Genomic DNA, 144,179 nt, shown 5'->3' with positions numbered 1-144,179 from the left:
TTGTGGTCTTAGTAGCTTGACTGGTCCCCTCAGACCTGATCTAGCTTCAGACACAAGCAGAACTGTTGCAATTTATTAACCTGGGTTTACTGAGATTTTCCCCAAAAATCCCAACCAAAACCAGACATAGGTGGCCAAAACTTACCTTAGAGATTGCTAACAAGTAGAACCAGGAGGCTGTAGATGGAATGTATTAAATATCACAGAATGTAAGGGGCTGGAAGGGACCTTGAAAGATCATCTAGTCCAACCCCCCTGCCAGAGTAGGATCACATATACCAGATCACACTGGAACACATCCAGTTGCGTCTTGAACATCTCCAGACAGGGAGACTCCACAACCCCACTGGGCAGCCTGCTCCAGATCATTAAATTATAGATATAATAAAAGTTATTACATAAATAATAGTTAATTTGTAAAGACCAAAGTACAGTGAGCCTCTTAAGTGAATCAATGTAATCTGTCCCATCTGAAAAGCCCCCTCAAACATGGGAAACTTTTGGACACCTCTGTCAAGAGAGCAGGTATCTGTTGGATCTTCTTGATACTCAAGCATAAATCAAAACAATAAATAGAGTTCCTTTTATTCAGGAAATTACATGATTTGGCCTGTTAATACACTTCAGTAACAGGTCAACAGAGTTTTTGACATCTCTGGCTTTTGAGCTCTACTAAATGCTACTAAGACCTACTATTCATTTCTTGGGAATCCCTGGAGAGATATCATGCTCAAAGATTCAATAGCTATTTCTTTAAGTATCAAACAATGTACATTAAGTGCTTTTGTACTGAGGTGATTTGTATGTATTTAGCATCACTGACCTTGTAGATCTAATCTGTTTTCCTCCTTTGAGAAGCAAAAAGCCTTTTTTTTTCCACTCCTACAAATGTCAGGAAACTTTTCTCCTCAGTTTCTCATAGATGTGACAGAGGCAGGGAGGTATCACACAGCACTACAGAGCAGAAGTGTAATAAAGAAAATGCATAATGATATTGTGGAACTCATGGCTGCAGAACACTGCAGGACCAAGGGAATAGAAACCAATGAGAAACTAATTGGAGAAAAGTCCATTGGAGGCTGTTAAATTAACTTCTAGCTTTCAGCTTTCTAGCAACTGGGGACATTGGGTAAATCAAGACCAACCAGCCATTGTATCAAATAGGACATCTGTTAGTGGACCCTTTGGAGAGAGGATTTTAGGCAAGAAAGGGCTTCATTCTCATCTGTATCACATATTTTTTAAATGGTAGGAGAAGCAAATGAGAATTTTGTAAACCCTCAGAAATGGACTTACCAGCCTCGTGTGGCCAGCTGTGAGCAGGACTGCAGCTTTTCCATGGGTGGCTTCTGCTGAGCAAGCCCTAGTACTGTATGGCTCAGGGGTGCTTGACTGGCAGCACCCACTTAACTCCACTTCCACTCAGAGCATTACAGCATGCAGGTGCCTGCCAGTATCCTCAGCTTCCAGATGAGCTCATTCTAGTATCAACTTAAAGCATTTTCATAAGGAGCTCCTGTAAATGAGCAGCACAGCAAGGAATGTCCAGAGCAATAGCTCCTATTTAAGCATGACCAGCAGAGCTGGCAACAACCAACCCAGTCAAGTGTCTGTGTCCTCTTCAATATGCATCAATGAAGGGCATGATCCCTTTTCTCTCCTCTCCTGACTCTACCATGGGTGATGGGAGTAGAACTTTTTAAGAAAATTGGGGATATTGAGGCCATTTTGTAGTACCCATTTTAAACTCTTTGTGCCATGCAATTAACCCAAATTCCTTGTTCCTAAGTAGTTCCTCTGCTCTGTATGCATGTGATGACTCTAGTGTTCCTAAGCCACCCCACTTGCCCCCAGCCTTGGGGAATCTGTAGACATACAGCCTTTCTACAGGTGCATCCTTCTCTCCTTTGGTCCTGTAGAACTCCAAATGGGTGAACTCAAACACTATCACCCTCTTGCCCCACCATGCATGTAGATTTTAGGGTAATATCAAATGCATCTTTCCATTACCACAGGGTTAAACTGGCTTCCAAACTCCTGGCCTGGCACAGATGCCAAAATACCTCTTCTCCTCTCCTGCTTTCTCCAAGCAGGAGCTAACTTCCTTTGTCATAATAGCTGAGCAAGCCTACTGAGGCATGAACCATGTGCTCACCCATGTTTCTTGGGGACAGTGAGAGGGCTGCAGACATTTTTCCTGAAGACATCTTTCCTTTATTACAGTTCCTGTCTGCACTATGAATCTTTATTGCACAATTCCCACTTGTTCTGCATTCAAAATGTCTCCATGGATGTGGATGCAGATTCCACACATTAGTACCCTGACAGGTATTTAATACACACAGAGAAAGCCAAGTGAAGATTGAAATCTTCAATCCTTCAGACATCCATACGAGCAGTGAAACTGCTAACTGTTATAAATGCCTGTTGACAGTGTAGATGAACTCCAGGTTCATAGTGGTAAAGAGGCAGGAATTTTATTGCTTCTGCAGTCTGAGAGCTCCCTGAAGGCTGCTTGTGATGGCACAGCTTGGCTAATGAGGATGAGGAAAAAACTGGGGAGCCTGCGATCCACCCAGCTGCAGTTGGCAGCTCAGGTCCTGCCTGCCTGCCCTGAGCTGGGCGTACATGTAGATCATGGTGCCAATTGCTCACACAGGGTAACTGGAGATAATTGTACCTGCCTACTCACTGTGCTCAGCTGTGGTGGTGGAGGTAAGCAGCAATGAAGTTGTATGGGAAGATACATTTCTTACCTCCATGTTATTGGGAGATAAATTATGCCAGAGAGCTTTATGCCTGCCCTCCTAAGCTGTGACACCTTTGCCTCTCTTCCCTAATCCTGCCTGCCAGTATCCTTTTTGCTTTACCTACTCAGTGACAGTATCTGACCCTTTTTCTCTGTTTGCCCCTCCTGTGGGAGCAGATGAGATGGTGAGTCTTGTTTTGAGGGTGTTTTAAGGGCTTCCAGGCTGCCCTGGGCACCCTGGCATCAGCACAGGAGCTGTTGCAGGTATACTGGCAGCTGAGCATCTACAGAAGGCTGTCTGCCAGTGGGACCAATCTGTCCAGCTGACAGCTTCCTGGGGATGGCATCGCTATTTTAGATGCAAAACCCCAGAAGTAGGCACCTTTCTTGTGGCCAAGCCCCCAACTGCCACTTTTGTAGATCTTGAGACCCACAGCTAACTTCCAGATCTGCCACCACTGAGGATGGACTGCTCTGTGCAGCCTGTACCATAGCTAAATGAGTAACACTGGGAAAGGCAACAAGAGGCAGAGGCAGCCTCAGTGCAGAATGTGTTTTGTCCATCAATTAACCCCAGTTTTTCATCCTGAAAGATTAAAGGCTGTTTGTTTGCAGTTATGTGTAATGTCATGCTCTGTTTGTCATCTTATTAGCTCTCCTGGGATCGTAAGACATGCCTAAATGCTGCAGTGCCACCTTTCAGAAAACAGCCTACTAAAACTAATTAATAGTGCACCCTAGTTAACACATGCAAACTTGGCATTATTAGACTAATTAAAAGGATTTTAACAACCTGAGTTCCCTTCTCTCTCACCCCCTCATAGATTTCAACATATGCAAGTCAAGGAAATTAAAGCCATTAATCACCATTGGTGCAAGCCATATAGGTGCCTGTAATGTGAGATCATCTCTGAAGAGACACTAACAGGCCTCATTATGTTTAATTTCACTCCTTAGCCAAGGATAATAAATACAAATTGTAGCATCACAATAAAATATTTAATTATTCAGGAGTTTGGTAAGAAGCATAATGAGCTCGCTGGTATGTGTCTTCATTTGGGTGATAATGGATCCAATTTAGGAGCTTAACCACTTCTGGATAAAGGTTGAAAATGAGAGGTTTTCCCAGTAATTTATTGCTTAAGTGTAAAGAGAATGAGCCCATTTCCACAGTTTCCATTATCTCCTGTGGAGAAAGCTGTGAGGACATCTCAGCCCACATACCTAACAACATGCCCCATGTGCCTGGAGCTCTCCTGCTCCGGAACAGGCTCAGGCTGATGTCTTTAGTCCTGAAGAGATAGAGGAAACTGAGGGCTGGTGGTGTTTCCAGAGATGATACTACAGCAATCCCCAAAGAACAAGATGCCAGTATTTTAAGATCAATATTGGTGCATTTTTAATTTGATGCCTAAAGACTCTCCTTGGGGTGATGGTTTGAGATTCAAGGTTCTCCATTTAAGAAGGTGACATATAGTTGGGGAAGACCAGCCAGAGCATCACAAGTCCCATTTGCAAAGGGAGATGGACTGGATGGAGAGCACACTTACCCACCCCACCTGCCCTCAGCCCATCTATACCCCATGATAAAAATGTCCCAGGAGCTTCTGGCTGATAGAATAGAAACCAGGTTGGAAAAGACCTTTGAGATCATCGAGTCCAACCTATCATCCAACACTATCTAATCAACTAAACCATGGTACCAAGTGCCTCATCCAGTCTCTTCCTAAACACCTCCAGTGATGATGACTCCACCACCTCCCTGGGCAGCCCATTCCAATGACAAATCACTCTTTCTATGAAGAACTTCTTCCTAACATCCAGCCTAAACCTCCCCTGGTGCAGCTTGAGACTGTGTCCTCTTGTTCTGGTGCTGGTTGCCTGGGAGAAGAGACCAACCCCCACCTGGCTACAACTTCCCCTCCAGTAGCTGTAGACAGCAATAAGGTCTCCCCTGAGCCTCCTCTTCTCCAGGCTTATAGTTGGGGAAGACCAGCCAGAGCATCACAAGTCCCATTTGCGAAGGGAGATGGACTGGAAGGAGAGCACACTTACCCACCCCACCTGCCTTCAGCCCATCTATACCCCACAATAAAAATGTCCCAGGAGCTTCTGGCTGATGTTCATGTGGCTTGCAGCAGGCAGCGGTGCTGCAGCTCAGGGGTGGAGGAGTTAACCCGGTGCAGTCCTTGGAGCAGGAGCCGACCGTGCAGGCAGCCTCGGGGCTGCTGTTTGCTTTTATGGGTTCCTAACTTTATTTATTTTATGTTCCACTTATTGCATGTGTTTAGGTGACAGATGCATACATTCCTTAATCTCTTTCTCATTACCCTATGAAATTGTAGCTGCTCTTTGACAGCTTTCAGACAAAGATTAAAGGGGAGAGGAGAGCTTCAAACACATGGAAATGTGCAGAGACCCTGGGCTGACTCCTGCTAGGGAGATTACTGAACACATAGTTAGAGGAATTATTTAATGCTGGTGGCCTTTGAGTTCATGGTGTCTGAGTGTAAGGGAAGGCACTGCTCAAGCAGCCATGATCCCAGCTTTCGATTATGTATCACACAGGAGCGAAGGAGGCTTAGGAGTGGATTAATGCTCTGAAGAGATTAATTCCAAATTGTATTTCCACCGCATTTGCCATGTACCCCTGCGCTGGAACCTTTGCTTAAGGAAAGAAAAAGCACCAGGAAAACCTAGGATATCTCAGCACCTGCATGATGCAAACAGTACAATTCAAACTTACTTTGTAAGGTAATTAATAGTGGGGAGATTGATTGGTTTGGCAGAATATAGTATTTTATCACAAAGGGGTCAGTAGCTTTATGCCAAAAAGGGTGGTGGCACTGCACTTTGGCAATTTTTTGCTCTACATGTTTCACCTAGCCTATCATGATGCCCCCTTCACCATTTCCCACTCCTAAATAGGCTTTCAAAGGATCCCCTAAAACGTGAATTATACTGTCTTTCTGGAGAAGGCATTAAACCTAGTGCAAGAGAGTGTGAATATAAATTTGCAATCAACATTATAAACGCGGTGTAAGTGTTATTTCTTCCTCCACCAATCCTTCTGAGCAAGATTTACTGTCTTGGTGAGGGGTTTTTTTTTTTAATAAATTAAATATAACATGAACTAGATAGTTGTTCAGATGGAGCTAGAGCTGGAAAGGCTCATTAATCACTAGTTTAAATCCCTGAGTATCCAGCCATCCTAATTAATGATTCAGTGCTGAACTTTACTCTGGCAGTGGCAGCAGAACCAAGCTATTAGCCAGCTCAGCTGATAGGGACTGGAGCGAGTTGAAGGAAGTGAAGCAGCCTGTTGGGCTGGTGGGGCAGGGCTCCTCCTTCTCAGGTGGCTCCATATCAACCTGCACCCACTGGACAGGCAGCACTGGTGGTCATTGATGCCTGGTGCCAAATGCAGCTGCCCCTGCCACTGAATAGCCACATCTGCAGCATCTGGATGCAGACCACCAACCACAAGGCTGGAAGATGAATAAATATGTGGTGGAGTACCACAGGGTAACACTGCAACTCTCTGAGACAGACAGCATCCTGTCACTCCTCCTCAAACAGTAGTGGGTTCCCTAGTATGTAGTGGGATGGGATTTTAAATGATCCTGCAGCCTAAGCTAGGGCACCACAAGAGAGGAAGGTCATACCTGTCTTCACTGGGTGCTCCAGTGACTGTTTAGTGAAAATGAACAAGCCTATAGGGGAATCACAGGAATCACAGGATCACCAAGGTTGGAAGAGACCTCAAAGATCATCAAGTCCCACCTCTCACCACAGACCTCATGACTAAACCATGACACCAAGTGCCATGTCCAGTCCCCTCTTGAACACCTCCAGGGATGAGGCTTTCTAGCCCCCTGGATGCCAGTAAGCTGCTGGCAAAAGTACTGCTCTCAGCAGAGATGTAAGACCTCGGGAAGAAGAGTATTTTGAAGCTGTGACTGTGCATAGTGCCTGAGGTCTCTGATTCCTGTCTGGGGTCCTGATACTTCATGCATGAGAAGAGAGCAGCTTTTGTGCAAGCCAGTGCATAATTAGAGGCTGTAGAACTGAAACTCATTCCCATAATAGGAAAATCATAAATCATAATCCTATTATTCAAACGAATTTACCTGCTCTTTTAGGGCTACATTAGTTCTGTATTTAATTTATCTGTGTTTCTAAGGCAAATAATTCACACAGTTTCAGTGCTTCCCCACCACCACCACCACCTAATATTTTATCATGCAAATGCCTCACAGATGCCAAGAAGCAAGGAGAGGGGCATTGTCTTTGGGGTTTTTTGGTAGATTCTTTGCTTATTACATATTGGCAGGAAACTACACTGGGAAACTGTTCCATTGTACCTCAGAGAACATGAGACACTCCAGCCCCAGGTTAGCAAAGCAACAAATTGCAAACTGCTTTGCCTTGCTGCAGTCCTGCTGCCTGGAAGTTAATTCATTAGGTGGTCTGGAAGGGTTGAACTCTGATGACTTCAGGGACTGTGGGGTTTTGATTTGTCTTTGTCATGGGCAAATTCTTACAGGAGAACATTAGCCTGAACGTAACTCAGTGCATGGAAAACTCTGCAGAGAATGGGTTTTGCAGTTGCATCAGTGTTCTGAACTTAAAGTTTCTGTCAGCTGTTCTTATAATTAACTTAACCACGAGAGCTCTTAGGGCTCTGCTTGCCTTATTCTTCATGCAGAGTCAGGGTCTTTGAAGCAGCAGCAGCAAATAATTTTCATTCTTGCTGATTTTTAGCCTGGCTAGTGGGAGCTAGTGGGACATTTTAGCATATGTAATTTGAATTATTTCATGAAACATTTAACAAGGGCCTATTTCATTCTTCACTAAGGCAAGTTGATATAAGAAGGATGATGTTATGGTTAATGTAAATCATAATTATTACCAGGTGCATCACTGAACTAGGAAATTGTGCTAAAAATGTAAGTTTTGCTCCATTTCATATTGAAAAATTACTTTGCAGCCTGACAGCCATTAATCTCTGTTACAGGAGTGTTATTCTTTATTTTGGTAAATTACAGTGCTGAGACATAAGAAGGCATAAATTATTAGCCCACAGGAGTCCACTTCAGGGGCTTAAAAAGCCCCTGACAGTGAGAAGAACCAAGCCACCTACACCCCATGTCCTTCCTCCCTCCCCTCCCCCTCCCCCCCCCCCCCCATACTTCTGTGCACCCTGGGGAGCACTTCAACTCCCCATGTAGCAAAACCTTCAGCAAGTCTGTCCCCTGAAACTTGTCTTCTGGACACATCCAAAGCTGTTTGTCTTAGCAGCACTCCATCTTTGTACTTCCCCCAAGGCCATACTCTGAAGAGCTGTATGGGCTGGGTGCTTTTCATCTGGTGGCATTGCTAAATCCTCTCTAAAAAGGTGCTGGAAGATAAAGCAGGTCTCCAGGAAGAGTTCCCTTTTATCCAACAGCTTCATCCCTAAAGCGGGATAGGATATCTGTGTTTGGTCTCTAGCTATGAAGGGGGAAGAAAAACTGTGTTATTTATCCCCAGGGGATAAATTGTCTGTTCTGAGACATAAGCTTGAAGTACTTTCTGCTTTATAATAAAGATGTTTTTCCAGAAGTGATGAGCTCTGTGTGGAGCTTGGCAGAAGGGGAAGCACTGTGGCAAGCAGGACTGTAATAGTACTGTGGGTAGTAAGGTCTCTTCTTCTAACAGGGAGAGCACTTGTACAGAGGAATATTTGCTACAAAATACCTACACTCCTTTAGAGCAAGGTGCTGCTCCTCTCAGTTTACGCCATAACATCAGAGGAGCAGAGTCCTAGTAGTTTTTGCTTTATAGGAAGAATCAGACAAACATGACTTTCCAGCCACTGAATTATTCAATAAAAGTGTGTAAGGTTTTGAGATGATTCTCCACTAGGCTTTTCATGTGCTTCCAGTGAAGCAGTTTTGGTTGGTCCTACTCAATTTACTGCGAATCCAGCTTCCAGCCTACTGCCTCCATGAATTCAGAATACTCTGTGCTTTTGATAGATATGTATTCCTGGATATAAATGATAGCTCTTCTCTTCCTCTCACTCTCAGCAGTTACTCTAAATCAGTGTAATCTCTGCAGCTCTTCACAGTAATATTTTTTAAATTGTTTGTCAGCAGACCATCACCTGGCACACAAAGCTTAAGTCTCAGTAGGTGCTATAAAGCACCTGTATTTCCCATTTTGTGGAAGCTCAGCTCCCTGGACTCAAATCACTGTCCAAAGCCCCTGAGGGCCCCTCCAAGCCTTTTTTTTCTTTCCTTTTTTGAAATTTGATTCTGCAAGCAATATTTCTCAGAAGACTCTTTATTCATCGTTGACACCTTCCCAAGAAAGGATGAGCAGGTTTGATAACATAACTGAGGGACAGAGCAGAGAGAAGTCCGTCTGCCTCTAGTGAGCATTTGTAACTTTCATTATGCCATCCTCAGGCTGCCGGTGGAAGGGGCTGGAGCGGATGTGTCTGCGTCTCGGCATCTCTGGTCTCCTCGCTTGCAAAAAGCAGTCTTGAGAGCATTAGAAGTGCACAGCAAAGCTGAAGAGTAGCCTGTGAAAATGATGATAACAGCAAATGGGGAACCATTTAATACTAGATATGTTGGTTAGCTTGACAGCACTGTGAGGATTTTGCCAAACCTCAAGTGCCTTGATAGCTCAGAGTCAGCAGAAAAGACTGGAGCCAACTGAATTGCTCTGCTTGCCTTCAAAGATATTGCAGCAGCAGATGCAAGTTCTGTTGCACTTCAGGGCTTGCTAGATGTGAAAGCAATATGGAGCTGCCCTTTACCTAAACAAGACAAGAAGTGAAATGAATAAGAATAGAATAGAATTAACCAGATTGGAAAAGACCTTTGAGGTCATTGAGTCCACCCTATCCTCCAACACTATCTAATCAACCAAACCATGGCACCAAGCACCCCATCCAGTCTCTTCCTAAACACCTCCAGTGATGGTGACTCCACCACCTTCCTGGGCAGCCCATTCCAATGGCAAATCATTCTTTCTATGAAGAACTTCTTCCTAACATCCAGCCTAAACCTCCCCTGGTGCAGCTTGAGACTGTGTCCTCTTGTTCTGGTGTTGGTTGCCTGGGAGAAGAGACCAGCCCCCACCTAGCTACAACCTCCCCTCAGGTAGTTGTAGACAGCAATAAGGTCTCCCCTGAGCCTCCTCTTCTCCAGCCTAAGCAACCCATCTCCCTCAGCCTCTCCTCATAGGGCTTGTGCTCCAAACCCCTCACTAAAGCTGATGACTCAACCTAAATGGTGCTCACAGGCTCATTAGTAACTTGCTTGATCAGATTTGGTTTGCAAAGGAATGCAGTTATGGGCAGCTACCTTCAAAGGATTGCTTGAAAATTATTGGCTTTTCCCATACTTTAGCATCTGGTACATTATTGCACAAAAGGCTTATTTCTCCTAGAAAAGTGTTGGAGTGAAAAAAGGTTTAGTAGGACAGTTATCATTTGATAGCAGAGAACACAAACATTTCTCAATGTGCCATTTTCTGGGCTCTTAGAAGAAATCTAGTGCCTCGGCCAGAAAGAGCAGATGTGAGAGAATTGCAAAATGGTTGCCAAGCATTATGAATTAACTCTGCTGGTCAGATGTTCAACACCCCCACTTGATCGTGTGCTAATCTAAGAGCAGAGTAAATCAATCATTCTCCGGGCCCAAGATATCTAGGTAGACCATAGGAAGCCTCTTGATTAATGCACACATCCTCACCTAGACGATGGTTAGCTCTGCGATTTGTGGTTAAAATGAAGGCAGAAAGAATTGCTTTTTAATAACCCTGATAATAACTCTTCTGATAGCTCCATTTAGGCATCATTACTGAATAATAGCCTGTGCATGTCATCAAGTCACTCTGACATTAGAACAGAAAACACACAAATACCCTGCTCATGCCACTGAGCTAAACAAGAGACAAATCCTCTTCTGGGGCAGATTAACACAGTTCCCGTGGTATGGTCAGAATGGAGTAGAATTTCTAAACACACACTGAAACAAAGCACTTAATGTTTTGATGCAGCTTTTATACTTATACAGTTCTTTAAAGAGAAAAAGCCTTAAATGCCCCTGTGCTGTCATTCTGGCTTCGTGCAGCATCTAAGCTCACACTCAGCGGATTTGTGACAGACTTGAAGGTGCAAGGTGATGCATCTGGGTGGACACCACAGCCATGGCAGGCCACAGAGGTGTGGGGTGGTGATCAGCGTTGCTGTAGGGTGGTGTAAACATTTGTAGCTCTCCAAAGTTTACAGCCATTTCCCACAGCTGCTGCTGTGGCAAAGGCAGGCAAGTCTGGAGAGACTGTTGGTACACACACAAAGAGAAAAATCAAAATGTGGAATATTCCTGCAGCGCTCAGGATACCTTATAGAGGGAGAGGTTCTCATTGCCTGTCAGCTCAGCAGGGCCAGCATCAGTAAAACCACAGTGAATTACATCAACTGCTTGGTATCTTATCCATGACATACTGTGTCTGAGCTTGCTCACAGCACTGGAATATCTCTGCTGATCCAAGTCAGAACAAGACTGTGTCCAGCATGAAGTAGTTCCTGCTCTTTGCACAGTTAGCATAACTTCAGCCATCCATGGCATGTGAAATACCCCTTTCATGGAGGTTTTGTTTATTTTTCCCTTCATTAAACCAATTACTAGCTAATAATTTTCTGTAAAATAACATAGTATGACAGTATTAGATCTGATCCTTGCAAACCCTTTATGTATAACAGCCTTGGCTTAATTTCATTTGTAGGATTAACAAACGGATCTAACAGCAAAACTGACATTAATGAAAGCAAAAGAGAAGGCAAATAAATGTCACTCATGCTCAAGGCAGTGTTAAATGATGTAAGTTTGATTTAAATTTGCAGCTCTGATGACATGAAGCTAAGAGGAATATTTATGCTGTATAGTCAGCAAAGAGAGCTAAAATTATACAATCATATCACTGTCTGTCTCTGTCAAGTTAACACGCCATGGTCCTTGTCCTTCCTCTTTCTTTTGTTTTGTGTTAATACTGCACTTATCATGGCATCAGCTCTCTGTGTGTGCACCCATGCCCTGGACAGCCCCAGTATGAAGCATTTACTGGCACAGCAGAGAGGCAATGTAGGAGAAGGGTTGTTTTGGGGATGAATTTAACATCCATATTACAAGGTGAGACCTGGGTGAACAGCAGAAGCCTGTGAGAGGAGAAGAGAATGAAATTAACATGATGCAGGTACATGGAAGTGACAGCATGCCCAGTGCCTTCTGCAATTTGTAGACCCTAAAGATGACTGACAACTGAGGAGCTTGAGGCAAGCCAGCTCAGAAGACAGAGCTGCAAGCAGTCACACAGGGTTCAGTGAGAGAGTGCGGTAACTCCTGTTATTCACCACTGCACACTGCTATGCCCTGGGGACAGCTTTACCAAGTCCTTTCTCTTGGGTCTCTCTTGCCAATGGCCCACTCTGTCCTGCAACAGAAGCTGGGCACAGATGGCAAAGTCAAGGAGGTGGTGATGAAAAGAGGACAGCATTCAAATCACTCTACCTCTTTCAGATGTATTTAAACAGGACAAGAGATAATTTTCCTGATTTATTTGCTGTATGCTTTATCTCCTGAGTTGTTCCTTGCAGGCATCCTATAAAGCTAAGATGACAAAGCAACACTGCAGAGGAACCAGACTTTCTGAAGGATCTGAAAGCATTTTCAGAGTAAACATTTCCTATTGTCCTTGTTGGGAGAGCTCTGGATCTGTTAGGGACGTGCAGCAACAATTGTTCTTCAGCTTCTAAGTCCTTCACAACTTACTGTAGTCTGGAGTTTTGCAAATGCCAGTGAAAAACTCCCTAAAGAATCAAATCCCAGCTTAACTAAATCAGAGACATAAACTGAAAGGTGCCTATAAATCACAGCATGCTCTTGTAGCTCCATTCATATGTGAACAATATGCTAGAGCCCCTATATTAAGCAACGGAGCTGTGCCGAACAGCTTTGTAGACAACTCTGTACTTAGCTGCCAAGAAAATATGATTTATCCAAAAGCTTTTCATACAGAAAAACTTGTACTGACTCCCAGGTGGCTTTTTCCCCACCCCTACCACTTATGGCAGAAAGGAATATTTTGAGCTGACAAGCCAATTAGCTGACTGATGTGCTCAAGGCTGAACACCACACAGCAAAACAAATTGTCAGAGTCCTGGAACCAGGAGTTCAGTTTTAGCACACACCTGCCTGCCCTGCTTCTTTTTGAGTGGTTGTGAGGCTTCATCCAGCAGTAGAAACAAATTTTGGCAGAGAAAGGTCCTCCTGGGCTGCTTCTGCCTGCCCTGCTTCTTTTTGAGGGGTTGTGAGGAGTAGAAACAAACTTTGGTAAAGAAAGGTCCTCTTGTGCTTTGCACTTGCACTGGCCCCTCAACCTTCTGTTTGGAGGGGTTTAGAAGGTTTTTGCTTCTCTTTGAGTTTTACTTCACCAGGCTTCAAAACCCATGGTGGAAAGAGTGACTACAATTCCAGCATGAAAGCATCATTGCTTACTGGGTTGGGGGATGTGTGTGTGTGTGTTCTAGTGACACCAATATTTATTTATCTTTATTTAAAGGCACTTTTATTCCCAACACTTTTGAGGCAAACTGACAAACTAAATTTTCTAAGGGGGGAAGGGAGAAGGGGATTTTTTTTCTTTGTTAAGTAGAGACCCTTGAGTCCTTTCCTTACTTTCTCCTTCTGTGGATGTGCAACATGCAGTCATGCTCTGGTTGTATATTACAGATTTCTTATTACCTGTATCAATGACTGTTTATTCAGTTATGCTGTGGAAGAAGAAGGGACACAAACCTGACAACATTATAATCACAGGACCTAAATATACTCCTATATCTCACTCTCAGTGGAAGCTGACTTCTAATTTCCAAGCTGTGTGCCTTCAGAAAGCCATATGATAGCCATTTGTTTGGGGTTGCTGGCATTGTTCAATAGCTGGAAGAGCTCTTCTCTAGGATTTGTTCTTATTATATAATGAGGTTTAAAATTTTCCAGGGGTTTAAGTCAGTATTTGCTGCAGTAATTTTTTTATTTTATTTTTTTCTACCTTTTTTTTTTTTAAAGTTTATCTTTAAAGGTAAAGACAAAAATTAGTCCTTCTCAATAGTGAGTAGATCTCTTCCCTCATTTATTAGTGTGATTGCTTTGAGGCGGTGAAAAAAGGCAGTTACCTTGAGGACAAGGGAGAGGGAGATGCTTGTTCCACAACTATATTCCCCTAGAAGGTCCCTGGGTCTGTGCCTCATCTTTCCCTCCCTTTCTGTTGTGTTTGATGGAGTTGTTTAGCAGAGTGGTGGTGTGGTGCCTACAGTAGCTGTGTATGCTGACATGGGAGCTCAGGGGAACAGTCCGAATTTCTTTCTGATAAATACCTGGAAGCACTTCACGGATACAACTTCAAGGCAGCAGACAAAACTGCCTGGCAGTTTAGCAGGGAGCAATTAATGAGAGTGTTGTGCACAAGTGGGGGAGTCTTTGACATTGTTCAAGTGGGATGTTGTTTTGTGTTGGTGTGAAGTGTAATTATTGTCTGAAGAGTCATGCAGGTTGGAGAGGAACCAACGTAAGAAGATGCTTGACTGCCTGGGATGATCATGATCCATGATGCAGTCATTGCCTTCTCTAACTGTTTGTGTATGAATTTGCTCACTTTTTGTTTCCTCCTTATTGTGAGAGGTCTGAAACATTTCAGTTTGAGAAGGTAGAGAGACCCCAAACCTGGCAGCAGTGGTGTCCCTGGGAAGCAAAGGAGGTAGGAAACATGCTGTGCCTGGAGGGTTGAAGCAAGGAATAGAGGAATCCTCTACACGCAGGATGTCTTCTTCCTTTTCCAGCTGTGACATGATGTAAAAAAAACCCAAAACATAAAGGATGCTTAGGTTGAATAATTCAGGGAGAAACAAGGGATATAAAATTGGTGAGCTGTGACTATGCAGCCAAGACAGCAACTTGAAGTTGTGTCTGTGCATCGTTTTCCAGGCAATATTGGATTTTAAACTGTTATCTCCAGATGTTAATCCTTAATGGGAACAAAGCTGGAGCTTGGCTTCCACAAGTCAGTTTGCTAAATAGCAGCCACATGTTCCCTTCATCCCCCCCATTGTTTTTATCACATAAAATGCAACGTTACATTTCTCCTGCTTAACATTTCTCCTATGCAGTCGTTCCATTTAAAAGACTTATCATCCAAAAAACCATTAAGCAATGATTTTGTCTCTTATTACAGGAATATGCAGTTTTACTGGAAGGAGTCACAATTTTAGAGAGCGAGATGGCCTCTGACTCTGTGCCAGTTTATTATGAGTCCAAACTATTGTTCCACTTTGACTTCTAGATCATAGTATCATAGTATCAGTCAGGGTTGGAAGGGACCACAAGGATCATCTAGTTCCAACCCCCCTGCCATGGGCAGGGACACCCCACACTAGATCAGCCTGGCCAGAGCCTCATCCAGCCTGCTCTTAAACACCTCCAGGGATGGGGCCTCAACCACCTCCCTGGACAACCCATTCCAGGGTTTCACCACTCTCATGGTGAAGAACTTCCTCCTCACATCCAGCCTGAATCTCCCCACCTCCAGCTTCATTCCATTCCCCCTAGTCCTATCACTCCCTGACATCCTAAGAAGTCCTTCCCCAGCCTTCCTGTAGGCCCCCTTCAGATACTGGAAGGCCACAATTAGGTCACCTCGGAGCCTTCTCTTCTCCAGACTGATGCCAGATCCTTTACCTGGTAGGGACTAGTCCAGTTCCTTAGTACACACTGAGGCTGCCATGGTGCATTCTGGCCATCCATACATTCTGCCCTGCTGTTGTGGGCAGCAGAAGAAAACTGATTTGCTTGTAGTTGTTACAACTGATTTTGCATATATTCAGCTGCACAAAGTGAAAATCCTTTCTTATTTCCATGCTTTCATTTTTGAATGAGGATTTTCAAGTTTCGATTCATCTGTGCAATGAGATGAGCACAGATGAGTATACAGGTGCCTAGTTTAGCCCTGAAAGGAAGGAACACCTAAAGTTCAGCCCCTCATCTATTTGAGTGTACCTGGGAGAAAACTGCTCCTCTGCCCCAGTGGCAGCTGTTGAATTGGAAGGGAAAGGGGATTAATAAAAAGCAGTACTCAAGAAATTTGGAGTGGATGGGAAAAGCCATGCAGCATTCAAGGGGAAATGATTCAGAATTGATCCACACTCTCCTGCTTTGGGGCTGTAGGGAAGAGCAGTTGGAAGAAGCTGGTAAATAGTTAGTACAATTTCCCTCTGAGGGGCTGACAAGTATCAGTAACAGGGTAGGAGCAGCCTGACAGGATAAGAGCAGCCTGACAGGAGCTTTGCCATATTTGAGCGCGGTGGCTCAGCACAGCACGGCGTGCTGCTCACCATGTGCCAGACGGGACATCTGCTCTGGTTGGAGGGGAGGCAGAAACCTCTCACTCCCATCCTTTGTGCTTGGGTTTCCTTTTGGTAAGATCTGTCTTCCCTTCAGTTCCTCCAGGGCCTGAAAAAAACTACAGGGAAAAAGGAATGAGGCACATCTGGAGCGGTGCAGCAGCTGGGAAATGCTTAATGCTGCAGGGGATGGTGGTATCATGTGGATGGCTGTGACCTTTTCAATATTCCACAGTTTGACTGATTGGCCATTTCCCCTCTTTCCTAGGCTGTAAACAGGGGAGCAGTGAAATAGGTGGCCAAAATAAACAGAAAGTTACGTAGGCTAAGGCAAATTTATATTGAATTTATGAAAGATAAAGTTTTGCTACCTCATTCCATCCATAAAAGTTATGAAGAGAAAAGAAAGTGACATAAAATCAATCCACTTTCATGACAAAGCTCATCATGGGGAGAGAAAATATAGTCCCATATTAACTTGTTCCCACTGCTGTTCTAAGATTTATCACATCAGGAAGACGTGCAAGGGAGGAAAGGAAAACCTTCCTTGCCCTTACCTTAAAAAAAAAGCAAAAAGACAAAATAAGCAAAGTTCTCCTCATGACTTTCAGTGAGCCAAGTCTCACAAAGGGTAGGATTAACCCAAAAGGTAGGATTTTGAGGAGCCCTTCCAGCCTAGATACCCTGGCTGCCCTCCCCCAGCTGAAGCTGCCAAACCAGCTCTTCCATTGTCATCAATGAAAACTGGCACTCTAGGAGGATCATGCTCTTTGAGGGCTGGACAAGATGAATGAGACCACTTTGAGTCTTTAACATCGTACTTCTTCTAAAGAGCAGCAGGAAGTGTGTCACAGCTGTTAAAATCCATCAAGTTTTTTCATACTTTTAAACAAGTAAATACTTGTGAACAATTAGAGCAGTAAATGTGTCTCCTTTTGTGTGCTACTGCTGAAATACTGAATTAATGTAGTGGTTACTTGTTTTTCTAGTGATTTACTGTAAATGTAGGAGTTGTGAATCTATAGAGGGCTGTGGATATCTCAAGGGGGTTAATTATTTGGCTTGTAAATACACTAGAAAAGTTCTAACTGGAGGAGCTGCTTGGCTCCATTTAAAACCCTGGCCTTGCTCTCATTGATGGAGCCACAGTCAGGTCAGATTTTGATTGAAATAGCCATGAAGCTCATAGTTCTTCACACTACAAAAACCAGCCCAGACTCCCTCACAAGAGCAACTGAGTAGCCCAAGTGCCCCTTCAACTGCCTGACTCCAAACACACAACAGACCAAGACAGTCCAGATTGCTTATCAGTGGTGGGTGACTTAGGATTGGTCCTTCCAAAGTGCTTCCCATAGACTGTTGGGAAACAGCCATCTTCCTTCTGGAGAAGTAGGATTATGGGGATGGACAACTAAGATGGAAATGCTGTTGCGCATCATGTCTGAACTTTAGCTGAACTTGACCACCCACTGATGAGACATGAGGCACCTGCACAAATAGATGGGAAAATGTGGGTGGATAAGCCACCTTTGTCCCAAAAGCCCATCAAAGAAATCATCTGTTCCAGCCAACAGGCAGTGTTAAGGCACTGCTGTAGATGTAACGTGGGGCATCTTGTAACACCACCTAGCTGGTGGGGAGCAGGATTTGGAGTAGGAAACAGCTCCTGGTAAAATAAGAGCAGACCTGAGTTGCTCAGAGTCAGGAAGGGGAATTTCCATGTTCAGGCCAGCCCCAAGGTCAATTATTTTTTCTGACTGCCCTACTTTACCTTCAGTTCTCATTCTCAGCTCAGCTTAAGCAGAGCAACAAGTCCTAGGAGAGAAGTCCAAACCTGCCTTTGCAGATGGACTCGTTGCTGCATTTGTAATGCAAGTCCACAGCCCTGGCTCTGAGGGGCCATTCAAGAGCCTAGTCTCATCCTCGCATGCATTGCTCCTTGTGTACCGCTGAACAGATGCAGTTCATTTTGGAGCTGACATCTGGTGCTGTCAGAGTACATAACTGGTGCTGATTTGCAATGCAAGCTGAATACTCTGACCTTTTTGGTGCACTCATAAGAGATGACAGTCTCCATGCGCCATACAGATAAACTAGGCAGCGCGTGGTGTGTGCATTCGTTTGCAAGTCTGACAAGGGAAAGGTAAATACACAAAATGAAGCCTGCCAGATTTGGCCAGTGCAAAATCTCACCGGTCAGCTGAAGAAGGGAAGGGATGATGGATAGATGGAGGTTATCATGCCTTGCTAAACACAGGCATTTCCTCAAATCAGGATTACAAATGATGCTTCTCAATTCAGTCAGCCTTCTCCTTATCCATGCAAATAACATTCCCAGACCTCTCCCCTGTGGGAAGAGAGTTGATTTTGGATAGCTTTAGAAGCTATAGTTTTATACTCCCCAAACCTGCAGAGGACAGCACAGAAGTACTATAGAATCATAGAATCATAAGGTTGGAAGAGACTTCAAGATCATCAAGTCCAACCTGTCATCCAACACCTCATGACTACTAAACCATGGCACCAAGTGCCACGTCCAATCCCTTTTTGAACACCTGCAGGGATGGTGACTCCACCACCTCCCTGGGCAGCCCATTCCAATGGCTAATAACTCTCTCTGTGAAGAACTTTCTCCTCACCTCCAGCCTAAACTTGCCCTGGTGCAGCTTGAGACTCTGTCCTTTTGTTCTGGTGCAGGTTGCCTGGGAGAAGAGACCAACCCCCACCTGGCTACAACCTTCCTTCAGGTAGTTCTAGAGAGCAAAAAGGTCTCCCCTGTGATGTTGTAATGGGATAGTTGCCTTCATCCTTCCAAAAGCTGGGAGGGCAATGTTAGGTATTACTGAGGGCTGGGACAAGTGGAATTGTGTTGGGGATATTTGTGCTTCACAGCATGAAACAAATACTGACCTATCCATGAAACCTAACCTATCACTGACTTGAATAGCAACTTTTATACAGGACAAAGCAGAAAGGATAGCTCCAGTTTGGAAGCAAGATCTCTCAGGACAAGCTAGGCTTGCTTTCCTTTATGTAGCTCTGGGATTTACACTGTTGTCTGGCCAGAATTGCTTGAGGTCTTTGGTCTACATACTTTGTCTCTACTTTGTGATGTGGTCTTTGATCATCTCAGTCTTTCACACATTTACCTCCACATGTCAGACTGAGACTTGGGGAATGGAGAGAGAGGTTTTGCTTTACTTGGCTGTTAGCTTTCAACTCTCGTGTGCCTCAAAGCCTGTTGGCACAGGGAAATAGAACACTGCACAGAAGAGACCCTTAGCTATCAGATGAGAAGGGCACTGTGCATTTGTGAAGTGTGAAATGAAGAAGGGATAGTCAGAGCAAGGAGGAGAGAGGGCAAGACTTCTTCCCTGCAAACACTGACACACAGGCACACCCTGCAGTGATGAACATGCAGCCCTGCACGCTTTGACCTTGTCCTGAGTTTTGAATTGTATCAACTGGTGGGAATCTGAGTGATCACAGGGCTTGGCTGTAATGGCAAAGTAGCTTCATCAATGTCAGTGCAGATAAAAGTGAAATACAAATGTTTATCTGCCAGGAAGCCTGGGCAGCAAGTGATGTGCTTGAGGGAGAACTGAACAGAGCTATCCAAAGCCACAAGTTAGAGCATTCTCCCCACTGTATAAAATCAGGGTCCTTGGTCCTGGTCTAAAGACCAAAACATACCAAAAGAAGCAAGACTTCTTGCTGCCAAGGACAGCTGCCTAACTCCTTGAACCTAGAAGAGACCCTGTATGCTGACCCCCAGGTGAGTAAACTGTAGGATTTCACTTGGCTCCACCAAAGATTTGCCTCAGTACAGAGATTAAGAATCTACTTCAAAATCTCCCAGACATTTTCAGGATAGAGGATGACAATCTTGTATTTATTTTTTTTTCTGGAGGCATCCTTTGTTCCTGAATTCATGGGTAGAGGAGGGAACTGCAGCTTTCTCTGGGGCTTCCCTGTGAATTCAAAGTGTGAAACACGTCCCTGGGCTCCACAAGTCACAAAAAAAGGTTTCACAGTCTGTACCTCTCCTTCTGTGTCTTCTGCAGAGCTGGCTTTCAATAAAGAGTCCCCTGACTGACTTTGAGACTTGTGTGTAGAAGTCAGAATTAAAAGATTTCTCCTTACAAAATTTGCTCAGACAAGTTACACTTTAAATAAGCATTTGCTTCAGCACTGGGGTTGAATAAACCCTGATTTCTTACAGTTTGATTTTCTGGTAGCCAGGAAGTGGCAGACTCCAGGTGAATATTTTCCTGAGTTTGGGGTGCCGGTAAAACCTTTCCCTGTGTGGACTTTTTCATGTCTGAGTGAGGATGGGATCTGGCAGCAGTGCTCTACCAGCAGGGACAGCAACGTCTGTTTTTATGACAGCCAGAGGATCTCAGTTGCTTCTGATACTGCTGTTCCCTTTCAATTTTGTTGCAGGCAGCTCCACGGATTCAAAAACTGCTCGGGGAGAACAGACATAGACACATAGAAGTACATGGGGTATGATTGTGTGAACCTCACTTGCTTGGGAAAATAGGCTAAAAAATAATAAAATGCAGAAGCCTTGTTATTATCACAGCTGAATAGGCCCTCCTGACATATTCTATTAAGTCACTCTGCTTCACTCGGGTTTTGCATTACTGGCTCTGCTTTCCATGGATGACCTTTTCCACGCCAGGCTGTGTAAAACTGTTGCCATTCTCCATTTAGCAATTTGCTACAGTGTGTTTGCAGAAACCATAGGCTTTGGGGTTCAGGTTTGTTTGGCTGGTTTGGGGTTTGTTTGTTTTGGTGCTGTGTTGTGTTGTGGATTGGTTTGGTTTGGTTTGGTTTGGTTTGGCTTGGTTTGGTTTGGTTTGGTTTGGTTTTTCCTGATGAATCATCCTGTTTTGGAGAGGGGAGCAAAGAATTTGTTCTGCTGATCTTTCTTTCTATTTGACAAGATCCTTTTTGGAAGTTGGAAATCACACTATTGACCCCAAGTAGGAACAGTTCTTCCCATCCTGTGTTAGAGTGTCTGTTTGACTGATTACATGAATCTGTAATGGTATTTAGAGCACAAAGTGTTTTGTGGGGAAAGCTCCCTTTCTTGTTCTGCATAAAACATAATTGAGGAACAGAAAGAATATTACTAAAACATTAAAGCAAGCAGGGATAGGATCCTATGGATGACCTTTTCCACGCCAGGCTGTGTAAAACTGTTGCCATTCTTCATTTAGAAATTTGCTACAGTGTGTTTGCAGAAACCATAGGCTTTGGGGTTCAGGTTTTTTGGTTTGTTTTGGGTTTGTTTGTTTTGGTGTGGTGTTGTGGTTTGGTTTGGTTTGGTTTGGTTTGGTTTGGTTTGGTTTGGTTTTTCCTGATGAATCATCCTGTTTTGGGTAGGGGAACAGAGAATTTATTCTGCTGACCTTTCTTTCTATTTAACAAGTTCCTTTTTTGCAAGTTGGAAATCACACCATTGACCCCAAGTAGGAACAGTTCTTCCCATCCTGTGTTAGAGTGTCTGTTTGACTGTTTACATGCATCTGTAATGGCATTTAGAGCACAACGTGTTTTGTGGGGGAAAGCTCCCTTTCTTGTTCTGCATAAAACATAATTGAGGAACAGAAAGAATGTTACTAAAACATTAAAGCAAGCAGGGATAGGTTCATAGAGTGAAGTACTTGGCATCCTACATGTTGGTGAAAGAGAACAAAATCTATCATTTATTAAGCTATATTTCAGGGGTTTCTTGCAGCTTTTGGAGTTTCCTGCCTCATACACAGCACCACTGTCTCCCCACAGAGCCAGGAGGGAGCATGGCTCTGATGGCTGGCGGGGAGGAATTAATTGAATGTCTTGCTGCTGTATTGCACTGAGCCCCAAGCAGTGCCCACACCAGCATGGCCCTGCAAGAGAACAGGAGGTAAATGAGGTGTAGTTGTCCTCCCCAGCTGTGTGAAAGATTTGTCTGATGGCTGCATGTGCACAAAATACTTGTTCTGTGCAGTCTTCTTGCCTGCTCTGGTAGTGTTACTTATTACTTAGGTCACAAGGACTTGGTTGATGTAGGATTTTATTTGCTGTGTCAAAAATGGTACTACACATTCTCCTTTACCACTACTATATCTGTCACTTATCCTTGCAATGTAGTACCTAGGCCTCAGTAATATCTAATAGCACCTGGTGCACTGAGCAATGACCTCTGTTAGTGACTTGTTATCCCATGGTGCATGCTGAAGGTAGATGAATGAAATCATGAAACTCCTAAGAGCTCATCCAGCAGCTTCTGCTTAACCCAAGCACATCCCTTTTGTACACCTGTCAGGGGGCTATAAAAGCAAAGCTGGGGGTCGGTGACTTTGGTCTTTCTGAGGTGTCATATTATAGATCTGATGAGCAGCTCATGCCCATTTACAATTTGCTTCCTTCTCTAAAACCTGGTTCCTGGAATTCTCCCCAGTTCCATCTTGTGTTGTGATGATGCCAGTCATTTCAGGGATTTTCTGCTCCTGATGGATATATGTGGGGTTGGGAGGGGTCTCTGGCCCTGCCTGTAAATCACTGCTTCCCATTCTGTCTGGCTATATCCATAATGGGTTTTCATTCTCAGAGCAGCTGGCTTGCATTTCACAGCACTGAGCAGACAGCTGAGCTGGGGGACCCTGAGGCATCAGGTTCAGCTATTCAAACTAATATTCTGCTGTTAAATGTGTCTAGGAGAGGAGTACCTTGTGCTTCTGCCCTTTCCCATTCCACAGTTCCCACCAATTGCCAGGGCTGACTTGCACAGCTTCCATTGTTGGTACTACACTTAACTGAGGACTTCTTATCCAAGGAGCAGAGAAGTGGCACCAAGAAGTTCTCTTAGCTTCAGTACCTTCAGGTACACAGAACGACCAGCTCAGCCTGGGCTGCCAAGCCTCCCAGCTGATTCAAAACAAATCTTTTGTCCTTCCTCTTTGTTTCATGTGGTAAATAAAAATGAAGCCCCCAAGGACCAGAGCATTTAGGCTTAGCCTATTTTTGTTTGTTTAGAGCATATCAGTCTGTTGTTCTTCCTGGCTAATCAGATAGAGTGGAAGCTAAAACAATCTCAATTTGTTGTTCCATTTTATTCTATACATAATCACTGCTTCTTGTTTGCCTCTAAATAGCTGCATAAATACACATTAAATGCAGTGTCATCTCTTTTGGGAGTCACTCTGGTGTTTCCTGGTTATTTTCACTCTTTGAAAGAGATTAGGCTCCCAGATACTGCCATGTTCCTCATAAAATCTTCAGTACTAGGAATATGCGGGAATGGATATTATAATGCCAGACCTATTTTTGTCCCCTGCAGACATAAGGGGCTTGGTGACACTAAATGAATCCATAAGATTAAGGTGTGCCCACATACCACATGCAAAAGCAGAAGAAAAGCTCTGTTTGGGTAGCCGTGGACTGACACTTCTCATACTGTTCTCTCTTCTCCCAGCTTTGTCTCATCCCATCCTGCCTCTGATTCTCAGGCTGTCATCCCGGCTTGCAAGGATAACTTTAGCTCCTCTTTTGGTCTAGTTTCCATCACCCAGCAGACAAGTGCTGTCACTTTTGGCTTTTCAAAGGGCTTTCCTGCTCATCACAAGTCTAATGTGTGGATATCAGCACTTTAGGCTTTCAAGATTGGGGTAGATGCAGCTGTCAGGATCTGACTTTATGGCTGACCAACAGCTGTTCTTCTAGTATGAAAGGAGATATTTGATGCCATATACACCAACTGCCACATCTAGAAAACTGTGAGCACTAAAATCTCTGCAGAATTCATGAATTAATTTTGGCTGTCTTCCTGTGCTTTCTGAATTTGTTTCCCAGAGACGAGCAGGAGAAGCAAAGTTCCCTGCACCTGAGGAGAGTAGCTTTCAAATTCACCCATTCAGGTAGTTGTACAGCGTTGTTTCCAGCACAGCAGTGACCTCAGGCAGGCATGTTCCTCAGGGGCTGCCCCTTCTGGCCAGCCCAGAGTAGGAGGAGGCAGAGCCCACATCTGTCCTCAGCATATTCACACAGGCACATCGCTCATTTTAGCTTTCCTTTTAAGTAGAGAACCAGGAGAGCAGCCTCATAGTTTAAGCCAACCCATAGGTAGGTTTTTGCAGTGTGGCATAATGAGAAGTGCTAAATATTTCTTCAGAAGAGACTCTAGCTAGATAAAAATATTTATTGCAGGTTAACAATTTTGCTGTAAGGGTGAGGCATGCACCCAGACATAGACATTTCATGTGAGATGCACTTCTGAATGTAAATATGTGCACATGCACACTTACTCTGGTGGCCTTCATTTAGGAAGCTGATCCCAGCTCTTTGGCAATGCACTGGGACAAATCCTGAGGGTGAAATCCTGTGAGGCTGAGGTCTATAACTTATAACTGTGGTTAATAACACAAATGAAATTGCAGCCCAGTTCCTGGCATTTTTGCACCCTTTTGTATTCCACATGCTTCCCACATCTATGCAACAGTTTGTCACGGCCGGTTACGTTGGCACATCATGCTCAATATATTTCTGAGGTGCAAAATGAGAGATGATCAGAGAAGTTCTGAAATATCTGAAACAGGGAAACTATGAGCTTAATTGCAGCATTAAGCCTGAGTGTGGTACTAAACGGGAGCTGATACAGCTCTGCTCCAGGGGAAGCATCTGCTGAGTTGTTTCCTATGGAGGGCCACTGCACACTGCTTTGTCACTTCAGTTATCAACCAGTGCAATATCAATGCCCCCAGCATTCCTAGTCAAGTGGTGTGGGTACAGGAGAGGATGCAGGATGGATGCCTACCAGCCCTGCCTTGAGTGTATAGGGTCGTGCTGCCCACTGCCTCTAGTCTCAGAGAGCAGGCAGCAGACTTGGGATGGGAGTTCCCATGGGGCAAAGCAAAATATCCTTCTTTGTGTATTTTTATGCCTCCTCCCAAATGTGTGCGTATCTCAGCAAGGAAAATGTCAGGTACTCACACAGTCATCTTACTGGGGAGAAGATAGGGAGGAAATACGAGGCTAAAAGTTTTTAACAGAGCACAGTATTTAAAAAAAGATCTGAACCAAAGCAAACAGCCTGGGGAAAGAGAGGGAGCGGGATATTTCTGCTGCAGCAAAAAATGGATCTATCACGCTGTCGGCTAACTAACGACACCCAATTTGAACCTGACGAGGGAAAGCAGGGGGGTAACTCTGAAAATGCGCTGGAGAGAGCAGACACATTCAAAAGAAAAGAGAATCGGATGTGCAAAGTCAGGCGGGGACTGTGCAAGCCAAAGGCGACTAAAGGGTTTCAGCGCTGCGCCCATGAGCAGGGCAAGGCTGATCTCTAGCGGCTGCGGGCACAGCTGCTGTGCTGCTTAAACGCGCCTGCTCTTCTGCTTTTGGAGGGGAGGGTTATCTTGTGGGGGTGTCACTCCCAGTACTGTGACCCGGAGCAGGGTGAAAACTTGACCAAATTTTTTGGTCACGTTGAAGTAACACACAGGGATGAATTTTCTCTTAGGACCCGTGTCTGCAGCAGCACTGCCATGTGTCTCTTAGAGCAGAGCTGTCTCAGGTATTGGGCTTCTTCAAAAGCATTGTTTGGATAAAACAAGGAAAACTTTCATTGTTAGATCTTTCTAGAATTTTTTACGTTCTACATCAAAGCCATTGCCTCTTTTTTTATTCTCTGTTGAATAGGTGGTTTTTTCTTTACTTTGTGGTATGCAATCTTGTTCCTCCTATGACTGATAGAAAGAGAGAAGGTGGGGGGAAAAGAGAGTTTAAAAAGCAAGGTGTGAAGTAAGTAGTTTGCATTTGTTTGAAATAGTTTTCTTCCTAGTTATACCAAAAAAACAATAACAACAACAAAAGACAAAGTGATGCTTTTTCATCCATGATATTTGCAGTGCTGTTAACAGCAGCAACAGCAACAACAATAACAAAAAGATAATATTTCTTTGGCAGGAAAAAGAATGGTTTCTCTCCAATAGGAAAATGCAGCTCCTCAGTAAGCAAAGCACACACTCATGCCATCAGCCAGACAGCAAAGCAGTTCTTCCTTAGATGTGCAACAGTCCATTAGTGCCTGGTTCATGTTTGGTTCATGTTTTCTAGTTTCTCAGAGTTTCTGAAAGGATGATTGGGGAAATCAGCCACCTCCTAGCCACCACTCACAGGAACCAGGAGGAAAGAAAGAATCCAAAACACATTTCAAAACAGACAATACTGATGAATGCTGTATGCTTTGAAGGACTATATAATGTTGGATTTGTTAGGAGAGTTCATGTCCCTCTGGGTTGTCGCTGTACAACCTAAACTCACTAGTTTGCTCTCTAGCTGCAAGACAAATGGTGGCACTACTATTGCCTTTTTTCAGCTGCTCATCTTTCATCTAAGGGTTTTGTTTTATTAACTGACAAAACACACAGCACTGCTGTATATTTCTGTATGTTCCATTAACAATCATTGCATAATGACATTTGCTGATGAACCTTGTGTAGGTCCAGAGGGAAAAGCCTACAAACTCCGTCACTGGGCTTTGTAACAGGCCATGTTTTTTCCAGATAAAATACTACCTTTCTTTAATTAAAGAAGATATGATTAAGAATACATAAAATTGTTCTAGCACTCTTCATTCCTTCAAGGGTGCTTTGCCTATCGCACCCTTCACATCCCAAGTGGTTTTCATTCTATCCTCATACCAGCTAACGGTCCAGGATCTGTTCCCCAGCTGGGCATCTCACAACAGCTAATAACATTATCACCAAACCCACAACCACTTCAGGGAGAGGCAGAAGCACCTAATCAGCACATAGCCATTATGTAGTGGGAAGGAGCCAAGCTTAGAGACATGGGAATTTATAGAAAGGGTGGGTTTGGTTTCATTTTCAAGTGCCCAAGATCTAACTGGGCACTGATCTGTCTCTCCTACTACCAACTGAACCACTAAAATCCTCTGTCTTAGGTGAGAACAACCCTTCTGATGATCCTTACATTTGAAAATCTTATGAATTAGCAGATCTTAGTCATCTCTCTTGGTTATGGAGTTCAGCCAATGAAAGCTTGCCCTGTGCTTCTCACTGACCTTTGTGCTGCCATAGTACCTGTACTTTGGCTGGAGACTCCTCAGCCTGTGCTTTCAGCACAGGTAGTTGTTATTGTTTTGCCTCTTGCTGAAATCTTGCTCTTTTTTTGGAAAAAATAGAGCTGTCCTTGGCAGTGAGGCCTCACTAGCAACAGGTGCTTATGGGAAGAAAGACACCTTGCTCCTCAAGAGAGAGGTGACAAGTCCCATCCAGCCTTGATCCAGGACAGATCTCAGCCTTTCCATGTGATGTCTGCACCCTGAAATTTCCTTAGTGTCTATAATGAAAGCATTTACTGCAAGGATTTTTTGTTTGTTTCAATGGCACTGTAGGAAGAGGGTGTGAAGATCTTGCACACCAGGAATCGGTGAGAGCTGGGCTGGACTGGGACCTCTGGAGGCTCATTCAGGAGAGCAGGGCAAAGAGTAATGCTCATGTCTGCATAAACTGGGAGCAAAAACCTGCAAAGAGGATGTTCTCCATTTTTGAGATCTTTCCTTGGAGAGCAGTTAGGGTTCTGGTGAGGTAGATGCCCAAGCTCCTGCCACGGAGCATTGTGAAAAGCAGGTATTCAGGCCTCACACCCCAGCATTTTAAAGCAACCCCAAATGCTTTCTTCTGGCTTCAGACTCACTCTTCACATTTTGCCACTAGCTGTCCCTCTCAGGGCACTGAAAGCATTTGTTGCCCTGTGATGAGGAGCTGTGTGACAGCCAACAGGCAATAAAAGTCCTGCAGCAGCAGCCTGCTGCCGTCTCTATGGATCCTTAGGCTGATTCATGCCTCTCTCCAGCAGCACGAGCCTGACACATTCTGCTCATTCTGGCAATAAGGAGAAGCCAGTCAACAGCTTTGCACTTGGAGTAAGCAGCCCATAGAAAAATGTCTCTGGCTGAGCCTTAAAAATGAATCCTTCCTGCTAGATCAGACCTGCAAAGAGCAGCCCTGACTTCAGAGGCTAAGAGTCCATTCCATGGCTCTCCTGCACAGACACTTGTGGGGGAATGAATGAACTGCCCTAATTCTGTGCTGCTTAGGGCTCTTCATTAGGAGGATTTATGTTTCCTGAGGAGGCTTTCCTTCCCCTCTTGCAGTACAGGCTGGACAGGCTGTGCTCCACCTTGAAGGTAGGGAGCACCAAAGTGAGCAGTGGCTCTTGCCTGCATCCATGCAAGGCTACTGTCCTCCCTCATTTGGAAGTCACAGTGATGGGAGACACAGTTAAAAGCCTGCCCAGTAGAATGATTGACTAACTGTCCCTAGAGATATTGAAAAGATGTGTAGATGTGATACATGGTTTAGTGGTGGACTCAGCAGTGGTAGGTTAATGATAGGACTCAATGATCTTTAAGGTCTTTTCCAACCTAAATGATTCTATGTGTCTATACTTATATAGCTGCTACAGGAGGTCTGGGCTCATGGTTTGAAATGGCACTGAAATAACAGATCTCTTATTGGTGCAGCTTAAGTCCTCTAACTGTCCATCAACTCTGACCCCTTCTGCTAAGCCCCTTTGAGCCCACACTCACATTGCTGTGCACATTATGCAAAATAGGAGCAACTCCAGGAGCAAAGGCCTGCTGCTCTCATCAGTGCTCCCAAACTCTTGTGTGTCAAGGGGAAAGCCCCTGCTTGTGTGCTCCCTGTCATTTCTCACAGCTCCTGCTAAATTAGTCCCAAAAACATTCCCCCAAACAGTGCTTAACTGCTTTACATGCTTAGAAGTAAACCACATTTAGCTGCCTTTAACGCTTTTCTTTCTCTATTTTTGTGCATTAAGATCAATTTCATGAACTTTCCTAGGTAAGATGATTGCCATCAGCAGGAAGAATGTAGTAAATTAATTATAGATGTATGTTAAATTACTTTCATTACCACCCTCAGTTCTGGGAGGGAGTTGTGTGAGCAGGATGACTGATGAAATGGTGTTTTTACATATTCCCCCAGTAATGGATATTTTTACTTGGCTGCCAGTGTTGTTCTCATCTCAGAGAAGCTGGAATTACACATCTCAGGAAATGGAGGTGCAGTCTAAAATTAACCTCCTAACATTGCTGGACAACTACGGCTAAGTCAGACTTCCTGGATTATAAGCTTCACCGAGAGGGTGGTGAGACACTGCAACAGGTTGCCCAGGGAAGTGGTAGAAGCTCAATCCCTGGAGGTATCATAGTATCATAGTATCATTCAGGGTTGGAAGGGACCACAAGGATCATCTAGTTCCAACCCCCCTGCCATGGGCAGGGACACCCCACACTAGATCAGCCTGGCCAGAGCCTCATCCAGCCTGGGCTTAAACACCCCCAGGGATGGGGCCTCAACCACCTCCCTGGACAACCCATTCCAGGGCTTCACCACTCTCATGGGGAAGAACCTCCTCCTCACATCTAGCCTGAATCTCCCCACCTCCAGCTTCATTCCATTCCCCCTAGTCCTATCACTACCTGAGATCCTGAGAAGTCCCTCCCCAGCCTTCCTGTAGGCCCCCTTCAGATACTGGAAGGCCACAATTAGGTCACCTCGGAGCCCTCTCTTCTGCAGACTGAACAGCCCCAACTCCTTCAGTCTGTTTTTAAGACCAGATGGATGTGGCTTTGAGCAACCTGGTCTAGTGTGAGGGGTCCCTGCCTAGGGCAGGGGGGGTTGGAACTAGATGCCTTGAGGTCCCTTCAAACCCTAACATTTCTATGATTTCTATGATTCTAAGCTCTCTACTCAGGGTCATTCACTGGCAAACTTCAGTGATGTACAAAGGTGAACTCAGGGAGAGTTTATCCTCTTAACATCAAGCACACCCAAATACAATGGAAAGGAAGTCACTTGCACATGAGTGGAAAGATATTTTCCATATTCACCTTTTAACAACCTTGGTGCAGGGTATTTTCTAGGGATTAATGACCAGGCCAGTTTAATGGCTCTCTGCTGAACTTCAGGCTATCAACTTTTCACAGCCTATCATTAATCCCTGGAAAATATCTAGGTTCATGATAGATAGGAGTGAAAAATAATACTCAGTATGAAGGTAAAGGTATTGCTGGTGTTTCATCATCTACTGGCCCTAATTGCTAACTTCAGATGCACTTCAGAATACAAGTAAATTAGTACAGCTTAGTTACACTGTAATTACAAAGCTGCTTCACTGCCCTTCTGTTTATAGAGTGCATAATTACTATCTTCTCTGTCCCAAAGTTGGAAACATGATATTATTGTCCTTCATGTTTTGTACTGGAATGTAGTATACAACACTGTGTTTTGAAGGATATCTGTAACAGGTAAATCAGAGGACAAATACCTACTGAGAACAATACAAGCCCAAAATATCAGGCTGCTTTCCAAAAATGTTTTGCTCAGCGAGAAGGACCTCAACCTTCTGAGTTATTTGGGATTTCCTCAGCCCATCCATTAATAGAGGTCTCCAGCTGGAGGTTTATCTTTAGAGAGGTGATGGTTCCTCTTTGTAGACCTTCTCTTTAATTATTGTAATACAGACTACATCTTTACACTCCATGCAAAAGAAACCCTGCATAACCATAGCCCACCCTTTGAGCATCAGGGAGGTTTTGCTTCTGGCCTTGGTTAAGCAATATGGTCATCTTTATTAACTTCTTCAGTGAGATATATGGACTTATTAATCTTCCTCATACCAACCCACCAGCACTGTTGTTTGACAGACTTTTGCCAACTCCCTGGAGATTAAATCATCTCATGACTTGCTCAAAAAATCTTCCCATGCAAATACTCACAATCTCAGGTTTAAGTTGGGAGTGACACTGAGAGACCTCAGAAAAGAAGAAAAAGGAGAGGGAAGTCTAAAGAAATAAGAAATATGGATTATCATTCATTATGTCTAAAGCTGTGACCTGGGACCAACTTTACTGTGTGGGTTGTCCTGCCTGGAAGGGTGGAAGGGAGAGCCCACAATGCCTGGGAGACTATGTTTGCTCCAGTTGCTCAGTCCCCTGCTGTGGTCTGGGCTCAAGAGTCAGCCCTGGAAGGATCTCCCTTCTTGCTTCATATTTCAGCTGGCACCTTGGTAGAACTGGGACCAGCAAAAATGCTTTGACTATCACTCTTGTCACCAGATTTAAGTGACTCACAATCCTTTAAGACATCAATTCAGACACGACTGGGGAATGCAGGCCCCGCATGCAGGGCTTTACCTTGTGGATTTTCCCTCTGATCTCTTGAAGCAGAGCTGGGATGTGGATGCATGCAGGTCTGCTGTGGTTTCCATCAGACTTGTAGAAGTGCCAAAAAGACCCCATAGTCTGCTGGCAGAATAATTAGACTTGGCAAGTTCACTCAACAAGCACTTATTATACACAGTATTAATGTGTGATAAGTAGAGTCTGTGGCTTTTTCACTTAATAATACATGGATCCTCCTGGATACCCTAAGGATCTCTCTCTGGAATTGTGTTTTGTGATCAGATGGCATAACTAATGGCTGGGGCTGATTACATACTGATTAAAAACTACTTAAGAATCTTATCTGTCCATGAAGGGAATGCCAAGCCCTGCAGTATGAGGGAAATGCTTGTGCCTATTTCATTTCAGTTGTACAGGTCTCACTAGCAGCAGGCACTGAACAACTCTGTGTTGTACATCAAAGGGAATCCAGGACACCTAAAGAATCTGATGCATCTGAGTTTAGTCAGAATTAGACCCTGAAGCTTGGGCTTCTGAGGAGGAGAAGATATCCACACAGCAAAGAGGTAAGCTGACCAGGAAAGCAAATAAAATTCTTGTTTGGTGCCTATCTGAAACAGTTAGTATTCATAGAATAGTCCAGGCTAGAAAGGACCTCCAAAGGTCATCAAGTCCAACCTCCCCAGAGTCAGCAGGGACATCCTCAACTAGACCAGGTTCCCACCTTCTGTGCTCCCACAGAAGGTAGGATTTTATTCATGCAGCATATTTTGGTGGGACACCTTTGCCCTGAGGAGACAAGAAGCCCATGTTCCTCTGTGTTTCTTTACCTGTGGAATTAGTCTGGTGTGAAAAGTGACAAACTCATGGGCTGAGAAGTTGGAAGTGAAAAATGGACCATTCTGGATCATGGTGTGGCAATTGGCAGTACCAGCTGAGGGGGTTGCACCATTAAGAATATCAGATAGATTGAAGGAGATCCAGACTTTGGCTCATACAGCCCAAGTGCAGTACTCTGTCCTGTGTGTTCATTGAGGGACACCCCCATCCTTTCCAGCCTAAGACACTTCTTAGATGTCTTTGTAATAATAGACATATTTCATTCTTATCCCTCCTAAAGTCTGCTGGTCAGAGATGCCTCAAGAGATAAGACATAAACCAGAGCTGCATTCACCTAAAGAGTTTAAACTATATACCGGCCTGCTGGGACACCATTGGCTGGGAAACACCAGTTCAGCTAAATGCAAGGTTCTGGTGGGATTTTAATAAACCTTCACAGAGAACTGGTTTCTGCAGTGCTGGACATGCAGCCTCTGAAGAGAGGGTCCTTGCAGTTCAGGACAGCCTTGGGCACTTATGGCCAAGTATCTGTCACTGAGTTACCTGTGAATTCAGGGAAATCAAAAAGTAAAAGTATCTTTTGAACACTGGGAAGATCTCATATATTTGGAGGGTGCAAACATCAGTGTCTGTGCTAGACATCAACTGCCCTGCGCCTGCTGCAAGAAGCATAGGGTTGCACCTCTGAAGCTTTCCTTCGCTGAAGCTTTCCCTTTCTTAGGCTGTCCAGAAAAATTGCATCTTGAATTTCTACAGAAATGATTTTCAAAACCGTTGGGAAAGGGGAAAACATGCTTTACAAAAGGAGTACAGAAACAGCATGCTACGACAGCCAAGTTCAGTGTAAAGTTGCTGTGTCTGGATAAGGTAAAGTTGCTGTGTCTGGATAAGGTAAAGTTGCTGTGTCTGGATAAGGTATCGTAAAAAGAAAGGGAAATCATTAGAGGAAGAATTTTTCAGTCCAAATTCATCAATAATAAAATCATAGAATCAGTAAGGTTAGAAAAGACCTCAACAATCATCAAGTCCAACCTGTCACCCAACACCTCATGACTACTAATCCATGGTTTCAAGTGCCACATCCAATCCCTTTTTGAACACCTCCAGAGACGGTGACTCCACTGGGCAGTAATGTCAAAGAGATGTAGAGTATGTGTCAGAAAGTAGTAACACATAAACACACAAATAAATGCTAAAAAGAGAAGGACTGTTTTTAAAATGTCATCCAAATTTATGTCTTTTTGGAGGGAGGGGACACGCAAGTTTTCCCTTGCATAAATACCCTCTCTGTTTGATTGATGGGCTTGAGTATCTCAAGCCATGTAGAACTGTGTTTGTCTAAGCCTCCAGAGACCTGTGCTGTCGAACATGTGGAGATTCACCCTCTCTAGACACAACTAGCATAGCAAGGTCACCTTCTGAGAGGTGCTGGGTTCTCCAGGACAGTGGGCTGTATGTTTTGTAAAGGGAATTCCTCCCCTCGTGGGACAAACACAGCAAATTTAGCACCGTTTTTGTACATGGTGAGTTTGTAAAAGGAATTATATGATGCCATTACTTACGATAGCATGGTCTTGACTGTGGTGACACAGAAGATCCCATTTATCTCTATATACTCAGGTTTTTGGTGTCAGAATGTAAATGAGCCTCTCCCCAAACACAAACACAAGCATAGGCAATACTTTAGCGAGTGCCAAAGCAGACAGTACATCAAGCCTTTGTTTCTGAGCTGCACTGCCATTAGGGGAAGCTTTGCTGACAGTTATGAATGTCACTCATCAAAACACCCTCACACATTTCTGATAAGCCTAAACAGTTCTGGTTTACAGTCAATGTCACTGTCAGCACAGAGGGCACCAAAGTGGTCTTTTAAATTCATTCCTCAATGTAATCTGAATGCACCTCTGCTCTCTACTAGGCATTTTCTGAACACAGCTAAATAAATTTGGTGTCAGCTGCCACAAGAGCTGTCCTTCTGAATTATCCCTCATGTTGTCTAAAATGATTGCATATTTCAAACATACAGGTTGGCACTTAATTTTTTGATTTTGTTTGTTTGCTTGCTTGCTTGTTTTCAGCAGTTACTACCAAGTTACCTCCAGTCATTCATGGTTCTGTTCTCCTCATATGTTTTGAACTTTCTGGACATGGGTCATTCCTTTTATTAAAAGGAGGACAATTGTATTTTGCTCTACTGCTTCACATAGTGCCAGTGAATGAATGTCCTTTCCCTTCATAGCCATGAGTATCTCTGTATGCTGAGTGTGATGCCCAGAGCAGCACCTGTATGTACCAGTGATGGTTAGAAGACTGATAACTGCAGCCTCCTGCACTAATTAAATAGTGCAGACTGGTTTTACTCTCCCTTATTTACTGGTGTCCTCTTAGGTATGGTTTTCATTAACAGTACAAACCACAGAGCTCTAAAGATCTTTGTGATGAGCTCAGACCTACAGCTTACCTTGCAGAGCTGTGTCATCCCCCCTACCTTACTCTTGGGCAGTCTTTTTTGAATCACAGAATCATAGAATACCAGGTTGGAAGGGATCTCAAGGACCATCTGGTCCAACATTTTTTGGTTAAAGCACAATCTAGGCATTTTATTTGCCCCTTTCCAAGGGCAAAACAACACAATGTGTGGCAAAGCAGCATCTAGCACAATAAGTGATGGTGAAATAGTGCCCCTGTCTAGTGGCATGACTCTCGGCGTAGTCACTTCTTTGCCATTCTATTAAAAAGGGAGGTAAAAAGGTGCACAAATACTGTCACTTCAGAGCAAGTGCTGAAACATTTTAATTCCTCCTCCATGCCTGTACATTTAGAAAGCTCAATATAAGGAGGGGAAAAGTGAGGGGAACTATAAAGAAGAAATGAGTATGTGGGATAAATCTAAATCCAATCCATGGTACTTGTCATACCTCCCCATCAAACACCAGCAGAACATGGTTGCAGGGAGTGTTGTGTTGCTGCTTGCTCTTTTGTGGTTGCTGGGAATGATGGTTCAGCATCAAAATCAGGCTCCTGGGGAAGTTGGAGCAGCTCTGGAAACAATGGGCAATTGCTTCTAATAAGGTCACAAGCTAATGAAACATGAAAGACATCTAATAATTGCACTGCAATCAAAGTGTTAGCAATCATCTTTGCATGTCTGATAGCTTAAATATACCCCATATGCCTAGTACACATATTTATGGTGCTCACATCTCTTGGTTTTCCTACACAGGTGCTTTCCAGGCACAAGCATGCATGTAAATATGAATGTTGTGTTTAATTTGCTATCCAGATCACTAAATTAAATGCACAGGCAGCTTCTGCTCCTTCACAAGAGCTTTTTCTGATGGATATTTCATATTGTACTAGTAATTCTCAATAACTGAAAATGTTCTTAGGAAAATTTGGGAGTTTTCCAAGTCGGGATTACAGCTTGAGCCTGCAAGGTGTTGAATTCACGGGATTTGATGCCAGGAAGCATTTCTAGGGCTACTCACATGCTGAAGTGTACACAGTTATTTGACATTGTTTTGCTGCTTTGATTAATGAGATGATGTGATCAGAGATTTGAACCTACAGAGAAGCAGGAGGCAGGATAAGAGGAGGAAGGCAGGTCACCCAGCACTGAGAACCAGCCATATTCATCAAAATGGTTTTAAAATAGTCTGACTTCTATGTGAGAGTAGTGTCATAATCTTTAAAACAGTATATGTTTCTATGGCAGGAGGTTGAGTAGGTTAAATGAAGTACCTGCTTAATGTTAGACTTCTGAAGCTGTAGCATTTTTAGCTCTCAAGGGGCAGGTTAACATAGGTGTCACTTTTCTGGAGGATTTTCACAGGTAGTTGAACAGAAAAGCCTTTCTGTTGAAAATCTTACCTGTATTCACTAAGTTTTATGGTCTAAAAAGCTTGCTTTTGGTGTCTGCAAGACAAAGACCCTTAGCATGAACACCTGCAGTAAGGACAGATGGAGATCTGGATTGTTATTGTTAGAATAATTGATACAACTTGGTGGGAAAGTATGCAGGAGCTTATCAGATCTTTACCAGGTCATTCTCAGCTCATTCAGTCTGGAGGAGTGAGTCAGGCTGGCCTAGATCACTGGAAATATCAAAGAGACTGTGACAAGGAGCTCTCAGTGGTGGTCCTGGAATAAGGCTACCACCAAGAGCTGTATCACCATGTGCACGGAGCCAGGCATAGAAGCCCTATGAGGATCAATCCCTCACTGAGTTGAGAGGCAGCATTACAATGGACAAATATAAACTCATTTCGTTTATTAAAAAGAGTTTCATTAAGTATATGAAAGCTTCCAGAAGGCATATTGGAAGTGTTCAGGACCTTTTATCAATGACTTTTTTTGTTGTTGAAATACCATAGCTATCTTTGACAGAAACAAAGAGTATTAACAACATAGCAACAAAAGCCCAAGTATAGTGTCCAGATTTTGTTTTTCAGGGAAAATGCAAGATAATACATAAGGATAAAATATAAGTTCTACTGAAGTCAGTGGTCAAAGACCATTATTCTTTAGTGGGACAAAAGATTTCACAGAACAGATGTTGTAGAAGAAAAAAAAATGCTGTGATCCAAGTTTGGGAGTACATTGTATTTACAAAAGTAGTTTTACAAGCCCCTCGTAGTAGTGTGCACACAAGTGATAATTAGAGCTCTTCAGTGACAAAGGCATGGAAAAATACTCCCTGATTACATGAGGGTACCATTGAAGCAAACAAAAAGGAGACCTAGCCTTTGGACTGATGTTAGCTATGGATTTGGGTGATCCCTGTGCAAAGTCCTTGTTTTTATCTGGTCACTTGGAACTAAATCCTCAAAAGACTGGTGACTCAGCTACATGATGCCATGCTTAGCATCCATGGCTCTTGGGCAGCAGCTGCTTGTCATAAAATACCTCAGTGCTTTCTGCCAGAGTCTAGATCTTCCCAGCTCAAAATTATCACCACTGGATGAGAGCCTCCTGTGGCTACATCTCTGTCTCCTATGGATGCAGCTACAGCTCTGTATCACTGACCTGAGGAAACTTTATTTCATGAAACAGGATACATGTATGAAACAGCAACAGGACTTTTTGACTCACAGGTGTGGTGATAAGAGACAAGCTTTAATATCATACTTGGTGGAGTTAGACAACGGCTGGACTTGATGGTCTCAAAGATCTTTTCCAACCAAAACAAGTCACTGTCCCTGGAGGTGTTCAAGAAGTGTGTGGACATGGCACTTTGGAACATGGTTTAATGGCTATGGTGGTGCTGGGTTGACAGCTGGACTTGATGATCTTAGAGGTCTTTTCCAATGGAAACAAGTCTATGATGGCGTGAGGCCAGCAAGTATTCCAGTACTAGCAACAAGGAGGTGTCTAGCCCAGCCCAAACAAAGGGGAGGCAGCTGTGTTTGGATTCCCTCCAGGATTCATGCAACTTAAACAGGTTGGAAAAACATGGCACAAGACAGCAGCTCTAAGACAGTGTTTAAAATAATTAATCCTGAGCAGTATGGAGCACAAAGGCTGCTTGCAAGGAAGGCTGTGGTTTAAAGCATGGCTATCCGTGGTATTTCCTCTTTCTAGCAGGGGGATACTTGTACTCAACAGGACTTTCAGGCACTGAATTCAGGGAAGTGGATCCCATTTCAGCATGCCTAAGCTTTGTTTACTGATGCTGTGTCGGCCCAAAGCTCCTCTGTGCTTTTAGTTCTTCATTTCTACAATTAACAACTAGCAGCAATGCTTACTGGCTCACCAGGGTGTTGTAAAGAAAAAGTATGCTTTAAGATAGTGCGGCACTCAGATATTGGGTAAAGGACTTTGTAACCTCCTAGGGAAAATTTTAAAGAATTTGCACTATTCAAATGCAGATCAAAACTCTTTCAGACTGAATTACTACCCTGCACAGACAAAGGACCTCAAACAGGGACTCCTGTAGTGTGTCAGCCTTGTGCTGACCCCCTGTATAATGTCACCTTTCTCAGGGCATTTTGCTAAATGCAGAGGTCCCTGAGGAAAGCCCCGGTCAAGCCATGAGTCGTCACCCCGTGTTAGGGCCTTCCTACCACATTCTGGTCACAAGGTCAGGCTGCCTTGCTGCCACTGCATGCACAGACATGCTGCTCTTGTTCTGTTCAAGTAGCTCTCTCAGGGTGCATTCAAGATGAGTGTAAGATCTAAGGGGAAAGTGCAGCTGCCAACAGAAGGTAGCACCAAATCACTGGGATAATTCTGACACTGCAGTCATACGAGAGCCAAAGAGTTTTGACTGCATGGTGGGAAGATGCAGCCACCACAGTACTCAATGAAAAGCCTGTTCAGGCTGCTGGAAGGGCTCTGATGGCCACGAGTCTCTTCATCGAGTGAAGCTGTGGGGTGTCAGTTAGACCCTTAGTCAGCCTCTCTGGGAAATAGCTAAAGAAAATATTGCAGGACCTTTGGTGTGCAAACAGAGACTGCACTGTGTCCCAGCACTTCATAAGAAACTAAAGTTGGGTTTGGTTTAGTCTTCTCAAACAAAAAAGGGGATGAATGTAGCAGAGCACAGGACAAAAATTTTCAAACTTGTGTGATTTCACATCTGGTGTCAAGAGAAGCAGCCCAGAAGTGATTCCCCATTCAGCATGTGAGGACAGGTTTAAACTTCATTTGTGCCTTTCATTTCCTTCTTTAGTCCTTCTCGTTCCTCTCTCAAAGGTTCCAGCTCTGGCCCATCCAGCACAGTTTCTTTGTTCCAGTTATTTCTGTCCTCACTTTCTGTCCTTACAGACTGAGGGTCCTCTTCTTTTGCCTTTCTCTCTTTCTCCTCCTTGGCAAGTATACGATAATTATAATAATTCATGATGAACAGGAAGGTTCCTGCCAGGACCATCACAGCTCCGCATTTAATGAACATGTATTTATAGTCCCCAAAGGTATCAATAAGAGTTCCTGTAAAACAGATATTAAAAGAAAACAGAAAAAATAAACTTAGAGATGAATGTAAATTATTGTGTTTTCAGGTCCTCAGTATAAAGGGACACCATGGTCTCTTTAGGATAAAATAAAAGATTTTCTGGACTTCTGAGCTCTTCCCCAAATACTCTGATCCTGCAAATATCTCACACAAGTTCCACCACATATCCTGTGGGTAGTTAATGTTGACACAGGTAATACTACTGATAATTTGTACAGTTAAGTTGAAGAGGACTGGAACCCTACCTTTCCTAGCCTGGACTTTTCAGGTAGATCTATTTTTTCCATGCAGAGACCAAGTGCTCTGATCACAGAGTCTGCAGACAGTCTCCATTAACTCCAGTGATCACCTACAAGGACATCCACTTAACTTAGTAGTCCTCAGGCTGTCAACAAAAGCAGCAGCTTTCAGGAAGATGTTCATGAGATAGCACCTGGCCACAGGGTTTCATCTCAGACTCCTGACAAAGACCTTCCAATTTATTCCACCATGGGTCACTCACCAGCATTAGAGAGGACTCAGCTTTTGGTCACAGTTGCCCTTTCTGCATTTATATTCAGGATCTAAAGATGAAAGGGCACTGCATGGAACTGGAAAAGATTAGTTCCAGGGAAAGCAAAGATGATGCTGTCAGTGTCAGATAGTTTCAATGCCAAGACAAACGTGACAGGTTCCTCTCAAAGGTTAATGCCACTGCTATGGAGTTACAGAGTAATTGAAGGGAGACGACTTAATTGAAATGTCAGTGTTCTCCATTATGTCAAAATGTAATGCAAATCTTATTGGGAGTATGATCCTGAGCATTAATTCCCCTTTACTGGTGCAACACAGACCATTCTTAACATCCCAAATCCTAATTAAAGTAAGACCCACTCCTAACCTGGCCTTCACACTATAGATAGTCTTCCTTGAAACTGGCCCATCATCCATCAGCTCTGATTCTTTGGAATATGTTCCCCTCCTTAAAAAGAGGCACCTTTAATTACTTCCTAACTGACCTCAAATGTTGAAAAGCCGATGATTAATTATCCCACTGCATTACACTAACAAAGGATTTTTGCAGCCACCAAATAGATCTCTGGATCACAGCAATAATAATTTTTAACTGGTTTTGGTCAACAGCTCTTCCTGGATCATTCCTGGATGCCTTTGTACATCATTTTCAATGCACTGAGCTTTTCATGCTACTGGTGAAACATCAAGCAAATGCTAATTGCAACATTTTTTTGTTCCTTTTTTGCTAATCAGGATGACCTAGAGGTCACCTAAGTAGGTTTCAATGAGAGTTCTAATGAGCAAAGTATTGGAAAATTCAACAGTAGGATAGTCTTGCCTCTTCTCCTTTGAGAATAAGATAAAGTCATAAAATAGACTGGGAACAATTTACCTAGTTCATTAAAGCAGAACCTTGCAGTAGGTTATTAAAATGCCAAAGAACCAATAAATTTGCTGCTTATTAAAATGGTGGGGGAAACCTTACAAAACTAATATTACTGACTATTACACAGAACAGTTTTAGCCTCATTAGCAGTCTCTGGTCATTAACTTAATCTTCCACACAGAAAATTATGTAATTCAGAAGACAGTAATTCTAAAATTGTATTTTCTTTTGTTTGTCATTAATTAAATAATGAATCTCTAAGAGCACAGAAGGATCCAGCTGCTCCTGTCACACTCTATGAGCTACATGGTAGCATGAAGAGCTAAATGGTTCTGCAAGATGTGTCCTACAGGGTATTAGCCAGACCTCAGTTTTGAATCCAGGAAATGGGGTTAAACTGGCTTCTTTCTGGGCAGTCTTTACATTTACTATGATAGTGGAGTTTAACCTTTATACATCCACACACATACAGCTCACACAACTAATTAACCATTTTTGCATACTTACAGGTGACCAGTTTCTAAACCAGTTCTGCAAGCTTGCATGCAGGTGAAAAGCAAATTGCAGCAGAGTGCACATCAATAGAATGATATCTGTACACTGAGATGATGTCAGATGTCACCTGTGATGTAATTTAATTCATAGCTGACTCATATTTGACAAGGACTGTACTTGAGCCAAATGCCAGATTCAGCTATGCTGTGTTCCTTGTAGACAATAGGGCACATGTTGTAGAGGGAAAGAAGTGAAGGCTGTCCAAGTCACAGGAAGTCATTGCTCCCACTTATCTTCAGGTGACTGTAAGCCCTGCTGGAGTTTTAATATAGTCACCACGGACCTTTGAGAGTCTCTCCCTTTGGGTATTTCAAACCATGACACCCAAAGCAAAAATGTTTTTCAAACAGCCTTAACTCTATCAGGTGCACTAAGGTAACTTAAATCCGTAAGTGGAAGTACTCAGAGCCTCAGACACAAATGGCAAGGCTTAGGTTTGTGTCAACAAGAGAATTTCAAATAACCATTGTGTTTTATCATGCTTAAATTGTGGTGGACTCCAGCCTTCTGCAACAGGAGGAGTGGTCTGAAGCACAAGGCTGCAGGAAGTCCCACTCTGCAAGTTCAGTTCAAGTGTTGGAAGGCAGCAGAAACTAAAAGAACACTCTCCAAACTGTTGACTTCAAATGGAGGACTACACAGAAAGGAGCACTAAGAAAATGCTGGAGGAGGCACCTAGGATCTGCCTTCCCTTTCCAGTTATGAGCGGGGAAATGGTGGATGAGAAGCAGAGAAAACAAATTTAAAATCACTTTTTACCAACTGCTTGCAAGAATCTCAACATAAACCATATAGTGGAAGCAGCAGAAGAAAATTGCCTCACCTCCAATAGGTGGTCCCAGCAATATCGTGCAGCACTCTGCAATGGTGACCAGGCCAACAGCACTTGTGAACCGGGCAGCTCCCACGAGGTCCATGAGAGTTTCAAAGAGCATGGCACAAACCATGCCAAAGGCCAAGCCAAAAAAGGCAGAGTAGACAACGAGCCATTTGTAGCCGGAAGCCAGCGGGCACAGAAGGTGACAGGCACCATTGAAAGCAATGGAGAAGCTGAAAAAGTATTGAATCCGTGGCCTCACCCACTTGCTGTTGGCAATGATGCCAGTAGTAGGTCGGGCAATCATGTCCACGATAGCAAGGATTGAAAGGAGGAAGGCAGCTGAGTATTCATCAATGCCAATGTGTTTTGCATAGGGTGCCAGGAAAACAATGGGGGCAAAAAACCCCAGGAACATGAGCACATTTCCTATCAGGTAAATTAAGAACCCTCTGTGCTTAAAGAGGGAAAAATCAAGGTACCGATTGATTTTTTCACAACAGTCCTTTCCTTCTTCCTCTTCCATTTTGTTCTCTGCATTGGTGGCATTTCCAGTGACTTCTTCTTTCAGAACATCCTTCTTCCCAGTTGCCTGGGTTTTACCTGATACTGTGGCTGGCCCAATGGGTCTAAAGAGAGCTCCTGCCACACAGCAATGTAATAAAATTGCCCCAAGAATTAAAAAGCTGCCCCTCCAGCCAAAATTATCAAAAAGGAACTGGTTGAGAGGAGCCAGGGTGCAAAGCATCACAGGGCTCCCTGCCATAGCAAGGCCATTTGCAATGGGTCTTCTCTTCAAAAAGTATTTCCCTATGATTATCACTGATGGCTGAAGGTTGAGAGCAAGGCCAAATCCTGGAACAAAGAAAAATAGTTGATACACACAAAGGAAGATCTGAGACCCATTTAACCTCAACTCGATGTTTAAGGCAAATCAATGGACAATTGGTCTACTGGTGGCTCTTCAACACAATAGTCTAGTTGTAAACTTCACTCAGGATATCCCTAAGCTTCTGCCTGCCACATTTGGGTAACGGGATGCCCAGAAAGACATTTTCAGTCAGACAATGTCCCTTCCTTTCACACTGCAAATCTCATGCGTGGCAGGGCTAGAACAAAGAGTTTGGTTCAGAATAAATTGAAACTACACCCTCAGTGAATGCCGGCTGGTTTTGTCCAGACAGAGCAGCCTTGTTGGAGGAGAGGGTGGATCTATTAAAGAAAATGACAGCTCAGAGTTTGAGGAAGGTTGTTCTGGGTTGGACAGTGCTAGCCGCTGAAGCACATCCTTCTGAACTGTAAGTGGGTCTGGCAGTCCCTTCCATGTATGGTGGGCACCCAACACTGCTGCTGCACAGACAGACCTGCGCAGAAAATAACATCGCCCCTCTCAGCCACGACTAAATTGGTGGTCTGAGCAATTCAGGTCTGATACAAAAGATTAAAAGGTCTGCATGTATACAGCAAAATAGCTACTGAGGATGCTAATTAAACAGGACCCTAGTGTGTTGCTTTTAATTAAAGTTTACTTCTATTGCATTTAGACATGTAAATGGCATCACAAATCTGCATTGCTAATTCAGTTAGCCAGCTTCTCTTGCACAGGTGAAGTCTGCAGGCAGAGATGACCAAATGCTGTAATGGTCTCAACTTTCTGTGGTTCTATTTGAGAGCATTAGCACACAACAATCCCTTCTTTTCAAACAGTTCCATCATGTGCAGTACTTCCTTTACAAGTCAAATTTTCAGAGTCACCATCCCAGGAGGTGCTCAAGAGGGGATTGGATGTGGCACTTGGTGCCACGGTTTAGTAGTCATGAGGTGTTGGTTGACAGGTTGGACTTGAAGATCCTTGAGGTCTTTTCCAACCTTCTTGATTCTATGAAAATGACTCTTAAAAATCATGCCACATATTTTCCACCCTACCATTGGGGAGAGAATGAGTCACATTGGAACAAAGCAGAAATGTAATCCTTGAAGTGATTACATCAGAGAACATGAATCCTGAAAATAGGGTCATGCAGACTTTTTCTTGTTCATTAGTCTATATAATTAGTTTGTTTAACTGTGCAGTACATAATTAGGCATATTGCTTTACAGAAGCTAATTTAGAAAGGTCAAGGTCCTCAAAATTAATTAAGGAACACTATCATTAGTCGCTGATAGAGTAGAATGCAACTGATACAGCAGAATTCAGCCAATGTTGGATAGCTTCAGTTTGAACCATTTTGCAACATTGTGACTTCTGCCAAGTCTAAGATTCTTTTTTTTTTTTTTTAATAATTTTTTTTTTTCTAATGTACTTGGAAGTTTACAGCATTAAAAATAAATGGAAATGGCAACATATTCAGGTTAATCTCGATATAAAACACATTCACAGCAGGACATTTTCTAGCTAGTCCACGTATTTGGGAGGGCATGCCTTTGGAAACTACAGCCTGCTCTTAATGCATAAGGGGCTGTAGTCCATCCTCATGAGAAGGCTGTCCTGAGAACTATGGATATAAACACAGTCTTGTTTAGAGGACACCCTCGATAGTGCTCAGATACAGGGATGCATCTTCTTTCACCTGAGAAGATGCAACATGGTGGATCAGTGTTTGCTTTAGCTTCATATTTCCCAGGCTAGCAGGTAAAGGCAGAAATGAAACCATCATTTCCACAGAAACACTTTTGGTAGGGACCTACCACATGTCCTGCAGAGCAGGAAAATCAGACTGGATGCCAGCTACCCACTTAAACAATAATCAACTCAGTTTTTTGATTATGTGAACATTAATTTGCCAGTTGGACAAATCTAATTTAATATTACCTCATGCTCTTGCCATTAATTAAATTTGGAGAGTTTCAAATTGGCTGACTGGAATTTCAATTTACCTTAAGCTTTTGGCTGACTTCAGTTGGAAATGTTTAAATCCATTTTATTCCTGTTTTCAGAAACTACAGCAGCTTTCCCATGGCTTAAATTGTTACTCAAATAACCACACTTTTTCCTCAGGGATACGATACAGAGGCCTACCAGCAGCGTTGAATGAACAGAAGCAAGGCTGTGCCAGAAGGAGCATCCTTCCCTAGAACAAATACATCTTCCTCTTATTAGAAGGGAATAAGTGGTGGTACAGGAGCGAGCTCAGAATAGAATAGAATAGAATAAACCAGGTTGGAAGAGACCTTCAAGATCATCACATCCAACCCATCAACCAATCCAACCCACCCAAACAACTAAACCATGGCACCAAGCACCACATCAAGTCTCCTCCTGAACACCTCCAATGATGGCGACTCCACCACCTCCCTGGGCAGCCCATTCCAAGGGGCAATCACTCTCTCTGTACAGAACTTCTTCCTAACACCCAACCTAAACCTCCACTGGTGCAGCCTGAGACTGTGCCCTCTTGTTCTGGTACTGGCTGCCTCGGAGAAGAGACCATCATCCGCCTGTCTACAACCTCCCTTCAGGTAGTTGTAGAGAGTGATAAGGTCACCCCTGAGTCTCCTCTTCTCCAGGCTAAGCAATCCCAGCTCCATCAGTCTCTCCTCATAGGGCTTGTGTTCCAAACCCCTCATCAACTTCATTACCCTTCTCTGGACTCGTTCCAGCAAGTCAACCTCCTTCCTAAACTGAGGGGCCCAGAACTGGACACAGTACTCGAGGTGTGGCCTAACCAGTGCAGTGTACAGGGGCAGAATGACCTCCCTGCTCCTGCTGGCCACACTGTTCCTGATGCAGGCCAGGATGCCATTGGCCCTATTGGCCGCCTGGGCACACTGCAGGCTCATGTTCAGCCTACCATCGACCGGCACCCCCAGGTCCCTCTCCATCTGGCTGCTCTCCAGCCACTCTGACCCCAGCTCTGTAATTATTGATCTTGTTACTTTGTTACTAAAGGGAGATCCTACCAGATATTTCAATGTGTGGTGGGTTAATGCACTTTTCTGAAAAAAAAAAAAAAAACAAAGCAGGGTGGAGGGCTTGCAGGTACTTTACCCTCCCTGCAGGGCATTTCCCCCTGGGAAAGCTGAGTCTGTTCCACTCCCCACTCCCTGCCCAGCCAGGGTATAAAAAGCAGGACATCATAGCTGTTGGATCTCCTTTTGGCTCCTGCCTCTGCTGGATGAGAGCTACTGCAGCTGCCCTCCTGCTCCTCAGCCACGTGGCCGGACCTGATCCTTTTCCCTGCTGCCTCTGCACCTCTTCAGCGAAAGACTGGTTTTGTATTATTCTTTTCTGTCCCACTCCCATCCACTCTTGTTCCTTGCCCTTGTGAACTTTTCCTGTTATTGTCATATATATTTTAAAGAAAAATTCTTTGCCTCTCTACTTCCAAGCCGACTCCAGATTGTTGTTTAGTGGATTTGCTCCTTGCCCCTTTTTTTTTTTTCTCTTTCTGTTTGGAGGGAGAAGCGGGGGGGGGGGGGGGGGGGGGGGGGGGGAGTGGGGAAGAGATTGTCAGCCTTTTCCCCATTTGGGCTTTTAACTCCCAGTTAAGGCTCAAACCACTACAAAATGCTCAACATCCACAGTGCAAAGATTAGTAAACATGCTTCACCCTAGGTCCCATTTCATTTCATCGTGGTCTAATTGGTACAGATTGAACTAAACTCTGACCACTCATTATTACCTTGTGTTTAGCTTTGAAATTTGCTGCTTCTACCTTAGACCTGAAGAAGGGGTTGCATGCCTAAACACCTATTTAATGCACCCAGGCTGGCGCTGATCCAGGTCAACAGCTTGCAAACCTCATTTCTTTTTCTAAGTGCTATAGGGAAACGAGCAAGGAAGAGAGCATTGGGTTTACAGCACATGCAAAGTGCCTCATGCAGCCCACAGGTCAGTGCCATCAAGGACAGAGTTTCTTTAGAGCTGCTCCCCACAGCAGACCCCATCTCCTGCTCTGCATGCCAAAGGGAAAAGGCATAATCAAGAAAGCAGCTGAGACTGCTGTATCTCATCCCTCCACCATAAACAGATACTTCCTGCCCTGCTACTCTGAAGAGATTTCTATTAATATGCCAAAGGCACAAGAGCGTAGCAGAAACCTCCCAGTATCTTCTTTTTATCTCCATCCCTGCAAATTACATGGACATGGTCTTCTAAACCAGTCTGTTTCTTTTTCAGGCTGGTAGGAAGGAGGCTAGAGTGTGATGTTTACAAGTTGCTTTACAGTCACTGCAAATTGCCTTTACAGTCATCTCTCCTTGTACAGTAACACAGTCTCAGCTGTGAGATGAGCAGGCAGCTTCATAATTGCCCTTGAATACTTCCATGTTAGGCCTAACCAGTGACAGCACTTCAAGAGTAATTAGAGGCATCAAGCATGTTAGGAGAATTACAAGCAATCTGCCCTTCTCTATCCAATTAATATTCCTTCCCCAGCACACACACTGGGCCTGGAAAGGATGGGTTATTAGCTAAGACCTCATCCACACAGCTGCCCTCATTCAGCAATCAAGAGGAAAAGACAGACACACAAATACACACAAAAAAACACAACCTATGTTTTGCTCTGAGGAAACATCACAGCATTAAAGACAAGGAGATATGGTGGCAGTTTGTCCCTGTACCTTGCTCCTGGAATGAGGGCTACATGGATGCATCGAGCACAGCTCAAACTATCAACTCTTTGGGGTGGGTAAAGATATTCAGGGATCAAAAAAGAGGAGGGTCTTCAGAAATCCTAGGTCTGGGGTTAGGCACAAAATTCCCTCCTGGCATGTTTTTAGACAAGTACCTTTGAAAATTGGAGTTGGTGCCTTCCTACAGTCCTGTTCCTTGCCTGAGCCCTTAAGCTCACCAAAAGAAAAAAGCATATATTTTTAGCAAAGGATTAATGGTTTCCATGTGCTAATCCAGCATTAGTCAACTTGCTAGAGGACATTTGTTTAGCAGGCAATGATGCAAGCTCATGCATTGATGAATATTGAGTTTATCCACAGGAGACACTGGTTATTTTTATTTCTCATCATTTTGTTTCTGGAATCTTTTTCAAGGAGTCTGTGAGAGTTACTCCTTCACTTAGAGCACAGTTTCATCTAACTGCAGCAATTAGAAAGAGTTAAGTTTTAACTACTACTCCTTAGAAAGAGTAAGGTTTAAGACAGGGAATCCTGCATGGCAATTTATTCACTACTGTACAGATTTAATGAAGTCATATTGGTGTAGAAGAACAGGGTGACAAATTTTCTGTCCCAATTTACTTTGCTAGGGGCTGGTTTTATTGATTTAAATGTTGAGCTCACACTTTTCCTGTTTACAAAGCAGCATCACTTAATGCAGCTGCAGAGGGATAGGGAGCAGTCATTAAAACACACACCCTGCAACTTCAAAAGCCAGTTCTGAACTCATTGTATCATGTTTTCAGGCAGATGTCCTAGCTGCAACTGAAAGAAACATTGGCTGTACCTTAGGTACCCTTTGCTTATAACTGTAAGCAAAATGCATATGATTAAGCATCTATACTCACACAGGTGGAGAACTCCAATCCATCTACCTTTAAAAGCAAAAACTCAGCAACTGCAGGCTTTAAAGGTGCTGGACTGAGCCTATACCTTCTCCTGATTGAGTTTCCAATATGGAAATTCATATTTCAGTGCAGACAATCCAAACTGTAACTTGAATAAGGAAGCATAAATTTTTTTCTCAGTAAGGAGAATATTGCTTATTTTCAGTCAACTCCAGTAGTTATTATTTTCAGATAAAGGAGCTCCAAACATCACAAGCAGGCAAGGGCAAGGAAACTAAAGCAAATGCCTGGAATCTCATTTCAAGTATCTTGCAAGAGAAGAAAACACACAGTAATTTAGGAACACAGGTGCTTTCCTCACAGTCTCACTTGTATCTCCAGGAGCTTGCCTGGCTCAGGGCAGAGCACAGTCAACCTGCATTCACTTCAGCAGGAGCTGAAGGCACTGATGGCCACCCTCACCATCGCCTCAGGGGAAACAGCTCTCATCTGCAAAGAGCACATCCACTGAAAAGATCCCGCACGCAATGTTCAGCCAGGAACACAGCACTCAGCAGGGGACAGGCTCTTTGCTAAAACTCATCTGGAGCAACGGTCCTTGCCCCACCAGCTTTTTATCTTAGCAGCTTCCCATTGTGTTTGGATGAGATGCCCAAGTGTGGATACCCCAATCATAGAATGAATCATAGAATGGCTTGAGTTGGAAGGAACCTTAAAGATCATCTAGTTCCAATTGTCCTGCTCTGGGCAGGAACACCTCCCAGTAGACCAGGCTACTCAAAGCCTCATCCAGCCCAGTCTCAAACACTTCTAGGGATGAGGCATCCCCAGCTTCTCTGGGCAGCCTGCTCCAGTGTCTCACCACCCTGAAAGTAAAGAACTTCTTCCTAATGTCTAATCTAATACCACCCTGCTCTAGTTTAAAACCATTGCCCATAAACCTCAAGTGCAGGTGGAAAAGAGCTGCTTTCTTCTTACCTGTAATGAAGCCCACACAGATGTAGAGCTGTAGGATGCTGGTGCAGAAAGAAGCTGAGACCATCCCAATGCCACAGAGCAGGCCTCCAAACATAACCACAGGTCGACTGCCATAGCGATTTACCAAAATACTGCTAATGGGACCTGGGGAAAGAGCACAAAATGGTCCTTGAGGTAGATTTCATCTGAGAGAGGGGCATGTTTGACAAAAAGCAGTTAAAACTCTGTAACATCAGTGCCCTGATGTGCTGCTGACAGCTTCTAGGGTGGATTCAGGAAGAAAATGAAAGAGAAAGGTGGTCTGCACTGTGTGGAGATAGCAGTGAGTCCCATGCTACACAGTGGCCATGGCAGCTTGGATGAACACATGACCTCAACATAGGAGCCTCTTGATTTATTATGATGCTAAACCATACACACAAAGCTGTGTTTCATATTACAAGGCTGAAATCATGAATACTGTTGCATTTTTAATGCCTCCATTTAATGTGATTCCAATACTGCTGACCAGGACTGAGGCTTCAGCACAACACTTGTTAATTAAATCTTAATATCAGTCTGTGTAGGCTAGACCAGGTTGGAGACGATGGATTAGCCAGACCTGAAAAGAACCAGTTTGGTTTTCCATTTATGTAAAGAGGTGGCTCAGGAAAGTGCAAAATTACAAAGAAAGGAAATGGCTTAACAAAGGTTGTGCACACTGAAAGAAAACATTGAACTCTGAACAGCAGCTTTGAGTAGAGGAGGTAAGAAAGTGTATAGTAATCTCAACCAGGCAGAGAACCAGTAAGAATCAGAAGCACAGAATAATATTGATCAGAGGGACTTTAGAGGTCTCAAGACCAACCTCCTGCTCAGGGCAGAGCCAATTCTGAAGTTAGATCAAGCTGAGAAGTCAGAACAACAGAAAGCAAACTGAACATGACAGAGTGGTCCAGAAGTCAAACTATGAAATGTAAGGAAGAGATTCTGTATCACTAAAATCCAAACCAAAATCCTGCAAACATTGTGCTGGAAATGAGGCAGGAGGATAGAGGCAGCACTTTGTATCTTATCTTACCTGACTACTTCTAGTGCTGCTCAGAACACAGCAATGGTTATTCAGAGCCCAACATGCCTGCTTGCCTTCATTCCTGCTGTTACAAAGAGCCAATACCATTCACATACAGATTACTGGAAATGGATATTTTAAGTTTACAGGCGTCTCTCAAGAGTTTGGCTGTGGGATCTACCTCACTGCAGAGCCATTTGGTAGGATGTTTACCTTTGCTTAAATAATCCCACCCAGAAATAATGACAGAGCTCCTCCCAGACCCTGTAAACCATCACACACTCAGGCACAGGAGTCAGACCCAAAAAAATCAATATCCCCTCAGCCTGGCTGACAGCATCCATACAAGTTCTCAGGTGTTGTAGTGTGCAAAAGTAAAAACCAGTAGGTATGACTAGCTTAGTCTAGGGAATAAAGCCTAGTGATGTAAAATATTTTCCACTAGATGTCCAAGGTCAGAACACTCAGAAATTAAATACACATGAGCAGAGTCTTAGCAGTCTCTCTGTAACTATGTCATCTGTAAGCTGGTCCCATTGACTGCACCATTCCATTATAACTTCTGTGAGTGTAAAATTACATAGAGAGTTTTCTTCCCTAATCCTATATCTGGATCCACACGCATGAATCCTTTTGCTGCACAGAGTACTACAGAACTCAATGAGAAAGTCTGGGGAGAGAGATACCTGTGTCAGATCAGCACAGCAGGGAAGGGACCCCTTTCCTCACTGAGTTTCCACTGGTCAGGGCTTGGACTTGCATCATGCTTGAGCTGGTCTCAGCATGTCCTGTAATTCAATAGACTGAGGCAGTGTTCCTCAGCAAGGCACCAACTTATTTATCTGCAGCCTAAGGGCTCACAACTCTTCCATTTTTCAATTTTCCACATGTCCGCATTTCTCCTGAATCAATCTAATTACTCAGCTAAGAAAATGTGGTTTCAATTACCTTCTCCTGCTGGGAGAGGGCTTTCACATTGGCCCTGAAACTACAGAATGTCATACTGTGGAGCAGGGCATTTAAAGCCCACAAGATCCCTGCTCTGGTCCCTCTCCTGCTCAGACTTAGGGCAGCCTATGAGGAGAGAAGCCTCTGCTATGAGAAGTAAACCATTTATCCCAGCAGTATCTGCCTGGGGAGAAGGGAAATATGGATCTATGTCCCTCTCACTCCAGCTGTTGGTATTGGCTTCACTCATCAATAAGGATGGGTTTGGACCATGGCAGCAGATGATAAACTGGAAAGAGCTGAGAGTGGTACACACTCTGCTTTCCAAAGTGGAGGCTGGAAGAGATGAAAGCAAAGTTTCATATCCCAGCCATTGGCTTCACAAATGAGAGCATCCTAGGACATCCTCCATGAACTGTTAGTGTCCTCAACTGTAACCCAAGTTTCCAGTGATCACTTGTTAGGCCACAAGACCACAATTGCTCCCTGTTTTTGTCCTGTGTGATCTCTCAGCAATGCTTTATGGCAGGTCTATGTGACCTTCAGCATGACAGCCTTTATCTGCTGTAACCAGAGTTATCAGTTTTCCAGGGGGTTAATCAGTCCCACATGGCCAGTCAAGGTGGGTGAGCTGTGGTCTCAAAGGAATTATCTGCTTGAGCTGTGCCGAGTTCACAGGGAACTATGACCAACTTCCGAAGCAGCATAAGCCTTTCTCCTTCACAGCCTGAAACCTTTTAAGTCCAGGCCCTGTAAGCCTGAGTGACAGCATTTGATCTTGACCAGCATCAACATAGAACTGAGGGCTGGAGATCTCTAAGGTACTGAGTGCAGCCAGTTAGAGGAGAAAAGAGAAGCACAGCATCTGGACTAAACCTTTAGAGCTACTGAAGAATCCACAGGAAATGCCATGATGAGTACTCAACCTGCAGAGAAAGCATCAGCTAGACCTCCATTTTACAAGATACCAGATAACTCAGCTCAGGGATTCAATCAGCTGGGAAACCAAACTTCCCTGAGCTGCTGCTTGTAGGCTGAAGGTTTTGTAATAGTCCTGAGCAGACCTTTCAAATGCACTGAAGCAAATACAAAATCACATCCCCAAAATTACTTCCACTTAAGTCATCTGGAGCTACAAATACATCCATGGGCTTTAGTGGAGCAGCCTTTCAAAAGCTGTCCCATCTCCCAGCAGAAACCAGCGCACGCAATGTGTCACATAGCTGTGCACACTCCAGCATGCAAGCCCTGCCAGTCTGGGCAGGCACAAGGAGCACAGCCACATACACCTTCACCCTGCCCAGATGTCTTCAGTGATCAGCATCACACCCAACCCATCTCAATGCACCTCTGCTGACCTGCCCTGCCACAGGCCGCCTGTAGTGTGTTTCTCGCAGGGAGCCGATTGGCCAACAAACATTAGATAACTTCAGCAACAACATTGGGGGGGTCCAGAGGACATCAAATAGCTCGCACCAGGGCAGAGAAATTAAGCAGAGGGGAACAACAAAGCCAGCACTGCAGTTGTGGGAAATAGGAAACACAATTACTGCTTTGCTTGCAGCTATTGCAAAAATTAAAAGTTTGACAGCCCCTGGAAACAGGGTGAATTGAAAGGCAGGACCTGTCAGCTACCAGTTATTCAGCCAGCATGAAAAGAATAAAGAGGCTATATATTACCACACAGAAACCATTTATGTTAAGAACATGTACAGCTTAGATCCCAAGGCACCTTCACTTGCTAATACCTGCCTGGTCAAATGTGCAGGAACCACAGGCTCCCTGCTCTGGCATCCAAACAAAATCATTCTTCTTTCCTATGAGACAGTGGTAAGAGAAGCTAGAAGGAATTGGGTTGATTTTTGCGTCTTACTTTACAAAGTAAGGTGAGGAGAGGGCAAGAGAAACAGCTGGCAAAGCTCTCAGAAAACTGCTGTTTACCTGGACGGACTTTGCAGAATCAGCCAAGTTCAAAAGAGCCATGGTAAAGAGCAAAAGCCATTCCAGCTGCTGAGCACATTCCCAGTCCATGGCTTCTCAGGGATGAAAGCAACCAGGGCTAGTGCCAACCAACCAGCACTGTCCCAACATCCCCACCACCAAGGCACCATCAAACTTCTAATGAGATAATGGGAAGTAAAATATTTCATGTCCTTTCATCCCAATACCTTAGAAGGACAAGGCTGCCAACATACGGCTGGGAGCAGCTAGTGCTTTGGTGCAGAAAGGGATGGCATCTCCACCCAGCCAGCCTTAGGACACAAGGCAGACACTTTCACAACCCAGTAAGTGGCTTCCTCCCTTCCAGTGAACTTCCAGCCACAGCCATCATTCATCACCCATCACAAAGCAATGGTGCAAGACAGCAGAGGACACAAGGGAAATGCTGAGCCTCATCCTGCTGCTGGCTTTGCTCAGAGCTGTGCCTCTGACTCTGCAGCTTGCCCTGGCTCACAGAGCACCGCTGAGGGACATGCTCTCCAGTGGAGCTGCCATCCTCCCCTGGGTGAAAACAAGGGCAGCCTTCTCAGAAACACCTTTCTTTAGACCCCAAGTTCTTGCACAGCAGGGTGCACACACAAAGGCAGGACTCTGCAGTCTGGAGAGCTACAGCTTGCGCCAAATATCCCCAAAAGACGCAGCTGGGATCACAGCACTCCTGGAAGACTGATGTAATGAAAAGCACTATCCTCAGCTCATATAAATCATTCTGGTTTAGTGCCTGTCCTGTATAAAGCCTCTCTTTTCTCATACCTGTGGCAGGTTTCCATTCGTCGTTAGCTGGTACATGAAAGGCCACATCAAAGAAGCTGATCTTGGTGGCAAGCAGAACACAGCAGCTCGCCGGTGGGAAATACAGCAAGCCCAAACTCATTTGTTAGCTTGTCCAATTACTTTTCACCTTGAGTTTTGTGTTTGCAGAAGTGAAAAGGACCCTGAAGAGGAGATTGTAAAACCATAAAGAAAATGCAAAATACTCTGGACTCTCCTCTCTTCTCCACCACAAAGTCAGGCCACCTTGTAATTTATTCTTTTTGAGCTGCTGAACTGTGATCCGGAGAGGCTCCTAACACAGAGTTGGCATTTAACAAGAAATATCAATCCAGGCTGGCTTAAACTCTTGCAAGTATGACAGTGCTCCCAAAAAATAGACACCTGAATTGCCTTTCTGTTTTCCTCAGCAAGCTTTATGAATTTTTTATGAGCTGCAAAACTTCCAGTGTTGGTATAAAATCCCAATGTATTTTTAACAGGGACTAAAGCATTCTTCTCTCCCATACTTCTGATCATATACATACAAACCTATCCCTTATTTGTAAAGTTTGGCTTGTCACATTTTTTCCCCCCTCCCCACCTAACCTCATATTAATAGAAACAGTTTTGTCCCTTTTTTGTGGAACTTGGTTTGGATGAATTTCTTCTGAAATATTTCTGTGCTCTTAGAAAACCAGCTGAGAGCCTGAAAGACTGACCCTGTAGCCCACAGGCTTCCATGCAAGGTGGGCTTGTTCCAGGTTTCACAAGGCTGACCTTCTAAGAGTATAAAGTGGCAGAGAGCCATCGGAAATGCCTGTGTCTGCTGGTGAGGCCTTTTGATGGCCACGCAGATGATAAAACAGCAACACTTTAAAACAGAGCACTGCATAGGCCCAGTGCTGGCACATTCAGGATCACCAGAGCCCCCATCACCAGGACTGCGACATGCAGCTCAGCTTTTCCCACTTTTCTACAGTGGCAAATGTCTCTAAAGAGCTGTTACTGCACAGGGACATTGGTCAGCACCAAAAAGCTTGCCCAGATAGCTAATATTTTCCAAACTGCTGAGAAAACACAGATAATGCTGAGGAACTCAGCACAACATGACTAGCATTGACTATGTGGAGTCACTGGGGACATAAGAAGCAGCATACTCAGCTGGGAGAAAAGGGGGAGAAATCATTTATACTAATAAAACAAAGTCTATTATTACACTAGTAGTAAAACAACAACATGAGCAGGCCTGCAATTTCCTCAGTAATAATCTCATTCCCTTGGTGGAATAACAACACTGCCGTTGGCCTCGTAATTTATCCACCAGGGTCCCAGCCCATTGTAACAGAGCAACCTCCTCATTACCCCGCAAATGAAAGCAAGTGCCCCCATGTTATTAACAGGCTGACAGAATCCACCGACCTCCTGAGGCAGAGGGGAGCAGCAGCAGCAGCAATCAGCACCTGGTAATGATGTACGCCCCAAAAGGGAGGTGGCCTGAGAGAACACAGGGCACAGTCTCAACAGAAAGGGGAAAGGGAAGGGAGGGTTAAAATCTGCAGCCTTTTGGTCTTTTGCTTTGCTTGAAGAGAAATTCAAGGTTCAGGACCTGGATGGTTCACGCTCTTAAATGTGGGCTTGGAGAACTGCTGACCAATGGCAACTGAGCCCTCCATGTGCCTACTTCAGATCACCGAAGAACTGCTGGTACCTGCTAATGGTACAGTGCATTATCAGTCTCAGCTGCTTGGTTTAGATGGTTTGTTTTGCACATACAATGATTGAGAACCCCACACACAACTGGTGCTTCCTCTAGCAGTGCTGCTGGAGGCAGGATGGTCATACATGTCAGTACTGGAGGACAAGAAACAGCAAGCAAATGACCCAAATGGTATCAAATACCCCTCAACCAGACTCCAAAGAGCAGCTTCCAAAGATCTGTCCACCCCTAAACTGCCTTCTGTTAGTATTACCTTACACTGCAAATAATCCTTTTTACACAAGCAGGCTGAAGTCCAGCACATGCAATATAAGCTCCCATAACCACCCAGTCACCAATAGCTGCCTCTCATTCTTTCTCACAGATGAGGAAAATGATCTGTACATGAAGAGGGCAATGGCTACAGTTTCAGCACAGCCTCCATGAGAAGCATAAGCCACACATGTAAGAGACTGGACTCATTTTACCTGGTCGTCAATCCAGGCTCTATGGTTGTTGCTGGATCTCTTGGGCAGAATTGGCACCACACCCAGCTGAGAGGGCAGTTGGGTGTAAATGAAACCAAGTTGTGGCAGCCCTCCCTCCGCTGCACCCACCAGGCACATTGTTGGGAAGCCAGGAACCGTGATCCCCTCATCAGAAAGAGGTGCATTTGCCACAGCAGCACCCTAAAGTTAAAAAAACAGAGAGAGAAAACCAAAGCAGAGGAGGCCCAAGCTTCATAAAGACAAAGTGTCCTCTTCCCTGCCCAGCAATCTTATCTGATCAGTGCTGTGGCATTTCAGTTTCCAGGCCACACAGCTGACAAGTGCTGCTCCTGTGGCACACAGAGGAGCCACAGGCCAGTGGCTCCAAATCTGGGGCTGGAGCCAAGGTCCTTCATGTCACTTCATATTTAGGCAATTAAATAACTGCTCCTGCAAGAGGATGGCGTTGCAGGTGCTAAGCACCCAGCTGCCTGTGCTCAGCTGTTTCCCCAGGCTGCTGGCTTGGATCCTACCCACACAGCAGATCACAGCTGCAGAAGGTCATGACTTCGTGTTTCTTGACTTTCTTTCTAAGATATTTTTTTTTTTAAGCTAACCTTTTGCTTGGCAGGACCACAGACTTTCATTCCTTCTGTCAGTTGAAGCCTGACTGCAGAACATGAGTTCCCTGCATGGCTGAAACATCACAGAATCACAGAATTTCAGGGGCTGGAAGGGACCTCGAAAGATCATCTATAGTCTAACCCCCCTGCCAGAGCAGGATCACCTACACCAGATCACACAGGAATACATGAACCTTGAATATCTCCAGAGAGGGAGACTCCACAACCTCCCTGGGCAGCCTGTTCCACTGCTCTGTCACCCTCACTGTGAAAAAAAACTTTCCCCACATCTACGTGAAGCTTCCTATGCCTCAACTTCCACCCATTGCCCTTTGTCTTGTCACTGGGCACCTCCCAGCAGAGCCTGGCTCCATCCTCTCAGAACCCACCCTTTACATATTTATAAACATTGATGAGGTCACCTCTCAGGCTCCTCTTCTCCAAGCAAAAGAGCCCCAGCTCCCTCAGTCTCTTCTCATACAGAAGATGTTCTACTCCCTTAATCATCTACACTCTCTGAGACCAGGAGCCCATTGTTAGCAGTCTGAACACACTGCTCAACAAGCAAATTTACCACTGCCTGGGCATGCTCTTCGAAGGCTTTTGTCCACCTCCTGGAAGCCCTGAATAAATTGACCAAGTGACCAATCACACTGGAAAACCACCCGGGGCAGAAAAGCTGCAATGCTGCAAGAGAGGTCGACGTCAATGCTCTCCACTCCCTTCCCACAGCAGCACACAGAACTTGTACTGCATTGACCAGGGAAGGAGCTTTCACATGTTTGAACTTCACTTGCAGGAGCAGATTATAACTTATTCCTGGACTTAACACCTGCCCATGAAGCATTAACAACCTCCCAATCAAAACTCTTTGCTTTCTTCTTCCTAGTTCTTATTAATCTTGGGTTTTATACAGTCTATCACATCTCTATTACTGCTGCTTGGTGACCTTGCTGGCTCCAATGAAGGGCAAAATGATAAAGCTTTGTGACCAAGTCCATGAACACAGAAATATTTCACCCAAACCTATGGTGCCATTATCCCTCTTAAGTAGAACAGGGCTATTTAAAAAATAAATAAATATATAAGCACACATGTGGTGACCTTGCAGGGCTTGAGTGCTCTCTGAGAGTCAGGAGAAGTATATGAATCTGCAGTGCCATCCATTACAGAAATCAAATCATTCCTCACCTGGCTTTCTTAACAAAACCCCCAACCATAATGGTGCTGCTACCCCAGAGGTTGCCCCAGTGTGGGAAGAGGTCTTGTTTCAATGACAAGGGGAGGCTGATTGGCTCTTGGTAAGACTCCAAGAGGTGATGATTATAAGTGAAAGGGTGAAGTCTGGCATGAGGTAGCTGAGCCACAGGTACGCAGGGTAAAGCTGCCTGGGCTTTGGCCATGGTGGCAGGATGCTGGATACCTACTGTGGGATGAGCAGAGATATTGCTTTTGTATCAGCCCTACACAAAATATCCAGGTGGAAAAGAATATGCCTAGGGAAATCTTATCAGTGAGCCTACCTGAGATTTTTTGTTGAGCCAATGCAGTAAGCACATCTATAGGGAGATGCACGATGCATTACTGCAAATAGCCCTGTCCTGCCCTCCTCTTGTAACCCTTGGTCAGTAGTAAGGGCTGATGAGGAGACATTCATGCCCCTTTGGACATCCTCAGGTAACTTGAGGCATCTCACAGAGTGGTCACACACAGCACAGAACCCAGAGGACAGTGGTGCTGGATTTTCTGGAGGGACCAGCAAGCAGCCTACTGCATGCTGCAGATCTGCACTGCTTCTGTAAGGGCTGAGCATCTCTGAATGCAAACCATGCCCAAGTACTGACATTTTTATTTCTCTGCTAAGCCCACATTACAGGAAATGATGGGAAGCCCATAGAGCAGCCACTCAAGCATGGTATGCAAGGATAACCTCTTTGCTTTTTAAGAGTGAAGCCACTCGTGTAGGAACTCACAGACTTGGGGCTCTGGGTTTCTAAAAGAGCAAAAAAAAGCCCCTGCACATGCTGTGGCAGCTCATTTCTCAGCAGCAGGGGATGAAAACAGCAGCAACAGCATGTGAGCATGCCATCTGCAAAAGGACTTGTGCCTTCGAGAGACTGTTTCTTAAAGGCCAGGTTGGATGGGGCTTTGAGCAGTCTGATCTGCTGGAAGGTGTCCCTGCCCATGGCAAGGGGGGTGGAACTAGATGATTAAGTTCCATTCCAACACAAACCATTCCAGGATTCCATGATAGTTTGGACAACAGCCCTGTTGGCAGCTCCACAGCAGTGATCTGCTCTCATGTAAACAGCCCTCCTCCTGCAGTGAGGGGGATGTCCAGCCAGCTGGGACTCCACACACAGAAAATCTACTGCAAAATGCTGGGCAATGCACAACACTTGGTTTTACCAAGCACCTCTGTCACCAAGTTTTCAGCAGGCAAAACCTCCACCCAATCAGGGCAAGTCCTGCCCTGGCACTTCTGGTCCACCAGGCAATAGCTGAACCAAAGCTGGCTTGCAGAGAGCTTGCACATTCTGAGGCCTGACCTAGATTCTGTCACCCACCTGCTGCTTGTCCTTGAAAACCCCTCATCCCTCCCTCCCGATGCCTCAGTTTCCCCTTTTAAGTGATGTTGCACTTCACAACACTTGGAATGGGTGAAGAGCCCTGGGTGAGGTCATCTGGAAGAAAAGAAGATGTTGATGAAGCTTTTACCAGACCATAAGAGAATTTTGGCAGTTTTGATTAAGTTAAAAACTGTAGAATCAAACTCATTATTAATATAGCTTTATGCCACTGCATGTTGTAAGGTGCTTTCTAAACCTGTCACTGCAATTTATCATGCTAGCAGTGTAATAAAATACAGCTATAAAATTTTGGATTAAATGTTCAAGGTCAATGGTCGACTTTCAACTTCCCAATCTCTCCTCTGCTGCTTTAGCAGATGCTCTATGAAGCAGTTACAAGCTCTGGGAGAAAGCTTCTTTGGAGAAAAGGCTCAACTGTGGAGCACCTCCAGAATGAAATCTTCAGCCATTTCATCCAAATTATGAAACAATAAACAGCAAGAGTAATAAATACTGTTTGGCTTCAGGAGGAAGTTTTCACTTCAGAAATGCTCTCATTCTTCTTGTGTTTGCAAAAGACAGCGCTCAGCCACTCTCTTTGCTAAACAGGAGGTGATTCCCCAATTTTAACAGAAATTTGGATGTGTGAGAACAGCAGCCTGGAGATTTGGAGGGGGGAGTATTACAGCAGCATACGGTGAGACTGAGACACCAGGGCACAACATCCTGCATAAAAACACTGTATGGTCCTGAGGCAGCTTAGCTTTGTATGCATTAAAAGGCAAGAGAAGCAGCACATGTTTACATCTACAAACTGCATACAAACACACAAGGTTTAGCAGCTCAGCAACTCAGAAAGAGTGATACCCTTTGAAATGAGGAGGAAAAGCAAAGGTCAGATGTCTCCTGCTCTAGCCCCAGCTGTTCAGGCTGATCAGCTGAAATGACTCTGTGTCAGGATCTGGATTCTCTGTCTCACTCAGATGACTTCTGTTGTTTCATTACAACAAAAGGGGCATTTTGGCCACACAGTCACCATAAAAAAGGAAACACAACTGAAAAAGAGACACATCCTAGGTATTAAATTATCCTCTCTCTTCTGGCACACGTGCCAGAAAGCCAGCTCATCATTCAAGCTCTAACAGTTGGCCATAATAAAAGACATTACTTCTTGCCACAATCCTTACCTCCCCTGTAGCCCTGGAGGAGATTGTAACAGCTACAAGAACATTACTGCTATTAAATTAGTGGCATCAGTATTTCATATTTTTAGAATGTTTGGCTGCTACCCTCAATGCTTAATAGGGCAACTAAATTACAGGCAAATTAATATTGCTTATCTTTTCTTTCCCAGGAGCTCAGCTGCCTCCTGCTTTCCCTGGGTAATGGTCATCCCTGGGGAACCATATGTGGCTTGAAATGTGTCACCCTCAAAAGTAGGAGAAAGGCAGCTCAGTTTCATGTTGTGAACACAACATAGAAGCACAGTCCAAGCCAGGAGGTGTGAAGGTCAAAGAATTTGCAATTATATTGTTTAAGATTATCTCCCTGTACAAAACTCACCCCTGCACATGAGGCAAGACCATGGGAACCTTGGTCTTGTGTTGGCACAGCAAAATCCAGGGTAACAGCCTGCAAAAGGAAACCCTGCCAAGGGGCACAGCAACACAACAGATGTCCTGGGATGCTCCACATTGCGACAATGTGGCATGTCCACATCACCCCCAGAGCCTGACACCTGGGAGCTGAGCTGCAGCTGAAGAAACCTTACAGAAAGAATGACAGCATCTCTCCTACTCCCTTGTGGACAGAGGCTGGCTCCTTTTCTTCACAGCCAGTAGGCTCTGCTCCATAATACTGTTCTCATTTTGGGGTAAGGAATTAGGTCTTTGCCCATGAAAACAAAACACTAAAACCAAACTAAAACTAAACAACTAAAAAAGTAGAAACTTTGCAAAACAGAAATCCTTTTTCATCAGATTGATAGGGTTTCACCCTTCAGGATTTGGTCATAGAGAAGCAATGTTCCCTTGTGCTCTTCATTCACCAACCTCCCAGCTGGCCCTCTGCAACTGGAAACATGGAATTGCTGAACATGAACACTGGCAAGAACTACAAGTACCCTATCATAAAGTCTAGGCTATACACTTTACTGCACACTAATCTGTTTTACTACTTGTATTATAGTGACAGAATTGTTTTCTGCAACCTAGTTGAGATTAAGAAACTGGGGGATAAGACACATTAAAACTTCTGCAATATATATTGCCAGAGCCTCGGCTGGTGTAAAACAGTTTCCATGGGGAATTAAGCAAAAAGTGAAGGGCAGAAACAGTGCCAGTTGCTGATTTTTCAGCCTTAGTCTGAAAAAAAATGGCACTGCTCCGGTGCTACAAGACAAAGCCTCAGGTGGTCCCTGTAAATCTGCCTCCATGCTGTCAAAGTTAACAGAGCTACTCCAGGGGAGACTTGGGTTAGTTCGCAGGAGCATTTTCAGAAAGCACTCTTCATTTGCATTATTTACGAGATGCAAACATAAGCTCTGTTGCACAGGGAGCAGCACAGCTTCAGAACAAGTCCCCACACCAATGAGCATGCCAAGAACACAAGGGGCTGTTCCCTGAGGATGTTTGCAAGCCTCAGTGAGAGCATCAGACCCTCCACATCCCATTAAGGTGTCGGGCAGCACAGATGCCCCCAGCTCCTGGGGACGCAGGAAGCCAAGCTGGCCAGCCAGGTCAGTCTTCCTGGGGAGCATCCCCATGCTCAGATGCCAGCCTTGATGCCCAGAGTCCTGTCTCTGAGAGCCACAGCACAGCCCAGAGATATGGACAAACACCAGGGACATCAATGCTACAGCTTTTCCCTGACACCAAGGGTGTGTGTGATCTTGAGAAAAGCTTTTTATCTATGTGGCCACTTTCTTAAGTCACGGCCATTTACTGTCACTGGGAAAGGAAGGAATGGCAATAACTAGCTGGTTTAGTCACTCGACAAGTTACCGCGGACTCAGTTGAAAGCTTTTCTGTGACTTCTTTACTATGAGGATGGTGGAATACTGGAACAGGTTGCCTAGGAAGGTGATAGAGGCCTCATGCCTGGAAACATTCAAGGTCAGGCTTGATGGGGCTCTGAGCACCCTGATCTAGTTAGGGATGACCCTGCTTACTGCAGGAGTTAGACTAGACCTCTAGAGGTCCCCTTCCCACCCAGTGCATTCTTTGGCATTTTGAGAATTTCCTTTTTTTCAGAAAAGGTTAATAAAAACCCAGCATTAAACTACTCTAGTTTCTCAGCAAAGCAAATCAAGCTTTGCTGCTCAAGCATCCTAACAGCTCTGAGTGGCACAGCAGCAGAGCAAGGCTTTGGCAGCTCATGGGAACCAGTGTCTCGTTCCTTTAATGACAGCTTCCAAATGATCGAAGTCATTCATAAGTCAAACCCACTCTGGCATTAAATACCCAGTCAATCAAATTAGATGTGTTAAATAGGCTCTTGGGCATGTGTGTTTCATTTGCTCCATGTTCTGCAAACTCCCATCACAGCCCTGTTTGCAGCCACTGATCAATTCAGCATCTCAGAGATGATCAAACAATCATAAATCTCATTTAAGAGCAGAGGAGGGGAGCACTATTATATGGACATAACTCTGAGCAAGGCAGGTGGGAAGGTACAAAGGTACAATTGCCTGCAATCAAGTCTAAGTGTGCCCAGTTGTATCATCTCCCCTATTACCATACAATAGCCTCAGGGAAGGTAAAGTTAAAGCCCCTTGCAAAAAAGGTAGGAGACACTCAGTTAATTGGGATACCAGCTCACTACAGCACCCCACGTATGCAGCTCACTACCACATCCCACATGTGCGGCTCACAGCACCGGCTTGAACACTTGGAGAGAAAGGTAACAGTGTGGGCTGGAAAATTTGCAAACAGAAAAGGCAGAGGGGATCAGAGCAGCATTTCACCTGCTCCAGCACCAAGTGGCTCAAGCCCCCTATCTACAATCCTGTGAGGAACCCCAGGGGCTAACAAGTGTCAGATTAATCTTCAGAGCGTGTTCCTTGCTTGTTCACATTCAGGCATGAAGCATCTCTTTTATAACAGAGGATGAAGGACAGGTTTTTATTAGAAGACAAAGCAGAGCTGGCAACAACCCACAAAGATACCCAGGAAGCCTCCAACCTACAGGTAGAACTACCTCAGTGTATTTACTGCAGCAGTACAGGACAGGCAATGGGAAGGCACCTGAATGTACCAAAGGCACACTGCTTATTTGCATTACTGGGACTGAGACAGAAGTGCTTTCCCCTAGATTTAATAACAAATCACAATGGAAATCTATCCCCAAACCAGAGCACTTTCCAGGGCTTGGGCTCAGCATCCCATGAGGAAGGCCAAGAGGGTGTCTGGGGACAACGGCACTGGCTTAAGTGGAGGATTTCTCTTTCTAAAGGGGTTTTGCCCTTAAAGTGCTCCCTTTGTGTATTCTCAGACAGGAATTCAGCCCTTGGTCTGTAGGACCAAACCTTTGCAATAAAGTAGTTTAAGATGGGCCCCAATTCAAACATCGCTTCCACTTTATAAATCTTTACAAAATATCTTTACTACCAGAACAAGAGGACACAGTCTCAAGCTGCATCAGGGGATGTTGAGACTCCAGCTGAGGAGAAAGTTCTTCACAGAGAGAATTGTTAGGCATTGGAATGGGTGGTGGAGTCACCATCCCTGGAAGTGTTCAAGAGGGAACTGGATGTGGCACTTGGTGCCATGGTTTAGTAGTCATGAGGTCTTGGGTGACAGGTTGGACTTGATGATTTTTGAGGTCTTTTCCAACTTTATTGATTCTATGATTCTAAGAGACTGGATGGGGTGCTTGGTGCCATGGTTTAGTTGATTAGATGGTGTTGGATGACAGGTTGGACTAGATGATCTCAAAGGTCTCTTCCAACCTGGCTAATTCTATTCTATTCTCTTCTAAATAAATGTCTCAAAATATGTGCCTAAACAGCTCCTGCTCCACCACCACCATTATTGCATCCACTTCAGAGCCATGGGAAAGACCCTCAACCAGCCAAGATACCACACAGTGGGGCTCAGCCCCAGCAAGGAGGCCCAGCCAGCACCCGTGGATGATATTGGAGTAGTCATCAATCATGGCCCTAACAACCGGGGGGCCACCAGGCCCCCCGGCCTTTGCTGTCACCACCACCATCACCCAGTGTGCACCAAGGGCACTCACCAGTGATGAGAGGAGGATCCCTCAGCCCAGATGGGCTCAGCTTAGAGTTTCAGCCTTTCCTGGAGGGGATTAAATAGGGGAGTGGGTGGGGAGGACCAAGTGGCCACACTTGAGGTGGGAGGAGACTCCAACAGAGCTCAGGTGCTCTGGGTTTGAGGGGAAAAAGGGAGAAAATGGGGTGGAAAAGGGGCAGGCTGTGAAACCAGTGCTGTTAAGAAAGAATGGATATTAAAATTACATTAAAATATGAATTGTTGGCTTTTAGTGATTGCTAGATGCTTAATGTGGCTGCTTTCAGGATGTTCCACTCCTCTTGGATATTAGATAATTTATTGACAAACCCAAACATGATTTGGATGGGCCACTATTAAGTTCAATAAACAAAAAACCCACACACCTTCTGCTAAGGTACAGTAGTATCATCTCAGTAAACTTTTTATCTCAACCCAGAGGGGTTTTTGGGGGCTGTTTTCCTACCCATCTGGGGGAGGGGGGGAGGGGAGGGGGCTTGTTTCTGAGAGCAGGCTGTGTGAAGCTAGGACACTGCTGGGCTGAAGAGGAGCCAATGGGCACAGCTGGCAGAGTTGAACTTCTCTACAGCTCAACAAGAACAGTCCATGCCACAATGAGTCCTGTGGACTCTCCTGTGTGAGTATGGAGACAGTAGGAGTATGAGATGGAAACCTTTTGTTCTACAGGCACGAGTGCATGAGTTACAAAGCTCAGTAAAGAGAAGAGAAAGTTGTTCCAGCAGGAGAGCTGCCCTGGTCTACCATGAGAGGTTCTCTGGTCCTAGTACATGGGCAGCAGATCCAAATTTGAGTAGGGGAAGATGTGGATGAGGCACTCGGTGCCATGGTTTAGTTGATTGGATGGTGTTGGGTGATAGGCTGGACTTGGTGACCTCAAAGGTCTTTTCCAATCTGGTTGATTCTGTGATTCCATTACCAACTGTGCTCTCCAAAAAAGCACTACAGTACATTATTAAGGGGAAAAAAATAATCCCTTTCTAAAAATAAAGAATATTTTAGAAGTGCTTTAATAACCAGGATAAATATTTAAGTTTCCTGCAATTAGAGAGCATAGTTCCTGTCTACCTCCCATTGCAGGTTTAATCAAAGACAGCCCAAGATTTTTCACTGAGTCATGAAAGTGATATCAAAATCATTAAAAAACTAAAATATAATCAAAGTTATATGCACTGCTTTGCTACTGACAAGAATGACTGACTGTGGTGATTTCTTTGCTGTAATTATAAGCTGCCACAATAAACAAGCAGCTACTTCATTTATTGCTCTACTCCATGTTCTACCTTTGGCTGAACTCCAGACCCAGCTATTTCACACCAGCCTCTTCTCAGAGCACTGAAGCCCATGGAAAGATTTCACAGGTAATCTTCTGATTTTGGTGCAGGGGACCACCACTGCTACCTTCAGCAAGATCCAGGTCTGGGGTATTCTGGTACCTCACAGCCTCTCAGGTAGAAAGTTTCCAACTTGTGTCAAAGCAAGGCAGGAGGACACCAGTGTCTTGCCTGGCCCCTTGCCACTTGGCTGCAAAGAACAGGGCTGGTGCTGTCGGCTTTGAGGGGTGTGTGAGGTGGGGTGGAGGTGCTGTGTGACAGGGGCAAGGCCACAGTTTGTTTGTGGTGCCAGATAAAATCTCTGACACAGCCAAGAGCTGGCAGTGTGGCAGGGGAAGGGGTGCAAGCCATGGGGCACATCAAGCACCTCAGGCTCTGGTGCACAGACACCACACCCCTTTATTAAAGCTTTTGCATAATTCTGCACCTATGTTAGTGACTTGAGCCCTCTTTTGGCAAGCAGCAAAGGTTCTGAAAGCCTAGCAGCTGGAAATAAAATGGTCAGCACCAATTGCTCACTCACAGACTGCATTTGCAAAGGCATCTGGAGTCCCCCACAGGCCCAGAAGGTACCCAAAGGGGTCAGAAAGTGCCTGCACCCACTGAACACAGTGACAAATTCTGAAGGCATCAGGCTTGTTAAAAATCCCAACCAACACCAATTTCCCTCTGAGCAGCTGCCCTTTAGCCCCTTCAGGCTCCACATATGACTTGTTTCCCCACACAAGATTGGAAACACGCTCAGAAAATAAAACACTGCTGCTTTTGCTCTGGGCTGGTTGGCTTGGAGCAGAGATTTCTGTCTTATTTCTGCTTTTCACACACACCATGCAGCAGGGGCTGGCACAGGGTTACTCACCTGCACCGTACGTCGTGGCCAGCATGATGGAGGAGATCCACGCGATCTCGCTATAGGACGTGCCAAAGAAATCCTGGATTTCTTTGTAGAAGATGGCTAAGCCTTTGGGGAAGGCGTAGGCAAAGCCAATAGACACAAAAGCACCGAAGACCACCGCCCAGCCCCATCCACCGTCAGGCGGGCCTGGGGCTTGCCCGGCGTTAGCTGGAGGTGGCATGGCCGGGCTGTGCGAGCCAGGGAAGCCCTGAAACACAAACTGCAAAAGTGCAGAGTCAGATGCTGCTCCCCCCGGACTCCCTAATCTGCACAACGAAATGCAAAGGTATAGAGTCAGTTCCAGAGCTGCCGCTCTCCCAGACCCCCAGCGTGCAGTAACAGTATCACCCCAGCGCAGCTCCAGCCTGGTCCTGACTTCTATAAATATCTAGACCGGAATGTCCCACCCGATGTCCAAACACCAGTAAGGGGCATTGCGCTGGCATTTAATGCAAAGAACGTTAGCTACGCGTGTCAGCGCCTCCGGCTGTGGGGCTGGAGTCTGAGTGACCCGGGGCCGAAAGGCGCACGTGGGTGAGACTAGAACCGGCGGCTCCGACCCGGAGCACCGACCCGTGCCCGACCCCCCGGACCCCTCTGCGAGGCGGGCTAGACCGCAGCACCCCTGGACACCCGAGGGACACCCCGCAGGGCAGTACCCACCTGCGGGAGCGCGGACCCGGACTGGCCACTGACCCCCCCGCAGCCTCCAGGACCAGCCGGGGCTAGGAAGCCGCCAGCACCGCCCTATGCGCAACCGACCGTCCCGCCCCGCACACGGGAACACAGTCCAAACCCCCTCCAGCCTTCACCGGCTTTCCTGCTTTTTACCTTTCCCCCCTTGTTCCTCCTTGCCTCCCGTCAAGCCGAGGCACTGCGGGGGGCAGCAGCAGCAACACCCAGCCATCCCGCAGGCCTCAATTAAAACACCCTCACCTCTTTCTGTGGAAATTGATTTTATCCCTTCCTGCTTCCACCAGCATCCCAGCTCTTCTCACCAGCATCCCAGCTCTTCTCTCCATCTTACCAAGCTGCAGACTGCCCTCCTCTCCCCATACCCGCTGTTCATGTTCACCAACTCACTGTGTATTCCACTTGCTATGTGTGGAATTACATTTGGGGAAATGCTGACAATGTTTGCTCTTGCTGAAAAGTTGCAGTTTTCCTACCAAATATGCATCTTACTCAACCTTCCCCCCCCACCACCACCACCTTAAGGAACAGCCCGTGGAGGATTTCAAGGCCACCAGGTCTTGGAGGAATTCAGCCACATGCCTTCCTGGCCCCAGTTTTGGGGAAATTCATATGGAGGTGACAGGTGTCAGCACTTTTCCACCTCCAACTCTGCTTCCCGAGAGAGGGAGACCTTTTTCCCCCCATGAAGATTGGGGTATGATGGAGGCAAATTTTGTGAATCATTCTGCAAAAGATATTTTTCCTGTGAATCAGTTCCATGGCCTGTACTGCAGATATGGCCCTTTCTTCCCAGTTCCACTAAGCAGAGCTTCCATTCCCACTTGGATTTTCTGTGGTGTTAAGGCTCAGACCACATCTTCCCTATAAAGCTGTCAAAAAAAGACAACACTCAAAAACCAAGTCACCCTTATAAGGTGTGTGGGTTTACAATCTGCAATAAAACACTGCTGTAGTCCATATCTGTATCAAATCATAGAAGCACATAGGTTGGAAGAGACCTTTAAGATAGAAGAATAGAATAGAATAGAATAGAATAGAATAGAATAGAATAGAATAGAATAGAATAGAATAGAATAGAATAGAATAGAATAGAATAGAATAGAATAGAATAGAATAGACCAGGTTGGAAGAGACCTTCAAGATCATTGTGTCCAATCCATCAACCAGTCCAACCCACCTAAACTAAACCATGGCACCAAGCACCGCATCAAGTCTCCTCCTGAACACCTCCAATGATGGAGACTCCACCACCTCCCCGGGCAGCCCATTTCAATGGGCAATCACTCTCTCTGTGTAGAACTTCTTCCTAACATCCATCCTAAACCTCCCCTGGTGCAGCCTGATCATCAAGTCCAGCCATTAACCCAGCACTGCCACATCCACCACTAAGCCATGTCCCTGAGTGTCATAGCTTTCCTACTTTTTAAGCCAAATGTCACCCATGTGGTGATGTTGCAGAGAGCAGTGGACTCTCCCCATCCCACTCAGCCTGAGATGGGAGGTCCCTTACTGCCTGCACCTTCTGCTTGGGCATGCTGGGAGACCTTCCCAGACAGTCCAGAAAGAAGTGACAAGGGGCTTTGCAGAGTTTTGCCACTGTCCCATCTCACACCCTTCTGTGTCTGCACACAGCTCTTCCCTCCCCAAGGGATGCAGAGACAAAGGCCAGGCTGCAGCTTCTCTAGTTTTGAATTAACACAGTTTTAACAGTGGTACCACTTTCAGTTCAGGTACAAATATGTTAGTCTCTGGTGAAACCAGAAGGAGCTCCTCTCCCCTGTATTTCCACCTTCCCTCCAGTGCTCCCAAAACAGCCTCTGGGTTACTGTAAACCACATCATTTGGGGTTTTTTTTGCAAAACCAATTAAGCAATAATGGAGATAGGGGTGGAAATTGGGGCTTTGCTCAGTGACCTTCCCACTACAGTTAATCTAGAGCTTTAAAGAGCTCTTTACAACACAACTGTAAGATGTTTTATTGCTACTATTTCTTTCTTCCTATAAAACTGAGTAAACTCAAAATGACCAGAAGAACTTTACTCTCAGGTGCAGGGTCACAGTGTGATGACCTGGAGAGTTTTGTTTTGGCACAGCCCAGACATGCTTTATGGGCTGTATAAGGACACCTGCTTTTACTGCCTCACTTGTACAATGTACAGTCTTGCATGCACCAAGTCCTGCAGGCCATCTGCCAGCACAGGAGACAATTAAAAGTCTTTCCAGTATGAAAACCCCATCTGCAGCTGAACAAGGGAATGGCCAAGCAGGCAGGGCTGCTACGGAGGGATGAGGGTCTGGATTTGGGGAGGTTTTCTAATAAGTGGGAATAAAGTTTGATTCAGCAGCTGGTTTGTGTGTCCTGCCAAAATCAAAGATTACACCAAATGTAAATAAACACACCTGAGGGTGAACTTGGGCACATTCTTAGCAGCAGTATGGAAGGGAGGGCAGATGGAAACTCCCTAGAGTAGAGGGATGAAGACACAGGTGCAACTCCAGCCATGACCTCAGATGGAAAAGGGGAGTTTTCTTCTGCAGAATATTAAATACGTTAAAGAGCACCCTCTGCAGCAAACCCTAGCGTGACATCTTCTGGGTAAACATTCACACAAACTGGTGGCAGACTCAAGAGCGTAGCAGGAAAACAGTTGAGCAGGAGACATTAGGTGCAAACAAATGACTTCTAAAGATGCCTGAGAACAATTAATCTTTGCCTTTGTGTTGCTGCTCTGAAGAGATGCTCAGAAGCAAAGCGTGACAGCCTGAGGGCAGAGGGTGGGACTGCCAGTAAAAAAAAACAAACCCTGGGCTCACTAGGTCAAAAAGGACTTCCTAGCAATTTGGGGAGACTTGGGCTCATCTCACATTAGCTGCCCATGTGAGTGCTCCCCCTTCATTCTAGGAGCACAGGCTCCCCCCGAGGCTGGGCTCCGCTTACTCATCCGCAGACAGCAGACGCTTCCTGGAGGGCAGGTTTTTTAATTTGCTGGCAAGCGGCAACAAAATTAATTAAAATTGCAAAATACCTTTTCAAATGATTCATTTCTCTATCGCAGTCCTCCATGTAAATAAGTGGCTGCTATTGTATTCCCAGTGCTCCACTCCAGAGCTGTTGAAAGAATAGGGGCAAAGTGGGAAATGAGGCCAGGAGCAAGGCAGAATCTGAAACTCTTCTCCAAGCCCCAGAAGGGCCCATTTTCCGTCCTCTGCAAAGTTTTCTCTGGCAGTTCCCTGAGATATTTTAAGCCATGATTTTTCAGACAAAGTCCTTCACTTATTGAAGCCCAAGGCTTGATGAACAATATTTAAAATCGTAGAATGGTTTGGGTTGGAAGGGACCTTAAAGATAATCTAGTTCCACCCCCCTGCCATGGGCAGAAACACCCTCCACTAGACCAGGTTACTCTAAGCTCCATCCCACCTGTCCTTGAACACTTCCAGAAATGGAGCAACCACAACTTCTCTGGGCAACACAACCTGTTCCAGTGCCTCATCACCTTCATAGTGAAAATATAAGGTCATTAAAAAAAAAGAAGTGACTAGCTGAGTGTTTTTATTTTTTCCTTAAGAGAAAGAAAACCCCACAACCTGGGCTCCCCTGAGAGTGGAAAGCTTTTCTATTTATTCTCAGTGGACTTTGGTATTTGGAAAGAATTTTGTTCAAAGCCTTTTATGCAAGGCATTTTGTTGCAGCCCGAGTTAGGAGCTGCAACTCTATAACCCCAACAGTGTTTTTTTTCCTTCAGTGAGTCTTTGAAAGTCAATTAAAGGCTTTAGAAATTGCTTCCATGTTAAAATAAACAAATAAATAATAAAAATCGATTCTCACTTAGCTCTGCTGCATGAAAGCAGCACTGGGTACGTGAGCACCTAAAAAAAGTAACTGCACTGCTTTAAACCAGCTGTGAACCTCACTTCCATGGCTTACCTGCATTTCTCAAAACTATTCCATTGTCATCTTCCACTTGCTCATAAAAAGCACCAGCAGTGAAATCCAGTCCAGTTAAAACAGAGCTTCTGAATCAATGGGTGAGGTTATAAGTAGGAACTGCCCACAAACCCAAAAGGCAGGACCCCATGGCTCAGGTTGTGATACTGTTACTGTCCTCAGTGCAATCCATCTTCAGAATGATATCCCTGGCCTCCAAAACTGGGCACACACATTTATGTTCCTAATAACATTCTTAACTTTTTCCACACTAATATAGATTATTACTTGGGAAAAGGTCTGAATTTAGCAAATTCTTGGCTCTGGACCCTAACCAGATGTAATCATGAAATGCAAACTTAGAGATCAATAGTTCCCTTTCTAGTTGAGTACAGAGTTGCCCTTGGCCCTGCCACGCTCTCCTCACTGCTGAGCAGGACCAAGCTGATACAACACATTCCTCAGTGTTTAACCACAAGACTGCCAGCATTCAGGGATTTACCACTAATATTTTCATGCCCGAGATTTTAATTAAAGGGAACCCAACTCTGTCCAACAGCTCCTGGGTTGCTGAGCAGTGGGAGGCATGCAGGCAGCACCCAATAACATTCCAACTGGGAGACTTGGGCCAAGGGTGGTCAGTTGGCATCCCTGTGGCTTTTTTTGGGAGGACCTTGAATTTCCAAACAGCCTCTTCACTGCTGCGTGAGATGTTTGCTGTGGGCAGTGCCACCAGCCCCATGTGTCAGTGCACCTGGGCAGCTGAATGGCACCACATTGAGCCAAGGGATATCAGTGCTGACACTGCTCAGAACCACCTGGGACACTGACAGAGCCTCATGGCTCTGCTCTCCACTGAGTAATGTTTTACAAAGGGGTCAAAGAGAGGTCAAACCAGAAAGTTATGAAATGTTAAAGCTACTATTTGCTGAACCCCAGTACTAATAGCACAGAGGCCAGGCAGGTGGAGGGATTCGTATAACATGAAATAACTCGCTCCAGAGCCAGCAAATCTCTTAGATGACTCCAGCCCTGGCTCCATTCTGTCAAGCCAGCCAGGTGCATGAAGCATTGCTGCTGAATGTGCTGGTTTCCTGGAGATGATAAAATAAACTAAGCAGTGACATCACTTCTTTTGTTCTTCCCCTGCTGCAGGAGTTTAATCAGCAGCCCAAACCAAAACATTTGTGTTGGTGAAAAGATGGCTACAATTAATCTAAATCTAATAACTGGAATGTTTTCACTGGGGAATTAAAACAAATTATTCCTCTGCTATTGCATCTTCATCTCATTTACATTTTAATCCCAGTAGGATCTTCCTCTGTCATATTTGGAAAATGACTGCATAGAAAGGGAAAAAACAACATAGTTGAAGTACTCAAAGATGCATCACGAATTTATTAACTTTTATTGCAGAAGCCTGGCTGTGCCAAGCCCTGAATGACTAAAAAATGGGACAAATATTGTGGGGGTTTTTCCCAAAAAAAACCCAGTGCTGAATTCAGAGCCTGGTGGCATTTCAGATTGAGCACACAAACACAGGCAAACAAACAGCTGGGGCATAAGGTTGTGTTGAAGGTGTAATCACACATTAGCCAGAGCAGAGTGGTCACTCTTTCATTTGTACTGAATGTAAATGGGACTCTACTGAAGGAGAGTGTGTGCAGAGGGAAACCTTTGCCTTCCCACCCTGTGGTTCTCCACTCACAGGCTCAGGCCTTGTTTTCCTTGCTGTGGAGCTTTACCATGGGATAACGAGTTCATACTCTTTCTGCTCAAGGTAAACAGATGTAGAGACTAGAAGTACTTTAGTGTTGTCAAAGTAAAATCAGTACTAGACCCCACCTTGCTCCAGTTTGCCTCACCTATTTTGCCTACTTGCACATATTCTGAAGCAAAAGTACATACACCCAAAAAATAAAGGACCTACACTTCTGCTCTGTCATGGATGGGAAGTCCTGGTAAGTACAAACTGTGTCACACAGGCAACATCCTGCAAATCTCCGCTACTCTCACGGAGGAGCTGATCCTACCAGAGACACTGGGGAGAGAGTCAGTGGTTTGCTCCACCCCAGAGCATCTTCTGCCACTTTCAGCCAACTTACTTAAAATCACTTTATAGTCCCAGTTCTACTTTAAAAAAAATAACAACTCTTTGTGTGATCCTGCACACCTCTTCACTCAGATGTGAAGTGATGACAACCTACTAAAAAAGGCAGCAACTACTTAAATCCCTGGAATGTTTTTCCAAGGGCAGTGTTTGTCCATGCCTTGGGTTACCCCAACACATATTCCATGTGAAGACCTGTCTTCTTAATTAATAGCAAGGGGAGAGGCAAGGACAACCTCCACTCTTTAGTGGACGCAGATGGAAACATGGTAGCAAAAGATGAGGAAAAAGCAGAGGTACTTAACACCTTCTTTGCCTCGATTTTTAGTAGCAAGACAGAATGTCTTCTAGACAACTGGCCTCCTGAGCAGGCAGATAGAGGCAGAGAGCAGTATCGTTTCCCTGTGATCCAGGAGGAAGTAGTTAGAGATCTCCTCAGCCACTTGGTGAGGGGTTTGGAGCACAAGCTGTATGAGGAGAGGCCGAGGGAGTTAGGGTTGCTTAGCCTGGAGAAGAGGAGGCTCAGGGGAGACCTCTTTGCTTTCTACAACTACCTGAAGGGAGGTTGTAGACAGGCAGAGGTTGGTCTCTTCTCCCAGGCAACCAGTGCCAGAACAAGAGGACACAGTCCCAAGATGTTAGGAAGAAATTCTTCATAGAGAGTGATTGCCCATTGGAATGTGCTGCCGGGGGAGGTGGTGGAGTCACCATCCTTGGAGGTGTTTAGGAGGAGACTTGATGGGGTGCTTGGTGCCATGGTTTAGTTGATTAGATGGTGTTGGATGATGGGTTGGATGTGATGATCTTGAAGGTCTCTTCCAACCTGGTCTATTCTATTCTATTCATGCTACTTAACTATATTTCTTCACCCTGAATGTAAATTTAGCCAATCTCCACAAGAACACAGCCTGCAAATATGGAAAGAATTTATGGCTAGTGGATGTATCCACCACATACTGCAGCCCAAGCCTGTAGGCTTGGACTCACCTCCACTGAGCCCACAGGTGGTCTGTGGCTTCTGATGGCAATATTCTTGTGAGTTTCCTTACTCATTTCAGTGAAATGGAACCTGGTTAGCAAAGATCTTATCTCACAGCACACTTGTCACCAATGAGGCTGCTAGACACTGCAAGAGAGTGAGTAGGAAGCAGGATCAAGTCAGCAACCTTTCTTCTCCATAGGGTGGGGGAAACCCAGCAAGCTCCTTCATTACCTTCCAAATGCAGGGAAACAAGAAACCAAATGAAACAAGGGAAGAGATTAGTTGGTGCATCACATGGTGTGGATAGCAGCATATGACATCATTCAAGGCTATAAGCCCTCTATGCCCTTCACACAGGGTGATGCAATACACAATAGTACTGGAGGTAAACTCAGGCTCCTCTGCCAGCATTTTCTGTGTTGCTTTGCCGTTCTGGCTGACCATTGTGCAGCAACTCAGGTGCAATGCTTCAGTATTAACTTTCAAGGTCTAACACAGATTGTTCTTTAGGAGCTTGTTGAACATTTGCCACAGCATTTCCACATTACCACACAAGACCAAAAGAGGAAATTTTGGGTCCAAGTGTAGTATTTGCTCAAGCCTGATGTAATCCTGGGTTTACCACCTGATCTTCCCAAGAGCTCTGTAAGTGCCACAGAAATGGCTCTTCATAAGAAAAGCATCGAAGACGCACCTGTTATCTAGATCATGTTTATAAGGCACTCCACTTCACACTCTTTGTGAAACCCACTCTTCACAGTCAGAGAATTAATTTCTTAAATTTCATTCAGTTCTCAGCCCCCTTTTCCCATGCTTGGAGCTGACATTTGCCAGGCTTCTAATGCTCTAGATCAGCAGATCAAACTTTGCAGCTGAAAGAGGAAATCCTCTACTAAAGGTGACAGCAAAGTTCCTGCTAACATCAGCACAGCCAAAGTTTCACTCAGAAACTACATTCAATGTTAGTTGAAGTCTTTTCTCTCTTTAATTACTCTATTGCACAGAAACACTTGCTGTCCTGACTACTGTCTGCACAGTTAGCTGTAGCATTTCTGAATAGTGTAAAGCTGAAGTTGGAATTTAAAGGTAAAGTCCTCCTTGAAGGGATCCCCTGCCTGCCCTCAACCACTCTGGCCAGGCTTTGCTGGTGCTTTCCTCCTCCCTCAAACACAGCATGCAGCTTCACTGGCTGCTACAGAACTGCCCCAGATTTATGCTGCTGTAGCTGAAAGGAAGATCAAACTGAGTATTCAATTACTTATGCACTCAAAGATATTTATTCCCTGAGATGAAACTCCTAAATCTGTTATTATTGCCATTCCCTCTTCTATTACTATTAGCATGCTGCTGCTCTCAGATCTATGGAGATGTCAGCACCATTTACTGGAAACAACAACTGAAAGATGAGAACATGACAGGGAAATGTTTAGAATTATTTATCATTTGCAAGAACAGAGGAGATAATTGATCTTCCTTCACTCTAGAAGAGTCTATGATAAGAACACAGGGACTCTTCCACAGACTTACGTTTCAATATTTCTTTGTTTACTTATTAACCCAGATGCCATAGTGATTTAAAAACTAAGTGAGGTGAAGAGCAACAGCTAACACACTATGGGACAGATCATAGTATCAGTCAGGGTTGGAAGGGACCACAAGGATCATCTAGTTCCAACCCCCCTGCCATGGGCAGGGACACCCCACACTAGATCAGGCTGGACAGAGCCTCATCCAGCCTGGGCTTAAACACCTCCAGGGATGGTGCCCCAACCCCTAGAGAGGGAAGGTGGTCTTGCAGAGATGGGCACAGGTGTTTGTGATGCCAGGACTAGAACTAAATTCTTGTGATGCCACACCAGAACTAAATTCTTAGCACAAAGTCTGTGTGAAAGTAAATTCAACACTGAAAAGGAAAAGTCATCCTGCTCCACAGCATCTTGTATTCCCCTGCTTACACTGACCCCCTCCTGTTGCCACTTGCCACAGAAAGGCAGACATTTGCCCATGTGGCTGTAGGTTGGAACCACAGCCCTGCAGCAATAACATTTCACAAAAGTCTGTATTTAAAAGTGGGAAGATCAATGATGAAAACCACAAGGTTCATGCTTTACCAACTTCTTCCCCCCCATCAAGACCACTGACAGCAATTTCTTTGCTGTACTCCTCTTCTGTATCTTTATCCAAGTGTTGAGTGCCCCAGCTCAGGGAATGTGGAAAATGAGAATCAGAATCAGACTGAGACATGTTTAGGTCTGTGCCTCAGACATCCTATTTTCAGAGGGCCCTGAGGAAATGAGCTTTCTAGGAACCCCCACAGCCTGAACCTCTCCTCTGTCTCTTGTTCAGACTATATTAGTCCTTCTCAGCCCCCAACATGAAACCACCAGTCAAACGAGACAATGCATACACATTCATTGTTTCAAGGGGAAATAGATGCTCAGGAGAGCTGCTGATTTAATAACCTTGGAAGTGAATCTTTCTGTCCATCTGCAACAGAGACTGCAGAGCCCAAAGCACATGATGAAGCCTCCTCTCTGCCTGGCTGATCAGCTCAAGACAGTCCTGAAAAGGCTTTCTGAAAGCAGGGAACTCATCTCTCATACTTCCCTTGTTATGTAGATCCCAAACTCTGAGCATGCCAGTCAGCCCAGGTGGATTAGTGACATTGGTACCTGCCCACCTACCCCCACTGGGAAAGGGTTGAGACCAGCTGCTGGCTTGGTGGCAGCAGGAGCCTTCACTCTCCTTTGGCAAGGGCTGGATTTGAATCGGTAAGTAAGAAGTCGCTTGTTCCTGTGCCAGTTTTCCAAGGCACAGAGTCATCTTGGGAATTACATGCTCAATAACATCAGGCATGAGCTGTCAAAAGAGTAAAGACACAGGCTTGCCCACGGCATCACAGGCAGTGCTCAGAGCACAGACAGAATGACGTGTATCACTGTCCCAAGTGCCAGGTGAGCCTTACACAAATTTTCTCCTTTCACCTTAATCCATCCCATACCAGATGACAAAACAGCTCTTTTGTTGCTGCCACGAAAAACCAGTTCCTAAAGTACATCAGATGAATGTGCATGCCATGTGTGCACAGGGCGTACCCTGGCATTTGTGGTGTGTGACCCAGGGAGCCTCCAAACTGCACTGTCCTGAAGGCAAGGGGATACTGAGATCCCTCTATCTGTGACTTGTTTGTAATAGTCTGTCACAAAGTCTGTGCCACTGACCTTTGTTTCAGAAAGAATACATGCTGAGGTAGATGTGAGTCCATGTGGCTATCCTCATGTTCTTAAGTGTTAATCCTTTTACGTTGCACCGTTGCAAAACAAGCTAAGAACCACCCAGGCTCTGCTAAGAGCCCAGCAACAACCTCCAGCAGCCTCGTCTAGAAGGCACCAGCCACCTCAAAGCTAGATGATCCTCTACTAACCATTAACAGCAAGATACACACCAGCTCCTCAGATCAAAGTGGCAGATTGATACCTCGCATCAGTATCTGGGGTAAACATCCCTCTGAGAATACCCACTTGGTGATTTCATTGTGAGGACAAAGCAGGACCTTCCCACAACAGCAACTTTTGCAGCTGGGATGCAAGTACTCAGTGAATGTTTTACTTTGAAGTAAGCAGCCTACACATTTGTCCTTTCAGAAAGATTCTGCAGAGATTGATCTAAGCCCTTAAAAATGACTGACAGTGAGATTTTAGCAACAGACTTAGGGAATATTTAAAACCATATTTGCATACTACCTCAACATTTACATGCAAGTAAGCCATGCCTGCTCATCAGCAACATTTCAGCTTTTGAGTTTCCAGCATCTTCTCTACAATCATGAGTGCAAAAGTTAGTTTTCTCTATTCTGTCAAGGTGCATCATCAGAAAACAGAGAGACAAGCTTGCAGTTAGAGTTTTCCAAGAACTTTCTCAAGGAGATGTATTCTTCCCTCCCCTTGTGCTGTAGAGATCAGACTTCTTTTTTTAAAAGAAAGATACAGTCTTGCTTCACTTACCTCCTCCATAGGTGGTAGCACACATGATGGATGTTATCCAGGCAATCTGGCTGTAGGAGATGCTGTAAACAGCCTGGAGCTCTTTAAAGTAGATTGTGAAAGCCTTAGGAAAGGTATATGCAAACCCAACTGAGATGGAAGCTCCAAACACCACTGCCCAACCCCATCCACCATCAGGGGGTACATAGCCCAGGTCTGAAGAGACTGGAGGAGACATGGTCAATCCAGATTTCAGAGCATAAAACACTTCCCAGTGTCCTGCAGAACAAAGGATACGTGTGTTTTACAGAATGCTGATTATACCAGCTTCTATCAGTGTATCAGTGATTGTATCAGTAAAAACCCCAAAAATTAGTGATACAGAGGATCACCCAGGTCTTACAGCTTTGGCCTTTTGCTGGCTGTTAACAGTTTTATTGTTCAATTCTAACACAGCCCAAATCACCCTTCCCTCTCCAATAACCCTGTTCAGCCCTTCCACCTGTGTTTTAAATACACACCCTCAAAACAGTCCCACAGCTTCTGTGTTCAGAGATGCACCTCATCCAGAGCTGAAGTTAATGTCTCCATTTTCTCTTCAGCATCCAGCCAGCAGTGTCTCACCTCAGGAGATGGCTTCTGTAGGTTGTCCTTGTCACAGCTGCTCAGCCTGTGGCTCCAGAGAGAAGCAGGTGCCCCAGTCATACCAGTTTTAGGGTAAGCTTTTCATTGTGTGGTTTTCAGACGTGGATAGAACCTCCTGATTTCAGATGATCTCTGCTTGAAAGAAAAATTCCCCATTACGTGGGCAGCAGGTGATCAGCCCCCGCAGTGATTTCATCTAGCTGCCCCCTTGTGCACAGGGAGGAGGCTCTCTCGGCCACTTGCTTCCCCCAAGCCAACGAGCAAACTGTGAGCAAAAGCTTGCAAAGTGGCTGAAGTTTCTCCCTACTTAGGGGCAGCAATTCCTCTTGTGCCTCGTGCCTGCCAGGTTAGCAGATTATGCTTAGGAACAGCACAGATCAAAGAGGGCATTCACACATTTGCATTCCTTCCATTTTCTCCTGGCCACTGAAATAAAATGAGAGTAAAAATCATTTAAAAAAAATAAAAATTAAAGAAAGGGAAAACCTAAATGTCTCTCAGGAATTAATCCACAAGTCTCCTCTCAGGGTCAAGGCATTCAACCAGAGGGTAGGGGAGTAGGTCCTACAGGAAATGATGCCCGGTAGGTGCACCTGCATCTTTGTGGATAAAAGGTGGTTTATTGCCCTCATATATGGCAAACTTAAAAGCAAGAGGGCTGATAGGAAAGGGCATCATCAGAGCTCATGGGAAGGAGCAGGCCCAGGTATTAGTTAGACACAATTTGCTGAAGGTCAGAGGTAGTAGTCAACTAACTGGTGAGAGAGGAATTTTTGCTTATCCTGAGAAAAGAATTTAAAAACACCTTAGGAAGAAAATCAAGTGTAATTTGCATCTGTTTGGGATTCCATTGCCCCTTCAGAGATGCAGTTTGGATTCAAACTGCAAGTAGGAGGACATGACTAGAACAGTAGAGAAAACCCCATTATTGTGATGTGCCTACAGGTACACTCCTGGTTTCATGCTTGCTTTCATTCACTTTTACAGCTGTTAAGTGATAGCACAGATATGAGGCCCTTATTCTACAAGCTTCAAGCTTGTCCTATGTCCAAACAAATGTTGCATACACAGTAGGGATGCTTTATCTCCTCTCCAACCTCAGCAGCATGCTGTCCACCCCTGCCCCCAGCCCTCATCAAAGACTGGGAATTGAATGTACAGCATTAAGACAAAGAGTTGAAAGACAGCTCAAGAACACCATCATTATGAGCTCTGGGATTAAAAGTCTCAAACTGCCCTAGACATTTACTCCCTGCTTTTCTCATGAAGGTGTTGTCCCAGAGCCTTCCATTTCTTGTTAATCACCATCTAACCTAAGTTTATCCACTTCTGTTTTATAATGGGGTTTTAGTGATGGTGTTATAGAGCTCAAAGACTTTCTCCCCTTCCCTGGTGTTATCCCCTGATGGTTTTTCTGAGAGCAATCTTATCCCTCTTAGCCTTCACTTCACCTAAGTAAAGAAGCTGTATCTTTCTCTTCTCCTTAACAAGGACCCTGGGAAAAGAGAACCAACCTTCCTCTGGTTACTCATGTCCATCATTTCAGTGGCAACTAAAGGTGGTGAAAGGGGAAACAGCCCCACCCAAGGACAATATTGCTTTTGGATGAGATTTCCAAATACATCAGGAAACAGAGAGATGAGTTCAGGAAGCCCCCTATGAAAGTTTTCAATTTCTCCTGAAGATAGCTGTTGTTTTTTTCCTCCTATCACAACCCTTCCTCACAGTCATACAAGGCTGACACTATTCAGCTCCAGTCACATTTTACTTAAGAGAAGCTAGGTATGCTCATGTTCAGTGTTGCAAAGGTATCACTGGTTGTTCTGGGGGCCCTCAGAGTGTGAGAGGTTACAATGGAGAAGGATCGTCAGACTTCAGTCTCATTTATCTATTGGCATCCACTACCGCTGTGGTGGGCGAGGAGGACTAGTGGTCGTATCCAGTCTAACGGCACACAGAAATTGCACTGCATGCTTGGCTGCAAGCTTTGCTCTACTGACATCTACACAAGGATTCATTGGCATTTATAGCCCAGGATCCTCACTGGAAAATGAAGGCAAGGTGTGGAAGAAGTCCTTTTGCCTGATCTCCCTGCAAATTAAAGCCAGTTTATTCCACTGCTGGTCTGGCATTATACAGGTGCCTCTGCACAGGCAAGTCCAAGCAGACGCAACTATTGTTCACATTTGGAGGTGGCCACATGCCTACAAGTCTAAGGTAGGAGCTGTGCAGCCAGGGCTCTGCTCTGGATAACAAACCCATCCAGCATGTGTGGAAGTCACAGAATCAGAATCACAGCATTATTGAGGCTGGAAAAGTCTCTGAGATCATCAAGTCCAGCCTATGGCCTAACACGACATCACCTAAACCATGACATCAAGTGCTACATCCAATCTTTTCTTAGAGACCTCCAGTGATGGTGACTCCACCACCTCCTTGGGCAGTCCATCCCAGTGCCTAATCAACCTTTCTGTGAGGAAGTACTTCCTAATATCTAACCTAAACCTCCCCTGAAGCAGCTTCATACCATGCCCTCTTGTCCTGTCACTAGTTGCCTGGGAGAAGAGCCTGACCCACATCTGAATACAACTTCCTTTTAGGTAGTTGTAGAGAGCATTAAGGTCCCCTCTACAACTCCTCTTCTCCAGGCTGAACAACCCCAGCTCCCTCAACCTCTCCTCATATGACTTTCTCTCCAGCCCCCTCACCAGTCTCATTGCTCTGGGCAAATAGAATAGAATAGAATAGAATAGAATAGAATAGAATAGAATAGAATAGAATAGACCTTTGAGATCATCGGGTCCAACCTATCATCCAATACTATCTAATCAAATAAACCATGGCACCAAGCACCCCATCCAGTCTCTTCCTAAACACTTCCAGTAATGAAAACCCATGTCAGTCTGTACCCTCACTTGACAGCACCCTTTACATGGGTCAAAAGCAGCTGCACTCTTCACTTAGTTGCTCCAAGGGCTACCTAGCAAACACACATGGAAGAACTAGTCAGCCTTAACATAAAGGAAAATCTCTACTGCCCCAGACCTCTGTCCGAAGCAGATGAGCAAAACTCAGTTGTAACTCGACCTTTAAGAGCTTTTATAACTTACCCAACATGCATTTCATTGCAGTCTCTTTCGTTTATGGCTATTCTATCCAATTTAGGACATTCAAATATTATGGAGAATACCAAGCTCCCCCCAAAAACATCGACACAGCCTAGTGGCTCTGGAATTGGGCAAAATAAAGGGGGAAGCATAATGAGGACATGTTTCCTTATTTAACATTAGGTTTGGTATTCACAGTCTACTAACTTTAGGACACGCAAAAATTCTCAGAGCCCTCACATTCAATTTTCTTTTATGTCACTCCTTTAAACAAAAAAGGTTGAGCCTGTAATGTAAATATATTTTCAGGGATTAACAAGAAAGGTTATCTTTTTTTATAACCATCAATTCATTCTGCTTGTAAAACTGCAACGAATTCTGCAGCACCTTTAGAAGTCTCACACCATGAATTATTTGTTCATTCAAATTCATTTTTTTTTTTGTTTAATTACTTGATTTGTGGAGAAGACATTAGCATAAAATCAGATTATGGTAGCAGCCTCATTGTCCAACTTCCCTACATCAAGGCAAATCCCTACCTAATGCAGAAGCCCCAAAGAAGTTAAATGAAAATGTAGTGGACGTTAAAAAATAAAAACCACAGCAATTGACTCTTACTTCCCTGGCTGTAAAACAAACTTCCAGAGGCTGTCTTGGAAGAACTGAACTTCAGGGATTATTTAACAGCCTGAGTAATGAGCAGACAGCAATGTGATACCTCCATATTCTCCCCTCATTTCTCCTGTCGCACCTAAGGGGAGGACATCAACACCAAGGAGGGCCCTGGGATCCTTTGCTCATGGGGCATTACCCCTTCCATTATCACCTTCTTAGCCATATCTTTGTTACCTCAAGGCTCCTCTGCACCAGCCCTCCCATCTTCCACAGGTTTGTTCTTAATGTCCACGTGGCACCATAACAGCTCCTTCTCCAACATCCACACCATGGAAAACTGTTACATTTTGATATTCCTTCCTGATTTAAGCTGTTTGATGTCCTCTGAGAAGCTCTTATTTTCTTCTTTCAATGCCCATTTACCTGCAGGGCCATGCTTGCTTTCCCCCTCGATACTGTTCAGGCCCTGCCACACCACTGAAGTAAAATTACAAACTTGTAATGTCTCAGGTCATTTAATGTGACTTGGAAATTTGTATTTCATTTTCTGCTCCCCAGCTGTGTTGTGCATAGAATCTCATTTGCCAGATCTTTGAGATTAACCCATTTCACCTAGAGAAATGGTGATCATCCTAATCCATGTCATGTTTTATCTTTGCTTCACACAAAGAGCATTGAAATCCCCACCTCTCTGTTCACCTTTTATTGTAGCAGTGGAAAAATCATAGTCTGGCTTTGTATAGCCATGGTCTGACTCAAATTCAGTTGTAGGCTCTCTCATTTTACCTCTCTTTCCTTTTTTGTGAAGTCACACGTTTGGACTTTCCATTTCTCCACTCACCCTTCCCTTTAGACTTCCTGCTTTATTCCTATTACTGTTTTGTTCCACAGTTATTCATTGGCCATATCTGAATCTCCTTTATCCACTATTCTTCCCTCCTCTTTAGGAAGCTGGCTAAGGCTACTATCAACAACTTCAAAATGAAGAAAGTCCAGGTCTCTCGCACAGCCAAGGCCCTTAGGTCTCAATCCACTTGGTATCACCATCTTCATTCCTTCATTTATTGAACTTTTGTTCTTTGGAACCAACATCAACAGAATCACAGAATCAACAAGGTTGGAAAAGACCTCAGAGGTCATCAAGTCCAACCTATTACCTATCACCTCATGACTAACTAAACCATGGCTTCAAATGCCATGTCCAATCCCCTCTTGAACACCTCCAAGGACAGTAACTCCACCTCCTCCCTGGGCAGCACATTCCTATGACCACTTACTCTCTCTGTGAAGAACTTTCTTTTCACCTCCAGCCTAAGCTTGCCCTGGCGCAGCTTGAGACTGTGTCCTCTTGTTCTGTTGCTCATTGTCTGGGAGAAGAGACCAACCCCCACCTGGCTACAACCTCCTTTCAGGTAGTTGTAGAGAGCAATAAGATCTCTCCTGAGTCTCCTCTTCTCCAGGCTAAACAACCCCAACTGCCTCAGCCTCTCTCATAGGGCTTGTAAACATACAATTACAGTCCTCTATACTGTAAGCCAAATCAACTAAGGACTATTCTTGTACTACACTACTTCTCTACTTGTTTTACTTGATTGGGGTTTCTTCATTGTTAAATGAGAGTGCCATGACAAATCATGCCCATCTAATGCAGCTTCAGCTGCTGATCCAGGGACTCCTTGGTGCCAAGTTCCCCTCAACCCAAGCAAGCCGCCATGCAGCAGACACAAACTCACCGCCCGCCCTTTGGTGGGACTGCTCGCTCACTGGCAGCGCTGAGAACCGCTTGGACTCCCCTCCCTGGGGCACTCCAGTTTCTGGCTTCCCTGGCAGTGACCTGCTCAGCTTTTAAAGCCACCTGCTGAACTCTTCCCCCACCCCAGATGCAGCTGAGATCAAAGGTTGAGATCAGAGGCTGTATCCTCAGATGCAAGACCTTTCTGTAATTTCCAACACTCTCTGTCACCTGACCCCTCAAGTTACATCCAAAGGCAGCCACAACCCACGTTAACTAACCTTTCATGGACAGGTCTGACCCTTTGCTCATCAGGGATAAATTCAGGGCAAACCCCCTATTTGCAGTGCTCCGAGTGATGGCCTCTCTCAGATCTCTCTCTCTCTGTGTTAATAAATTATTTGTCAGCTATCTCTTTTCCTGCCTCACTCTCTTCCCTGTACATATTAACTTATTCTTTCTTCATGACATCTCTGCAGGCTCTCCTCCCACTCTCCTCCAGGAGAATGTGCACATGGAGAGCCCATGTCTTTGTCCATCCTGCTATAGCAGTTTTATCCTTCTGGATTAAATCCTCTTGCATGACCTCTGGGTCACCTAAAACCCCGCATCAGACCTATTTTGATCACTCAAGAACAAAAGAAGGGATTCACAGGCCACAGCAACACTTACTAAGGGGTAAATTTCACCCTGGAGTGAGGGCAAGTGGTAGAGAAACTTCCTGAGTTTCTTGTCAGTAACCAAGCAGTTGACTTGACTAGTGAGCAAGCAACATCCACAATGCAAGTCCACACTTCATGGAGATTTATATGACCCAGTTTCACAAGATTTGGTTGCAAATCCCCATTTGGGGGATTTAAAATGTTCTCTTGCCATTTTTATAACCCAGGTGCTGCAACACACTGCTTAAGCACAAGGAAAAGCAGGAAAAAAAGCTGACTGTAGGTGAGGCAAGGTAATGTTCTCATCCAATCCGAGTAGAAATCTCAGCAAAAAGGTAAACAGAGTCAAAGAGGAAAATGGTTCATTCAAGCTGACATTGCAGCAGTCAGCATTTACTGTAGCCCATATTTCCTGCCTTGCAGCCACATGCAGCCATCCAGGCTGTTTCATACTGCCCCTGCAAAAACACTATCTTTGCAAGGACACAACAAATGCATCCCACAACTCCTACTTCAGGTCAGTAGGAAAGGCTGTTACCAGTGCTATCGCAGCCAGCTCAGACATTCGTCTCACAAACACAAGGCACAGATGCACCCCTCCCACGTAAAAGACTCTTCTACCAGCCTATAGTAACAGCGTGATAAAATTGTCTCCAGTGGTCAAAAGACAGCAAGATGAATTCTTGGAAGAAATCCACTGAGGGCTATTAAATACAAAGATGCCACCTCTGGCATTGTGGACTGAAAATTGCTGGAGACTGGGGAGCACTGGCAGGTAGGTCCACTCTGGTCTCCCAGGTATCCACCACTAACTCACTGTCAGGGAGAGAATACTAATTGGTCTCATTGATCTTATATTCCACTCCTTTCTACCTCCCTGGCCCCAGCTTCTACCAGTTATTCTTTACAAAAATGTTTTACAACCAGAAATACAGCAAGAATATCTGGTGTTTGCCTGTCTTCTAAAAGGAGTAACTCCTTAAAGGCTCCAGAGGTGCTAGGAGAATTCATTACAGGTTGTTCTAGAGGCATGTGGTCTGCTGTGCTCTGTCCCATAGGAGGTTTTCAGAAGCTGCCTATGGAAGAGGCTGCAGTCACACCAGACCTGGAGTTCAGAGGAGGTGTTCCTTTCAACGCTACAGCATTTGGAATAATGTTGTTGGAAAAACTTAATGGCATTGCAAAAGGTGAAATTCCTTTAGAGTTTCAGAAGTTACTTAATAGGAGCTTCTGCACTGCTGCTCTTCCAAAACCATGCTTTCTCCTGTGCTTGCAGACACTTGACAGCTCCCTTGGCTCTGAGCCATTCTAGGCCAGTGTTTTACCAAATCAAAACATGAATTTGGCTTTGTTAAACTACATTGTCTCTCCTTCCATCTCTGTGTTAATAGCAACTGCCTACATTAAGGGTTTCTGCTGAAAGTTACAGCCCAGTAACCATTTGTATGCACTTCAGACATGATTCAAACTGTTGAGATGGCTTCTCAAAAATCACTTGGGAAAACCTTGATCACCTCCATCAGTGATCAAGCTGGACAAAAGCAGCAGAAACTTTCCTTTATCATTCCATGGGCCCATTAAAAATTGAAGTTTGAATAACTAACCAGATGGCTCCTCTTTCCTGAACACCTGGTCTCCATATACTAGTTTTAATGCAAAACATGAAGTATCTTTTATTTCCTTTGTTTAAGAAAAACAAAATTCAAATGTGCACAGTTCATACCATTTAAACACTTTGTCTATTGGCTGTGGGAGGTGGTCAGTTTGATGCTCACCAAATATTCCTGCCTCTCAACTTTTGGAAGAAAACACTTTCTGAAGGAAAATGAACAGACTCAAAGGGGAAGGGTATGGAGCAATGCAAATTTTAAGTGCAAATATTGTTTTCTGCAGCTTCTGTATCACATAACAGCTTGGCTTCAAATCTAATTAATGAGATTGAGAAGTGAATTTGCATATAATATCTATATGTGTGTCAGCAAAATAGAGACATTTGGCACAAACTGAGCATACAGTTCATGCTTCTTGCATTTGGACTGGATAGTGCCAGCTCTCTGTGACAGTTAAGAGCTGCAGAACAGAGGTCACACACAGGTCTATGGAGACAGAGGAAAGCAGAGAGCATTCCTTTAAATGGGTTTATTTGGTACTATTTTGGTTGATGTTTTACAGGCATGTTATCATTTCCACATACTCTGTGACACTTAAAGATCTAAATAAGCACATTTTAACAGGTCAGACTGCAGATTGAAGGTGGTAGCTGGCCTTGGGGCCCACAGCCTCCTGTCCCATTCAACTGTTGGGGTTGTGGAGCTAGGTTATGTCCAGGTAGAAAGTGGCAGGATGCAGGTGAAACTTATGATCCACTGTTATAGAATTGCATGCACCAATGGTTCTTCTGTGCCATCACTCAAGACACCATGCTTTATCTGTTTTTCTTTTTGCTCCTCTTCAGACAGATCCATGCCTTTTTTACTCAAAACCTATGACATGTCAGAAGCTGCCTAGCCCGTCAAAAACAGTCAAAACCCTCTAGATGTTCTCCAAGTGGGAATTTCTGGTGTTTTTTCCCCCCCTCCCCCCAAAAAACCCACAGCATTTAGGACTTTGTACATGTGCTCAATCACTCTCACTAAATACTACCACATACGCCCCAAATTCTGAGATGGTGTCTGGTTCAGCTTGTTTTGTGAAGGGCCAAAGCTTTCAAAGACGTAAAGAGTCTGTACAGGTTTTGTGTGGTATTAGTTGGCTAAAAAGGAAAGAGATGCCCCTGCCAGCTCCTGTAAGGGAAAGCTGACAAATACCACCTTTGATATGCTCCAGCAAATCCACTGTGGAGAGACACATTAGAAATCAGTTAGTTTTGATGAAGTAACTCTTTAAACCATAGCTTGAACACATAAACTTCACTAAGGTTAATAAATACCTGCCTCTTACAGTGGCTATTGGCATCATTATTTGTGTAAAGTGCAGGAAGATGTAAATCAGTAGTGAGGTACATGGGACCTTAACCAGATCTTAAGTAAGTGGGGAGGCTCAAGTTTTGTTGGTCTAACTCTTCCCCTTTCAAGAGGCAGAGAAAGAGGGACATGTTGCAAAGAGATAAGGAGAAAGCAACAGCTGGGTGGTTCTTTCTCCACCTACTGATTGCACAGGAGTGCCAAAATGTGAGATATCCCCTTGTATGTAGCACACACAAGTGTAGCCCCACAGCTATGAAGAACGTGGAAGCATCTAAGTGGACTGCCATTGAACAAATGTGGTACGTCATTTAAGTAATGCTACTTTGTTTTTGGGGTGTATATATGCATTCCATTCCTCCAGCAGATGCTCTCAAAACAACATGCCTTCCTTCCCAAAGCATGTCTGAAAGGAAAAACAACATTGTCAGAAAAGCTTCTCACCCCTCTCAGGACAGAGAAAGTTTAACCACCCACCTCTTTCTCTCTTCAAAAAAATGTATTGGAATTTATACTAGTGTCCAAAGAAGGAAGATCCTCTGACCCTTAGAGGGTGTAATGATTTGCAAAACTGTGCTAAAATGGGTCCTTTAGTTAGCTGTGAGGTACGAGGATCTGAATAGGTTAACTTGACCCTTCAAAGTTCTCTCACCACTTGCTGTGCCTCACCTCCCATTATAATGCATGCCAAGCATTGAGAGTGTCACAAGAGCTACTAGGAAAATTTGGGGCACGGGGGGCAAATAAATTTACCTCTTTTTTTGCCATAAGAGCAAAAGAAAAATTAGAGAATCAAAGAACGTGGCCAAACTACTCTTGTCTCAGTTTTGGCTCTGGTCCCTGTTGCTGGCCATTACAAACCCAGCATGCCTTCCAGCTATGACTTAGATGCCTTAGCTGGAAGTTTGCAGATATCTCAATAAATGTCTTTCATAAAGCAGATAACAGCTTACTTAGGTCAAGAGCTACAGTGACATCTTTTTGAAGGAGTCATAAGCACTGAAGTGAAACACAAGAACCATTCAGACACATCTGAAGAGTGAGGCCTCACTAAGGCTTCTGCTACAACTCCCCACATCAGTTTCTTTTCCTCTCCAGTTAAAAAAATCCTGACCTTATAAAGAGATAGTAATTCTAGTTATCTTCTGAAGCTTCAGCTTTGTCCAGACTGTGGACCCTGAGGTAATTGGATTTGTCCTCAGGAAGCTGATGTAATTTCCTTATCTTTTTCTTGCAGTCTGACAGAACTTTTTCCCTCAGAGATCACAGAGGGAGTTCTCTCTTCTTTGTTCTCATCAGCTTCAGCTCTTTCTTGGTTTAAGTCCCAACAGATCATTACATACTAGCATGTTGCAAAATCATCACATGGCAGTAGATGATCCTCCTCTATAAACTCTCAGAGTTTTGGATAGAGCAAAGGTACTCCCAATGAAGGAGACAGCAGACAGGGAAATTTAGGTCAGGATGCTGTTAGCATTCAATTATTTGGTAACCACAGCTGCAAACTCCACACTGGGGATAAACAATTTGGATTCACAGCCACTATTAGAAAACTCAAGACAGTGTGAAAGTACAGTCAAATCTAGTTAGACACATCTGCCTAAGACCAGACAGTATTTCACAGCCTCAGGTGAGTCCATGGATATGGAAGCAAGTAGAGAATGGGGATTGTTGTGCATGCTGTTGATTTTCAGCACACTAAAAGAAGTTGTAGAGCAAGCCTACCTGCTCATCCCTTTTTCTGCTAGATTTTCAAGAGGGCATATCCCTGATATTTAACAGAGCAGTTGCAGATCTGGATAGGAATGAAGGAAGGCAAGTAGTCAGTGCCTTTGCTCTGCTGGCTGATTCTGGAGAAGTCCTCTCAGCGACAGGGGGCTGCAAACAGAAAAGACATCAAGATTGTCCAGTACGTGTTGGTGGTGGAAAGGAACTCAACTGGACAAGGAACAATCCTTCCATCACACAAAATAAACCAGTGACTAGGTAAAGAGGCTGAGACTTGGACACTGTAACTGAAGAGCTGCAGGCTGATATTTGGTCTGACTGGAAGAAGTGTGCTTTTCTGAACTGATGACCAGGACCACGTCTGTGAGCATCAAGCAGCAGACTCCAGGAAGGTGAGTACTGTACTGCATAGTTTATGAGCAGTTAGCCACATCATCCTGCTGCATGGAGAGCCAAGACAGCCAGCCCAGTCTGACTGCTGACTGTACGTGGCAACAGTTCATCTGAAAACACACAACCACCACTAGCCCATATTCCTGACTGGTTTCTGTTGTGACCAAACTGCCAGGTGAAGAGTCTTCAGATCACACCCAGACAGGTTTCATCTTGGGGTGAGGGGGCGGAAATAATGCCTGCAAGAACCTGACAATAGGAGCTCCTTCCCAAACAGGAAAACTTCATGCTGTTTTCCCAGGCTGCAATGACGTAGCATCACCACTGAAGCCATTAGACAGACTCTGAAAGCAACCAAAGGTTCTCAAATAAAAAAGGTTTAATTTACAAGCAGATGTGCCAAGTGCTATCACCACATCAGAAGTCACACATAATGCTGGAGTCTGGCTTAGGGGAGAGCGGGCTTCTCATTCTCAGCTCTGCAGCAGATTCCTTTACAATCTACATCCCTTTTACCACCTGGATGTAACTTTCCTACTAAGTAAGGAAGCTGGGAAATGCAGTACAGAGCATTTCAAGGTTTTCAGCATACAGTATTATCAGATTAGAAAGCCCTACTTAAAGTTCCTACCAGGATGTCAGCTCCAGCCAAAGGTGGGGAGGAAAGAAAAGACAACATTGCCTGTGTGTAAGTAAACAAGAAGCTAGACCTGGATAGCTGCAAGGAAAGAGACAAGACAAATAAAAAAAGTCAGAACAAAGCATCTTCCACCCCTTAGCAACAGTGCAGCGCCACTTTGAAAACCACTGACATGTGACACTACACACAGCTGAGACACACCAGCGCAGTTCAATTCTCAGGCATTTACTGAAGTGTAGGCAAGAGACTGCTCAGAAAACCAGCTGCACTCCGCTGTATTTCAACAATAGGTTTATTTTAAGAAACATAACATGACATTAAGTAAAAATGCAAAATTGTGCAATTATGGCAAAATGTTTAAAAATCCACACGTTTGCCCTCAGAGGACTACAGTACTTCTTACTAACATACCTGAGCACTGAATGTTGGATGCCTTTCTAAACAGCCTTACGGACAGGGAGCTCTTCGACTTCTCGCGGAACATACGCACGCCGCGCGTTTGGTTGCGCCGAAACCGCTTTTAGTTATTCTAAGTTTCACTGATGGAATCGAGTGGAAGTTACAAAATGTTTCATCCTAAAGTAACTAACAACTTTTGGAAAAAAGAGATTTACACTTATGGAAGTCCTTACAATGCTAGAAATTCATTTAATAAAGGGAAAGAAATGAATGCAGAAAAAAAATATATATACCGAGTGGAGCAAATGTACAGATTACTGTTTAAATATTACCAGTACCTTTGGTGCATTGTTGGTTTTTCCTGTGCTGTGCAAGTTTACTTAAGCCCAACTAAAGCAAAACTTGACCAGGAATCTGACTTTCAGCAAAATGTAGACTCTTTTGAGCATTGGCAAAATGTCACAGCTACGTTCCTCTCTCTGAACAAAGTCCTCATGCACAAAATGTAGTATATTCTACTCCCACAGCAAGTTCCAGGATTTAGCTTTTACACACATGACAGGCTTGGATCACATCCTCGGTTTGAATGGTTGAACAGAATGGAGATCTTCGTACTTTAGTGCAGATAAACAAAATTAACAAACCTACTGCAGAATTAACCACAGCATATTGTTACTTCTATACATCACACGACCAGTCGACTGCTAACTCAATTCTATTTCATAGTTTCAAGTAATATATTGAAATTTGTTCTACCAAATAAATATAGATTGTCAAAAAGCAGCAAGTTTTGTAAATAGTCAACCAAGCTTTAAAAAAAAAAAAAAACCAAACAAAACAAAAACACCAACAAAAAAAAGTTACATAACACTTGGCCAAACCAACAAAAAAAAAAAGTTTACACACAAATGCAACACTGTTAGGGAGGGTGCTTCAGAAAGCTTGCAGCTAGAGGCCTACGACAGCACAAGGAGAGCTAGCCAAGGACTAAGGATCATCTTTTAAATGAAATTAGGTGCACTTACTAGAAAAGAAAACAAACCAACAACCAAAAAAAAACACCCCAAAAAACCCCAAACAACTCTTATTCTTGGCTATGGAGATACATAAAAGTATCCAGAAGAAAACTACACAAAGAAACAACACACCTCAACGCTGCTGGAAAATGCAGTCTCAGCAAGAATTGTCCACTTAACTTCAGCGGACAAATTCAGGTGCTCGCGTTTGAGAGAAGCGGTTTGGCGAGTCTCTGGAAGATGAGGTATGTAATGCAAAGAGGCATCTTGTTTTTTTTCCTTCTCCATTTCACTTCACAGTTTTTTCTGGTTTTGCCTTTTAAACACTTTTGTGCAAGAATTAAGAAGTGGAACCAGGCAAGTACTTTCATGTATTAGAAAGACTCCTTTCAGGAACAGTAAGACCACATAGTAAACAATTATTATCCAAATCCTCAGCCATGCCAGGGGGATAAACAAGGAGCTAAATATTTGGCTTACTGAAATATCAGCTGTTAAGCCAGATAATGGTAAGCACTTACAACCAGCAATGACCACTGCCATTTCAAGTGAACTGGTTTACCTAGGTCCATTTGGGAAAATAGGAAAGAGAAAGAAAACATACTCACAGCCCCACAAAAATTAGAGCTGTAATAAATTAAACCCAGCATATTACAGCTGGTAAGTTTTAGGATTCACTTCTTCCCTTTTAAATCCAGCTTTCACTACTGAAGTAGAGGCTGAACTTTGAACATATTCTTAAAAGTAAGCTAAATGTTAAGTACATAGAGAAAAGTGTTGCAAGATATTTGATCCCTATTCTATATTTCATCTATGATTACTTAAACCACGCACACTTATTGTCAATTTTGCTTTAATACACCAGATAATGAAGACAGCTCAGTAGTGCAAATTTTCACATTATAGATCAGAATGAAGTAGAAAGTATTTGAGAGCTTGACTGCTGGGAGAAAAGAAAAACAACTTGTAAAGTTAAGCCACAGTTTTCCAAATTACTGGAGCACATGCCAACTCTGCACATAGCACTGCACTTTAGCTGAGACAGAATGAACACTCCACACAAAAAGAGGAAGAAAAAAAAAAAAAGAGTAATCAATTATTATTAAGGCCATATCCTGTCACCATTCTGTGCAAGAATATCACTGCTGTAAAAATGTTATGTTAAAAAAGACACTATGATGACAGGACAGGGCCCGAGACATAGACACACACTCCGTGAAAAATACCAGGCTGTCTTAAACAGTAGCATAAGGCTAGCCCATTTCAGATAAATGAGTATTAAAAATGTACTAGCACCATCAACATTTTGGGTTAAAGCCCTTTATGGGATGAAAAAAAAAAAAAAAAGAAATAAAATAAAAATTAAGCAGTGTCCAAAAACAAAAAAAGGTAGAAAAATGTTGTGTTTTTCATTTGTTTGCTTTTTCTACAGCACTACATCTATGTGGCAAAAAACAGGTGTTGGGACTTCCCCACACCCCCCCCACACCCCCTTCCCCTACCATTAAGTTCAATTTTAACAAAAATCCATAGACAGGAAGTGGTACAGCAATCTGAACAGGCCTCTGTTCAGGCAAAGGTACTCCATGTTCCAATTCTGACTCGACTTTTTCCTCCTAAACTGTAGTGCACAAATACCACCACAAACATCTTAACAGACTTCAAAAACAGCACAAGAAGGAAAAAAACAACAAAAAAAGAAGATCATTACAAATCAGGATATACCATTCCCAGGTACTTTTAATCTCAAGTCAAAAGCAAAACCAAAAAACCCAAACAGTAACAAAAATCGAACTCAGTGATATTGCCTCAAATTTTACCCGTATTAAACAAAAAAAAGGAGAAGAAAAAAGAAGAAGAAAAGTCACTTCAAAACATCTTGGACATCCTCAGTTATTAATGCTAGATTTTCTTTCACTGTAGTGCATAGTTATCCTGGCTCTTCCACTTCATTTGCTCTTACCACACAAACACCCCTCTAGTGTGACATGACTAAGTGTTTACCAGAAAAAAAAATGCTGATAATTGCACTTTGTAACCTCCTTCTCATTTCCCAGGAAAACATCAGTAAATATGAAACTGAAGCAGTAAATCCTTCCCCAGACTGCAACCTTTAAAGAGCACCCATCCCCATACACAAAAAAAAAAACCACCACCTGTCTTGTTTCAGCTGACAATAAATACTGACAGAATTTCTTTGTTTTCTTTAAGACATGTTTTCTCTAGCATCAGGTTACCACTGAAACCACTAAGGCCTGTTACTAAAAGAAAAGGAAAATAAAAAAAGAGGATAGAAAGGAAAAAAAAAGAAAAGAAAAGAAAAGAAAAGAAAGGAAATTTAAATAACTTTCTGAAGACACTGTGGATACAATTTAGCAACAACACATTCAAAATGCCGGCCTAAATCCCAGAGCCTATCTGGAGTCTCGTATACTTTCTGCCATTGGTCAGTGACCTCATCATACTGGTAGAGCGAATTCTTCCTGCTGGTTCTGAAAACGTGTTCTTCAACAGTGACTTGAGTAGCTCTGACAAACAGGTGGAGTTTGTTTTTGAGGAGTACGAGTTTTATATAGGGATTAATGGACTGATCGCATGGAAAGTCTTTCTTTCGAGTCCACTTATTCTGTTCAATGTCATAGGCCTCTACGGTAAACATGCGCTGATGGTTTCCACAGGTTCCAGCTATGTAGTAGATGGAGTCATTGTACACAGTTGCCAAGCCTTGGATTCTAGGCACAGTCATTGGGGTCAAAAATCCCCAGTAATCCTTCTGAGGATCATAGCAGAGAAAAAATTCCCCTGAAAAGAGAGAGGAAAAATAAAACATAACTTACATTTCATTTCCAGCACACCAATTCTGCAGCTACTAAGCTTTCAGGGATGTTCTTCTGCAGACAGAAACTGTCTACCCTTTTTTAAAAGCCTTGATCCTGTAACAAAAACCCCTGCACCATCTCTTCTAAGTGCCTTACAGCACAAGTAAAATCTACTTTGAGATTCTGTTCCAGATGAAGAAGAGGGAATCTGAAGCATATCAGGATACAATGTTCTGCATATTTCCTAGCTAGCCTTTACTGCTTTTAAACCACGCTTAGCAATCTGGGACAAAGCCTTTCAAGATTCCTGCCTTGAAACGTCTGAAGTATTTGTTTTATTCTTTAATACCTTCACGACGTGCCACCTACAGACTGTGGAGTCTTAGAATTCAGTGCCTGAAAGTTATTAACCTGTGCAAATAATTGTCCTGTAATCCACACAGATTTTGAAGCTAATTGTATCAGGTGAGTGGTTGATTTGTATACTCTAAGTGAAGAAATCACTGCTAGTGCTAGACTATCCCCTGTCCCTAAATAACCACTACTTGGCAGTTAAAATGCAGGTTGGGGCTGAGGCAGACCACTCTACATGAGAGAGTTAGAATTAACCATTTGCTTTAAAGGATGCGAGGTGATTACTTGCAGGAAGCTACTGTTCAGCATAAGCTCTGTGATTAACTTAGAAAATATCTCTTCTGTTGACAGGACAGTATCACCTACAGGCTGGAGACAACAGAGCTTCAGATGACTGAAAGCTTGTTGCCTGCACACTCAATGAAAAGAACATGGATAAAGACCACCATTCCTTTTGTGAAGCCCAGGAAAAGAAAGGCCTCACGTTTGCGAGGTATCAGCATAATTTCAATTATATATCATCTCACATGGCTACTTTCAGAATTGTAACCAAGCTCCCCCTCAGGTATAACAAAGAATACAGAAATAATACAATAAAATGAGTGGAGCACAGCTTAAGAGTTTAGATGGTTTGATTATTCAGTTTTGTTCCACAATGTCATCTCCTGTGACTGATGCCCATGTTCCCTCGGCATTTCAACACTCTTTACTTCCAACTTACAAGAAAAAAATCATTGGAAGTTAACTTTAGTTAACTTTTTTAATATATTACTTCTGTGCAACTCAATCAAGGTTTTATCATACTTGCTGGTGCCACAGAATTATTTAAAGCCACCACCAGAGTCAAGTCTGATAGGGGAACAAAAGAAGAAAACTCTCTGAAAATCATGTGGAAACCCACGAACTTTATCAAGTGGCAGGAGTACGAAGTCAAGAAATCAGTTTGACTTCTGGTAAGTAACAGTGTCTTCACAGGGTTCTCTAGGCTGTGGCATCCAGTATGGGAAGTGGCCCAAACAGGGAGCTGGTACAGACCCAAGACCCCAAGTTCTGCAGGTGTTCACATAGAGGTGGCTCTCAGCAAGACATGACCAAGACACCCCCCACCCTTCCCCTTTCTTTCCCACTTTTTGGGACTCTCACTACAGCCTCAAAGACCAGCCTCAGCACATTTAATGCAGACTGCTAGGTGGTTTGTGCACACACAAATATATGGAGATCTTATATGAAATATAAAGTGAAAATAAATTATTTGGTCCATTCCCATAATGATTATTTCTATTAACTTAAGAATCTGTCTAGTACACCAATAAACTTGACCATTTATGGAAAGAGAGGATGTAAAGGCAGTCTTGTAATTACTGACCAAAGAAACAGGGCTAACTAGAAAGAGATAAATCATCTTTCTCACTTATCAGGATGCCTTCAAAAAAGCAGGGTAGGGCAGGAAATGAAGACCTACCATAGTTAATTGACTTTTACAAGTCATCAATAATACAGACACCAGGAACATTCACAGGTTTAGCTAAATAAAAAAAAGTGCAACTCACAGGACAATATCCATTCTTCAGCATCAGCACATTTCACCCAGATACAGAAGATCTACTGAAGAATTTTCACAGTAAAATTTAATGCTATACTGCTGACTTAGAGCAGCACCAAAATTGCCATTTGTGCAGTAACTCAATACTACAACTGAGTGATGCATTCCCAGGGCATGAGAACTCAAGCAGCAACCTCACTCTTCCTCACCCTCTGTTCTCCCCAGCTTTCTTCCCAACTTGTTATCCCACAACACTCTTTAAAACATCCAAGAAACCTGGTTTTCTAAGGTACCTAAGAGAGCACACTCGGATCAAACAACCCCCACTTGCAATAAACACTAAAGAGTCAGTCACACCACCTTACCCTGTAACACATAGATGTTATCCTTATATTCCACAGCACTGTGGAACTCCATTGCTACAGGCATCGGACAGACAGCCGTCCAACAGTTCTCTCGGCTGTCATAACACTCCACAGACTTGAGTGAGTTCCGCCCATCTCCTTCATAAACACGACCACCTATTGCATACAGTTTACCACAGCAATGAACCAATTTGCAGCCTATTCGGGCTCGCAACAAAGGAGCTTTCGGAATCCACCTATTGCCAGTGTGATCATACATCCAAAAATCACTCTCTGCTCTGTGGTCAATGGAGACCTCGCTGCTGCTTGGCCTGTAACCACCCGCAATATAAATATCATTATCGGGAGATACGAGAATTCCAACCTCCCTCAAGTCATTTGGTGGCTTGCATAGTTTAAACACTCTCCCTGTGACCGAATCTAAACAAGGCACTGTTTGCTTCTTTCCTGAGTGTTTGTGGGCAGCATCAAAGCATATGATCATTTCAGAAGCGGTCATTCCAAGCCGTTGTGTATAGCCATTGGCACTATGTTGTCTCTTTTGTACACAGCTTTTGGCCATAGCCTGTGCAAACATGGGAGGGATTTTCTCTAAAAATGTCTCTTCCAACAGAGGCATACGGATGCATTTGGCAAATATTTCTGGAAGGTGCACTTCTCTCTTATTTTGCTCGTGCTCAAACCACCTTATAATGCTGTCATAAACGTATTCTTCTTTGTCTACATTTAAGTCATCGCTGTCGAGTATACTTATCAGTTGGTCTTTTCTCAGCTGAAGAAATTCTTGCTCTTTGGTGACACTCAGAAACTTTTTACGAATATAGTCTTGTGATCTGTCTTTGAGTTCCTGATGACCATAGTGATCAGCAAAGATAAACACCCCAATGGAGTTCTGTGGGTCCAAATGACTGATCATGTATTTAGCACACTGGTCTTGTATGGAAGGGATCTGGAAGATACTAGCTGCAGTGAACAAAGCTTGGACGTTGGCCTCTGTCAGCATTACTCTGGAGGTATATGCATAGTTCAATACTAAATGCATTGACTCTGCTTCAACACCAACGATACGAACTTCTTTCTGGGTACTCTCTGTAAGGCCGCTAGTGAACATAGATCTAGAAAGAGAAAGTATTAACAGTTTATTTGTATTTACCTTCTAGCTACGGGTCTAAGAAAGGAAATTATGGCACACAGCTAATCACAACGTGTCTGCCCTTGTATCAGCACCAACAAATGATGCTATACGATGTAACAGCATTTGGGTACCTCAATCCAAGACCAGTTCTAGACTTACTGAAAACAGAGCAAGCTCGATTTTGTGCTTAATTATCTCACACTAACGTCATGTAGAAGTTCATTCCATTTACAAGCCAAGCTCTTGACATATCCAAGGCAGCTCTGAACATGTTATTTCATACGCATATGCCAGCATGCTAGAATATGTAACTTTAAAAGGAAACATGTAGTTACTGTATCCAAGGCACACTCAAACCAGAGGCATTTTTGGTTTGGTTTTTTAAATACCATGACATTTTCCCCAACAAAACTCACCTTTGATCAACAGGCACTATTAATGCATTGATGTCAAGAGAACAGTAGTATTTTCTTACAAGCTGTACTATACTACTGACAGTTACATGGAATATTAGCATAGGTGATTCCCACTGGAATGATGGGCTAGTGTACCTGAAATAAGGACTGATTGCAGCAAGAACATTCCTATGACAGGAGAATGTTTTTCCATGGTCCACTTCCACTACGATATCCGTCAGTTGTCCTTCATCATACATGGTTTTAAGCTGTTGAAGAATACTGCAAGCATGGAAGGGGTCCATTCCACTGCTGACTGTGTTTGAAGAAGGAATTCCGTTCAGCGTTTGTGAAAACTTACTTGGTTCTACAAAGTAAAATGGAAACTGTTTAACAAATGAAAACTGAAGAAACAAGGCCACAAACCAACCCCCCACAAACACCAAAAAGCCCTCTGAGCAAACAACAATTAGCACAAATTGGTCTTCCACATTTCCTCACTGTCACCAGCCATCAACAGCAAGTCTAATAAAGGTAAGCAAAGATATAAACATACCTCAATAATTTTTTTCCCCTTTCCTTATGTATGTGTAGGTTACCATTAACCTACAAAATTATCTCCATTAAGGAAAAACATATGTAATCATATAAATAGTTCCTATTTATTACATATCACCAGAGAGAAGGAAAATTAAGTCAAGAATCACAATGTTACTGACTTACAAAATGGGAAATGCAAAGAATGCAGAAGAATAAAATATAACCTCCAACCTACACCACCACTACATAAGTCTATATGTACTTAACTATACAATGAAACAGGAACTGGCTACTAACTTACAAACATGATGATTAACAGCACAGACTCATGAAGAAACAGCCCTACAGTACATTGGGCAACAAACCTAAATTTGCATAAATTTGAATAGATGGTGACACGCTTTTCTTTACAAATAAAACACAATTGCCATTTAAAATTTCTGAGGTGTGACAAAACTCACAGATCACTGCTGAAACACAGGAACCCAAGCATATGCTTCGAAGTAACATGCAATATGCCTAATGAAGTAAACCCCAAAGTGAAAAATTGAGCAATAGCTCAGGCACAAAAATCTGTTTCGTAACACCAACAACATTTTTGCGCAACAACAACAACAAAGAAAAGCTCAAAAGAAAAACATTAGGTGGTAACTGTTGCAAATCAGGTAAAGCTGCTGACTGCAACACATTTTGAACAACACAAAGGGGCAGAGAGGACAGCGAACAACAATGTTCAGGCTGAATAGGAGATTTAAACTGCAACTCGTGGTGATACGCTGCAGTTACAATTCTCTTACTCAGAATCAGACACAGCTTTGAGCATAGTCACAATTAAATCAGTAGGAAGCTGCTGTTGGATACACATTTCCCACGGCAGGCTTAGGGCCAAATATTATTAGAGTCTCTTCGAAACACTGTTAGAAAAGTCTTCAAACTGGTTTTTGTTTTGTTTTATTTTCCCCAAATACAATAGCACGCCCTTCAAGGTAAGATCTACAAAGGGAAAGTTTGCTTTACCACAGTAACCAAGCTCCCACATTCAAAACGCACCAATCATTGGGGAAAGGGAGAATCTGTACTTGTATGTGTTCAGAAACAATGTTAATCACCACTGAGTAAATTACAAGTAAATAATACTTCACTGAATTGGCTTCAAAACTTCCTACCTGGCAGAGCTTTAATGTACAATAAAAGCTATCACGGCTGAAGAGTGTCATTTACTTTCTAACAAAGACAGAGGATAGTTCTTTTCTGACCCTGCCAGTCACTTGGGCAGTGAGTGCATGAGATCCAGGCAGCTTCCAGTGCTGGTATAGATACTCATCCATGTACTCCAGTTTTTCTACCAATCCACATTAGTTTTCACTCTGTAAAACCATCCAGTCACTTTCATCACCTTAATTTATTTTCTCCCTCCCAACCTAAACATCTTTTTCTTCTATCAATAATCCTCTCACATGCACCTCAAATTTTTAACGCTGTTCCTCCCAAATATCATTCCAAAATACTCCCCACATTAATTTCGCAGACACTCCTCCCTTCTCCACTCCCCTTCACAGAAGGCTTTCACCACGGACAACCCCGCTCCCACATCTCGGCTCATCTACCCTCACACAGATCACAATGTGAGGGTGTCCCTCACAGGAAACCCTTCTTCCACCCTAACAAAGCCCAGTATCACCGCACACCTCTGTTCACGCGGTACTGCTCTCTCCTCACACACAGGCCCTCGCTCCGGCGGTCTCTTACCCCATGCCCATGATCCCATCCCCCACAGACACCTTCCTCCGCTATCACATTCCCCACTCCGAAAAGACACCCCGTACCGCAGGCCCCTCATCCACGCACCCATGCCCGGTCCATCTTTAACAGTCACCTCTCATCCCACGGGCCTGAAGCACCCCTCCCTCACACGGTGGTCCCCACGGACACCCCTCATGAAGCACCCTCCCCGAAACCACTAAGAAAGAGGCCCCAACACCCTTCCTCTACGTGCGCCCCCCGAAAGACACCCCTCAACACACAGGCCCCAACACCCCCCAGCAGCGACCCCTCCCCGGGTGCGACGCCCCACCCCACAGGCCGCTCCACCCCTTCAGCCCGTTCCCCCGCCCCGGTGTCCCGGCGGCACAGACCTCCTAACGCTGCCATTCTCGGGGCCCCGCTCCGGCAGCGGGAGAGGGGGGCGGCCCGAAAGGAAATGTCACCGGCACCGCTTCCCCTGAGCCGCTTCCTCTCCGCGGCCCGTTTACTCCCGCGGAAGCCAACCCCGTTCCTCTAACCCGCCAACCTGGACCGCGCTGATTGGGTACAGCCCCCGTTGCCTGCCGGGAAATGTAGTGTAGGCCCCGGCGGTGCCCGCGCCGGGTGCGAGAAGCATGCTGGGAGCTGCAGTTCCTGCCTGGCCGCTTCCCTGGGACTTGTAGTTTTCAGAAGGACGCTGAGGGGGGCGGGTTCCGCCCGTCGCGTAGCAACGAAGAGGGGAGGCCTCAGGCGGAGCGGCCATATTGCCCCCCCCCCCCCCCCCCCCCCCCCCCCCCGGCTGGAGCATGTGGGCAGCTTCCAGAGCACCCTGCCCCAGGATGGGCTCCTGTTCAGGGGGACACAGCAGAAATGGCCTCTCCACATAAACAAATGCCTCCCAATTCCTGCTTTATGAGTTGTTGTGCTGCCTCCTTCCTGTCCTCACTGACCTGCATGCTTCCCAAAAGGGATGAGGGGGCCGGGCCTTTGTATGTGTAGGTTACCATTAACCTACTCTCCCAAAAGCTGCCTGACCAACAGGCCAGAGAGCAGACAGCATGGCGACTGCTGGGAAACCAGCAGAAAAGCACAGAATCATACCACAGCATCACACCACAGAATCAATCAGAGTACCAGGTTGGAAGGGACTTCAAGGGTCATCTGGTCCAGTCTTTCATGTAAAAAGCACAGCCTGGATAAGGTGGCCCAGCAACCTGTCTGGCAAAACTGTGCAAGTGTTCAGTGTCGGGGGCTCCATCACTTCCCTGGGGAGTTTATTCCAGTGGCTGATTGCTCTTGTTATGGGGGGGAGAAAAAGAAAAAGCTGGGGAGGGCAAACAGAAGAAAATACCTGGTGCTATCCTAATGCTGAAGGGTATGGTTAGGGTGAAGCAGTGTCAGGATGCAAGACCCAGAGCTGTGCAAGGACAAACTGACCTTTAATGAAAAATGCATAATCACCTCATTAGTCTGAAGGTTTGTCACACCTTTTTTTTTATTTTACAGTGTTCGTAACTCCCAGCACACTGTGGCCACCCAGATCAGCCATAAGCAGAGAGCAGCTGAGTGACTCCAGCAGTCGACCAAACCGTTTTGCTGCCAGTTGTAGGAAGAGGCTGTTTTCAGATGGCTTTGGAAGACTATAGGGCAGGTTTGCCTTTGCTCGAATCAGAGAAAGCTATGTTTTGTCTTTGACTCTGAGGGGAATGTAAACACCTTGTAACTGAAGGAGAGAAACTAGGCAGAATTTGGTTGGATGTGTTAAAATATTGTTTTGTTATTTTGACCTATTGTATGCCTTAATTACAGGCATGCCAGTAGAAAATGACCAGTTGAGATGTGACACATGTGCCTTCTGATAGGCTACATAACTTTACTGTATAACATAATAAACGTCTTTGCCTGCTTACATCTGGTCCTGGAAGCATTGCTCTGGGTGATTAAAACCTTCTGATAGACTATATAACTTTACTGTATTGGGTTGTCCAGGGAGGTGGTCGAGGCCCCTCCCTGGAGGTGTTTAAGACCAGGCTGGATGAGGCTCTGGCCAGCCTGATCTAGTGTGGGGTGTCCCTGCCCATGGCAGGGGGGTTGGAACTGGATGATCCTTGTGGTCCCTTCCAACCCTGAATGATACTATGATACTGTGATAACATAATAAACATCGTTGCCTGCTTACATCTTATCCTGGAAGCATTGCTCTGGGTGAATAAAACATCTATACAACAACAGCCAATGCCCTTTAATATCACAAAGCACGTTTCTCTCTCCATCCCAGAGATGAAGTGGCTGATAGTCACCAGCTTTTCCAGTTTTCTGCAGCAATTAACCACTGGCCTCATTCTGGGCAACTGAGTTATTATCAGAAGTTTGTTGTGGAAAGGTTGTTTTGGTTTTATGTTATTTGTTGCTTGTTTGTTTGGTTTTTTTTCTTGTTTGTGAAATGCAATTAATGAAAGGAGAACTAACAAATAATGGAAGCATTCCAAAGTCCAGTATATTTTTCTGGTTTTAATCAAAAATTAGGCTTAGGATAATTTTGCAGCTCTTGTCTGGGAAGTTTAGGCTTGAGGTGAGGAGAAAGTTCTTCACAGAAAGAGTAACTGGCTATTGGAATGGGCTGCCCAGGGAGGTGGTGGAGTCACCATCCCTGGAGGTGTTCAAAAAAGGAGTGGACATGGCACTTGAAGCCATGATTTAGTTAGTCATGAGGTGTTAGGTGTTAGGTAGAGCTCAATGATCTCTGAGGTCTTTTCCAACCTTGTTGATTCTGTGATTCTATGATTTACTTATTTTTAATGCAAACAAAACCAATTAATATTTAAAAAATACATCTTCCTTTAACTCTCAGAAACAGTAGCATAGGTACATTACCAACGCCCTAAAGCAGGTGAATGAAAAGGCAGGAATAACACCACTGAGTGTCATCCAGCTGCGCTGAGGTGGTTTCGCTTTGACTTGCAAGGCACAGCTCTTCCCTAGTTTAGCAATTATCGGTGGTGTCCAGACTGCTGTCAATAATAATGCCACACAACACAGGAATGATAGAGACTCTGATGAAGGAGGTGTAAAAGAAAATAGAACTTCACGTCTGCAAATCGATTCTGCAGTTTTCCAATTTCCCCATTCAGCAATGGCACGGCCTGTGAAATTGTCCCTAGAAATATAAAATGAAGGGAAGGAGAATACCTCCACTCTTACCTTTTAGCAAATGACATTGCCTGATACAGTTCATTTCCTTTGCTGTGGACTGGGCTGGGCTGGTTTAGTGTTCAAAATGCAGAAGCGAAATGGAGAATGCTTTTTAATATAGATATTGCATTGAAGCTGTGCTTTGGAGTGCAAGCTCTTCTTCAAATAGCTTACCTTGGTAAGGTGGGTTTTCTTTTTGATGAAGCAAATAAATTCCCATACAAACAGGTTTAAATATTCTTTAAGAGGCATTGATGTCAGCAATTCTCTTCATCTGGAGTCTTTCTCAAGTGTAATATGCCATCACTTGCTCTGCTCTCTGGAAACCTTTATTAGCACTCCCTGACCCTCCCATGGAAATCCAGGAACCTGACTTTTTCACCCAGCACTGCACTGTATTTCCTGCACTGTATTTCTTCCCAGGTGCAAAATGAGAAGCATGTTGTCTGTGTAAGTTGACCTAAAATCTGTGCCACTCACCTCACATGTTGAATCTAGGTATCACAGATGGCATTTGCATTGCGCACAAGTGTTAGAACCAGTACTTTCAGAAATCACAAGGTTCTTGGTGAGTCCCAGCTCCTTTTTCTTCTTCCACATTGTTTTCTTTCTCCCTTCTGTTGTTTTGCCTGGGAAGCAATGCAAGCTCAGCATTTGAGTGTGGGACTAGAAGTCAGAAAATTGGGTTCTTGGCTTGGTCACTAATTTACTGCATGCTGTTGGTCAGATAATTTGATTTCATGGATTTTGGCTTCCAGGAGACAACGGGGAGCTATGAAACCCTTAGAGATACACTGATGTAAATTCCTTTATCAATATTATCAATTTTGTAGGACTTCTGGGGAGTTGTGGTTGTTTGTTGAGTGGTTTTGGGAGGTTTTTTGTTTGGATTCACTTTGTGGGGTTTGGTTTTGGGTTTGTTGTTTTGTTATTGTTTGTTTCATTTTAATTTTGATTGGTTTTGTTTGTTTGTTTTAGTTATGGTCAGCAATATACTGAAACTGATCATGCCATGTTAAGATTTCACAAGAATGCAAACTGTCCTGGTTGTCAAGGGTGATTCTTTAACTTATGCTTTAATTTCACACCTAATTTATCCTTCCTGCAAGTACAGCTTGAAAATATACAGCTGAAAACACTTCATGGAGAAAGTGGGGGCGGGGAGAGGGGAGAGGAGAGGAGGGGGGGGCGCCCATTTGATATTCCAAAGGTGCAAAAATAAAAATGAAATAGTATGACCTGAGCAAGAACACAGAGTCTATGTCTGTCTTTTGTAAGTGATTAGAAACGTTGCCCCTTTATGAACTCAGAACTGGCACTGCTTGTCCTGGGATTCTAGCCTCAAGACTAAAGAATGCCTTTGTTACGAGCCCAAGCAAGGAAAGAAAGGAAGGGAAAAGTTTCAGAAGAAACTGAACACAATACACACTTTTCAGATAGCTGAGAACTTAGAAGATACAAGAAAAAGAAGTTTGGGGAAAGAGTGAAGTTATTAAAAACCTTTCCCTCTTTTATTACATCTACAGAACAAGTTAATTAGAAACCTGTTTTTCATCTACCTGCAATAGAGGGGCCAAGAGAGCAAATCTTTGGTGAATTGTTGGTTTGAGTCATCTGAGCTGCCCAAACCATCCCCACTCCTCCTGCTGCATGTGAGATGATGCACAGAACACTTTCAGAGGACCCAGCTCTTCCTATGTAGTATTAGGTAAAACTTTTCATGCTTTCTCCTGCCAGCAAAATAAAGATAATAAATAAATAATGATGAGGCTGGGCCAAAACTTAGAGAAAACTAGGAATAGGGGTTTGTTTAGCAGCTTTAAAAGGGAACCATTTTTAATCCACAGGAATATTGCCATTGTCATTTTGTATACTTGTGTGCAGAGGGCATCATGAGAGGAAGGGCCAACCTACTCCCACACCGTGCCATGCAGTCCCAAGGAAAGGAAGGTTTGCAGAAGCTTGACAAGATTTCTTATGTTTTCAAAACAACTCCTCATGGGCAGAATCCAATGGCATGAGATTGAACACATCCAAGTGCCGGGTTCTGCACATTGGCCACAACAACCCCATGCAGTGCTACAGGCTGGGGTCAGAGTGGCTGGAGAGCAGCCAGGTAGAGAGGGACCTGGGGGTACTGGTCGATGGTAGGCTGAACATGAGCCTGCAGTGTGCCCAAGCAGCCAAGAGGGCCAATGGCATCCTGGCCTGCATCAAGAGCAGTGTGGCCAGCAGGAGCAGGGAGGTCATTCTGCCCCTGTACACTGCACTGGTTAGGCTGCACCTCGAGTACTGTGTCCAGTTCTGGGCCCCTCAGTTTAGGAAGGATGTTGACTTGCTGGAACGAGTCCAGAGAAGGGCAATGAAGTTGGTGAGGGGTTTGGAACACAAGCCCTATGAGGAGAGACTGAGGGAGCTGGGGTTGCTTAGCCTGGAGAGGAGGAGGCTCAGGGGAGACCTTATTTCTCTCTACAACTACCTGAAGGGAGGTTGTAGCCAGGCAGATGATGGTCTCTTCTCCCAGGCAGCCAGTACCAGAACAAGAGGACACAATCTCAGGCTGTGCCAGGGGAGGTTCAGGTTGGATGTTAGGAAGTTCTATACAGAGAGAGTGATTGTCCATTGGAATGGGCTGCCCAGGGAGGTGGTTGAGTCACCATCATTGGAGGTGTTCAGGAGGAGACTTGATGGGGTGCTTGGTTACATGGGTTAGTTGATTAGGTGGTGTTGGATGATACGTTGGACACGATGATCTTGAAGGTCTCTTCCAACCTGGTTTATTCTATTCTATCTCATGGAACACAAGCCCTATGAGGAGAGGCTGAGGGAGCTGGGATTGCTTAGCCTGGAGAGGAGGAGACTCAGGGGTGACCTTATTGCTCTCTACAACTACCTGAAGGGAGGTTGTAGACAGGCAGATGATGGTCTCTTCTCCCAGGCAGCCAGTACCGGAACAAGAGGACACAGTCTCAGGCTGCGCCAGGGGAGGTTTAGGCTGGATGTTAGGAAGAAGTTCTATACAGAGAGAGTGATTGCCCATTGGAATGGGCTGCCCGGGGAGGTGGTGGAATCACCTTCATTGGAGGTGTTCAGGAGGAGACTTGATGGGGTGCTTGGTGCCATGGGTTAGTTGTTTAGGTGGGTTGGATTGGTTGATGGGTTGGACACGATGATCTTGAAGGTCTCTTCCAACCTGGTCTGGTCTATTCTATTCTATTCTATTCTATTCTATTCATGAATCTCTTGAGTCAAATAAATAAATATATAAGTAAACAATTTCCCAGCAAAAATTGCTTAACCATAAATTTTAAATGCTAGTAGGAAAAAAAAAAAGTTACATCACTTACATACAAATATGTCTCAATTACTAATATTTGTGATTTTTCAGTTGTTTGTACTTATTAATTCATGCTGTGGATCGGTGAGAAGTCGTACAGCTGCTCCAGCTGCACTCTGAAAACCCCTCATATTTTAATTGGGGGAAAAAAATATATCTTGATATTCACTGTGGAACAATCTAACCTTGAAAAACAATCTTTTACCAGTTTGTCTTTAATGCATAAAACACTGCTCATTTTCTGCAGTTCTGTCACCAAGAGGCACATTAATTTAGTTGCACAATAATTTAATCCATTGATTGAAGCAGAGAGGGGTTTGTTGAGCGGTTCCAAGAAATCAGGCATTTCTTGCAGAATCTTTGAGATGACACAGTTCTTGCTGCAGTTTAAGGAGGGGGAATTGCAGATCATTAGGGAAAGTTACCCTTCAAAGCCAATCGATCCTGCCATAGTGAGCACAGTGAGCATTACAGCAGAAGAGAGGGAGGACTGGCAGGGGGCAATTAATGGGGCAGATATTGGAGTGCCTTTTCTGACTACCCCATACTGTACAGTGGATTCATCCTTGCTGAGACAGTCTGGTAGAAACAAGAACCCTGATGAGATATGGCTCTGCTAATGTCAAGAAGTGCCACTTCCTAGCAGCAGGAGCAACTTTATTGAAACCATCTGTTGTTTTGGAAGACACGTGTGCACACACACTTCCTCCTCCCAAAGTGTTTAACCTTTCTCTTCAGGCTGACTGAAATCACACAGCTAATCCGTTCTTAATCTCAGAAGGACAGGCTCTGATGTTTTCAGCAAGTCCCAGCAGCTACCAAAAATCTGGTTGTTTAGATGACGTGACAGTGATGTATTCTGGAACAGTCCCTTCAGAACAAAATACCCATTTATCCACCATCAGCATAAAGCAAGGGCAGCCTGTGATTAGTAGAAGCCTGTACTCTGCTGGATTTGCTCTGCACAGGGGTTAGAATGAAGGGATTCAGTGAGTTTGGTCCCAGTGAAACCTCATTTTTCAGCAAGTGTAACCTAGCAGCTCTCTCAAAGGAACTGACCCTGTTTGAGTTACAGCAGACTGAGTATGAGCTCTGTTCCATTTTGTCAAGTCTCTAATCGTATTTTTATGATGATCCCTCCTTAACACGCCAGGACCCCTAAGCTCCTGGTGGCTGTGTTACAGAGGTGTGCATCAGAGCCCTGCTTGCCAACAGAAAATGTGGCACTACCAGAGCACTCACTGAGACTGAATTAACTCCAGCCTCTTTGCAGGTAAAGTGTTTCAGTCATTACATCTGTGCATGTGTAATTTCTTATTCCTAAAAGCTGTGTTTAAAAGCACCTCTTACAAAACAAGTCTCTTCCCAGCTATTTGGAACAAACACTGCACACATCAGACCTCAAGTCTTTGAAATCCCTCCTGCCAGCAAGCGTGACCCATATCCCCCAGGCTTCTTGGCCGCTCTGTGAAACAAACCCCAGACAAAGGGGAAATATGCCCCATCAGAGCAGGAGGATGTGTGTTTCTGACCTTGTCTCCAGAACTGGATTTCAGTAAATAGTTTAGTCTCCTCTCTAAACTCTCCTGGCTGCCTCCTCTCTACTTCAGAGGCCCCAGATAAAACAGATTTTTGCAATGGTGGAAAAGGTGACAAAAGAAGAACAGCAACTTCTTGCTGCCCTTTCTCTCCATCATCCGTTTTTGCTTCCACCTACATGTGTGTGTAGTTAAAACTCTGCAGATTGCATGGCAAAACCCATACAGACCTCCAAAGAAGTAAGACAGTGATGGCCTGGCCAGCTCCAACAGCTAAAAGCTGGAACTTTCTTGCACCAGTGTAGATGTAAACTGGTCCAGATGTTGCTCAGAATGCAAATCAAGCACAGGAAAGGTGCAGGCACTTCCCAGAGCACAGATGGCTGCAGAAAGGGGACAGTAAAAAGTAAAGCACCTCTTCTGTCTGGAACAAGCCAAGAAGGTTAAGAGCAAATGGGTTTTCCCTGTTAAGTGGGGAATCTGGCATAGCTGCAACCACATTTGTTTCTTTTTAGGGAGAGTAGAGTAAACCTGAATCACTCAACACCATTCTCTACCCTGGAACATTCTGAAGTCATCACTCAGACTTGCTGCACTTTTCAATTCTCTCTTCTTTTTTTGTTGTTGTTTGGTTTTGGGGTTTTTTTTTTTTTTTTTTTTTTGGTGTGTTTTCAAGAATCAAATGTGAAAAGACAATCTCTCAAGCTGCAACTTCATACTGAAAGCCTGAATAATACAGGAAGTTTAATACACTGGAGTTATTTTAATAACTCAGAAGACTTGTTGCTTAAATAAAAAACCCAAAGCATCTCATCTACCTCTTAAAGGCTGGTGTTGAGTCAATACTATCTGACAAGATGGGGCAGTGTGGTGTTACCAACCTGTTATCATAGTATTATAGTTTCATTCAGGGTTGGAAGGGACCACAAGGATCGTCTAGTTCCAACCCCCCTCCCATGGGCAGGGACACCCCACACTAGATCAGCCTGGCCAGAGCCTCATCCAGCCTGGGCTTAAACACCTCCAGGGACGGGGCCTCAACCACCTCCCTGGACAACCCATTCCAGGGCTTCACCACTCTCATGGTGAAGAACCTCCTCCTCACATCCAGCCTGAATTTCCCCACCTCCAGCTTCATTCCATTCCCCCTAGTCCTATCACTACCTGAGATCCTGAGAAGTCCTTCCCCAGCCTTCCTGTAGGCCCCCTTCAGATACTGGAAGGCCACAATTAGGTCACCTCAGAGCCTTCTCTTCTCCAGACTGAACAGCCCCAACTCCTTCAGTCTGTCCTCATAGGAGAGGTGCTCCAGCCCTCTGATCATCCTTGTGGCCCTTCTCTGGACATGTTCCAGCACCTCCACATCCCTCTTGTAATAGGGGCTCCAGAACTGGAGGCAGTACTCCAGGTGGGGTCTCACCAGAGCTGAGTAGAGGGGGAGGATCACCTCCTCTGCCCTGCTGGCCACACTTCTCTTGATGCAGCCCAGGATCTGATTGGCTTTACAGGCTGCAAGTGCACACTGAGAGCTCCTGTTGAGTTTCTTGTCCACCAGCACCTCCACAGCCATAAAAAATCTTAACATCCCTGAAAGGCATAGTGATGGAGAGTGGGAATGTTCTTGGCAGTGTTCTTGTATTTGCTTTTCTGTAGAGAAGAAAGCCCAGTGTGTCAGCTGGCATAAGGAAGTTTAACACATAGTATTAGGGACTTTTTAAGTAAAACTCCTATAATATAGATGTCTCATTACCTGACCTTATTTACTTTACCCACCCATGTTTAATTGCATATTATCCATGGTCTGTGGATTCAGTTTGGAATATTTGACTTGCTTATGAAAACTTCTGTTCATATATTTTTGGGTACTGGCAATTTTTACTATCCATTTGTGGCTTTAGATCCTCTTCTCATTGACTGGAGGGACACTGAGATGGTGTCCAGAGAGAATACTTGGTCTGTTATTGACTGTGAAAGTATATTTAATGGTCATGTATTAAAAAGGTTATTTCCTCTAAAATCTCAGTGCAACAGCATAAGGTAACTGAAAGGCATACAGTAGGTGGAATTCTAGAAATTATTTGCAAAGAATGTGTTAGAATATACCAAAAGGAAATGACCCATTCTGCTAGCTAAAGCAGTAACATGGACAACAGAGTTTTTCCCCATTTGACCCCACCTTGTCCCACATAAAGTTTTGCCTGCTAATTCTTTTGCCAAGTAGGACTGTGTCTAACTGCACTCAGTTGCACTCTGACCAGAGGAGGTGCTACCAACAGAAAGCCACAATGAGGCCAGCTGTAATACAGACCAGCCACCCACATTAGGCTCAATGGCAAAACTACTCTTGGGTCCCTGAGCTGCTCAAATTGTACCTAACTGGACTGTTCCCACACATCCTGCCATTGCACCTCTGAAGCAAAGGAGCTCTTCCAAAAGGAATTCTTTACAGTGTCTTCGTTTCTCCTCTAAAAGTCTGTCTTGATAATATATGGGAAATAATTGCCTGGTTTAAAGGCCATTTTGAGAAGTGCCTGTTTGAAAATCCTGACACATGGTACAGCTTTAAAGCCTGGAACTGTTCCTTGTACAAGAGGCCTTGAACTCTCTCTGGGCAGACCACTTTCATATCCTCTTGGATGGAGCACTTTCATATCCTCTAAGCTCACGTATTTCATGGTAATAAGCTGTGGGATTTAACTGTTCTGAGACAACATGCCTGCTCTTTAACCTAGCAGAATAAAGAAAAACTTTCCAAGCAAAAATAGTTAAGATAAAATGCTCCACATGATACTTGGAGCTAGCAGGGCATTCACTTTCTTTGCTGTTGGGTGGGGAGAGGAAAGGTTTCCAAGAATTCAAATCTGACCGTTTCAGAATGACACTGAATATCACTGTCTTGGCTACTGCATTTCCTTAGGCTTCTTCAATCAATAAATGATAAACTGGCATATATGTAAGGGTGGAGGTTCATATGTTCATGTATGATTCTGCCATAACATCCACTGTAAACTCAGTTCCTTTGGTCTGTTACACAAATTTAAGAATAACTAGGCCATACATGCTCATTGCCACGCATGAGGCGCTCGTCACCCTGTTGTCTTGATGCACTGTGTAACACTGCCTTGTGATACATGGCACTGATCTGGTGTTTGTCCTCAGCATTGCTGTCACCTCCACACTTCTGAAGCCATCTATAGGAAACTATGAATAATTACACCTTGTACCTTTTCTCCTCAGAAAGCCAGCCTAAGAAGGATACATCATGAGCTTCATACACCATATCATGAGCTTCATGAACTTGGCATAGTACAACTGTTAATAGGGGAAGCATTTTCAATGCCACTTGTTTCCTGTAGGCTGTTCTCATTTCTAGCATGCACTGTGCTGGCAAGGTCTTGGGGTAGTCACTCTCATTCACCATTCTTTTTACATTTCAGGAGTGAAATTCACACTTCCCTCTAATTTCTGAAGAAAGTACTGCACTTTGTGGACATGGTAAGACACTTAAGTAGCATTTCTAGTGGTGAGCATATCTGCTAAATTCAAATATATGTCCAAATCTTTATAAACAAAGATTTTATAAATTCAGATCCAATAAAGATTCATCTTTTGATCACAAAAAACAAATGCAAGCTGTGTTCTATCGCAGTCAATGTAAGTGTCTCATAGAGGCAAAGGAAATGATGAGAGAAAATCCACTCTGAGCTAAACATTGGTAGACCTGGAACTGGATACAGCACATGTGCTTAAGCATAGGGCATCTGTTTCTTTTAATATATTAAACCTCTCACCTTTCAGACAGGGGCCAGGCTTAGCTCCCTTCCTCATTGTTCTCCTCTATCTAAAGCTGAAATGTGGGATTAGTTCCAGTCTCTGAATTCAATGCATAGCTGAGCTTACCTGATGTGACTGGAGGACAGCTACTCAGCAGGGAGGTTTGAAACCTAATAGTGGAACAGGAACAGAGAAACTCTCCAGTGACTAGAGCACACCAGCATGTGAAAGCTGGAGCTGTCATTTCAGCCACACGTCAATGTGGACTGGCTCTTGGCAACCATGCACGAGAGAATGAGCTGCAGTTCCAGGAGAAGAGGCTGGAGCATTTTGAATAAGGGAAGGAAGATAAACCTGGTGCCAGTGTTTTGGAAAATTAGCTCGATTGGAAAGTTTGAAGTGCTAAGTTTTGTATTTAACACAGCAGTCTCTTTCAAAAGCCATTTGGTTTTCCGAGAGCATCCTGATCTTGTTTCTTAAATGTTATGTCACAGAGAGTAAAAGAAAAGAAGTAGCAATGCCCTAAAGGAGATAATCCAATTCTGAGTGCCAGAGGCAGCTGTGAATGTCACACCACAGTGCTCTGTGCCCAAACAGCTGTGGCCATGTACTGACTTCTGTCACCCCGTGCTCTGCCAGACTTCACCTGGGATGCCAGTGGAAGATTGGGAAAGAAAGAAAGAGCATGGAAAATAAAGGGAACATACAGAACAGTGGACAGCAGAGAGAGGGAATTTGCTTCCTCCAGCAGTGATCTCACTCCAATCTCTCCTTCATCAAATATGTCCACAGAGCTTTCTGCACACAACATTTCACTGTTCTGTCAGCACGACAACCCAAACATACTCCCCTTCAGTGATACGCTCTTGCCAACAGGACTTGGCTGCTGTTGCATGCCAGTGATTTGAGTTTACTCAGACACAAAGAGCTGGGGTGAATCCACAGACAGTCAAAGGATCTGTGTCACTGACTTAGTGAACTCTTGGGCAGTAGGAGCCCCCAGCCCAGGTGGGCAGCCTCCTATTGTCAGCCCTTCAGCCAGTGGTGCTGCAAACCCCTTGTCTTACTGTTGTTGTCCTCCTTCCCTGAGATATACAAGATGGATGCTTAATGGGATCACTGATTCAACTTTTCACTTCTAATTTAAACAAAAAAAACCAAAACACAAACAAAACCTCACAAACAAACAAACAAAAAAAAACACAAAAGAAACCAACCCCAAACTATTTTGCATGACCCCCATGATGAGAGCAAAGAACATAGTTCCCCCAGTCCTGCATTTGCCAAGGTTGGCATTCCCTTCTCACTTTGCTCAGTGCCAGACCTTTGGCTTTTGCCTCCATCCTGTTGACTTTGAGCCTTCATGTTTCTGAACTGCAGCTGTACAGCTCAGCATCACTTAAGAACCCTAACTGAGCTCTGCTGTTTTATACCAGTGGAGCATCCTCACTTGGAAACAAAGCTCAGGAGAACTCCAGCATGTAATGAATGTGGTCTTATTTCCAACCAACAACATTCATTTCAAGGCCAGGGTCTTTAAAACTCCCTGTGCTGCCACACATTACCTGCCAAACCTTCCCACACTTGCAGACTGGAACAATACCAGACGAGTTGATTACAGTTAGTAAATAACATGGGATAAAAACAAATTAGGTAGTAAGAGGACCCTGGAGAAATTAGGAAAAAAGCTCTATAGCCTTTCAACTTATTCATGATTTACTAGAAAATTGTATAATGTAGCAGGCTTAGGAGCTAGCTAAAATGCTTCTAAGACCAAAATACCCTGAACTGAATAGCAAAGTTGCATACTGAAAGCCTGGGGAAGTGTTTAAAGCAAGCTAAAAAGAAAACCGATGCTCTCCCTTCCCCCTGCCCCAAACCTTTGATTAAAAAAGCAACAAAAATGCTAATCTTCTGTGGTTAAGCAGAGAGGCTTAAAAAGTGGCTGACAAACAACATGAATTATTCAAGGACAAGGTTACTGCTATTCCACACACATCGCCCCAGAATGTGAGCACAAAGCCACACGAGCACAGTAATTTCTGTGAGTGTTACAGTGATAAAAGAGCTTCGAATAACCTCCATTAATTGCATCAGCATAATATGGCTTTTCTGGATCTTTAAGAATCCATAACAGACTCTCTAAAAACAGAGGGCCTGATCCCAATCTAAATTAAACAGGTTCTCTACATTTTGTGACATCAGCGGGACAAGCATTATCTGATGTTGAATAGGTATGATCAGAAGCAGCCCCATTCTTTAATCTGATATTGGGCAAGCATCCAGGTGGGTTGAAGATCAGTAATCAGATGAACCATTTAGAGTTTCCATGCTCATAATGACCCTCTTCCCTAAATCCAGAAGAAATCTTGTCTCCTTCCAGACTGGATTTGCATATATATGTGCACAGACATATTTCTTTAACAGGAAAAGGGAAGGAGGAAGAAGCAAGTGGTGGTAAGTGGCCAGAGCAATTGCCCTGATCTCAAAACAGAGAAAGAAACCTATGCATTAATCTCTCTGCATGTATTTGGTATTAGTAGCCTCCACTGGCCTACCTTTGATGCAGCTTCCAACCTAGGTAACTTAAGGTGTTTGGCTCCACTGTACCCTACTTTGCCACTCAGCTACAGACCCCAGCTTCTCTTCTGTAAACTCTTTGGCTTGCTGGACACTTTACTGCTCTGCAGAGCTCAGTGAGGACACTTCTTGTGGCCAGACTAGGGAAATCAAGGTAAGAGCCTTGTTAATAATCTTTTCTGAAGCAACTGCACACGACCCAGCATCTCTGGAGCACAAGGTAGAAAGCAGGGCAGCAAGTCCCTGAAAGTATCTCCGACCAAACACGTACAGAACCAGAGGCCACATCACACCATACCAGCCTGGCTCTGTGCCACTGAAAGTCAGCACAGAGCCAGGCTGGAAACAACTACAGAGATTTTAGTCCACGTTGGTAGCTCTGCAGGGGGCTGGGTTTTAGCCCAACACACATGAAACAGTTCTAGGATTTCCCTTAACTTTGTGGTGCCAGAGTACTGCAATACTTCTTTTTTTTATTAGGTAGGTGGAGGGCAGGAGCAGAATTCCCTTTTATTGCCACTGGTATCTACACAGTTGTGATATAATCTCGAGGGAGTCAACCTGGTGCAGGTCTCACAAGGAAAATCAACTGATGCTGCAACACATCAGGTTTGTGAAGGAGACAAACAGCAGTGCTGCTACTGGCACAGCTGTGTGAAAGGATTTGTTTTCTGCCAGTGGGTTTTGGGAGGGGATGGAAAGCAGAAAAACACCCACAGAGAGGCTGAGTTCCAAAAAACCAAAGGTAAAGCTTCCAATTAAACACATAGCAGTCAAGGTAAAATTATAGGTGACAATTACTGTAACTTGATTAGGCACAATAGCAAATTCACTTCCCTAAATCACTTTCACAACTCTCCTAGGAGGTCTGAAAGATGTAGTATATGAGGTTCATTTAATGTCTAATGTAGTAATTATCACTACTGAATAAAAAAAAATAAAAAAGCAGTGACAGACCCAGGAAATAAATTTAGCACTTGAGGTTTTAATAAAATTTTTATGTGCAACCCCGTTGCTTAGAAATTGTTTAATCAATCTTATCTGGTTCACAGACTTTCTGCTGAGCTTTTGCTTCATGTTATTACAAGGCAATATGCTGCAGCACCTTCTTAGCATCCCAAGTTGCAAAGACTAAACACTGCTGTTGTCCAACGCTGGCACAAGCTCCTCTCTCCGTTGTGAACACCTGCAGTTTTCTTCATGTGCTGCTGGTTCTTTTCAGCTTATTCAGCCAGTCGTGGATGCTGGCAACTCAAGAGCGGGGTCCAGCCCACTCTGCCTGGCTGCCATGATGGGGACTCTGCTCTAGAGGGCAGCTTGTTTCTGTGGCAGGGGTGCCTACTGAGCTTAATCATATTTTCAAGGTATTAGTGTGTAGGAGGCTGTCTTTTCTGAAGGGGCTTCATATTCCAGGCTTTTGTATAACCTTCCAGAGGTATCCATCCCAGCCTCTCCTGGCTCCTCCAGGCTCGTCCCATCTGCAATTGAAACACCCAGAGGCCAGTCCAGTGGTTTACACAGAGGTAGTGGAGGCAGATGAAGAAATTAAGTCCAGGATCCACAACTACTGGCATTTTGGGGATTTTTCTGACTCCAGAGGTTTTGCTTAAAATTTGAATTTTCCCAAGTTCCTGGATGCAGGTAGGAGGAAAGCTGAACCCAGATATCCTGTTCTGGAATCTGCAGGATCACTATGCCACATAAATTAAGCTGAAATTGGTTATTTCTGTTTGCAAACCAGGTCAGCATGAGTAGCAAAAAGGTTAAAATGCAGTGATTAGTGTCAAAGAGAAAATAAAAATAGAGTATATTAGCAGAAATCCTGTCCCATTTGTTTCTTTCTCTTAGTTAACCTAAAAAGTCCATCTCCCCTGCTGAACAAAATTACTCTCACTGCAAGGCTACTTAAAATACTCATTGGTTTGAATTATGACAGTGTAAGTTCCTTAGTGACATTTTAACTGGGCATTGGTACCATACAGAGCTCCAGAGAAGAAGGATGGCCAGCAGACAGGGCTGCTGGCAGCACTTGCTTGGCTTTCTCTATTTTTGTCTGTCTCAAATAGGTTCTCTTACTACCAATGCGGCTTAGCTCTGCTCTTTGCTGTCAACCTCTGCCCAAACACACACAGCAACACATCACCCAAGTTGGGTTTGTTCTCTCTCTCTTTTTCTGTTTGCAGTTAGTGCACTAATAATTTCTGGAGTCACCCGGTGGCTAACAGGTAAATTGATAGCCCCCAGATCAATTAAAAAGTCAATAAATATTTGAGTGTCATCATAAACAAAACTCATTCGGGAGGTTAAAACACTACAACATGGTAATTTGAAGTGAGAGGATAAACTATTGCCCAGAGAATTTATGTAACTTTCTCCAAATGATTTATTTCAAGAAAAAAAAAAATACGTGGAGTAAGCAATATTTTCCCCTGCTGTCTGTTGGTATCGTTTGCAACATGTCCTAAAAAATCTTCTGAGATGCAGCCAGACAAGTCAATCCCTCTTTGTCTGATCTGTGAGGATCTCTCCACTACTTTGCTGCTCTGCAGTCCCCCATCCCCTGCCTCTTCACACACCCAAAACTGCATCTCCCACCTGGTTCCAGTGGCTGAGGCAATTTCTGCCTGGTGAGCACGGCACAGGGTCCATCATTCCACACCTACAAAGGAGGTTTGCTGAGTGAATGCATCTTCAGACACCCAGCTCCTGACCCTGCCTGTGGCCCTGTGATGCAGCTTTTGGGCTCTGCCACAGTTTTAATGCTAACCTTGCCAAAGATTTTACAAGCAGGAGGGGCAGTGACAGGACTCACACTGTGGCACAGTGGGTAGGAAGTTCTGTGACAATGCAGCCAGTACCATCCAACACCTTCTTGAGACTGAGGGTCAAAGATGCAGGATGCCACAAGTCCTGAGTTTCATCAGCTGGGAGCCCCTCAGAAAATGGATGAACAGCAATCCTGTAACCAGGCACTCCAACATACCCATGACCTTCAGAAATCCTGATCTTCTCTTTCACCTGTCAATGCAGCACCCAAGCCATCAAAGCCCTGACAAAAGGATTAACTGAAGCACAACTGCAGATGAGGATTTTCTTTCTTGGCTTTTTTTAAGTCTGTGTGTCATTTTGACACACTAAACAACTACAGCATATAGATCCTCAGTGCAATTCTCTTTTGACAGCCCATATGGATGCTGATTGAGCCCCAGCGAAGGAGAGTACGGAGGAGCTGTCCTCGAAATAGTCGAGATGCAGGAAAACCCTTAGCTCAGATCTGGCAGTGCTGCTGGGATCCAAAGGCGACTGCTGCCATCTGGTGTCACTGTCAGCCGATGAAAGAGACCTGGGACGTTGCAAGCTGAAGAAGTGTTCACTCAAGCTGAATAAATGAGAGGTGATTTGGTCCCAGACGTTGAGGAAGGACAAAGTCTTCCCTGGCAAAGGATAGCTCTGCATATCCAAGCCACCTCACGTTCATCTCCGTCTAAAAGGAACCAGCTTGTATGCTTGAAGATAACAGAAGGAGACATAAGAAAGGAGAAGAGAAATTGCTGAAAAGGCTTTTTGCTGAGAGGCCACAATCTAGCAGTGTGAGTTATGGATCAGCAGCTGTGGTCATCCTGCTCCAGCAGAGCCACAAGGAAAAGCTCATGGAAGCATGAGGCTTGCAAAGCTGCCGAACGAAGAGGAAGTTCAAGTCTTTTGCAGCTTGAACTGAAGCCATGTGGGGAGAAGGTGGCAGTATCTCAAACAGATCTTCTAGGTCTAGCTTTGGTCTTCAGTAGATTCATCTATGAAGACAACACTGTATTAAGGCTGTATCCTCACTGGGCAGCAGGGCCCATTTAGAAGAGAGAATGCTTCTTCCTCAGCCATTTGTTGTTCAGCACTTCCCTGATTTAACTTTTGTCTGTCTGCACAGTCCCCAGATGTCCTATAAGCTCTAGCCCTGTAACAATAGCACCTCCTTTACTAAAAGACAGCATTCATACAAACATCTCTTGCACTTTTACAGCCCTAGGTGCTAGCTCTGACCCTTCCTTCATCCCAGCACACTGACCCCTGTGGCAGAATGTGCTCTCTGTAGGGACAAGTTCAAGTTTCAAACACAAATGAAACTACTATCTCCACGTCTCATGCAGTTTCTTCTAACTGTGATGCATCACTGTGTATATTTTCATCAACTTAACTCCCAGAGAAACAAAATAAATAGCAGAGCTCTGGGAAAAGGTCCCTTTGCATTTGCCATCAGTGTGAGAGCTTGCAGGGCTGCATCCCGGACCTGCATGTACATTCCTTCATGGGTGTTACCCCTTGTGTATCATCATGGGCCTGGGGTAAGGGTCAGGCCCCCGGGAGCACCAGGGATCTCCCTCCATGACCCTGGGGCCAGATAGCTGATGAATTCATTGAGCCTTGGGTGCTCCTAGGAGCTAAACCCTGCAGGAGCCAGATTAGCAGGGATGATGTGTGTCTGATTTATTAGAAGTTTCTGGTATGTGAAGGAGTGATTTATTTCAAAGAGATGGGTTATAAAGGAGGTATCTGTGCCTCCTGTCACTGTGAAGGACAGTTTTTCTTGGCATGGACTAGTTGTTGAACAGACACCGTTCCTGGATCCTGCAAGACTCAGGTGACATCCCAAGAGAGGAGGCCTGTGGCCTCCAGTTCCCAGTGGAGACAATTATACTCAATAGGGAATCAAGTCAACAAGCCTAGGCACCACTTTCTTATGTGACCTCAATGGAAAGACTCACTCATCATGACCTCTTTTGCTATCTACATGTTGGAAAGGTACAGCTCTTCATTGAAGTGCATAGCACTAAAAGCAACTGAACCAATTCACCAGCAATTGCAGATCCAGGGCACCGATTTGCAGTGGGGGTCATGCTTCAGGATCTCTCCTGAGGAGTAGCAACAAAGCTAAGTTTAAGGCTTTCCTTAATGTTATTCTCCTGGATGCCCACTTTTCCTGCCCCACGCCCACACCCTGCAGCCTGCTCAGCACCCCCTGCGTGGCTCAGCAGCTGGTCCAGGCAGCTGCCCAGATGAAAGTCCCAGGGCAGTTGTGCTGCTTATTGTCCATCTCAGCCTCTGCAGCAGGGATCTGATTTAAAGCCACTTTTCCCGGAGGCACAGTAATACCCAGGCATGCAACCCTGCTCACTAGATATGGCTATGGTTCCAGTTCTGTTTTTTAAGTAGCAATCATGGTGCATGTTAACAAAAACCCCAGAGGGGCTGAGTTTCAGAATTCATCAACAGGCAGGGACCTCTGAAGTGGTTCTAGGTTTGGACAGCTGCACAGTAACCATAATCTGGGGTTTGGTCCTCAAATCTCCCTTGTCTCAGGGTTCTGTCAGCCCTGTAACCACACAGACATATCTGTGCACTTGCATAGGCAGAAGTGAAGGGATATGATAGCAGTGGTTTAATCCTGCAAGGGCTTGACTTTACACACTGGGCTTGACTTTGCACACTGTGAAGAGCTCCAAATGAAGTGCAGAAGTATGATAAATGGAGATTAGGATGTTAGCCAGAGGTGTGGGAAGAGCTGTGTTCAATTCCTTGATTTGACAAAAACTTCCTTTGCTGTTTTGAGCAAATCCCCTAGGTTCAGTACCTCAAAGCCTCACAGGAGTCACTCTTTTACATGGAATTCTCCTGCCTCTCAAAGCTGCCCTAATGTTAGATCTCATCATAGAACTCAGGCGCAAAGCTAAAGGGACAAGAGGGACCATAAGTCAAGAGGCAGATGGGCTGGGGGTAGATTGGAAAGGCAATCAGCCTGGACAATCTGGATAAACAACTAGTTAAACCATGAAACTGCTTCTAGAAAAGGAGAAAATCTCTCCTGGGAGAGTCAGTGTGGATAGGAATGGGGCTTTGCATTAATTCCATAGCTGCTTTCTGCATCATCCCAAATCTCAGTGTGGCCAGCTCCCTGCGGCATCCTCCACTCAGGGGTCCAAGACCCTGATGTTGGGACAGGATGAGACCAGTAGTGCTCACCCCTCTGCTGAGCCCCCTGTGCTTGCTGAGGTCCAAGTGAGCTCCAGTGCTACAGCCATGGGGTCCCCATGCTTTCTTGTATACAGCAGAGCCAAGGAACTCCAAGAAGTAAATACAACATTTTCCCAAACCTTCACTTGCTGCAATTCCTCACCTTCAGGCACTGCCCCAGGAAACAAAAGAAAACAAAACAAGAATAATCCACAAGTTAAGCATGAAAAAACAAAAGAAAAAAAAAAGCCAGCAGTAAGGGGATAATAATTATTTGATCTGCTCCCAGGGTATCAAATAGCAGTAAATTGAGCTGCAGTTTAAAAAGCAGACAATTTTCAGTGCCGTACCGCTACGTTTTTCAAAGCTAATTTAAATATTCCATTAAAAAATGAAAACATAGTCAAATTAAAACACCCATAAGATATGAAGAGAGGGGAGAAAGCCTCATTGGAGAGAGGACATGAAACGCATGGGTAATTTCCCATCAGGCTACAGTTCCCTTAACTGACCATGACAGTCAAAGATGAAATAGAAATTTCTATATCAAACAGGAACACAAAGGAGAGCTGACCTTTGATCAAATGTCTCTTTGTAGTTTTGACAAGGAAATTTGCATTGAAAGAATTTATGCTGGACACTTACAGGAGAAGTTAACTCCCAGCATGTAAAGGAAGAGAGAGGTCAAACCATCCTTAAACAGCCTGTCAGATGAAAGCAGCGCTCTCCTCCTTGCAGCGCTGTGTGAAGTTTTGAGCCGTTCAGGCTCCCTTTCTGAAATCCCAATGCTGCAGGTTTTTGTGATGCAATTTTTCAAAGTGGTATTTATGCCAGGCTGGGGAAAAAGAAAACAACCTGTCTCAGGCAAACAAAGGCTTCCTCACACAAAGAAAACCCACTCTGAGCACAGCAGCAGAAGGCATATGAACAAATCAAAAAGCACCAATTAATTATAACATTTAAGCTAGAGGCTTAGCTGTTCCTCCTTGTTTTCCAGCAGAGAAAAAAAAATTAAGAGAAGGAAAGCAGGCTGAGAATAGAGGTCTGGGTCTGTTTGGCCCCAGAGCACTGGTTTGCAAGGGAGCTGCAGAGGGGCAAGTGCTGCCCTGGGGCTGCTGGAGAGCTGCCCAAGAGGAACCGCTTCATCTTCTGCCTCTTCCTGAAAGCAAATGTGAGCTGGCAGCAGCGGTACTCAGCCTGTGAGGTGGCAGGTGTTGAAATGTTCAGCTGACAAATAACAGCTGAATGAGGTATTTTGAGGTGGTTACATAAATAACAGGAATTTGTGGAAATCCATAGGCACAGGGAGATTTGGGGTTTATCTTGTCAGGAAAAATTGCTGCCACTTATTTGAACTGTTACTACAGCTGCACAATAACAGTCATTTCCATACAGGCTTTTATAAGAGCTCTACTGTACACTATGCAGATAAGAGAGCTTCCAGATTCATTCAGATCATGACTCCCCCACCCCTCCAAAACACAGGATACACTCTTGGATTGTCTCCTTTCTTCTTTGTACTTAGTTCATTAATATTTCCAGAGTTGCCCAGATTCCTCACAGGTGTGGGTTTGCAGCCCTTTGTTTCACTCCTAACTTTTCCCCAGTAAGGACGACAGGATTGGGGTGGATTTGTGGATGCTTCCGTGTTTTCCTTCTTCAGGGTCTGATACTGTGGTTTACTACTGTAGTGACTACTTACATGCCTTAGTCTACTCACAATCACAGACACATTTAGTCCATTAATTAAAGATGTCACTGAAGTTCTCCTGCATTTCCCCAAAAGACTGCCTTGCCTTTTAACGGGAAGTGGAGCCCTAGCACCACTTGCCTCCCCACGCCTGGTTTCCAGCTTGCTGCGAGATGCCTGGTACAGCCCAGCCGAGCATCCTGGGTCTGGCCAGGAGAGGTCAGTGAACACACACAGAGAGCCCACAGTCTCCAAATCTGGCAAGAAAACGATTGTGTTTAGTGGAAATAAGTATTTGGCAGTTTCAAGACCCAGAAATGGGAGGGATCGTTGCCTGGTGTCCAAGGCTTGTACCAGAATCAGTGCAAAATTCCTTCTAGGGGATGCGCCAAGGCATGGCCTGATCCAGCAGGAGCTGGCAACCAATGAGAACCTATCAAGCCCTCCAGATGTGCTCCCTGGACCAGCAACTGCTTCAGCCTTTCCCATTTGCTCAAGTAGTTATCCTCCAAGATAAAAATTTCTCCTGGAAAATGCCGGAGCCAGGCTATAAAATGTCAGTGTGCTGTCTAGCTAGGGCTGCCAGAAGTGGAGGTGGATGTCACAACCAGGGTCCCCTGGTGCCAGGTTCCCCTGGAGAGAAAAGTGCTAAACACCCTGGGAATGTTTTGGTTGCAAGTGAGACATCTCAGACTGACACGTTTTCCACTGAAGTCTTTCTGTTTCCCTCCCTGCCTCTCAGTTGATTGCCTTGCAAGAGCCCAAAGATCCAATGCTCAATAAGGGTAACAGTGGCCCCCATGGTGCAGGGAGGCATGGTGACACCAGAAGATTGCCCTCCAGAGAAGGGTGGGGATGGGAAAGAAATTAGTCTGGAGTTAAATAGTGATAGCTAAGTAGCCAGGATTTCTCTGCTGCATCTGTTCCTTGGATCCACCAGTGTCCTTCCTGGTTCAATTCATTTTACCACTTTTGAGGGCTTTCCATGAGCCCAAACCAGCTCTTTCCTGAACCTCTCATTCTGTGCTCCTTATTTCAAATACACTCTTGTCTGTTTGGTTCAAGGTTTAGTTTAGATTCTTCTGCTGCTTAGTATGGATCTAGTCCCAAATTCTTCATACTGATAAGAGTCTTTTAAGAACCTTCAGTTTGAATCAAGCATCTAGTTTGGTTATCAGTGCAACGCTATCGACACAGGCGCTTCCTTCCAGTGTGGGCCCCTTTACTGGACAGGGTTACAAATACCATGCTGACCCTTGAACATGTTTAGGTAATGGATAGTAGATACATGCTGATAACAGGATCACATGCACACATCCTGAGGGGGCTGCCAGAATATTAAGTTATCATTTAGGAAGTGAAATGCTTCTGCTGGGAGCAGGTGAACGGCTCAAATGCTATCGTGGCATTTAGTCTTGGAAAGGAAATCTTCTGGTGTAAGGCTTGCAGATAAATAATTTCCAGCAACCAGTAAGAGTGAGGCTGGGACTCAGGACTGAATTAAAGTTGAATTCCATCTCACAGGGTAGGGTCTGGGCTGTGCTCCCCAAGAGAAGCACATGCAGACTTGCCTTCAGCATCCTCTTTCTGCTGCTTTCTTAGTGCTCAAAAAGAAACACTTTGGATCAGCAACTTCAGCTGTTTTTCCTGATGCTTGGAAAGCAGTGGCATCTCTTTTCAAGTAGATATTATCTCAGTTCATTTGAGCCATACCATTTTGTGCCAGCAATTAATCTTGTTCTAAAGTCCAGCTATCAGAGCTGCCATACAAGAAAGAAACATGTCCTAGTCCACCTGCTTCTTTAACTGGGGACAGGGGAGGGTCATCCTGTGACCTCTGGTCAGGAGTAGGCTAAATGGTGCGGGGCGGGGAGGAATAAACGACATATTCAGCCGAGTGAGAGCCTTCCAGAAATGCCAGAACTAAATTGGTGATCACTGAAAATAACCTTTTATGAGTGTGGAAGGGTCTCCACCTGCTCCCTGAGGCCTGAGCACACACAGGGGTGAAGGAAACCCCATCCTAAGCATCTGAATCTGCTGCAGCTGATTTCTTCCCATAAGCAAAGAGGGAAACTTAGGGGTGAGAAGTTACTACAGTGCTTGGAAGGCAAAGTCCGAGTTTAATGGCTAAAACTTGTCCATAATAAATGTATTTCCACCCTGATTCCTGACTGTGAGCTAAAAGAAGCCAAAAACAGTTTATGAATTATTACCTCTGGCCCCTGTGACCAAAGTTCTTGCTGTTGCAGGAAAGCAAAACCATCTGGAGCAGAAGGCTGGGAAGGGTGAGGCTACCCAAGGCTAGGGCAGCTTTCTGAAACAAACCATGTAACACCACAGGAAAGGGGAAAATAACACCAAAAACTCTTCTGCTTTAAAAAAAAATAAAATAAAGCAAAACAAAATAAACCAAGATGATGATGATGATGATAATGATAACAATGATAATAATGATAATGATGATAGTAATATAAACCAATGGAAGAAGTACATTGAAGAACAGTTGACTCAGCTACATTTAGGACACAGAGCAAAAGTGCTTCACCTTAGTAAGTAGGTGAAGCTTGAAACAGGTTTTGCCTGCAGTGCTTTGGGGGGCACTGAGCAATGTCACAAACAAGGGTGGGTGGTGGCTGTTGTGGCTAGTAGTCACCCTCAATGGAGGTTGTGCACAGGCCACACAGTACATGGCTGTTAATTAAAGAGCAGGGTGCCAAGCCATAAAAATGCAGATGTTCCAGTAACAAACGTACACAGCCTCAGCCACCAACATCTGACAGACCAAGGAGCACAGCAAGAGCAAAGCACTGCTGTGAAGAGCAGCTGATCTGAAATCAAAGAGCAAATTGCTCAGCTGGTTCTTGAGGGAAGAAGTGAAGTCTCTCGAACAGCAGATTCCAGCTTAGGGAGAAGAGCCATCATTGCAGTGGAAGGAGTTGATGGGGAAGTAAAGAAAAAGGTGAATGTTGTTTCCCCAGAGTGAGAAATATCCAGAGGAGGATATCTTTGGATTTCTCGAAAGTGTTTTAAACTGACAGTGAGTCTCACTTGTTTGGGGGGCTGGAGGAAATAAAATCTGCTGTTCTTGTGCTGATGAATGGGAAGGAACCATGAAGGCACGTGTCAGAGCACCTTCACCTGTCATACCACTTCAGCTGGAGAGGGGTAGGCACAGTTGGCCCACCTCTGGTAGAAGCAACTCTGTGGTTGGTGGCAGCAAGCTCATAGAAGTTTATTCTGGGGGATGAGCTGACCTAGCTTTCAGTCTCCAAATATTTCACTCTAGGGAAGTGCTGTCTGCATTTCTCCCATGCCCTGTATACCCACTGTGGTTTGGTTTGCAATCCAAAGCCATACAGAGAGATGTGTCTGTGTTATTTCATGTGCCCCCATAGAGGTACATCATGAATCCCTCCAGCACTGAGCAGAAGTAAACTAAGTTCACAGGAGGTGGAAGGAAGCGGGTGGCCGCCCGACCTGGCCATCCCTCCCTCCTCCACCACCATGACAGGGACAGCAAAGCCAAGGCAGTGTCAGAGCTGCTTTCATGTCCTGCCAGCACAGTCCCCACGTCCCCAGCACCCTCCAGGTCAAGGGGCCCTTCCCACTCTAGCATCATTCCTAGAGGCAGGACTGGGGCTCAGCAACCTTGGCAGAGCTGTATACCTACTGGTGTGACTTGTCCCTACTCCTTCCCCTCTTGCAACCACTGAAAGTGTTTTGTTTTCCTCCCCCTGGATGGTCTTTGGCTGCATCAGCTCTTTTCCTTTCACAATTAGGAAGATGGCCAGAGACTATGATCACATAGAAGAGATTCCAAAAAGAGAAAAATTTCCAGCAGACACACCTATAAGCACTGGTTGGGAAGAGCCTCATTATATCAGAAAGCATCCAAGGATACACTCAAGCCCCTCCTGCAGAGAGTCATGCTCCCAGAGCAGAGGTGCAGAGATGCCATCTGGTCCATGGATGGCACTCACAGCCTGGGGTTTGGGTTTCTTTGTTCCATTTCACCATTGTCTCATTGCTAATGAAACAAGCTGGTATCAAACAACCTTCAGTCTCTCATCCTGATAGTGTCCACCACAAATGTCCCATTCAGAGCATGGCCAAGGCGGCCACAGGCATCAAAGAACCAAACCAGATGCATTTTACAAGGAAAGCTGGCACGTGCCTTGCGCTTTGCGAGCAGTGGGTTCACCTGGAGGGGCGTAGAAAGCTGAACCACTGCCAGAGGAGTAATCTGTTAAACTTCCTAATGAATATTTCTGCAAAACAAAGTCTCTTTGTGGATTTAAATTAATCTAAAACACATTCATTAATTCAGAGCTAAGAATTGAATTATATTTTGTTGCTGACCTCCGTGTTGTTTGTCTGTAACTAGATTTCCCCCTAAAAGGCAGCAGCGCTATTTAATCATAATGCCAACCTTTGGATCTACTTCAGCAGCAATTACCCTGAGCTTTGACTTTGATATAATTTATATTTCAGAACACATCATAAATAACTCTTTCTTCTCCTTTCAGCACAGCTGTGTGAATGTGTACGAACCCATGGCAATATGAATTGCTGCTTGTTTATCCCATCCAGGCTGGGTGAGTGAATGCTGCTGCCCTGGCCATGTGGCCCTAGCCACCCTAGTCTGCCCCATGGGCGCACTTTCATCTTCTTGTGGTGTGAGATGAACACTGTGTGTGCTCCTTCAGTGAGCTACATCAGCAATACCACCTGGCAGGGTAGTCCTGGAGGTGGACCACAACCAGCCTGTCGACCACAGCTGTGAACCCCTTGGTTCAGATCATGTCACAGAATCACAGAATCACCAAGGTTGGAAGAGACCACTCACTCTCCCAGGATGCCCAAATATATATATTTTAAAAGGAAGAAGATTTAAGGAATATTTACTATCTAATTATTTGTGTAATAGCCACCCTTAGACTTACTAGGATGCAGCCAGTTATCCATGTCCAGTTAGCAGTGACAAGATTTGTCATCCCATCCCTTTTCTGTTCCTTTCAATAGAGCACTTCTTTTTGTTTAATAATGAAGAGAGGTGCAACCCCCTGCTTAGATGCAGAAAAAAAGATGGGTTCAGTTCAGGTTTCAGCTGGCAAGAGTCCAAGGACACAGCCTGAAAGCCAACAGTATGAGATTCCCTATAAATTCAACACTCTAATAAAAATTAAACCCCAAATAATCAAACAATCCCATGAGATTTCTGCTGGTTTGGATCCAGGAAAACCCTGCCAAGCAGTTCTGCTCTTTAAATCCATAGGATGCACTTTGGGTTCTGGACAGGATTTGTAATGCTCCTATTGTCTTTGAAATTCAGGGGAAAGATCGGTTCTGAGTTCCAGATCTGGACATTCTGGATTTTCAATCAGATATGATCATTTCAGCAAAGATCTGCTCATGCAGGAATGATCTTGGCTCCTTCACAGATAACAGGTATTTTCAGTGCCACTGGGCAAACACAACCCCAAACCTGCAAACAGCATAAATGCTTCCTGTCTCAGCTACTGGCAGCTGTGCTGAGAAACACTGGTAGCTACAGAGATGCAATTAGCAGGAGAGGCAACTGGTACCAGAGCAAATCCGGTGGCAATGGGCATGTTTAGACACTGAGTGTTTGCACCAGCAATGGAGTGTGAATCCTAATCATGCTGAGAAAGGATCCATGCTTGGGGGAAATGCCCTCAATGCACAGGAGGGTTTGCAAGTCTGTGTTCATGAAGGCAAATAAGAGTAAAGGTGCAGCATGAGCTTGATCACGCTGGGCTCTTCCAGCTGCTGAAACTAGGAGTCGTTTTCTCTCACCAAAATGCCAGGAGGGGAGGAAAGGCTACAGAAATCTTAACTGTGCAATGAATAGAGCTGGCACTTCATAGAAGCAGTGGGTTTATTACTAGTCTTTAGTTTGTTGTCTACAAGAGTTTGACCCAGGAGGATGGCTGATTGTAGAAATGTTGGGGCACTTTCAAGAATCATTATTATTTTATCATAATGTCTAAATGAGAATAAAAAATGCTGCTGCAAGAGTCAGATGTAGCCCTGCAACGAAATTCAAGTTGCTTTCATGAAGAATGACAACCCAGTGGTAATGGTGGGGGAAAAAAGAAGCACAAAGAATGCTCAAAACTGTCAGAGCAATCAAATCATGCCTGTTAACTTCTACCCAGGATCAAAACTTCAGACCTCTCTCAAAACCTTCTGCAATAATCCCCTTTTGCCATGCATGCAGCTGGAGTGGAATGGAATGGAATGGAATGGAATGGAATGGAATGGAATGGACCAGACTAGGTTGGAAGAGACCTTTCAGATTGAGTCCAACCTATCCTCCAACACTATCTAATCAACTAAACCATGGCACCAAGCACCCCATCCAGTCTCTTTCTAAACGCCTCCAGTGATGGTGACTCCCCCACCTCCCTGGGCAGCCTATTCCAATGGCAAATCACTCTGATGGCCTGTTTGGGCACAAGCCATGTTCAGGTTATGTCCATCAAGTGCTTTGCTGTCATTTTGCATGCTCACATAGGCTCCTTGGACTGCCTCAAAGGACAAAATTTGTGTATCTGAACTCAAATGTGCAATCAGACACAGCTGTTGTCCATGTCCCCACCCTCCCTAGATGCTCCTGTGCACTGGACATCCCTGAGCTTCTCTGTGCTATGCTGGGGCAAGTGGAGAACCTCCATGACTACCACTGGCATGGCTCAGTGGCACTACCACCCTGTCTGGAGCACTCTCCTTCTTCTCCAGCACAGATCCCTTGAACTCTGTTGAGCAGCTGTCTCCAGAAGTGCCTTTTGCTTTCTACTGCCAGCAGTGGATTTGAGCCATGAACTAATCCTGTTGACATCCCCATGTAAATGAGATGGCTTCACCAAACCCCAAGGTGTCATTTCACAGAACTGTTTGTCACTTCCCAGTAAAATCCAGTGGTCAGGTACAAACTCTGCCTTTTGGCTAGCCTGGAGTTGGTGGGTGCTAGATGAGGCAGCCCCAGCCCTGTACAGCCTGAAACTCTGAAAACCTAAGCCTGGAATGTGCAGTTTTAAAAGGATGGAAAATTTCCATGAGCCATTCATGTTGCTCAGCAGCCTGCACAAGTAAGGACCTGAAATGTGGGGCCTTGGCACCACTAAGAAGAGCCTTCTTTATGTCTCAGCAGTTTTTCATGGCAGCTGCTTCCTGTCTTCTGTTTCACACATTGGCCAGGTGGGTCCAAAAATAGACTCCCTCTCACTAGCTATGATTATAAACAACTTACATGGGAGAAGGGCTCCTATGATCACCCTCTGGCCTCTCCCATCACTGGGTGAACTGAACCAGTAACATCTGCATCAAGCTTAGCATTGTGCAGTTTGGCTGGTGCATCAGGAACTAATGCCGAGGGTTCCAAGTGGGATAGAAGTTACTAGAGTTCATCCCTTCAGAAGAAAACTGCTGTTCAAGCTCCTGCTTCTCATTTTGAACATGGCTCCATCACCCTATCAGGACATCAGTCTTGCTAGACATGCTTTTTCTGACCACCTCAGGCAAGTCACACAATGGCTGATGCTGCTGCATCACACTGTGTGTAGGCTGGCACAGTCCTCAGGAGCTTTGCACCCTGTCTCTCTATAAGAAGCCTTTGAGTTAACAACCTGCATTTTTCCCATCTGATTATTCTTCATTGGGACCCTTGTGAGTGAAGCACCATCCAGAGACAGTGGCCATGGCCCATAAATTTAATTACTAACCTTTAATTCATAGGTGGCAGAAACAGTTCTTCAAGCATCTGAGTTAATCAGGCTTTGCTGACAGTGGCAATCAATTGTTCAGCAGACTACTTTTTGCTTAATTACTGTTGGACTGCATTGCATTTTCAAAATGTCAAGCATCCTCTTTTAGAAATGCAATAAATCATTTCCACACTGTGTGCAAGGCTAGGGTAGGATACTATTATTCTCTCACACCTGACCTTGGTTACAAGGAACAAAAATTGATCATCTACTGTAGCAGTGAAATATCATTTAAGGAAAAGTGAGTCTTAACTAAAAACTTCAGCTCACTACAAGGTAGGAGAGTTACTTTCTGTCTATGCAAAGAAGATGATAGCATGGGGATGTGGCTTTCTTAAAACTCTTCTGCTAATGAGGCACCATCTACGCTGGGGATCAAGTATCACGTTACCAGTTGCAGTAGGAATCCACAAAGCACTCATGCCCAGATTTCCACTGTGTCCCGTGGAGAGATGCCCTGATTCTTGTTCTTCCAATATCAGGCCAGGGTACTGATGTGTCAGTCAAAGAGCTGTCAAGTTCTCTTGGTTTCAGAAAGGATGTCTCAGTGGAGACAATGTAGTCAGTTGGAGCTTGGAGAACACACACAAACACACCCACCCCCACCCCCTTGACTATTGATTTAGAAGAATTAAGGTGCTTCTTAGAACATGACTTTCCCAAGAAGAACATCTCTGGGACTTATCAGCCCACCTGTGACATCTCACTGCTGGCACTGAAGTTGGCTACATAAATCTCCATGAGTATGGGTGAAGGAGCCATTGGGTGGAGCTGTGGCCTTCAGGACACTTGTAGCTAAGATGGTCAAAGAAGAAGCAATACCTCCATGGCACAGCTCTGCTGCTAGCAGCTCATCTGGCTCAAATCCTGTGTGATGGTTTAAGCTAAACTGTCACATCCTGCCATGCTGCCATGGATAGGTCCATTCCTATTGTTGTCCATCTGTAAGAAGTGGGCACATTTAGTTGTGTATATTTACAGTGACTAACTCAGCAGAAACCTGCTCAGTCCCCAGAGGGTGGTGGGGTAAGAATAAGAAATGACATCTTCCTTGCTAAGAAATGGGAAACACTTTCAGCACCAAGATTGTGCTCAAGTATGCTGAGAGTGGTACATGGATTGTGGCTAGTGTCAGCCAAGATGATATGAAGATAAAAGGCATCCTCTGAGGATGCTGACAGAAATAAGAAGGAAGAGGCTGTGCAGTGAATCATATGGATCAAATTTCCTCTCTCATTGTGTTTTAATAGAAAAGTTCTTTGCCTGCTCCTGAGGGTACCAATGAAAATTTCCTTCTAACCAGAGGTAAAATAGGGGGGTTTTGGCTTCTTCTTTTTTTGGGAGGGGTTGTTTTTGTTTTGATTTGATTTGTTTCATTAAACATACATGTATCCAGAGGGGAAAGAAAAAAAGAAAAGCCAACAAAAGAAAAAACAACCCACACTTTTCCCTTCTGGAATGCAGAGCTGATTCAAGCCAGGAGCCAGCAGCAAAGTGCCATCACAAAATGAAAATGAAAATGAAGCAATGAAACATTTGACTCCTATGAGATAATAGAAAACATTTCTTAGAGGAAGAAAGAGAAGGAAGACACATACAAAATAAGTCACTCATCTAAATTTACTGTTTTCTTCATCAAAACCAGATTCAGCTTTCCTCTCCATTTATGCCAACGGCATTTGCCTCATCAGGAATTCAACTGCGTGTGTTGGGCATCACCTGTAGGTTGAAGCGTGCTCGTTTAGTGGCAGCAGAGTGTGATGAGCTGTGCAGCAGCAGCTTCCCAACATGAATACGCCGCAGGCTTGCAGGGATCCTGGGCACCCTATCAGGGACATTGGGCATCACCGGGAGAGGACAGCCCTGCAGAGCCACCGCCGACTGTGACTCCAAGGCAGAGTCCTAGCGTCGAGCGGGTGTGTCTGTCTTCTGTGCCTCCTTTCTGCTTGATAGCCCCAGTTTCTCCTCCCTGCTGGCCACCACGGCCATCGCCAATGCAGTTCCTCCACGGAGAAGAGCAACCACGGCCACGCCATGTCCAGGATGTAGGCACAGAAGCTCAGGGACTCACGTCCGCCTGTTTGTGCCAGCAAGCCAGCTCGGCCCGCGGTTTTGCTGTAGCAGCTTTTACCATTCCCAGCGATGTCCAAAGGCTGCAGCACTAGAGGGCACTGCCTGCCCGCCGTGAGGCAATGGGGACGCATCCCCAGCGGCTATGCCGGGACTGTTCGCTGGCACCTTCCCCCCTCACCTGGGCGCTGCCTGTGCCGGCGCCCTTGCTTTTGTTGGCCGCGATGAGGCTGGCGGCACATGAAGATGGACAACGTCACGCCCAGCAAACGCTTTTGGTAGAACTCAAGTGTGATGTTCTCAGGCGTGTTTGTAAGAGGGACAAAGCAGGGAAACAGGGAAAGAACTGTGCACGATTTTAATCCAAAAGATGAAATCATGCTGGGGGAAGGAAGGAGGCTGTCCAGCAGTGCAGGGGAAGGCAGAGCCCTCTTCTGGGGTGCTTGCAAGAGCTGCATCTGGTCATGCTGGGGGGACCTCACTTCTACATCTCTTCTTCAAACCCCTCATGGGGACAGAAATTTCATCAGTGAAAATGGCTCCTCCACCCTTGCTCATCCTCCTGCTACAGCTGAAGAGCCCATGGACTCATGTCTAGAGAAAGCAGCTGAATTAATTCAGATTAACCCAAACTGCATGAGCTAAAGCCTTCAAGGAGAGCAGTCCTCTGCAGAGCTGGCCTGGGTCACAAGGATCTCAAATCAGCCTGGGCTACAGGTGACAGATGAACCGATCAGCTACACTGGCCAGAAGCACTTCATGCAAACCAGGAGGAGCCAAGCTTCTGCTGCCTGGCTTGACCAGCATGTGTTGTCCCATGCAACCAGCACCAGAACAAGAGGACACAGTCTCAAGCTGCACCAGGGGAGATTCAGACTGGATGTTAGGAAGAAATTCTACACAGAGAGAGTGATTGTCCATTGGAATGTGCTGCCCAGGGAGGTGGTGGAGTCACCATCACTGGAGGTGTTTAGAAGGATACTTGATAGGGTGCTTGGTTGCATGGTTTAGTTGATTAGGTGGTGTTGGATGATGGGTTGGATGCAATGGTCTTGAAGGTCTCTTCCAACCTGGTCTGGTCTGGTCTATTCTATTCTATTCTATTCCATTCTATTCTATTCTATTCTATTCTATTCTATTCTATTCTATTCTATTCTATTCTATTCTATTCTATTCTATTCTATTCTATTCTATTCTATTCTATTCTATCAGCTAAAAGTCCTCAGCAGCATGGCTGGTGTTTTACTCTCTCCTTGCTGAGCTTGGTTGCACCAGCCTCACCTTGCACCAGGTACCGTGGATCCTCACAGGCTCCCTGGACATCACCCTCCACATCAAAAAGCCATCAGACCCGGATGGTTTGCCATGTTAGATAAAGTCCAGGCAGAGACAAACTCCTCCAAGCTTTCCCCTGGAGCCCTGTGCAGCTGAATCGACACTCCCGTGACTGATTTCTTCCAGCCTGAAGCATTTCCCTTGATGATCTGCCCTAATGGAAAAACAGCTTTTTCACCTTTTACATGCAAGCAAGATTAAAAATAAAAAAAGAAAAAAAAAAAAGAAAAAAAAAAAAAAGAAAAAAAAGCCTTCCTGGTGTTAAAAAAAATATATCCAAATAACCACAGGGAACTGCTGCCAAAGAATATGCACGGCAATAACAGAGCCTTTGCATGAGAAGGCAGTGCAGAAATTTCAAGTGATTTCCCCAGAATGCAAACAATGCCCAGAGTATGGCAAGGAGATTCAAACAATCCTTGGGATGCCTCTCCATTTCCCTGCCTTTGTGCAATACATAAATAAGTGCAAATTAGCAGTGTGTTACCATCTCCTGAACGCTCGCGTTTTCACCCCCTAGGACTCCTGCTGCGCGGTTAATGAAAGCCACTGGCACGGATAACACTGGTTGTGTTTGGGAAGTTGGAAGCCTCTTGCTGGAGCGTGTCCAGAGAAGGGCAACAAAGTTGGTGAGGGGCTTGGAACACAAGCCCTATGAGGAGAGACTGAGGGAGCTGGGGTTGCTTAGCCTGGAGAAGAGGAGACTCAGGGGTGACCTTATTGCTCTCTACAACTACCTGAAGGGAGGTTGTAGCCAGGCAGAGGTTGGTCTCTTCTCCCAGGCAGCCAGCACCAGAACAAGAGGACACAGTCTCAGGCTGTGCCAGGGGAGGTTTAGGCTGGAGGCTAGGAGGAAGTTTTACACAGAGAGAGAGTGATTGCCCATTGGAATGGGCTGCCCAAGGAGGTGGTGGAGTCACCATCACTGGAGGTGTTCAGGAGACTTGACAGGGTGCTTGGTTGCATGGGTTAGTTGATTAGGTGGTGTTGGATGATAGGTTGGACGCGATGATCTTGAAGGTCTCTTCCAACCTGGTCTATTCTATTCTATTCTATTCTATTCTATTCTATTCTATTCTATTCTATTCTATTCTATTCTATTCTATTCTAATTAGTCCAGGGGTGTGAGGAGAAGGCACAGACCCCGGGTTTCTCAAAGTGCTCACAGAACACAGGGGCTGCTGCTGAGGTGTGAAAGTGAGCCTGCAGTTGGGAAGCTGACTTGTTTCAGAGAGGAGGGAACTTCTGTACAGATACAACTGAATCTGCCTTTTTCTGGGGAGGTACAAGGGCTGTGCCACAACGGCGATGTTTCCTTTCCCTATGTGGGGAAACGGTGCTGCCTTGAGACTCCACCAGTGAGCTGGGTGGGAACTGCAGGGTGAGAAGGGCTTCAGAAATCTGCACATGCTTCATGCTGATCTTTTCTTTCTCTTGGTCAAACAAAAAAAAAAAAAAAAAGAGATAGGGAGAAGTACTGGCTTTCCTGAGGTGGGGAGATGGTGTCCTCAGTCAGCAAAGTCACCTACTGTGCTTTGTGAGAATCCTTTTGACATCCTGGCAGTCCCCTAGAAAGGTCCCCTGTGGAGTGTGCAGCTCTGTGCCCAGCTCAGCTCCTGTATAATACTCCCAGGGCTACAGCACTTCTATAGGGCACTGCACCACCCAGCCAGATGAAAACCAGGTCCCTCCCCTATAGGGATGGCAGTCTTGCAGCCCCTCTGAGACAAGGATGTTCCTTAAGGCACTGACTCACAATGCAAAGGCCCAGGACACCCTTTAGGCTTAAATTCATTGAAAAGAGAACATTCTGAGTTAATTAAAATTAAAAGCAATAGTCTGTGCTGAAACTGCCATAAGATACTCCTTGCAATGTTCTTGCTGCAGCAGGAAGCAACAAGCAGATTTGAGGACTACAAAAGTCCACAGAGGAAGATAATATCTTCCTTTGAATACGTAGACTGGATACAGGGAAGAAATTTTTTACAGTCAGAGTGCAGAAACACTAACAAAGGTTGCCCAGAGAGGTGGTAGATGCCCTGTCCCTGGACCCATTCAGGGCCAGGTTGGATGGGGCTCTGAGCAACCTGATCTAGTTGAAGATGCTCCTGATTAGTGCAGGAGAGGTTTGACTAGATGATCATTAAAGGTCCTTTTCAACTCAAGCCATTCTGATTCTATGATTTCTTTGGCCTGGAAACAGCTAGATTCCCATGAGTGACCAAACCTCCAAACAGTGACCAAACCTCCAAACAGTGACCAAACTTGTCTGTTGGGCTGAGGCTGCCTCAGGGATTTTGGTCTCAGGGAGATGCTCGGCAGGCCACATGGCTATCGAAGAGCCAGGAAACACGAGATGTGAAGGCTGCACCTGGAGGCTGCAGGCCTTCCAACACATCTCCCATGTTCCAACACAGCTCCTCCAGATTTCTGTAAAATGGAGCCATTTCAGGATCCTGAGCTGTGGAAACTACTCTGAACTTTCCTGTATTTATTTTTCAAAACCCAAAATCGTGTCTCCCATTTTTAAAACTGATCTAATGAAAAAATAAATAAATATGGGGCCTTGCCTTGCCAGTGTATATTTATAGAGACCACCCTCTTACCCTTCATCTTTGCCAGACTAAACAAGCTGGTTCAGCTTCTTTTCTGACAAGACTCCCCACTGCCTTGCTGGCCATTTCAGCTACAAGGTTTTGAATGCAGGTGGCATGCTGCAGTAGATGGTGCCTCACCCGCAGCTTCTACAAGCTCAATGCATACACCTCTGCTCCTCCTGGAATCACTTCACCCGAGTCATTTTCAGAGCATGTTTTGTGCATCATAGACTCTTTGCAAAACCTTTTTCTTCAAGGCCCTTCCAACATGTTTGCAACAGAGAAGGACATTAAAGGCTTTGGTTTCCATCTTTTCTGTCCACTTGGTGCCCAGTCTCCTTTCATACTGGTGACAGCTACAGGGCATAGCTCATCATGGTGCAACAGCACTTGGGTGTGTTCATCTCCCAGCTCCTGAAATTTCTACCCAGCTCATGAAGACAAGCAAAGAGAGTCCATGTTGCCACATCATGAATATATCTCATGGTAGGGGTGCAGATGAACAGACAGTGCTGTCAGAATCATAGAATCACGTTGGTTGGAAAAGACTTTCAAGATCATCAAGTCCAACCATCAACCTATCACTGCCAAGTCCACCACTAAACCATGTCCCTCAACACCACATCAGCATGCCTTTTAAATATCTCCAACTTGTCCTTAAATTACTCCACTTGTCTGTATTACATGGAAATCACACTAGTTTGCCAATTCATATCCTATCCCAGATTCCAGGTCTTGTCATCTCTTTCCTGGCTGGCTGGGCCCAGCCATGGAGAGTACTGAGTACATAAACCACCAGCCTTCACCCATCTTGATTGCACTGCTTGTGCTTGGATTTCTCAAAATGGTTTAAAGTAAGTGCACATAAGAAACACAGAGAGAAGACAATGTCTGTGAGGCAGTGAGAAAGCCCATGGCCTCCTTTGTTTAATGGCCCTTGCAGTGGGCAGCACAGTATATTTTTACTCATTAAATCAGAGTGGCTGCTCCTTGCCCTTCAAGTCCCCAGAGAGCAACTACTCTTGATAACAGCCAGTCCCCACAGACTCATTAAGCTTTCTTGAAGCTGTTTGCAGAGGCAGGGTGCTAATCTATGAAGATAAGAAGTCAAACCTTTCACTATGAGGACATTTTTTACTACTTGCCTCGTGCTCTCCCTTGTAATTTCATCAAAGGCCAAAACTAAAAACCTATCTAATCTGTCAGAAGGGCCAATCTAATCTATCATTATTAAACACTTTTATGGAGAAAAATGGATTGCAACATTAGAGAGTTTGCGATTTAGCACATGAAAGAGATGGAAAAATGTCTCTGAAATGACAAACAAGACCAAATCTGCTTTCCCAACAGAACAGATTAGCTGGTGGAACAAATAAATAAGTAAATGGAGTTAAAACTCCTTAAATTTGTAGGTAGAGGTGCAGAAAATGCCTGGGACTTACCAGTGATAGCCTTTTATGGCAGAAGTGGATTTTAGTGGGCATGTGTCAAAATGGACCTTCACCTATTCTGCAGGTTTTCAGAGCCTAGTGCCATGAGAATAAGCCTTGCAAGGTCTTGTCACGGGGCCTTGAAAAGACATTGCAAGGTGGTGGATGCAGAGGGAGTTGCTGTTTAATGTAGGAGGTGTGATGGTGAGATGATTAGTACTCACATAGTCAATGGAGGAAAACAGGCTTTTCCAGAAGATAATCAAAGGCTGGGACAAAGTCTTGCTCAAATGTCCTTGTGGAGCAACTCATAACCCTTTTCTCTCCAGGCAAAGACCTGGGAGAGGTGGATTTTTCTCACTGTAGACACAAAAAAAAAAAGGAAAATGATTTTTTTTCTGCATCATTTTCACCCAAACAGGGAAAGCAGTGGCATGGCTGCAGGAGTTTCAGATGCACTTTGGGTAAAGATTTCAAAGTTTGAGCACTCCTTGCGTCCATGACTGAGATGCTCAGTGGGGTGCAGAGCTTCCCACAGTCAGTGGAAGGGCTCTGGGACTCTAGCTGCCATGCTGAGCCCAGAGCTTTCTACTAGGAAAAGGAGTCTGATTTCACATAGGGAAACTTGCCATCATCCCAGACAGTTTAATTAGACTTGGCAGATTTCTCAGTAACTGGAAACGAGACCAGCTGCCATGAAAATGTAAGGGGGGAAAAAAAGAGGTCCTGGATGAATTGTATGGGGTGTATAATGACACTGCATGCCTGGCAGCCCAGGCACAGGTTGGGAGGGCTCTGTTAAAGTCAGAGTACAAAGCTTGGACTCTGGTCAAAGCTTGGTCTTTGGACTCTGACTTTCCTGGAGTCCAGCAAGATCAAGGCTGAAGAGACGACACAAGGATGCAGCAGCAAACCCAACCCTTTCTTGCCCTTGGCTCCAGCAGGGTGCCAGGGGTGGGACTGGAGCTGAAGGTTTTGTGGGTAGCTGTCCTTTGCACTGCACCCAGCATGTGCTCATCAGATTAGCCAGAGCTGTGTGGTGGCTACAAGGCCACCAATTTGCAGCAAGATTTCCAGCATCATCTCTCTGTAAAGCAAATGCCCTCACAACAGGGAAGTGTTGCAGAACCGGGCTGGAAAGGACCAAGAAAACAGACATCCCACCTGCAAACCAGTGCCCCGAGCCCTCCACTGACATTTAGGCTGGAAAGCTGCTCTTCAGCTGCACTGAATGCTTCCAGATTTCCAGCATTTCAAGGGAGATTTGGCAGGGCTGCTTGTGCTTGATTTTATTTCAGATGCCATAACATTTGGGTCTTTTTATGCAGCTTTTGGCTGGTGTTGAAGCAATTTCTGTCTGTTTCTTCTTTCTTTTCCCCCTCCCCTTTGCCATCCATGGTGGGAGGCTGACAAAAGTCAGTGAGTCAGCCCTAGAAGAGAATGGAAAACTCCAACTGGGCTTTGAATTGAAATGCAGGCAAGGAAGGAGAGACCCAAGGGGAGGCTGAAGAAAGGGAAGGAAAGGGACTGTAATGAGAAAAGATGTGAAGGGAACAAATAAGTGCTCTATGTTGAATAAGTGAGCAAGAATAAATTCCTACAGGAAAGTCACTTGTACTCCACAGACTTGACAAATGTAGATTTACTCAGAAGCAAATCCCAAACTGTTTGAACAAGGAACTTCAGGAGCTGCAGAACTGTAGCCTCTTGTGCCCCTTGTCCCTTATGCCCTCGTCAGCCTCAGCACCTCCTCTCTCTGTGGCTCTTACTACACAAGAAAGAGAATGTGTTAGAGATACAAAGGTGAGCAGAGAGACAAGCAGGCAAAAAAAGGAGTGCCACAAAACTTCATGGTGTGCGGGAGGCATCATCATAAAATCCAGCAGCGGGCTTTAATGTCAGCCCAAGCTGCAATCATGGTGTTCCAGCAAAGCTGCACAGACCAGTGCATACCAGCCTTTCCCCAGGCTGCCTATGTTCTTCAGCAGCAGCTGGGGCAAAGACTTTCCCCTTCCACAGATGTTTGGGACAGATGAAAGATTGTCCTGAGGACAACAAAGGACTTCCATCCCTGTGCATGTGGCTGTGCATCTGGTCTGCCTGCAGCCACAGAGATATACAGCCTGCCCTTGAGAGGTGGATCTGACACTGCAACTGGAGCAAGGAACTGCTCCAAATCCAAATGTTCTCCTTTGATCAGCTCTGTGCATATTGCACAGGCACTCCTCAGGTTTTTCAGTCTCTCTGAACAGCTACCATGGACCTGTGAGTACACAGTGTGATGGATGTGAAGACACCCATGTTCTACCAAGCTATCCAAGCACCAGATTACTCAGTCATTTGCTGTTCTTGGTCCCTGCCACGTCTGTGCAGCACACCGTGGAAGCATTTCAAAGGAGAGCTCTGCCATTTTGGGCTTGCGAGTCTCCCTCAATGCCTCATTGTGCCGAGGAAGGGCGACAACCAACGCATTGTGCTGGCAAGCATTTCTCATCACACTGGGTCCCTGGGTAAGCTGGGTCCCACTCTAAAGAGCTGTTGTCTTTTTCCTGCCACCCACACCAGGGTAACATATCTCACACATCCATGGCAGCCTACTTGCTTCCCATTCACAAATTCCTCCGCTGAATAACACCAAAGAGTTAAGGCTCCGTCAAAAGGTTGCGTTATGGGAAGGGGAACGGGAGGAAAAATGGCTTTCAATGCAAGGCGAGCATAGACAATACTGTTTTGTAACTGCCCCCGTTTGATGTGCAATGACAGGAATTAATCATTTTACTTAACAGAATTACTCTTTGTTATGTAAACTTTGTAAAGTCAGTCTCATGTGACCCTCTTTCAATTAGGAACAAATTGTTTAAAACTGTCGTCTTTCTGAAGGCGCAGTATTCCTAAGAGTGACCTAGGGGATGGGTTGTCATTTCACCCTGGAGTACTCACAGCTGTGCAGTTTGACACCAAATGAGACCAAAATGTGCACAATTACTCTTTTTTTTTTTCCCCTCCCCTCTTTTTCTCTTTTTTTTTTCCCCCCTTTTCCCCCCTCTCCCCCCCAACAGAGGAGAGCGATCCTCTGCACTCTCTAATCTGGGGCAGGACATTTGTTTCCCATTTCATTTTCTTCAGTTTTCAGAGAACCTGGATTTGTTTCTGCAGGTTTCTCATCACCTCATTCCATGAGCACCTCAGTGATGAGAACATACGTGTTTCCTGAGAGTCCCTGAGAGAACAGGAAGAATTTTGCATCTACCAAGAGAGAACTCAGAGCAGAAAAGATTAAGAGGTCCACTTTCAGCAAATGAAAATCATTACTTCAGGAGGAGAGGAGAGGTTCGGGAGAGGTTCAGAGAGGAGAGGAAAGGAGAGGAGAGACAAGACAAGAAAAAAAGAAAAGAAAAAAAGGGAAGGGAAGGGAAGGGAAGGGAAGGGAAGGGAAGGGAAGGGAAGGGAAGGGAAGGGAAGGGAAGGGAAGGGAAGGGAAGGGAAGGGAAGGGAAGGGAAGGGAAGGAAGGGAAGGGAAGGGAAGGGAAGGGAAGGGAAGGGAAGGGAAGGGAAGGGAAGGGAAGGGGAAGGGAAGGGAAGGGAAGGGAAGGGAAGGGAAGGGAAGGGAAGGGAAGGGAAGGAAGGGAAGGGAAGGGAAGGGAAGGGAAGGGGAAGGGAAGGGAAGGGAAAGGAAAGGAAAGGAAAGGAAAGGAAAGGAAAGGAAAGGAAAGGAAAGGAAAGGAAAGGAAAGGAAAGGAAGAAGGAAAGGGAAAGGAAAGGAAAGGAAAGGAAAGGAAAAGGAAAGGAAAGGAAAAGGAAAGGAAAGGAAAGGAAGGAAAGGAAAGGAAAGGAAAGGAAAGGAAGGAAAGAAAGAAAAGAAAAGAAAGAAAAGAAAAGAAAGAAAAGAAAAGAAAAGAAAAGAAAAGAAAAGAAAAGAAAAGAAAAGAAAAGAAAAGAAAAGAAAAGAAAAGAAAAGAAAAGAAAAGAAAAGAAAGGAAAAGAAGAAAAGAAAGGAAAAGAAAAAAAGTAGAGCTAATGTGTCACAGAAAGTCTGTAGCAGGGCCAGGAAGTACCTCCAGAGGTCCACAATTTCACCCCAGCTTCTCTTCTAGTTCTTAGACCTTGAGAGCTGCTGGAGCTCCCCTGTACTACCGAAGTGTTACACACTGTTTGATGTGTGAAGGGCTGGAAGCATCCTCTGTTACCTACAGAGGTGCTCAGTTTGCCATATTGGGCACATTAAAGCATAGATTTGCCAGATTGGTGTGAGCACCATGTATTTGTTTTGAAAAATGCTTGCAGAAATGAGGCAGCAGCAGCCTCGGGCTGGGTGCAACCCTAATGGTGCTGGTCATAACTGAGACACACCAACTGGGCTGTGTGTCCCAGTCCTCTTTGGAGATGTCAAAGCTAAACTGCCCGTGGAGGAGGCTGCCCTGTAATTCCTGTTCCAGTTCTGCCTCTCTCCAAGAGGAAAGCTCGTAACGCTTCCTAACCTCTCTCAACTACATCAACAAGCCAAATTTGTCCTCTTACTGCCATGTTAAGCTAATGGCCAGCCTTGATTGCTCTTGCTGATAAAAGCATTTGCTCTCAGTGTTTTCCATGCATAATGCAACATTTATGCTCAGGTCCATGCACTTTCAAAGGGTGGCTGTGCCACTTTATTTAAGAGGCCCAATCAGAAGATATACTGCTCGGCTTTGAAAGGCATTGAGGTGAACTTTGATCTCATTTCCCTGACTGCCCTGCCCAGCAACACTAGCCACACTTAGAACAAGGAACCTACCTTGTCCAAAGGAGAAGGCTAACAATCATGCATCCAGGGGCTTTCAAGCTGAGCTGAACCCTTCTGTACGTCTGCCCCTGAAATTAAATGTGTTGAAAAGATTGCAGAAGGACTGTCACCCAGCAGCATCTGCCAGCTGAGCTTGTTCCCCATACAGCCCTGCTCACCCATACAGACCTGCTCACCCATACAGACTTCCATGTTGCCAACATGACTCCACTATGGGCCACTCAAAGGCTGGATTAGCAGCTGAGACCACAGCCCTGTTACACAGTGGCCAAGGAATTAAATAGCTGCAGTAGGTTTTCCTCAGCATCTTCGCATGGGGTTAAATGAACATAACCCCCAGTCTATATAGTGCCAAGTGAAGGATGCAGAACCATGAAGCCCAAGGATGGGAACATAGGTGCTTAAAGTTGTCCAGGGAGGCCTGCAGCGCAACTCATGTCACAGCTGCCATCCTCCTGGATGCCAGCTCCAGCTTTACAGGATGGAAACTATGTGGGCCCTGTGCTCTGCAACAAACCACACTTGAAAACCAAGC

General features: G+C 44.6%; 2 protein-coding genes and 1 long non-coding RNA gene across 5 annotated transcripts; 1 reads left to right on the top strand and 2 right to left on the bottom strand.

Moving 5' to 3' along the window:
- Positions 1 to 36,687: 36,687 nt before the first annotated feature.
- LOC137449128 (monocarboxylate transporter 2-like) lies at positions 36,688 to 84,912 on the bottom strand. 3 transcript variants are annotated; one of them, XM_068154318.1, is made up of 6 exons: positions 84,835 to 84,912; positions 79,256 to 79,511; positions 78,756 to 79,013; positions 49,410 to 49,553; positions 41,974 to 42,822; positions 36,688 to 39,189 (listed from the first exon to the last, which is right to left on the bottom strand). In XM_068154318.1, exons 3-6 carry the CDS (start codon positions 78,970 to 78,972, stop codon positions 38,897 to 38,899), a joined length of 1,503 nt encoding a protein of 500 aa, XP_068010419.1. In that variant the 5' UTR covers positions 78,973 to 79,013; positions 79,256 to 79,511; positions 84,835 to 84,912; the 3' UTR covers positions 36,688 to 38,896. The 3 variants fall into 3 exon arrangements, with proteins under 3 accessions (XP_068010419.1, XP_068010418.1, XP_068010420.1); XM_068154317.1 differs by lacking the exons at positions 78,756 to 79,013; positions 79,256 to 79,511; positions 84,835 to 84,912 and adding exons at positions 67,000 to 67,255; positions 67,699 to 67,739; XM_068154319.1 differs by lacking the exons at positions 78,756 to 79,013; positions 79,256 to 79,511; positions 84,835 to 84,912 and adding an exon at positions 56,347 to 57,029.
- On the top strand, positions 63,356 to 64,995 carry LOC137449160 (uncharacterized). Its single transcript, XR_010989323.1, has 3 exons — positions 63,356 to 63,439; positions 63,618 to 63,726; positions 64,547 to 64,995. It is a non-coding gene; the product is annotated as an uncharacterized lncRNA (long non-coding RNA).
- A 6,581-nt stretch (positions 84,913 to 91,493) lies between the features above and the next one.
- KBTBD8 (kelch repeat and BTB domain containing 8) lies at positions 91,494 to 102,291 on the bottom strand. The gene is given in 7 exon segments (XM_068154316.1): positions 91,494 to 95,436; positions 97,716 to 98,830; positions 99,402 to 99,612; positions 101,921 to 102,035; positions 102,037 to 102,107; positions 102,110 to 102,267; positions 102,269 to 102,291. Coding segments are annotated over 7 exon segments (2,157 nt in total). The 3' UTR covers positions 91,494 to 94,972.
- Positions 102,292 to 144,179: the final 41,888 nt, after the last annotated feature.

The sequence above is a fragment of the Melanerpes formicivorus genome, unplaced genomic scaffold, assembly GCF_026170545.1.
Source record: "Melanerpes formicivorus ecotype bairdi unplaced genomic scaffold, bMelFor1.0.p_v2 SCAF_28, whole genome shotgun sequence".
Lineage (NCBI taxonomy): Eukaryota > Metazoa > Chordata > Aves > Piciformes > Picidae > Melanerpes > Melanerpes formicivorus.
The sequence above is the reverse complement of the archived record's forward strand: the minus strand, read 5'-3'. Positions and strand labels throughout refer to the sequence as shown.

Coding starts and splice junctions, on each gene's coding strand:
- LOC137449128 (XM_068154318.1), bottom strand. CDS start 78,972: ATGTCTCCTCCAGTCTCTTCAGACCTGGGCTATGTACCCCCTGATGGT. Junction 49,554..78,755: donor TGCTACCACCTATGGAGGAG/GTAAGTGAAGCA, acceptor CTCTTTCCCCAG/GTCCCATTAGCAGTATTTTG. Junction 42,823..49,409: donor CTGTGTGGGCTTCATTACAG/GTAAGAAGAAAG, acceptor TCTTTGTTCCAG/GATTTGGCCTTGCTCTCAAC.